Source organism: Podarcis filfolensis (assembly GCF_964270895.1).
Source record: "Podarcis filfolensis genome assembly, chromosome: 2".
NCBI lineage: Eukaryota > Metazoa > Chordata > Lepidosauria > Squamata > Lacertidae > Podarcis > Podarcis filfolensis.
In genome coordinates this window covers 35,404,085-35,547,478 of record NC_139605.1, presented here as the reverse complement: position 1 = coordinate 35,547,478, position 143,394 = coordinate 35,404,085, and the positions used below count along the sequence as shown (strand labels likewise).

Genomic DNA, 143,394 nt, shown 5'->3' with positions numbered 1-143,394 from the left:
AGAACAGTGCCTCCAACCACAAACTCGCAGAGAAAGTCCATGAGGATACCATGATCAGTGTGGTATCAAAAGCCACTGAGAGATCCAACAGAAGCCACAAACATGGTTGCACTTCCTCTGTCCCTCCCCCCCAGAGAAGGTAAAATATAACTGGATGCCAAAAACAGCATTCAGAGAATATTCAAAGAATATCTGAGCATCCATCAAAACTACAAAGGAGGATTTTCCATCCAAACTGGGTTCACTTCTAGAGATTCTCCACCTGCAGTCCTGCAGTATCCATATCACATGTTTCCACTGCTTGCATGCATTTAGTTCTGCCACTTTAAGGCAAAGAGCCTTTTACATTACAATTCTATGCCATCTACTCAGAGATAAATCCCATGGTGTTTAATGGGGCTTGCTCCATAGTTTTAGGATTGCATCTTTAGTGGCTGGGGATAAATCTGAGGATATCTTAATTGTTGTTTTTAATCTGCATTTGAGCAGCTTTTCATTTTTGCATTGTAAATGAGCCAAAAGGATGGGGTAGGATAGACATTTTAAAATTAAATCATGTTAATAGCAACAAGCCTAATTATCTTGTCTGAAAGGAGAACCCCAGCAATGCTTCAAAACAGATGTGAACACTGGCTGGCTGGCTGGCTGGCTGGCTCCAAAGTACTGCAGCTTTGGGTTATCAAATCAGTAGGATTTGATTCAGACATTTTTCTTTTAACCTTTTAACCTTTCTGTTAGTGAATGGAAATCTGTATGAATATTGCATAAGGTCTGAGCCTATAAGTGCTCATTTGCTTGACAAAATGCATTGGATAGATTGGCAAGAAATTCCCTGTCTTTTTCAGAGCTTCATCAATGTGAGAATACCACTACGAGTCAGGAAAATCAGTGGTGTCATTCAGGAGTAATTCCACTGAATACCATTAATAGCAGTAACAATTTTCAGGCCTAGTCTTACATACTGATGCTTTTTTTTTTTTTAAAGTATCCTGAGAATCCTTATTAAATGTGGAAGTTGGTCCATCTGTTTCAGTGGGAGATCTTAAAGCAATTCAAGAGCTTAAACGTCTTCAGAATTAAAGCTATGGGTTGTATACTAAGAACCATGAGCAGCAAGCCACAGAAAGAAGCTAGCAGAAGGGGCCTTTTCTATTCATTCATTCATTCATTCATTCATTCATTGATTCATTCATTCATTCCTCTCTTCTTCTGCTGGCCTGTAAAGTGTCTCCTGACAGCTGGGGAACCTTTCTGAATGGCATGGGATGGAGTAGGAAAGAGGATTGGCCAAAATCAGGCACAGACACCTTGGGTGGAGCTCTGCCCCATTCCATGCTGTTCAGGAAGGTCCTCCTACTGCTCTCTATAGGGGGGGAGGAAGGAAAGGGACAGTCTGTGGACTTCCTTCCTGACAGCAGTTCTCAGGATCCATCTCGGGATCCATCCAACACATTGTTCTAAAAAGCTTTACTTAAGGTCGAGACTTACTTCATTGTAGATAAATTTGATAAATATTATGTGGCTATAACTTCATTGCTGTGTGACTCATGCAAGTACTTTAAAGAAAAAAAGATTTTATGTAAAGATTTGGTTGTGTTCTTTAATTTGAAAACATGGCAAATAAAAGAAATGGATGGAAACCCAAGGAAAAACAAACGGCAAAGCATATGTAAATATAAAACCGTAATGCACCAAGCATACATTATGCCATGCCTTATTAAACAAGCACTCATTTTTGTATTTATTGAAACAGTCATATGCTTATGGTCTTTTTATTTTCCCATTAAGATTTCCAGGTCCTCTGCATGCAGAGAAGGTAAAAAGGTAGTCCTTTGACTATGGTGGGGGCAGGGGGAGAGCAGTGAAGAAATGGGACAGCGGGCAAATGGGGCAGGAGTTATTGGCTCAGTTGTCTTAGAGTTTTTAAAACTATAGGATCTCAAGGTATTTGGTTCTGTTTTACAGAGCCTGAAAATCAATGTGGAAGCCAAGTTACAACCAACATTGAAAAGTGTTTCTCATTTGACTTGAGATTGAGGCTGGACCAAATAACAAAAACCAAGTGACAGTAGTAACTCCTAACTCTGTGGCCTAAGGGTTGGTTGTAGGATTAAAGGCCCCCATTCTTGGCATAGTACTACAAATGCTGCTGTTGCTGTGCAATCCTCTGTCATGGTTCCTCATAACAGTCAATGGACACTAGAGAGGTTAAAACAATAAAGCTACTTACTGGACAGAGCTCAGAGGGTTAGGATACAGATGGGCAGCTTGAAAAGTAATGACAGTGTAGTCCAGCACTGCCAGAGAAGGAAAGGAGATGAAGATGAATAGGAAAGATAACATAGGGAAGTTCTGACAGCCAGAGGAATAGTCCATTTGCCTCCGTAAACTACCAGAACACCTGGACCTTTCACTTGCTGTCATATATACTGTTACCGCTACTACGACTGTCATCAGTTTTAACAGGCACTTGGTTTAGATGCCAGGTTGCTATTACAACCATAACTGTTCTTCATAACATGTTCTCCTGGAAACCCAGTGGTTTATGAGCTCCATTTTCAGGCCAACGGCCTATTTTGCTTCCTCCAAGCAACCAGTCTCTTCACCAAATGGCTACTACCACTTAACAGGGAAGACAGGATTCCCACCCCACCCCCACCCCCACCCCCACCCCCACCCCCATTGTTCCTCCTTCCATGCCACAAACACAATTCTTCAAACTAAACAAGAAGGTCCTTTATCAAGGAATCTCCACAACTGGAAACACACTGAACAAAAAATATGGGCAGGCATAATTTAGGCCTATGTAAGATGTGAAGAAGCTTTATGTGTGTGTTGAGGTTGGTGGTGTATGGTGTGTGTGAGGGGAGTATACAGAGAAACATTTAGTCATGTAAGCCCTCAACTCCAGTGTGTTGTCCATGTTTATCACCTCTGGAAAGACTAAGCATAGTCTAACACTGGAAAATATTCTTTCTTTATTTTTTTTGCAAATGGGTCAAGTATTAGAGGGCGCAGCCGAGTGTGTGCAATGAAGTTACTTTGCATTTAATTTTCATCTGCTTACCCTGTTGCCTCTCGGCACTTTTATCCCACAGCACCAGGTGTCTCCCGAAAAATGTGTGTCGGCATCAAGCATACCCACAAATAGTAAACAGGGCCTCTGAAATTCAAAGCGCGTTCTCTCCACCCCCTGCTTATCTGAGGATGGAGTCCCAGATGTTGCTTATGCTCATTTTTCAGGATTCATGTTAATTAGCATGAAGATAGTTATGTGCATTTCCTTGCCAGTTGGTCGGAGCAGAATGATCACTGACTAATTAGCATTTAGCATGCCGCGACCATGGTTTATTCAGTATTTAGTTACATTCTCAATACCTTCACTCCCAAGGCAGTTGTGCTGCCTTCCTCCTAGGTGAGGGGAAGGTGAGTGGAGTGGTGTTTAACAAACCTGCAGAGACCAGGTAAGCATGCTTCCTACGTCATTTGACAAAGAGTTTGGGTTCTGCATTATTGGTCAGGTATCCGGAACAGTAAGTTGCTTCCCCTAGGGTAGCAATGGAGGGATAGAACGGGCTGATTTGTGACAGGTATAAGCCCTTTTCCAGGTATTATTGCCCTAAAAGAAGAGCGTAATTGCCACCAGGTTTGCACAAATTCTCCAACCTCTTGAGCCTTGTGGTGAGCCTTGTGTATCAGTGGAAGCTCCATGTGCTGTTTACTGAGAACCCAGACTTCTCAAACTGCACACAGAGCCTCCACAGATGTGCAATATTCCATACTAACATTTCCCCAATGTTGTAACTTTACCATTGACAAGTAATGGCATAAAAATATATCCTCCTAAGATGCGTTGAGCTCCTGTCCTATGGACCTGCCACTTGGCTATTTGTAACCTGTGCATTGCCAAATTCTCTGTTCTTAAACAGTTAACATTAGGAAGCTGAATGGAAATAATGGGGAAGAAAAATACATAGCAGAAAATGAGCAAAACCACTTTCCATAACATATTTTTTACAAAGCAGCACATTCTGAGATAAGGTACAGTGAGCAATTGAAATTGCATTCTCCTGCATGGAAATGGGCCACAAATACTTCAGCTTTGAGTAGTGCTTAGCTAGCGTTTTCATTTGCATCCAACTCCTCATATTATCTTCCATTACATTTTTGTATTAAATGAAAAGAAACCAAATAAAGCACTTGTGATAATAAAAACTATTGAGAAGAAAGATGTTTTCAGCATGTAGTCGATGGACATCTTTTTCCAGGAAAGAGCAACTTTCCAACAAATGCTTTCACTTCAAGCATATTTTATGGCCAGGGAGCACGTCAGGATATGGAGGGCAGCCAGCAAAGTGCCCCTCTTAAATTGCTGGACAGTCCAGACTTGATGGTGGCAGCTCTGCAGTCTACCCTAGGCAGCCCAGACCCACATTGCCCCTGGCACAGCATCACTGCAGGACATTGTGGGTAATTCTAGCAGTGAACAGCTTCCAGATCTAGCCTCCCAATGTAAGGAGCCCGGGTTCAGTGTCAGTACTGGGGCCTTACCATCTGCCCATGGATTCTGGATGTTCATACCATTTATGGAACCCTTCTATAATGAGCTGGGGGAATGGGAGAATTAAGGGGAGCTGAAAAACTGGATGAGGAAAAAGGAGAGACAGATCCTCCTGCTTCTCTCTCACAAGACCACAGCACCTGCCAATGGAAAATTAAAGGAGTCTTCCAATTCCTTTCATTATCCCCTGCATTGTGATTACACACTCTAAGAGTAGGGAATGGCAACCCCTCTAATTTCTGCTTAAGACATCTTTGGTCTACGGGGCATCTGGAAAATATAACCATGTGAAGTGACACTTGAAAAGGGGATCTGTGGTTCTGGGAAGCTTCTCCTTTTCCAGCTTCAAAGAAGCCTGAATGATGTTGAATTTAAATATCATTATCGTAACTTGTGCACTTCCTAAATGGTCTAAGGCGGGGGTTGAAGGCGCCACTGTGTCTGCCAGTACCTCCGACAGCATCCACTAAATATCTCATTCAATATTTCTTCAAAAATCCACAATGTATGAGAAACTTTCCCCGCTCACTTCCTCCTGCCACATCCCTACCACCACCATTTTGTGTTATGTCGCAACCTTGGCCATTTTGTAATTTGCATCCACAACTCTTTCTCAAAATTCCCCAAAAGGTGGACAAGGCCTGGATGAGGTGCTCTGAACACTGCTGAACCTTCCCATGGAAGCATGGGAACGATTGTGGAATATGGATATGAAACTTACAGCATGTTATGGTCTAAGAGAAAATTATATGAAAATGATATATCGACAGTATCTAACACTGAGTAAATTGGCAAAAATGTATAAATCTAAATCAAATAAGTGTTGGAAATGTATAGAGAAGGAAGGTTCTTTTTATCATATGTGGTGGTCTTGTAGTAAGGTTAAAGCTTACTGGGAAATGACATATAATGAATTGAAAAGGATGTTTAAAATAACCTTTGTTAAAAAAACACATAGAAGATTTTCCTTTGGGAATTATAGGGACAGAACTACCTAAACTGTATAGAAACTTCTTCATGTTCGCTACTCCAGGGGCAAGAATGTTACTCGCCCCCAAATGGAAAGAAGCAGAAGTCCCAGCAAAAGAAGAATGGATACAAAAACATATGGAATAAGCAGAAATGGTGAAACTTACCAGAAGAATAAGAAATCAAGATAACGAACTTTTTTATAAAAGCATGGAAATGGTTCATTGAATATTTACAGATAAAGTGTAAACAGATAAGAACTTTGGCAGGATTATTGTAAACCTGCAGTTTTATCAGAGTATATATTTAAAGTAGATGAATAAATGAGCAAATTAAGTTAATTTGGATATGCAGAAGATATTAAAAATAAATTTAAGGAACTGCAGGAACAGGGGGAAGGAAGCCAAGTTTTGAAATGTTACAATGATTGTAAAATTAGTGAAATATATAAACCTGAAAAGCATAATCTTCTTTTTTTTAAAAAAGGACACTGCCGAACCTTTCTACCCTGGATTATTCAAAATACAGCACACAGGTATCTATTGCTTCCACAAACACCTCATATGATGAGAATGAGAAAAGGAGCGGGAGCCTTGCATGCCAATTATTTACCTTGGAATCAAGCTCCTATAAAGCAGATTCAAGTCCAAAGATCTCTTGCTATGCTTGGATTATAGGTCCTGTCTAATACATCTTTTCCCCATCTTGAGGTAAACACTGGCCTTGCCTTTAAAACCCTTCACAGCCCAAGATAGGGTACTAAAAGGATTGTCTGACTCCACATGTGCCTGCCTAGAAACTAAGATCCTCATAAGACGGCATTCTCTGGGTTCCTGTGCCACCTGAGGTGTGGGTGGTTGCCAGCAACAGGGCCTTTTTCTTGGTGGTGCCCCAGATTTAAATTGTTCTCAGGGCACAAACTAAACCTTCATCACCCGCAGGTTGGTCTTTACAGAGTGGTGAGGAGGCTCCTGTATCCTCAGCCTTGCCATGCACAACTACTGGGGTGCAAGATAGGGCCTGGATTGGGTCTGATGCTGTGGCAAGATGGCAACGAGACATTGGATCCTGGACTGACTCAGCCCCATCCCTTCACCACCTCCAGAACACTCCATTTCGAAGCCATCCATTGGCTGGTGTTTGTAAGCATCCCAGTAACAGAGGACTCCTACATGCATGTTCATTGAACAGCTTTTGCTCTATGCTGAACATGCATCGCTGTACCCTGGCCTTTGACAGGTAAGGCATTTTGCTTTGGGCATCACTCTGTCAACAGTGGATGGCAGGAAGCCAGCTTAGCTGGGAGAGTTGTGTGGAGGAAGACGTATGCCCACCACAAGGGGGAGTTGAATCGCTCTGTTATCCACAGTAAGTCAAAAACATGACACTAAAATCAGATAACAGAAGATAAAAATGGCAGAAATGAGATTAAACGCCAGAGCACCAGAACAGAACAGAACAAATCAGCCCAGTGGGGTGGCAGACAAGGATCAATGAGGGGACTAGACAAGCCTCCCTCAGCAAACACTTCTAAGGACTGAGTTACTGCCACTGAAATATCATTTCCAGGAACATAATTAGGGGTAGCAGTGTCTGAGATGAAGGATAGGTTCTCATCTGTTTCCTATATTGTGGCCTTGTCACTTTGCTCCATAGAGTTTATGGACCACACTGAACACTTTCATGCCCCTAGTATGCCCATTTATTTGTTTATTATTGCATTTATTAACCCTTCTTCTCCCCAAGGACCTCAAAGTGGCATACAACGTTCTCTACACACTTCCAGCTTTATCCTCCCAGACCCTCCAAGTATCCCTATTTTAGAGAAGCCGTCTCGGTTTCTGATTTGATTACAGAATGTCCCACTTTTCCTTAGGATGTCTGTATTTTCATTGGAGAAATGTTGGAGGGTATGGAGTGATCCGATCCCTGAGCTGTTTGAAGGCAATCCTGTATATAGGGAAGGAGTTTTTTTTTAATGTTTAATGTTTAATGTTTTATTATGTTTTTATATATATTGGAAGCTGCCCAGAGTGGCTGGGGCAACTCAGTAAGATGTGTAGGTTATAAATAGTAAAATTATCATTATGGAATGGGACGTCCCTATTTTCATTGGATAAATATTGGAGGGTGTGTCATTACCACCACTCCATGAGGTAGGCTGGGCTGAGAGAGAGGAACTGGCTCAAACTCATTCAGTGACCTTCACAGACAAGTGGGGATTTGAATTCTGGTCTCCCTGGACCTTGCATGAAACGATATTTTAGTCCTGTTTATGAATCTCCATATGCTCTCCCGGATTCCATTGCTTATTGTGACACTGTGGTGTGATGGAAACCTGGGAATAGGCTTTAAAATACATTCAGCACAGAGCATTAATCTATTTGGAGATATGTTTACCACCCTCCAATTATTGATGCACAGTAAATGGGGAAAATAACTGAAAGAAATTCCTTCTGAGCAAATGGCTCAATAAGCTGTAGTATGCCACCCAAATTATCATAATCACCATATTCATACAAATGAGGCAGAATATAATGAGGGCTAATGCATTTTCTTTACTATTGAACCCCTTTATCACATTCAGGCTGGAGAAACGTAATTAAAATCATTTTATTTATGTTTATCATGATCCATGAATATTCTGTTCTAATCTTCTTAATGTTGTTCTCCTTTTTTGTAATTTTACGTGTGTTTTTTTTTAAAAAATTGTGCCTGTATATGAAAATGGGGAACGGGAAAAGAACATTGCATTTCTTGTGCATAATGAATGCAAATCTGCCGCCGCTGAAGTCCTATGCAAAGTTTAGATAGTTTTCAATGAAGTAGAATATTTTACAGCCAAATAAAAAGCATTAGCTAAGTCAAGAGCTTCCAATTACTTCTTTAGCTGACACACAAAGGCATCAAGTTTTGGGGGGATGTTCCTGGTGCAGTGAGACTGAGGTGGGTGGAAAGCATCAAGAAAAAATGGAGGGAATGGTGGAGGAGATCAAACACAAAATCTCTGTGGACAAAAGCCATTGGAAGCAGAATTAATTTTGTTTCTTTTATGAAGCAAATGCATTTAGGAGGCAGCTTCAAAGCTAAATAATTAGGGTGAAATGTAATCATAAGAGAGACCTGCTTCTGCAAGGTCTGATACATTTGGAGATTATACATGAAAGGCAGGGAGACGGAACGTGTGACATACTCCATTTGGTTTCGGAGGGAAATCGTCCTTGAGGACCTAAGATGAAGTAAAGACAGGGTGAAGAGAGATCGCAAAGTTTTGGGAGAACTGATCTACTCAGGAGCAGCCCAAGACGACTTCTTTCTTGGCCTGAGGTGAAAGACAAGATGGAGCCATCATCCCCAGTTCCATGCACAGAATGTAACTGAATTGGCAGTGAGATCTTGACAAGTGGGACAACATCTTCCATCACAACTGAGGAAAGCAGCTTAGCTTCATCCAAGGACCACTTCACATCTTCTCATCAAAATCATGTATTCTGTGTAGGGACTTGTGAGAAACCTGAGCCTGTTATAGTCTATCTATAACATGAAGTGCTCATGCACTGGGTGTATACAGGGTGGAAGGTTGAGGCCAGTTGTGGGTTTGCCACAACCCTAAGTAACAGTGGGAGATCTCTCAGCTGGTTCTCCTCCTGGTTTTTAGTTTAATAACAGCTATTTGATTGGAACTGGGGTGGTGAGTTTCACCCAGGGCCAGCCTGAGACAAAGGACAAGATGGCACACACACACAGAGAGAGACACACACATTGATCCACATACAGAAGTCAGCTGGACTGGCAGTTACCCCTTCAGCAGTGATGTTGGGATATCATTCCTCACTGTCAAGAATAGTTTAGCCCTTCGTGCATGCAGAAGCATCACATGCTACATTCTGCATACTTAACCCACTCTGCTAAAAGTTGCACATGAGTCGCACTGTCAGAATCATAGGCTGAGACTTGCTCAGGGATTATTGGAGGGCTAAAATCTAAGTCACATTGTCCTGTGGCTGTGGCAAGTTAGTACATGGGCATGTGGTGACATGCTGAAAGACGGGCAAGTGGTGATGCTGTGAAGGAAGGAATGACATGACCACTTCATTATTCATACAAATTCTGCAGTAAACCCACATGGAGGACAAAAGGGCTGTGGCAAATAGCCTCGATAATATTCGTCATGCTGTCCTCCCTCTAGCACGGCTTGATTGCTTCCTAGATGTATCCCAGTTCAATTTGCCTTAGAGTCGATCTACCCTTCTAGGATTGTGCTGCTTCAAAATGAAGTGCAAGGGCTGAATGTTTAAATGTTCACTCGTGGAAAAGAAATCCCCGCTATCAGAAAATAGGATGTTGGGAAGGTGGTAATCCTAGCGCACTTTCCTCACATATGCTGGATTTTCACATGCGAAAGATTCAGGAGGTTATTCAATCACGCTATCCGTCATTTTATCTGAGTCCCTGTCAGGGAAAAAGGCTGGTATAAATAAATATGTAGCAATAATCACAATCGTAATCTACTATTTGTATTCTGAATGGGTACAGTCTTGGAGGACTGTACCACATCCCTGCCCCCACCCCACCTGCATTTTGAAGTTTGTAGGTAGACCTTTATTTGCAAGTTGGTTCATAATTGCAGGGCTTCATGTGCATATATTGGATCCGAACTCTTTCCGGTATAACTTTGTGGAAGACAAGAAAGTTGCTCCACTTAAATAATTGCTGTTTGATTTCTCAAGGTTAACCATTTTCAAGCATTCTCATGGGCTACATTAAATCAATGCTCTTTTCACAGGCTGCAGCCATCAAATGAATCACTTAACCTGGAAATGGTCCTGGACTCGAGAAGCTCTGTTGATTTTTATTGGTGCTTGATGGAGAATACTGTGGTGTCAGTGGTCTGAGCGCTGACTTACAGCTTAATTACAGCCCAGGAAACTGAAAGTATTTCAATTAAAATGGATTGCCATCTCTTTAATAAAAAGGACTCGGTTTGGCTTTAATATGAAGGGTCTGGTTCAACACTGTTGTGGGTTGGATTTCCAGTTTTAGTTTTGTCATGACTAGAAGTCTTTAAATTTGGGTAAGGGGCTGGCTCTCCATAGATTTCCTTCCGGCCAAATCATGAACTTCTCTACCCACTTCCTTTTTGATCTCTGTGTGCTGATTCTCTCCAGGCTTCTAGGATATTACCTTCTCCTGCTTTCCACAATGAGCTGGTGTAGAATGGCCTTACGTAATGGGGACCCTGTTAAACAGCCTATTTCAGAGAGAAGAAACAAGAACATGAGTGCTCAGCTAACAATGTGTTAATTACAGTTCATATCCCAATTACAAAACAGAAAAGTAAATCAACTGTGGACAACAGGGTTTGAAGTGCGTCACAAATCTTGGTGACGACGAAGAAACGTTCTTTACGAAAGACACTGGGAAAATAAAGAACCTCATGGGCGAATGGAAGCCTTTCCTGATGTAATAAATCAAACACAGAAGTCAGTAAAGGGATACTAAATATTGCAAAGTATAGATTCTTGTTTTCCCACACAGACCACTTGAAAATTGCTGATAGTCTTCATGATTTTCTGCCTGTTTGTACCGTGATGTGCTAGATGATTTTTAAATGGTCTTTTTATTGCTTTTTTAATTTCCCACATTGTGTTTTATTGTACTGGTATTTGTATTTGTTTGGGAGTTTTTGTGACTTTTGTTACAAGGACATACTCTTTGTGTTCTGCAAACAATTCCTTTGCCTCTCTCTTCCCCTAGCCTGTAGACCTTTGCCCAAGCCCCTTCATCCTTATTTTTCATTGACTTTTTCCACTGTAGCATCCAAGCTGCTCCCCTCTACACCTTACCCACCCACTCACCAACCCCTCACAGCTTCCCAGGTTTTGCAACTAGAATAAATTTTAAAAATAAAGTAGGAGGAACACAACATTGTGCTAAGGTGGTCATTCCATCAGGACAAGCATTTGAGGTTGCTAGACGGAACATCCCCTCCTCCTTCCCCTCTGTAGTCCTATGGGGGTTCCCTGACACCCACCACAAGCCAGTTTTGGGGGATGTGGCGAGAAAGCCCCATTGTGCAGGCTGAAGTCCTTGCAAGGAGCTTCTTTCAATGGGACTCTTTTTTTCCCTTTCGCTGTCTGAGAGCGCAATCCTAAATTGGCTTCGAAAGTTGATGCAACAAAATCCATTTCCCCCTCCTCTGTCTTCCACGATTGCTTTATCTGTCATTTCCACTTTGTGGAAAGAACAGGTATAGATTTTTTCCCCCAGGGCATTTGATTCTTCAAGTCTAGACCGAGCTTGCAAGTTGCAGCCATTAGGGCTGGCTTTCAAGGAACAGATGGGGGAAATCTGAAATGGCAAAACCACATCAGTTGCTTTGCATGCTTTGCTTTGTGCTCCTTCAGCACTGTGACATTTTAGTTCTCGCACATCACTATCCCCAGGGTCTTTGCTCAGGGTCCAATTTTCACACTCTATTGGCATAATTACAATAAACTCAACAGATGACAATGCAATCAGAATATCAATGTGACATATTGCCTCCTTTCACTGTACCTCCTCCCATACCGAAGTCAAACCACTCTCTTATTATATGTTTTGTATCTCCTTACAATTGTACATAGAAGTAGGCTGGATCATCAAAGAAGCGCTTCAGTTTAAAGCATAAATTTAAACAGGGAAAACAGATAGAGAAAAATGGGACTCCACATCGCCATCTGGTGGCACAATGTTATATCACATATACAACGTATATAAATCGCTTTTTCTTTACCAGTCTAGCTGAGCCCTTAGAGAAATTCTGAAGCCCTCCTTCTAGCTATCTCGACAAAAGAGGCTATGCTAGAGGTATATACTATGAGTTTTGCTGAATTCCAGTGGAATTTATTTCTATCAACTATGACAGCTACAAAAGCCATGTTCTATTAATACACAGCGCAGCAGAGATTGCACAGAAAACGTATCTTTATAACTTCTTTGGTTACGTTCCTGGGGTCTCTCTCTAGTTGCAAAGTCTGTTTCTTTTAGGCGAAAATCCTCCATTGTCCTCTTTACAAATCTTGTTTGTTCCTCTGATGTAGCTTTTCGTACTGATGAAGCTTTAAAAATCTCTGGTATTTCATAGCTTAGGGGATTCTAGAGCTTTTCAGAGCAAAACCTTGCTTGGGATAGCTACTTCATACCATAACTTCATCAAGATCGTCTGTCATATTAGCCTGTATAGCAAGTCTGCAACTAACTAAAAGGGTGCAATCCAAAACCATACTGTGCATATCGCCTTACTTGGGAGGTGGAGAGCAATAAAATCACTGTGTCACATAGAGATCAGGCCCAGATTGGCCCTGAAGCTGTCATGTAATGAGAGTGGGCCATTTTAGATTTCAGCTAATCCTGGGCAGTGTGCGTGAAATGCATATACAGTGGTACCTCGGGTTACATACGCTTCAGGTTACAGACTCCGCTAACCCAGAAATATTACCTCGGGTTAAGAACTTCACCTCAGGATGAGAACAGAAATCGTGCTCCGGCGGTGTGGTGGCAGCAGGAGGCCCCATTAGCTAAAGTGGTACCTCAGGTTAAGAACGGACCTCCGGAACGAATTAAGGACTTAATCCCAAGGTATTGCTGTATTAGTGAAAACAACATACAAAAATGCATTATTTTAGGGAAATTGCTTGCAAGAAAATGTGTCTGTCAGAGGAAAATGATATACAAAAAATGCATATCTTAGGAGAAATCCATGCTTCATGCCATTAGCAATGGCACACTTGTGCCTCCAGCACAGGCAAAGGAAAGGAAACTTGCCAGCCTCTTGGTGAGGACAGTCAGTGCTCTTCATTGGTTCTGTATAAGAGTTGATCCCTGTCAATGGTGGCTGGTAAAGGGCAGAGCCTCAGTGCAGAGAGGAGGGGAAACCTCACTGCTTTGGGCCACACCAAGACTTTCCTGCTGCCCCTAGAGAAACTGAAATGGGCCAAAGGGTAGGTATAAAATGTTTCTCTTCAGGGTTATCTGAGCCAGGGACCCTGGGCATTCATTTGTGCGTTTCTTTAGATGCACTGGCCATTCCTGGGTTTGTATCCTGCTTGGAAGTTGTTCAGGAAGTGGTGTCCGATGAGGACAGGAGGAGAAAAAACAAACCTCTCTGTGGATTTGAACCATCAGTTCTGCGAATGGGCATTTGCTTGTGCTTTAGCAGAGTACGTCTCCCTTGCTTGCTGCCCCCTCCTGGCCGTGTGTGTTACTTCCACTGGGTGGTGGTGAGGTAAAAATGTACGTGAGAGAATTCAAGCCTGCTTACGTGGAGCACATGGCATGAGTTCTCTGCGTTGGGTGGGTGGTGATGTGGCTTGAGCTACCCAGGGGAGTTCCCTTCACATGCGGATGACATGAGGAGGTCACTGTGGGCTCTGCCTCAGTTGGAGGGTTTGTCATCTTTCAAAGGATGTTGTTCACACCTGCCATTCTAATGCCATTTTAGCATTTTTACGGTTGCATGTCCCTTGCCCTTCGTGGTCCGAGTGTACAATGGATACAGCAGCCATTTGGCTGCCATTGGTGTTACATGGCACAATGTCAGGACAGGATTGCCCTCTTAAATGTCCTTTAACCTGCAGCTGGGGGAGGGGTGTGTGGGAGAAAACTCTTTTTGGGAGTTCAACTGGGAGACTCAAACCGGATTCCTAGTTAGTCAAATTTTTAATTCAGCAGTATATTTTAGGGCAGAGCATATCCATTAACAGCCCCAGCATAGGGGAGAAAGTATCTGTTGATTCCTTAGGCAACCACCCTCTGCAACCCCAGCCCCTCAACATATTTTCCTTCAACCACTATCCTTGTACAGCGGTACCTCGGGTTACATACGCTTCAGGTTACAGACTCCGCTAACCCAGAAATAGTGCTTCAGGTTAAGAACTTTGCTTCAGGATGAGAACAGAAATCATGCTCCGGCGGCGCGGCAGCAGCAGGAGGCCCCATTAGCTAAAGTGGTGCTTCAGGTTAAGAACAGTTTCAGGTTAAGTACGGACCTCCAGAACGAATTAAGTACTTAACCTGAGGTACCACTGTACTTGAAGAGGCATCTGTGTGCACCTTATCTGGAGTTGTGTGTGGGGGGGGTTACTTTAAAGTTAGCCAGACCAAGCAAAAACTGGTTGTTTTTTTAATGTCTTTTTATTAAAGATTTTCTTGGTCTACAAAAGTATGTGCAATGTGTCTCTCTCTCTTTTTTCCAAGTAACATTTTTTACAGATCAGTTTTGTTTGTTGAGAAGAAAAGGGGGAGAGCGGTGGAGGGGGGAGAGGTGAGTGGGGGTGAGGTCGAGTGGCGATGTTTCTATTTTACTTAATATATGTGGGGTTTTGTGTCAGCGTCGCTTGTACAGGTTCTTTGCTATTCACTTGTGTTCCTTTGGTGGTGAGAGAGGTTGGGGTTGGCCTAGGGTGTGGTTGTTCATTTGTGATTGGCTGTGGTGATCTTTGTGCAAAAACTGGTTTTTACTCTTGCACACAGCATGTGAGCAGGCCTCACTGACCATGGATTTCTCAGAATTTCTCCCTTGTGGGCTGGCTAAGAAAGGAAGGAAGAATCTGATATAGAGATCAGAGGATAACTCTGCATGCTGAAGCAATGCCTTCCATAGTATCTACCCCGGGCCCTGCAATTGATAGGGTGTTTATTTTCTTGACACCCCACAGGCAGTCTTGGCCTGCTGGACAGTGACCCTGCTCTGCACCCCCCACTTAACTCAATAATAATAATAATAATAATAATAATAATAATAATAATAATTTATTATTTATACCCCTCCCATCTGGCTGAGTTTCCCCAGCCACTCTGGGCGGCTCCCAATTAAGTATTAAAAACAGTACAGTGTTAAATATTAAAAACTTCCCTGAACAGGGCTGCCTTAAGATGTCTTCTGACTGTCAGGTAGTTGTTTATCTCTTTGACATCTGATGGGAGGGCGTTCCACAGGGCGGGTGCCACTACCGAGAAGGCCCTCTGCCTGGTTCCCCGTAACTTGGCTTCTCGCAATGAGGGAACCGCCAGAAGGCCCTCGGTGCTGGATCTCAGTGTCTGGGCTGAGCGATGGGGGTGGAGACGCTCCTGCAGATATACTGGACCGAGGCCGTTTAGGGCTTTAAAGGTCAGCACCAACACTTTGAATTGTGCTCGGAAACGTACTGGGAGCCAATGCAGATCTCTCAGAACCGGTGTTGTGTGGTCTCGGCGGCCACTCCCAGTCACCAGTCTGGCTGCCGCGTTCTGGATTAGTTGTAGTTTCCGGGTCACCTTCAAAGGTAGCCCCACATAGAGCGCATTGCAGTAGTCCAAGCGGGAGATAACCAGAGCATGCACCACTCTGGAAAGGCAGTCCGCAGGCAGATACGGTCTCAGCCTGCGTACCAGGTGGAGCTGGTAAACAGCTGCCCTGGGCACGGATTTGACCTGTGCCTCCATGGACAGCTGTGAGTCCAAAATGACTCCCAGGCTGCGCACCTGGTCCTTCAGGGGCACAGTTACCCCATTCAGGACCAGGGAATCCTCCACACCTGCCCGCCTCCTGTCTCCCAAAAACAGTACTTCTGTCTTGTCAGGATTCAACCTCAATCTGTTAGCTGCCATCCAGCCTCCAGGATACCGCCCCCCACCAAGGAATACAGAAAGCAGAGACTCTGATGAGTTTCCACTGCCAAGTAAAACCCAGGCATTTGTGGGTAAACTAGCGAGACCAATCATTGTTTAAAGTATTCTCAGGCTGCTGTGCTTTCTGATAAGTTTTTAGTGATCATTATCTATAGTAATTGTTGTTCCTTTTATACTTCGGAAAGATGCCTAGGATCAGATTTATGTGATGAAGGGTGGTGGGGAAATGACAGAAGTAAATAAAACAATGTGAGGCTGAAGGAAAAGTAGGTTATTTGAAGGCAAGGGCAGAATCCATAAATAGGTCCAGAAAACAGCAGAGCAGATTTCTAAAGGGCTGGTAGGCACTCGGAGAGCTAAGCTCCTTGATTGTTTTCACTAGCCCTTTCCTGTAAAGGAAAACTTAGGCAAAGGAAAAACATAATTGAAGGAAGTCCCAAATCAGTAGGCCTGCACTTATTTCACAGCAGTCTTTAGAAATCAGGCAACAGCGGCATTCTACCTAATTAAACACCAAATAAAGATTATTTTGTCCCAATTGTTCTCCCTCCTGCTTGACCATGGTAGGTTTTTGAACACTGAGGAGGTGGGGAGCAACAACTTCAAATGGAATCATTGGCACCCTTTTGAGAGAAGACAATTTATACGCTGAGCTATAGTTTCCAACAAGCCTTCAGCTTGCCCCATGGGAATTTAATCAAGTGAATTTATGGTTATGATTTCTTTGGGTGGAGGAACACAATGGTTCATTTGGTTACCATGGCTCTGAAAGAACAAAGGTGAGCTAAATAAATTTTGATATAATGGTCACTTGGAGGGGGGTAAGGAAGAGAGAAAAATGAGAGGAAAAGCTGTTGATTGGAGCTGCTGTGTTCACATGCTGTTTTGGGGTGTCTTTGGCTGTGTATTTTTTTGACTCAAGGGAACCATGTGCTGCTGTGAACAACTTAATGTGTAAGGCTGTAGCTCACAGACTGGTTTGGAGAATCCCTGAGATGTCCAGGGCTAATACATAGCTTGCACTGTGAAGTTTTCCCAGCCAACAACTTTTTTGAGTTAGTGACACGTTCATTAGATTGTTTGGGATGAACGGACAAGCTCCTGTGAGTCAAATTATGGTCTGGTGGACTGCGTGAACTATTTCTCAGTTGATAGGCTAAAGATTATCTCTTTATCCTGCAAAGAAAATCAAGTTGGCTGGGCAGTAGATATAGGACATAATATAGAGATGTCAGCGTGGGGAAAACTGTGGAACATGGACTTAAAATTTACAGCGTGTTATACAATTAAAGAAAACGATATGAAAATGCTTTACAGATGGTATCTGACTCCTAGTAAATTAGCAAAAATGTATAAATCAGAAGCAGGTACTTGTTGGAAGTGTAAAGAGAAGGAAGGTACCTTTTTCCATATGTGGTGGTCATGTAAGATAATAAAAGCATTTTGGGAAATGATTTATAATGAATTGGAAAAAAAAATATTTGAAAATAATTTGTTAAGAAACCAGAAATTTTTCTTTTAGGAACATTGGGTTCAGAGGTATCAAGAGAACAAATAAAACTGTTTTTGTATGCTACTACGGCGGCCAAAATGATGTATGCCCAGAGATGGAAAGAAAGAGTTGTTCCAACTAAAGAAGACTGGCAATTAAAATGAATGGAATACACAGAAATAGCAAAACTTACCAGATGAATAAGAAATCAAGAAGAGGGACTCTTCAATACAGAAGGGGGGATTTTGTGAACTATTTAAAGAGCCATTGTAAGAATCTTATGATGTTAGCAGGACTGACATAAAATGAAGCAGTGAGGAAATTTTTAAAGGAGTATAAACGGGAACTAAATAAATATATTAGAAGTGGGTGTGCAGTGATAAAGGGAATAAATAACTACAGAACAGGGGGAGGTCGACTTGAATTTTGATGGACTGTGAAATTTTATTCTTGTTTTTGTTATTTTTTGTAAAATGGAAAATGAAAAATGAAAAATAAAATTTGATTTCCCAGAATAAAATTAGTGGTAAGTCTTGAAAATTTGTTAGCATTTCCTAGAGAACAAGAAGGGGAGGTATGAGGAAGTCAAAGAAATATGTGATTGAAAAACTGTTATTGAAATTGAATTGTTTTTAATATTTTTCTTTTTCTTTTTTTGTGTTTATATAAAATTGGAAAATCTAATAAATATTCATTAAAAAAGAAAAAGAAAATTTGTTAGCATTTAGAAATCATCTCTCTTAATGCACATATTTTACATACAATTTTTCCGAAACACATTTTAGCAAGCAAGGGTGATGACAGGTGAGTGTCCTGCCCCTCCCAATGTAAATCCCGGCTATGCCCATGGGAGAAGACTTCCTGTGGCTGCACTCTTATTTAACTTGATCGGTCTTAATTCTGAGTAGACCCACATAGGGTTTTGCTGGGAGTCATTCAGTCAGCTATATTTGTAACTTCGAATTTGATTTAGAAGGCTGACAGTGCAATCCTAGATTGATAGCTGGTAGATAGATATAGATGATAGATAGAGAGATAGATGATAGATAGATAGATAATAATAAATAATAATAAATTTTTATTTATACCCTGCCCTTTCCAGTTCAGAAAACTGGGCTCAGGGCGGCTAACAACAAATTTAAAACACTTAATTCATGCAACGAAAACAGCATAAAATACAGTATAAAACGTCAATAACAATAAATTCAGAATTCAAAAATCAATTTTTTTTGGGGGGACCATCCAATAAACATTAGATGAACACCAGGGCTAGCTGGCTAAATTAGTCCTATTTGGACCAGCGAGGAGAACAGGGGAGAATTAGCTGTGGGATCCCAGAGCGGGTAATCTTCATAAAATGGGGAGGGGAAGGGAAGGGAAGGGAAGGGAAGGGAAGGGAAGGGAAGGGAAGGGAAGGGAAGGGAAGGAAATAAAAATCAGGCTAAGTTCAAAGATAGATGATAGATATAGATAGATAGATAGATAGATAGATAGATAGATATAGATAGATAGATAGATAGATAGATAGATAGATAGATTACAGATAGGTAGCCGTGTTGGTCTGCCATAGTCAAAACAAAATTTTTTTTTTCCTTCCAGTAGCACCTTAATAGATAGATAGATGATAGAGATAGATAGATAGATAGATATAGATAGATAGATAGATGATAGATGATAGATGATAGATGATAGATGATAGATGATAGATGATAGATGATAGATGATATAGATAGATAGATAGATAGATGATAGATAGATAGATAGATGATAGATATAAGCCCCACTGAATTCAATTTGGCTTGCTCCCAGATAACAGGAACATCATTAGTTTTAGTTTAGTAACATTGTATAAACAGTAGCTAACAATGAAAAATTCACTAGAATAGATACAGTGTGTTGTGCTTCCTGAGAAAAACTAGGAACTTAGGAAAGAGCAGCGCCTACTTCCTCTCATCTGACCAGAGAGGTCATTAATTGAGTGAGCAACGACTGTAAAAAAATTATTTGAATACAGCTGAAGTGGTGTTATGAAGCAGTTCATTTGATGCTGTAAGTCAGGAGTGGAGAACCTTTGGGCCTCCAGATGTTGCTGCACTACAACTTTTATGAGTTCTAACCACCATGGCCAATAGCAAGGGTTGATGTGAGCCGTAGTTCAAAAAAAATCTGAATGGCCAAAGTTTCCCCACAACTGCTCCAAGCAATCTCACGGAGCTGTTAAGCAGTGGAACTGTCTCCCTCGGAAGCTGGTGAACTCTTTATTGTTGGAGGTTTTTAAGCAGAGGTAGGATGGCCATCTGTCATGGATGCTTTAGCTGAGATTCCTGTATTGGACTAGATGACTCCTGTGGTCCCTTCCAACTCTACAATTCTACAATTCTATGAAACAACAGTGTCACAAAAGGAGTGCAACGGGTTCATGAAACGGGACTGCTACGTAGCTCAAAGTCTATTTCAATCAAACAAGCAAGGCTATCGATGTGGAAATTGGACATCTAACCACCTGCTGCTTCCCCGGTGATGTTTGGTGCTGAACCAAGTTACCAACCCCTGGTTTGGCATCTCCCCACCTGTGGAAATTGCTTTGGAGCACATAGCATACAACTGCTATCTGTATGCAACTCATTAATTAATTACTTAGCTACCATCTATTGCCTCGAGGACAACTGGCAAAAGACACAGGCGTTTTGTTTGTTAGCAACACATTTTCAAAACGTGGGCCCGTCCAGGTAATGCAACATTTTATTTGCAGAGTTTCAGCGGAGATATTCTGCCGCAATGACCCTGTATATAACGCACTTCCTGAATTTTATTGTTTTCTTTATAACACTTTCTGCAATAAAAAGCATGGCAAATACACGTGTGCTTCCTGTTAATATTTGCACTAGACCACGGTAAGGGAGAGATAATGTGGTGTCCAGTGCACACACAGCCCTGGAAGGCAAATAGTGGATAGTTAATTCTTTATTGACAAAAGCACACTTAGAACTGCTCCTAAGGTGCACCAGATACACATGCACTCATGCTCCTAGTGTCTACGTAGTTGTTACTGTGCTCCCCTCTTCAAGCCCCTACTGGCTCTAGGAGACAGAGGGTCAGAGGACAGCAAGGATTTGACTGGTCCGTCCCTCACCTGAACAGTCACTTCTGACACTTCCGACACATCCTGTGCTCCCACTTCCATCTCTTGACTGCTCAGACCCTTCCTCTCCCCCCTGCCCTGGCTCTTGCCTTGTGGGTGGCACCAAACCCCATAAATCTCTGGCCTGCTCTCCTGAATCAGTCTCCACCCCCCCTTACCTCTGTCACACACTCATCAGACCCCTGCCAGTCCCTGGCATGTATCAGACTCGTGCATGACCACTAAACAGCAAGGCAAAAATGTATCTGGTAAATTCACAGTATTGGTAATACCCCCTCTCCATTTTTCTTGACCAGTGCCAGATTTACATATAAGCTAAACAAGCTTAGGGCCCCACTCTCTTGGGGGCCCCCCAAAAAATTAAAGAAAAAAAACACACCTGGATGTACATTTCCAAAATATAAGATAAAAAACAAATAAAATAAAACCAAGTGTTTTGTGTTGTGTACCATATATTCAACACAAAAAACTGCAATTTGTTGTTAACAAAGGACAGCTGGACATATAAAGGGCCCCATTACCTTCAGTAGCTTAGGGCCTCATAAAACCTAAATCCAGCCCTGTTCTTGACGTAATTCAAACCCTACAGGTGATCTTGCATGAAGAGCTTTCTTATTCCCTGGCTCTCAGGAAATATACTGAGTTTCTCTTACCTCTGTAAAGATGAGCCTATCCAAATCAGCCTACCTTTAAAACCTGAAAAACTCCTGAATGGATGCCATGGAGTGATTTGTTTGACACATTTGAAAGACAAAGTTTGGCCAGTTTTTCAGCCATCATTCAATAAGATCATGTTCTTACAGCCCCAGATTTGTAATATGGGAGTGGGGAGAATTGAGGAGATAACTCTGTTAAGGAAACCATAGAACTACTAAGTTGGTGTCTTCCTGAAGACTCGATTTTACCAGACAAAGCAATTTATAAATGGTGTTTTAATCTTAAAGCTTTAAAAAAATGGAATCTGTGCACATAAAGCTCACACATTCTTCAGACTGTTCTGTTTTCATTCACTCATCATACATTATGCTTCTGTAATCAGATCAGACTTTGGAAGCAATTGGGAAACATTGAAAAAATCAGAAAGGCCATATGCTGAGTATTTCACAGTACAAGGGGGTGTTCAGAAATGATTGCCAAGCATGTGATTTCCACTACAAAGCCCTGCAGAATAATTGCAAAATGTTGGCATCAGAATTTAAGTTGCAAGAAATGGACTACTGTGAAGGCAGTAGGGCCCTTTGGGGCATCTTCTAAATGTGTGTGTTTTAAACTTATAAATTTACCATAAAATAAAAAATAGAGGTTCCCCCTCCCAATGTTGTGAATCAGACAGTGTTGGGTTTTCCCTGTATTTGCAAAGTCAATATTTTATTGTGGCAGAACCTATGCTTTGGCACTCCCTGCCTATTGACAAGTATCCTCACTATATTGTTTTAGACACCTGCTTGGAACTTTAAAAAAATAAAATAAATCAGCATGCCTATCCAAAACCTATAATTGAGTTTCTATATTCTTTTTTAAAAAAATAATAGTTTTGCTGATTTTCTCTGTGTTTCATTAATGGTCGAGATTCAATGTGCTTTATAACCATTTCTGTGTCTTTGTACAGTTGCTGGCTTGTAAAATGCATGACTTAGATAGAGCCCTCCTACATTCAATGTCAAAGATTCTGATAGTTTCTCTCCTTATTTCCCTCCTGTGGAAACCCTAGCAAGAGAATGCTTATTCTGTTACAGTGGTAAGTACTTAATTTGTTCCAGAGGCCCATTCTTAACCTGAAACTGTTCTTAACCTGAAGCACCACTTTAGTTAATGGGGCCTCCTCCTTCTGCTGCGCTGCCAGAGCACGATTTCTGTTCTCATCCTGAAGCAAAGTTCTTAACCTGAAGCACTATTTCTGGGTTAGCGGAGTCTGAAACCTGAAGCGTATGTAACCTGAAGCGTATGTAACCTGAGGTACCACTGTATATCTATGCTGAAACAGCATCAGTATATATACATATATTTAATCCAAATATTTTTGTTTTCATGTAAATACAAGAACAACATATAACTACAGTAACTTGTCCAGTGGTACATTCTTATTAAGCTTCATATGCAGTACACGTTACATAAGCGATGCAAGTTTATTTATGCATTGTTAATCTAGGTATCCCCTCGGCAGAGGTTCTTGTGTTGTGGGTGGAAAAAAGTATCTTCTATCTCATTTATAAAGGAAAAGAATGGAAGCCAAGTCTCATAAAACGTGTCTATCTTTGAAGTGCCTTTAACTGCCCTTCTATGTTGAATAAGGTGTTCCGATAGAGCCACATTCCAAATATTATTTTCCCATGCGTGGTGGAGTTGCACAATTGTATTCTTCTTTCGGAAAAAAGGTGTCCCACGTTATTTCCAAAATCACACAGCAATCCCTTCCACCCAATTCAGCTCTCGCCTTGTTATCCTTAGACTCAAATTTAAACGCAGAGACTTAGTATTTTCTCTGTTATCAGTATCAATATTTTTGTCTTGCTTCAGAACAACCAATTTTGCTTGCACTGTATTCTCCAACTCATAGTCTCCTTTACCAACGCTGCAAACTGACACACATTTAAAATCCGGAGGAAGCTCTGCTGAACTCAGTGGCACTTTTTTCTGTGGGCTGCATATCTGATTGGATTCAGGGTGCCTATCTAATCAGCCACACCAGCTGTGACTTGAAAAGATTTCTGCCTCTGCCACATGATGAGATTTCAATTAAAAATGGCTACGCTCTTAAATAAAAGGTAAAGGTAAAAGGTAAAGGACTCCTGACTGTTAAGTCCAGTCAAAGGCGACTATGGGGTTGTGGCGCTCATCTCGCTTTCAGGCCGAGGGAGCCAGCGTTTGTCCGCAGACATGTGGCCAGCATGACTAAATCACTTCTGGCACAACGGAACACCGTGACAGAAACCTGAGTGCACAGAAATGCTGTTTACCTTCCCTCCACAACAGTACCTATTTATCTACTTGCACTGGCATGCTTTCGAACTTCTAGGTTGGCAGGAGCTGGGACGGAGCAACAGGAGCTCACCCTGTCGCAGGGATTCGAACCGCCAACCTTCTGATCGACAGGCCCAAGAGGCTCAGTGGTTTAGACTGCAGCGCCACTTGCTTCCCTATGCTCTTAAATAAGGTTCACTTCACATTATTAAAGGTACTTGTGGCATGGTGAATTGAGCTGCATAAGTAAGGTTTCACCCTTTTTAGATTTAATTAATCTGGGAAAACTACCACCACCTGGTTCCACAAATGCTGATCTGAACTCGGTGACACAGAGTGGGTTGTATTCATTATAGCGCTGAGGAGAATGTACCACCAGCATAAGGATTTCTCCTTGAGTAATGTAATATTCTCCTTCTCACCCCCCTCTCGCCTCCTAAATATATTATGGGGCTTCCCCCAAACCACCCCCACTGAACAGATATGGGGATGGCACAGGGGAGGAGGGTAAAATCCTGTTATGCTAGCACAAATATTTTGCTGAATGACTGCAGTTTCCATGCCAACAACCCACTACTACATATGCCTGCGTGGGTTCAGTGTGACTTATTTCCTCGTAAGGGTAAATAAGTTTATATCTCGGGTTTTCTATCTTTCTTAAGACGTCTCCATTATTCCACAGAACACACCCAACATAAGAGCCTCCTGTAGACTCTGAATTTGCACAAACGTCTATGAATCAGGACACATTTCAGAAGCAACAATTAACTGCAGGTGGCATATTTGTTTATACAGGCAGAAGTTGATTAGCTGGCTGCTTATTCTATAAAGGCAAATAATGACAGACTATATTTAGCAAGTCGGAACGAGCAGAATAATGAAGCTCAAACATCTAGTTATAAAATAGTTTTCCAACACATGCTGAGATGACAGCTAGCTGGCATTTAGAACCATAACACTCAATCAGGAAGGCGGCGAAGTTTCCTGACATCAACAGTACATGGCTTTTGCCACATGGTGGTGCTTTGATCAAGGCTCTCTTTTGAATCAAAGAAAACCCATTTCAACCGCTCTTCAGGGAGCAATCACATTTTTACACAGGGCTAAAGCGCTTGCTCCTTTTTTCTGTGTTCTCCAAGGGAATTTCTAAAAGTCACTTTGGGTTTCTTCTATTTTTAAATCCACATGAAGAACAATATTCACATTGACAGACTGAACTGGTGACAGAAGTTGAATTGTAAGGCTCTCTAGATCCTTGATGATTGGCCATGCTGGCTGAGGCAGACTGAATTTGGAGCCTGGCAGTATCTGGAAGGCCAGAGGTCCCCCACTCCTAGGCTGCAGCTGTTATTCTACCACCAAAGGCCTGGAGAACTTGGATTTCCAGGATTTCTGCAGTACAATTTCATCTACAGGAGGGACCTTATACTAAATGACATGGAGAAAGAACAATATTTCAAAGGAGAAATGTTTTACTGAAATCTGTGTCTTTGACATGTTCGGCTGGCAACATGATAAACTCCCATTTCCGATATTATTTATCATGACCATTTTTAGGGCTTAAGCCTAACATCACTAGCTAAGTTAGTTAAGAGTGTGGTGCTGATAATGCCAAGGCTGCAGGTTTGATTCTCATATGCAGTGCCGGATTTACGTATACTGTATTATTATTCAGTTTTACAATATACATCTAAATTCGAACAATAATCATAATCATAAACATATAGGATTCCCTGAATCCTTCGACTTACCTCCATGGGTTCCATTGTCAACCTTTTTCTACTGCATCATATAATTTCTCAATTTTTTCTTAAAAATTCATTTTACCTTAGTTTTTGTTACAATTGTTGTTATAATCCTGCCAAAGTTTTTAGTCATTTACAGTGTTCTCTTAGGTATCTTATAAATTCCCCCCATTCCTTATTAAACTTTCTATCTTCTTGGTTTCTAATTTTCCTGGTCATTGTCGCCATTTTGGCATAGTCCATCGTCTTTTTCAACTATTTGTCTCTGGTCGGGACTCTGGGCCAGTAGTATCCGTGCTGCTGTCGTCGCATACATGAATAGTATGCTCCTTTGGTAGTGGTCAAGTTATTCTAACACAGATATGGCCATACCTGGCCACCAGACAAAGCTAATCACAGGGGTCACTGATGACAAATATGAATCCAGGTGTAACCTCCAGCTCTTGACCTACCCCTTGAGAAGGAGTGCAGCCCCTCCATCGTGCCCTCTGTCTCCAATGTGTATTATTGTGCTCATGTATCTGGAGCCAAAACTGCACCACCCACAGTAAAGGCATAGGCAGACTTGGGGTATCCCTAAGGTAACACTAGGTTTGCAGAAAAACCCTTGTAGGAATAAATCCTATCAAGTAGGGGGGGAACCAAAACACCCCATAAGAACTCAATGACATGGAACGTTTAGGGGTGAAAGAGGGAGAGCAGAAGGGAGGGAGGGAAGGAGAGAGAGAGAGAGAGAGAGAGAGAGAGAGAGAGAGAGAGACTACAGAGATCTATATAAAGAGTAGAATGAATCATTTATTTGGTGATTTTCCTGGTTCACTTTGAAAAACAATTTTAAAATGCTCTCAGGATAACAGAAGAGAGAGCCCCTCACAGATAGCAACAGAGAAATCAAAGCATCAGTATTCAATGAAACAGTTGCACTAGATCAGTGGTCAACAAGCTTTTTCAGCAGGAGGCTGGTCCACTGTCCCTCAGACCTAGTATGGGGGGGGGGGAATGATGCAAGAGCACCACGAGCCCCGGTGGCTGCTTACCTGTCTTGGAACAGCAGAGACTGGCGGTGGTGGTGATGGAGGGACAATGAGAGGCGCGCAAAAGGGCTCCAAAGAGGGGCTGCTTAAAATGGCGGCTGCTCAAGCGCTTCTGCTGCTGGCACCAACAAAGCCTAGCCCTTTCCTCCTCTAGGCTGGGAAGTCAAGGAGGAGGAGGTAAAATCTGTTATGGTCAAATGGGCCCAAGACTTTGGCGACAACATCCCAATGACCGCCTGGGAAAATTTATGGAAGGTCAATATGAAATTTATTGCTTGTTACACCCTGAATGAAAATTTATGAAGAAGCAATTCCGATGGTACCTGACTCCACTAAAATCATCTAAAATGTATAAAAATATTTCAAGCAAATGTTGGAGGTGCAGGGAAGCATAAGGGTCAATGTTACACATGTGGTGGACATGCAAGAAAATTAAGGAGTTCTGGAACATAATCTATGATGAGCTTAAAAAAATGATTAAGGTATCCTTCATAAAAAAAAAAACCCGGAGGCTTTTCTCTGAGGGATACTTGGCCTAGACTTACCAAAAATAGCAAGAGAAATATTCTTGTATGCTACTGTAGAAGCGTGAATACTAATCACAATGAATTGGAAAGTGCTGACACAGTCATTGAGAGGGGATTGGCGCGGATGGTGAGGGTTCTGGGGGTTATGAGAAAATCCCAGCAAAGTTAGAGTGGCAAAGTAAATTGATGAAGTTCGCCAAACTGGCAAAAATGACAGACAAATTGAGAGGTAATACTGAACAAACATTTATTTGGAAATGGGACATGTATAAAAAAATATCTTAAAGATTATTGTACTAGTATAAATGTGGCAGGATTTGAATGACTTCTGTGTTACGATGGATATTTATGAGAATATATTATTGACGATTAAAAAGAAAATAGAGATTAATAGTGCACTAGATAAAATAAGAAGTAAATGCATGATGGGGTGGCGGGAAGTCGTAGGGAACTCAAGAATGTACAGTGATCGACTATAATGAGGGAGAGATCCTCAAATGGAGTCTGCTCTTCATCTTCCATGCTAGGGGAGAGGACCTCAAAGCGATTGTGTATTTCTAAACAATCAGAGCGAACCCTGGGCCTCCTACTTCTTTGAGTCACGTTTCTCCATATATATGGCTCCTGTGTTGGTGAACTAGCCTCCTTCTCAGGGGAGTCCCCTGTCTCCTCCTTGGTGGAGACAGTGTGCTCTGTTGCTTCCAAGAAGAGCTCCAGCTCTCTAATTCTTTGGAGCGTAGCTACACGTTCCTCCAGTTGCTGGACTAATCCTGGAGTTTGGCAAACTTTAGTCCTTTATGTCCAATTTATTTAAGCATCTTCCACAATTCTTATAAAGTGAGTCAGTAAACTTCATTTAAAAAAATAATGGGATGAGGAGGGACTGCAAATATTCCACAAGTTTAAATCAACAGTGCTTCTTTTACACCAGTTATTATTATAGCCCATAATAATCACAGGATGGTACAGCAACACTTCTGTGGATAATCCTCCGCATGCACCTTGCGTTCCTTGCCATAAACATAGAAGGAGTAAGGTTTTCCATGCCATAAATATTGTACCCTGGTGAGAAGTATCAGCTCAATTGTTTGCCTCTGTAAAAACACAAAGAAGATACTTTTAGGGTCTAAACATCAGTGTATCGTTCACAGAAAAGTTCAAACCTGAATGGCTTTCTTTTATACATAGAAGAATGGCAAGAGTTAGGCACATTCTGAATACGGACATGCTGCAGCCCTATCTGGCAGGTATGGGGAATCTGGGACCCTCCTGACGTTCTTGTCCCAAACCATTGGGCATGCCTTCTGGGCTTACTTAAGCTGGAGCACAACAACACCTGAAAAGCCAGAAGTTCCCCATCCCTATTCTCTGACCCACGTATCCCTTAGCCTAGGGTGCTGCCAATGTAGGAACTTGGCCAAACAATATGGAAAAAGCCTACAAAGCTTAGAATGTTTGCAAGGGCACAGGCCGATGGAGGCCAGCAGGTGCCTGAACTTCACCATGACCCTGCATGGGGGAAGGAAGCACTCCAGGCAATTCTCTTGGACCACAGCACTGAGGAACATTGCCTCAGTGGTGATTTGGTTAATATTCACAGCACTTGCCTGCCTCAGTATCCGCCTTGTAGATGCAAACTGAGCTTGGTGTTGTTCAACGGCATTGCTGGAGGCTTGACTGACGCCAAGATCAGGGAAACTAATCACTGGATATACCTATGGAAACACAAATTTCAAAGACACACAAATAGAAAACTGAAGTCCTGAGCGAGGAGCAAGAGCAGGCTAGTCATTGTTTTATCACATTATGTAGACATGAACCATAGCTGATCTCTAAAATACAACTGCATATCACCCAAGAAGAGCCTCTTCCCTACACTGCGGACAGGTAAGTAAAATGCAGCGCAAACTACTGTTGCCAATATGAGATGATGAAGCCAGGCTGTTTCTGGGCAACCCAGTATGTCCCTGTCCAGCCCTCTCTCTTTTACACAAAATTATCAGGAGAGTTCCCTGGGAAGAGGGATTAGTAAACCACTCTGGGAACTGCAGCTCTCAGAAAGGAATGGCGCTACGGGTTAAACCACAGAGCCTAGGACTTGCCGATCAGAAGGTCGGCAGTTCAAATCCCCGCCACGGGTTGAGCTCCCGTTGCTCGGTCCCTGCTCCTGCCAACCTAGCAGTGTGAAAGCACAAAGCACAATTAGATAAATAGGTACCGCTCCGGCGGGAAGGTAAACGGCATTTCCGTGCACTGCTCTGGTTTGCCAGAAGCGGCTTAGTCATGCTGGCCACATGACCCGGAAGCTGTCTGCGGACAAACGCCGGCTCCCTCGGCCAATAAAGTAAGATGAGCGCCGCAACCCCAGAGACAGTCACGACTGGACCTAATGATCAGGGGTCCCTTTACCTTTTTAACAACTCTGAGCATGCTTAACCAAAGACAGTTCCCAGGATTCCTTGGGGGAAAGCCATGACTGTTTAATGTGGTATGATGCTGTTTTAAACGTCTAATGGAAATGGGAGCCAGAGAGAGGTTGGGTTCCCACTTTGGCACTTCTAATGCTCTGGCAGCCCAGTGCCAAAACAAGCCCCAGTGTGGGCGTCCACAGAAAAATGTGTTGCCATTTGGCAAATGCACTACTGAAGTGGGCCAAGCGCCACTGTCACCCAACACCAAAATTTCTGCAGTTCCATGACTGGGAGGAGGAGCACAGGCATGTCACATTCATACCTGTGTATTTTTGTATGGCTACAATTACTTTTATGATTGTGTGTGTGCTGTGGCCCAGGGTGAGGGAGAGGTAGCAGAGGTTGCAGTGGCGTGGGGGAAGATTTATGTACTGATCATCTTGGGAACAATATATGGTGAAATAGGCTCCACCGATTAATTGTCAACACTTAAGTTGGTTCCTGTAATGGTTCTAGGGGTTGCTCGTGCGTAAATCGGTGCCACACCTGGCTGGGTTACCTGGGTGAACTCTTTCTGTCCGGACAGCCACTCATCCGTGGCTGTCTCAATCGCTGGCAGAATTCGTCAGTAGGCGTTTCTTGAACTTCTTCCAGCAAAGAAGCTCTTTGACGCCTAGTCGCCGCCTACTCTCCCTGCGCGGAAGCCTTCTGCGCAAGGAGGGTGTGGGCAGCGGAGGACCCGTGCTCTCCCCGCTGGTCTCCGGCGAGGAGTCATGGAGCCACCTCGCCGATTCCCCCATCTGCCCCCCTTCTCCACTGGTGCTACGCTGATTTCCTTCCCCAGAAGATGGGCTGCTTCTCTCCCTCCCGGGACGCTCTCCGTAATCCCTCTGGAGCCCTCCCTCTCCCTCTGGCTCCGATGGCAGTTCCCTGACAGTTCCTTTTCAAGGCCTGCCTCTCTTTGCATTACTGCTTTTGTGAAAGCATTTCATTACCATAGGGCTGTCATCAACAAACAACGTCTCTCCAGTAACCGTTTTGAAGAGTTCGATAGGAAATCCAGATCTTTCATCTGCCACATATTCATAAACGTTGTTCTTCCTATGAAGGCAAAAGGCAGGAGAGTTACAATGGCAACATGCAGCCTTTCTTTGTTTTCACAGCACAACGGTCTTCTTAAACCAAACGCTCCCAAAATGGCTCCCCCTGCTATGTAAGCTTTTTACGTGGGGTCAAAGAGCCGGCCCAATCTCCAACATATATCAAACACAGTGCAGTCCCATGGGGGAACTGAACCACATCAGGCACTGACCATAAATTTATGAAGTCACAAAACTGGCACAATGCTAAAAGGTAGCCGTCGGCGCAGATTGAGCCAGAGCAGTGCCTCATTTAGCCCCATACGCTAACCTAAATGATAAGAGGTCTCAAGCCCATATTTTCCAGATCAGTTGAGTAACCATTCGTAGCATCTATACCGGACCTGCTCACTCAAGATGCTGAATGTAAAACTCAGGCGGCTCTGGTAGGCAGAGCCAATTTTCCACACCGTTAGAAGCGGCCTCCCCTTTCCACCACAGTCTATTTTGACAAGACTTACCATTCAACTTGCAGCTCAATAAACGACAGCAGTTGTCCTTTTCCTTCACAATCGTTGCAGACTGTTTTTCCCATCCCAGAACACTCCTGGCAACTGTAAATAAAATGTAATAAAACGCAGGGTGCGATAAAATGTAATGAAACTACTCGGCATAAAGCTTGGTACTTTGTGAGCCCGGCTGAAACACACACACAAAAAAGGAAAGGATAATCCGGCAAAACCAATGGAATAGAGGTTTCTTAGTTCTAGAGCTGTCTTCTTGTTTCGTTTTTCTGTTGGGAAATGCCGCTATCTCTTGGGCCTCAGGACGCATAACAAGCAGAGCTTCTTTTTCAGTTAGCAACTTTTTCCAGTTTGGCCAATACTAGTCAGGGGATGGCCACCCTATTTCTGCTCTCTTGAATACACTTAGCCAACACAGGCACACAGAGACATGCAGTGTGGCATGCCCCACAGTTTGGGTTAAGGGCTGTAAATCTGCTTCTTTTGCTTTCTTCGGATCCTTCTATTTCCTACATATCCCTAAGGCAGCCTTTCGTTCATATTTATTTTTCCACCATGGAATTCCCACAGGCTTCCATACATTCCCCAACTAGGCACAGTTCAGCTTTAGCTTCAGGGAGGCTGCCGCATCATCATCGCATATCTTTTCACGCTAACTTTTCATAGTCTAACTTTTCACGCTAATTCAAATTTTGCAAAACAACTGTACACGTCTCTGAATGCAAAAAATCATGAAACAGAAGAGACTTCCATTTTTTTCCCTAGTTTCTCAGACAATTAGACTATAGACTCCTTTTGCTTTATTTTACATTTGGGCACAAATTCCTTCCCAAGTGCAAAATGCATTTGAATCAATTCAGTTACAGAAAGATCTAGCACAATACTTCCTATATTTTTAAATTTAAAAATTTAACTTAGGGTATTTTAAGTCTTCACATGCAGTATTTCAAACATTTGCACACCTCTGAAGGTAAGCTAAGTCTTATTATTCCCATACTGCAGATGTGTCTTTCATCCTGCAGCTTTCCCAAGCCCAATGAGTGAGGCTGACCACCCATGATATCTATAAAACACATTCAAAACATATTATTTTCCTCAAAGAATTATGGGTGCTGTAGTTTGTTGGGCATTGTTGGTAATTTTAATTCTGAGAGGAGAAAACCACAGTGCCCAGAATTCTTTGAGGGAAAGAATGTGCTTTGAATGTGCTTTAAAGGTATGTAGTGTGTATATAGCCTCGGTTCACAGCAAAGGCAAGATTTGAAGCAAAGACTTCCTGGTCTATGCCTCAGTCTCTGAGCAACTGTGCTATAGTAACTAGAGAAAAGTAGATATTTACACATGCATGCATTGGCACAGTATACGTGTGAACCTATCATCTGTTGAACCTATAGCTTGAAGCTCCAATATACGATTGCCCATGGTATCTCACGTATCAGGGGACCAGGAAGCAGTGCAATTGTCACACATAATGCAACACTCAAACCCCACAGTGCAAATAAAAATGAGCATCTTCTTCATATATTTGCATATTGACTCACGCACTTTTCAATTCCACTTCCCGAACATTGTTCACATGTGTCATCCACAAACCGGACTCCTCTTCCATGACATCTCCCACACTGTTGCTTTTGGGATTTAATTTTAGACAAAAGAGCCAGAAATAAGCAGGGTATCTCCAAACAAAACACTCATTGGGCAAAAACAGATCTCCATGATCATCTTTGACAAGGAATCACTTCACTACCGAAGCAAAGATGTCCATCTTGTAACACCCTGGGAATGTAGATGGAGAGGCCCAAGGCACCACCTTTCTACATATCCCCAATGAGGACATTGTTGCAAAGAGGTGTCCCTATGGGCAAATGAGTCAGCTGTAACTGCAGACCTGTCAGAAATGTTGGCTAGATCCAAGCCTTCTCAATTCTACCTGCTTTTGGCGGTTCTCAAGAGAAGACAATCTTGGGTGGCTTGCTTGTGGGAAACAAGGGGGACTATCTCTCTCCCCCCCCCTGCCGGGAATCAGATTCCACTCTCCACCAAGTGTATTTTTAAAGCCCTATGAACCTCAAACTGCTGCCATCTGAGACAAAAAAAATATTAGAAGATCTGTTTCCTGCAACTCTTGAAACGTGGTGCTGAAGTATGAGGGGAAGGGTCAGTCCTGGAGACCCCTTTGTCTTGGTCAATAATCCAAAGGTCTTCCCTCTGTGACAGAGGACTTCCCTGTCTCCTTGACCCAACCTGGCTGATTCCATCCAAATGAGAGGTGTTGACCTTCTCCTTCTGCTTCCTTAACACTGCCTAGATGCAGCTGGAGATTTCTTGCCTCTTAATAAGAGAAGCTGCCCAGTTCCATCAATCTGTGAACTATAGTGGCATGGAGCAGGCTGCTCTCAGCAATGCCTTTGATACTCTATTCGATTCCACCATACTTCATCCCTTTCTATTTTCATGAAGCATGTAAAAATGTAGGTTTTTAAAAATAAAAATAAAAAACCTTTTTCTGAATTAACAGATTAAAAATTGATGGAAGGGTTGTTAGTCGTGATTTTTCACATTCATGATTATGTAGTCAGTAGTTTTAACTGTTCTCTGTTCTGAGCTTCCAAATATGGAAGAAAATCCAGTATAGAAAATGGATACCCCTGACATCCAGTACAATTGCTATATCAAATATTTACTGACTTTCTGGTTTGTATCTCTGGGGTTCCAATTTGGTCCTACTAGTCAACATCCCATCAGCTGTTTAGACAATACAGTGGTGCCTCGCAAGACGAAATTAATTCGTTCCGCGAGTCTTTTCGTCTTGCGAGTTTTTCGTCTTTCGAAGCACGGTCAAGTCGCAACTGTACCTCTTCAAGCGGTTTTAAGAAAAAGGAAACAAACTCGCAAGACATTTTCGTCTTGCGAAGCAAGCCCATAGGGAAATTCGTCTTGTGAAGCAACTCAAAAAACGAAAAACTCTTTCGTCTTGCGAGTTATTCGTCTTCCGAGGCATTCGTCTTGCGAGGTACCACTGTAGCAGGATAGGCTACTGCACAAAAGAAATGTTGCTTCCTCCAACACCTTTTATTTTCTCACCTGTATCCTCACTATTCTACAAAACCAAAACTCCACACTAAGCAAAACATCCTCCTTACTCACAACTACTTACCTTGCTGTTGCCATTGCATCTACTGCAGTGACTTCCACCAGTCGATCCACATGTCGGGCAAGCCTTCAAAATCAAAGAAAGGAGAGTGTTAAAACGGAGCCAGGAGCTTTTATTTGGACCTGGGTGGTCTGGAAATACTATCCTGCTCATACAGACACAGCCCAAAATCAATCAGGGACTCAAGCTACAACCTGGCATGAACACTTACCTGGCAGTAAGCCCCACTGAGTTCAATGTCCGTTACCTTGAAGAAAACTGCACAGGACTGTGCCAAAGAGGAGGGGAAGGGTGCTGGCCAGACAAAATGCATGGGCCTACGTATACCGCCATATTCATTGATACATTAGCTCTGTACCGTTAATGCTGATGTATGAGGCACTCTGATTCTCTGGGTTTTCTCTTGGAACATGCCAGGAGCATCTGCTCTCACATCCCAAGGCAAAGGAGGTGTCCCACGCAGGTAGGAATCTACTGCTCCACCTGGTATAAGAAAAGCTGGATTGGACTATTTTCTGACAGCTGCACCTACACTACCATCTGGCTTGGCCTCAGAGAAGCTTATGTTTTCCAATGCACAATACAAGAAAAATAAGAGCATGCATATTAGCCTCTACGGCAAAATGATAGTTTGCTATTGGGAGCCAGATTTCATTACCACGATCGTCACCAGCATTTCAACAATTAATTTACTGCTTAATCAGTCATCTCTAAGCAGTGTACTTCCTCCCCTCACAAGAGAGTGACGTCCTCATCCGTTCTTCCCCATGGTCTACCCTTGTATGAATTGCAGTGCAAACTATGCTTCAAAATCAATAGTGTGGCTTTCCATTTTCAAAATATCATTTTCCAGGAGCCACTGTTGCAAAAGTGCCCTGATTTTAACGCCACCTCTTTTGTTTAACAAACACACAAAAAATACTTCTTTAAAATTACACCAATTATAAATTTACCGCATTTTTGTTTCCCCAACTTTTCAGCTAATAACTGGAGTGACCTAAATTCTTTTCTCTACTTAGAAATATAGACCCATTAGTTTACCTGATCTCACTAAGAAAACCTGTGCTACATATCTAGTATCAATTATGGGCTGCAAAGCAACCAAGGACATATCGTCTTATGAGTAAGCAGACATCCAAGTTGTAAGATCAACAATTGATCACTGCTTCATTTCATGTCGTATTGTACAGAAATATACTTTAAATTGCTCTCAGACTTTGTTTGTGACCTTTGTCAATCTCAGGACTTCTTCTGATACCATACCAAGACAATGACCTCAGAAGAAACAGATAAATTTCTTCTGCACTTTATACAGTACAGTCTCATCTTACCAATGTTTCATTTAAAGTCAGGATGGGTGTCTTTGAGGAACTCTCCAATTCTACCAAAACTGTGAAGGGCATCCATCTTTAGCTATACCTTGGATTCTGAACACCTTGTGAGTTGAATGTTTTGGCTCCCAAACGCCACAATCCAGAAGTTTGTGTTCCGGTGTGCTAACGTTCTTTGGAACCCGAACCTACAACGCACCTCCCATGGCTTCCAAATGTTTAGAAGTTGAACGAAGTTCCGAAATGGATTCCCTTCAACTTCTGAGGTACCACCATACTGTGTTTTCAGGACATACAAAAATGGAGAGATAAGGTGGCCTAAACTAAAGCCGAGTTCCATCTGATGCTTTCAGGTGTTTTAGAACAAAGCAAGCACACACGCTTATTGACCTTAAAGAAAGGGGTTTTGGGGGGGCATGCCTGACCTAAAATTATATTATGAAGCAGTCTGCTTTTCTTGGATAAGAGACTGGTGTCATCTTAAAAATAACGAGCTATTAGATTTAGAAGGGAATAACAACCATTTCAGTTGGCATGCATATTTAAAATATGATAAATCCAAAGTACATAAAGGTTTTAATGACCATATAGTAATAAATACCCTGTTTAGGGTTTGGGAAAAATATAAAAGAGTGATGGAACCTAACACCCCTCATTGGACATCTCCATTAGAGGCAAAGGCCGTAAAGAAGAAAAATATGAGAGGAAGCTGGCTAACATATAACTCATTATTGATAGAAGAAGATAGTCAAACTACAGTCATACCTTGGGTTATGAACGCTGCGGGTTGCGCGTTCTCGGGTTGCGGGCCGTGCCAAATCTGGAAGTACTGAAATGGGTTACTTCCAGGTTTTGGTGCTCGCACATGCACAGAAGCGCAAAATGACATCACGCGCATGCGCAGAAGCACCGAATCGCATCACGTGATAGAACAAAGGTTCACAAATATGTACTTTTGGGTTGAAGGCCTTGTTCTATATTATTATACCGAGTCCTTTACATAGTATATTGAGAAAGTAATAAAAGCTGGTTCCTGTAAAATTCCTCTCAGGTTGCTACCCAAATTCCCACCACCTGCTGACACAGCCTTTTGTGAAGTGGCAGAGCCATCACAACATCCTCAGCTGATCAGTGGCCATGGAATTGGGAAGTGAGGGCAAGAAAAGCTGGCCTAATGTCACCTGATGCCTGCTGTTAGACCAGCTCATGATTCATTGCATCCCAGGCCAGCTCAGCCCCATTCCCACCCTTGGAAACCCATTTCAAGGTCCTCTGCTGAGTATCCTCTGGGATAATGTCAACGGGACTCCTGCCTGCCCAACTGGTGACTGGCAGGAGGCCAGCTCAGCCGGCAGAAGTAAACGGAGATGCACCACACTGTGCAGCCAATTGGAAGCTGCGCCTTAGTTTCTGAATGTTTTAGAAGGTGAACGGACTTCCAGAACGGATTCTGTTCAACTTGTGAAGTACCACCATACCTTGTTTTCAGGACATACAGAAATGGAGAGATAAGGTGGTCTATACTAAAGCCCAGTTCCATCTGATGCTTTCAGATTTTTTTAGAACAAAGATACACAAATATGCAATTTTTTAAACGTATCTATCCTTCTGGGTTGAAGGCCTTGTTCTATATTATTATACTGAGTCCTTTACATAATGCATTGAGAAAGCAATAAAAGCTGGTTCCTGTAAAATTCCTCTCAGGTTGCTACCCGAACTCCCACCACCTTTTGTGAAGTGGCAGAGCCATCACAACATCCTCAGCTGCTCAGTGGAATTGGGGGTGGGGGCAGGAAAAGCTGGCTTAATGTCACCTGATGCCTGCTGTTAGACCAGCTCATGATCCATTGCATCCCAGCCCGCTCAGCCCCATTCCCTCTCTTGGAAACCCATTTCAAGGCCCTCTGCTGAGTATCCTCTGGGATAATGTCAACGGGACTCCTGCCGGCCCAATTGGTGACCGACAGGAGGCCAGCTCAGCTGACAGAAGTCAAAGAAGAGGCACCACACTGTGAAGGGTTTGGATGGTTCAGTCTGGCCTAGGTGGGCTGGATTGTAGTGTAGTGTAGCATAGCGGTACTTACCCCCATAAGGTTCCGCCTTATATTCAGAGAATCTTGATTCAGTGAAGGTCTCCAGTTTATACTAAGAAACAACTTTCAAGAATTAAACATTTCACTGCCAATTAAGAAATAGCAGATTTTTAAAATTGGCTTAGGGCAAATACGCAGGGAAGCAGCACCTTAAAATGTCTCTGGTTAGAGCCAACACAAAGCAACCACCAGAAAACTACAAAACAGTACAAGTAAAATGCCTCTCTTATGCATTAATTCAAAATGTTTATGTATACTAAAAAAACCAGAATGTCCCCACCTACAAGTGTTCATGCTAATACGAAAGAACAGCAGATACTAAAAAAATAAGTTGCAATGTAATGAAAATAAATCCATAAAAGTGTATCAATTTTGAACAGCGCATAGAAATGTTCATGCATAGAAATGTTCATGCTAGCAAAAACATTGCCTTGAGATGGGCAAAATATCCAGCAATGTTGGTACTAGATTAAAAAGTTCAGAAACATTCATGAAGGTAACAATCCCAAGAAGAACCAGAAATGTGAGTTATCCTTCAGAATCACCTGCCAGCTCTGATATGTCTCTGGTGAAAGGACTTGATTCCATGCCTAGTGAATTTTAAAAGTTCTGTCTTTTCAGACAGGTTAGGCCAGGGATGGGGAACTTGCAGCCTTCCAGATGTTTCTGATTTCCAATTCAGCTCCAGCCAACACAGCTGATGGTCAAAGATGATGGATGGAAGCTGGAGTCCATCAACACCTCGAGGACAACAGGTCCCCCAAATCTGGTTGAAGTCATTACCCATGCAGTGGCCAAAGGGAAAATTCAATTTGCAAAATTCTTTCTCTTTATTATTTTTTCTTTATGTGCCTTAAACAAACACAACATTCTGCTGCACAACAGCACCACAGAATAACTTCAAGCGCTCTATTACCTCCACAGTCCAAGTGGGCACTTCAGAATTTAGGCAAAAGGTGAACTGCCATCAATTTGCACTGGTAATTAAATGCCCTATATGAAGTATCCCTAATTTTCACATAGAGACTTAGCTATGCCATTGCGGACAGCACAGTAAGATCTGGGGTTGGGAATGAATGATACCATTTATTTCCTGTTGTTTATTCTTTGAAAGGACCTTCCACACTCAAGGCAGCTAACCATTAAGAATATAAACATAGTAATCAAAATAAATAAATGGCAGCGGCAGTGGCTGGTGTGCTGTAGTTGGGAAGAAGCACAGAACTGCCTTCCCAACACCAGCGTCACTGCGGCTTACCTGGATGGCACTGGGGCAAGGTGGTGGTGTGGTTGGGGCAGGTGTGTCAGACTGGCAATGCCAGCATTGAGAGGGCGTCTCTGCCTCCACCATACCAGCTGCTTCTGCGTAGCTATACTATTACAAATATATACTGCTTACTCTGTAGGTATTGAATAACTGAAAGTCATTAAACACCATCTCTTTGGCTGGGTTTGTGCTGTAGCAGCACTTGCTGGAAGCGTACTGGATAAAAGCTTCTTTGGCTTCATCTTCTGAAATGGCAGGAACGCTGTAGGAAAGGACCAAAAGGAGGGATAAGCAAAATTGACCACCAACCTTCCCATGGTCCTCTTTGTCTGGGGTGGGGGACGGGGGACCTCAGGGTCAAGAACCAAATATGCATGCCATATCCCTTTTTTTCTGGCCCTCACAACTCTCCCCAGGCCCGGTTAGAATATGTCTTTGAAGTCTGAAAACACCTCGTCAATTTCTGAATGGAGGCTGGGGAGAGATGTGGGAGTGTCTGTGGAAACTAGCCTACTGAACAAAGGTGAAATCTGCATGCCCTGCTTGGCCCATTTTTGCCTCTGGCCCCACCCACACCACTGTCATGTGACCCTGAGAAGGAGGTCCACAACAGAATGCATAACAGTATCCACTTACTTCCATGTTCTCTGGGGCGGCTGTTGCCCATTTCCATGTCTAGGAATCAAGTTAGGTGGAGGTGGGCAATGTTTTCCTCCTGTAAAGAAATGGTGTTTGGGTAAGAACAGCAGGATAAGCAGTTGTGAATGTTCTCAGGTCTCACGAGCAACATGCTAAAAGAAAGTTCTCCTTGGCAATAATGGATTGGAACATTCATGCAGTGGGCACACGTGGGTAACCTGGTCCCAAATCATAGCTGTCAACTTTTCCCTTTTCTTACGAGGAATCCTATTCGGAATAAAGGAATTTCCCTTAAGAAAAGTGAAATGTTGACAGCTATGTCCCAAATTTTAAGGGCTTTATACTAATAGCAACACATTGAACTTGGCCAGGTAACGAATCAGCAACCTGTGCAGATCTCGGGGCGCAAGTGTGAGAAGCTGACAAGGCCTTATTCCTGTTAGCAATCATGCTCCAGTGTCTGAATCAAGCACAAGGGAAGCACCTTAAAAACTAGCACTTGTATTACAGCATACACTTTAGGGAACTAGAGTCCCCACCAACAAGTACACCACTTGTATTTGTACTTGCCTGCAGCGGTTGTGCCTTCATAGCCAGATATGTTGCCTGTGTTATACATAGGAGCAACATACATAGGAGCCGTGCCTCTAGGAATGGCGGCACCTACAACAAAGTTAAGGAAAAGGAAGACGTTAAACGTTGTCATCTTTCAAACATATAATGAATCGTACGTGTCAGGGCTGCCCAAGGTCCCAGCTCACAAAGGACCAACGCTGCTTCGTTGTTAAGTACAAAAGTCTTTATTGAAGTTCAGTTTCACTTCCAGAGCCGCAGCGCACAGCTCTACGTCTCAACTGTCAGACCGCTGATGCTCCGTCTGAGTCTCCTCCCCCTTGACACCAATTTAAGATTCTAGCCTTGCTCCACCTTCTCCGCTGCTCCTTCCTCCTCTGGGTCCGCCTGCCCGCCGGGGTTCCGCCCTTTCTAGCCTCTTCTCCCGCTGATTCCCCTGAGCCTTCTCCCTCCCTCCGGCAGGCTTTAGGAGCTGGTTCCCCATCCGGGTCTCCTGCTGTTCCGCGCGCCTGTACATTTGAACTTGGCGCGCACGCCCAGCCAGCCGTTTTCCTCCTAACCGTTTCACTGCTGCTGTCACTGCTTCCCCCTTTGGGTGGGCTAGCTGCAACTGACCTCCCCTCCATTCCCCCACTCTCCGATGGAGGCGTGGTCAGCCCTGACTTACTCTCCCTCCCCTCCGGAGGAGACGCTGGCCCTGACACATGTAACTCTTCCCCCCCACTACACTCTGGTGGGGAAACTGGTCCCGATCCTCCACTGCTGCTTTGGGGTTCCCCTCTGGCTCCTTGTTTCTGGTGCGTCCCCCCTGGGACCCCCCTTGCCCTGACCATCGGAGCCCCCTTCTGGGAAACTTCTGATTCGCTGGAGAAGCTCATGGAATCTCTCGGGCCACTGTCATAGTCCCCTACGCTTCCCTCGGATTCTTCCCCTTCGCTCTCCAATTCCTCTCTCCCCAGTGCTCCTGCTCCTGATTCCCTGACAGTACGGAACACTGAAACCTACACATACCATTTCATCTTTATTACGCAAGTGATAGGTCAAGGGTTTGGCGCCAGTGGGTACCTTTGGGATTTGAGAAAGTGCCGTGGGTACCAGTCACCAAATGTAGGTACAATGTAGTGATGCTAGGAGGAAGGGCAAATTTCTCATGCATCGTGGATATTTATCAAGACCTTACACAGGCACCAGAGGTGGTACCAATGGGCATGCTAGCACCTGCAGCCACGTTGGCAACCCCTGGTAAACTAGGATTTAGCGTGACATCTGAATGGAGCCAAGGTTAACAGGGATAATTAATGCCCGTGATGACTTGTTTTTCATAACGAACGTCCACTGAGCAGATGTCTGACCAACAGTTCCGTATGTCTGAGTTGGTACTCTAGCAGGACAAAGTGAAAAAGAGTGTAATGCACAATAACAAACATAAATGAGTGGCTTAGTGTACAAAAAGCAGAAACAGATACAGTCAGTTTAAAAACTAGGGACCCTTAGAGAGTGCAGTTGTGGATGTGATTCTATCATTGTCAGATGGAGGTCTGAAGTAGTAGGTGCCAACAAACTGACTGTTTAAAATAGAAGTATGAAGCTAATTTTCTCAAACCATTTATTTTAGCTTTTTTGGGGGGGTTGGCTGGGGGACGAATTCAAGCCCTGCTAGCTGTGGAGAAGAAGGCGGGCCGCCTCCACCGAGGAGAGTCCGGAGGGACCGCGACCTTCCGCGGCTGCGTTGCCTTGCGCGCCTTCGCGCGCCTCTCCCGTTCGCCAGCAGCAAAAGCGCCTCTGGAAACAGCTTTTTCCTGCGCAAAAAAGCCCCATTTGCTGCTTTCCCCCCTACACGTTGGCAGAAAGCAGCAACACGAGGGACTCTCTTTCCTGTTTACTTCGTTGCAGAGTATAAGAGATGCCGAGGACGGGGAGGACGGGCAGCTTTCAAGGGGAGCTAGGAAGAGGAGCGAAGCGGGATTTTTGCAAAAGCCTCTCACCGGATTCCCTGACGTCCGTCCATCGCTTCTAGAAAACCATCTCGGAAACGCGAGCGAGCAACCTTTGCTCCCTCTCTCTTCTTTCAATTTCGGGATCCCTCTGTCGCCAGCCTTGCACAGCTTTCAGATTTATATAAGCTGCTAGAGAGGGGGTGGAAATGTGGGGGGGGGGGCGGAGGGGCCAGAGGCGTAGGGCGGACCACCCCCGGTGTCATCACTGGGGGGGGGGGTTGACAAAATGTCTGCGTGGGCACGTGCGTGTTTGTGCGCGAAGTTGCAAAGCCCAAAGGCGTGCGCCCTCTCTCTCTTTCTCCCCGGCTGGCTGCTCTGCTGCTCTCTCGCCCTCCGTCCACCGCCGACCAAAGGTGGAGAAAGCAAAAGCCAAGGGGCTGCCGGGCTGACCTCTCTCCGCTTCCGAGGGGCGCAAAAATGCTTTTGATCTTCTCACAGTCCCAGGCTCGGAGGACATGGTGGTGCGGGAGGGAGCGAGGGGTGTGTGGGCGCGCGTGCGTGCCTGGGATCGTGTGAGCGCACGTGTGTGTGTTTGTGCGCGCAGCGAAGTCTTGGGAACCCAGAACTCCGGCTCGCGACCACGTCGCCGTCTGTGCCCCCACTCCTTCCCGAACTCGCATTCTTCTGTTTCCCAGGGGCACCGTCGACCCTGGCTGAAATGGACTAGTCTTCAGTTTTCAGAGGGCGCCTGGGAATTACGGTGGTACCTCGAGTTACATACGCTTCAGGTTACAGACTCTGCTAACCCAGAAATAGTACCTCAGGTTAAGAACTTTGCTTTAGGATGAGAACAGAAATCGTGCTCCGGCAGCGCAGCAGCAGCAGGAGGCCCCATTAGCTAAAGTGGTGCTTCAGGTTAAGAACAGTTTCATGTTAAGTACGGACCTCCGGAACGAATTAAATACTTAACCCGAGGTACCACTGTATTCTGTAAAGTAACCGCCGACGCCGCTTCCTTTTCTCTGTCCACCCCCCTCATAGCTGTCAACCTTCCCTTTTTTTGCGAGAAATCCCCTTATTTCAGCCCTGCTTCCCGCTGCTATCCCGGATTGTTAGATATCCCGTAGACTGTCTCCGGGACAGATGAGGCTGCTGATCCCTTATTTTCAAATCTGAAAGTTGACAGCTATGACCCCCCTCCTTCTCCCGCAGCCCCATCACTCTTTCTCTCTGCAGTAAATCCCTCCCAGACTTCCCTTCTAATTGGGAGGGGGGGGGGAGAAGCGAGAAAGGGGTGGGGGGTGAATAGGCAAGCTTGGCCATATTCTTCTCCACAGCTAGCTGGTCCCTCCAGAAAACAAAACAAGCAAACAAAACACCCTCACCCTCCTCGGTATCTCTTTTAATTCACTCTGGAAGGAAGTAAACAGGAAAGAGTCCCCATTGCCCTCCTGTTGCTGATGATCTTCAGGGTCCCTGCTGGAGACTGAAAGACTGACCCTCAAAGCATTTCATTGTATTCTCCTTTGTAGCACACATTTTATTCCTGCTTTAACTTTCCTATATTGCTTAATCTGCACAGAATTCTAAAAAAGATTTTATTGAAGTAAATCAAACCAATCAATACAATGAAAATAATGAAAATAATGAAAGCAACACAGTATATCTGAAATAGATTTAATATTAGGTTGGCAAAGTACTTAAGACCATTAGGAAAACCAAATTTCATGTTGCCCTGTGAGTCTGTGTTTCTTGCTTATAAGATAAAATCTCACCAGAATTTTTCAGGATGCTCCAGGCCTTTGGCAACACATAATTTATGAGCTGCTTTTTCAGCTAATGTTAAACTCCACAGATTATTATACCAAAGTGAAAGTCGCAAATTCTGTAATGTTTTCCATATGGGGGCAATTGATGTTCTGCCAGCATCCATGTCAAGAATTCCTGAGAACTGAACCCTTTCAACTGACTGAGCAACAGACTGCAACAAAGCTGGAATGGAGCGTTTAAGTCAGAGCTTTCCAAAAAATACCTACCGGTACCTAACTGCAGCTGGCACACTAGTGTGTTGCAACACAGAGTTTGGAAAGCTCTGGTTTAAGTATTTTGGTCACTTCTTGACAAACCATTGTCTAGAATTTTAATACCGGTGGGCAGTCCCATCATTGGTGGGAAAAGGGGTCTCATTTTCCGCCGCACTTCCAACAGTACTGAGAAGATTGCTAATATCATGCAGGTAATTTGCACTGGTGTGTGGTGACTATTTAGAATGCTCTATCACTATGTGCAGCCCTTTCTCCCATGTAAGTGCTTCCTGAGTGCTGGAAGAAAGACCTGCTCCCTGCTGCAAGGCCCATTTCCACCTGGCCTAGTGGGCCAGGCCCAGACTCACCCTGAACAGCTAAAAGGCTCCTGGGAGGCCGGAGGGACGTTGCTGGAACAACTCCTGGGTTGGGGCAGCTAGCTAAAATGTTTTAAACGGTTCTAATTTTGGTTCCCCTGCTTTGTTTTTGTTGGGTTGGTGTTGATTAAATGTTTAGTTGGGGGTTGGTCATCATTTTAATTTCGGTATAACTATAAACTGTTTATTATCATTATTATTGATACTGTTGTTATTATCATCATCATTGGCTTCTATCGATTTATTTGTTTGTTTGTTGATTGTATAGGGTATTTTGTTTTTTAATGTTTGATGTTCTGTTGTGTTTTTATATATTCCACAGAGTGGCTGGGGAAAACCAGCCAGATGGGCAGGATATAAATTAAATAACAATAATAAGTTTAAGGCCTAATGTTAGGGAACTGCCATCGGAGCCAGAGGAGGAGGGAAGGCTCCAGAGGGATGCCGGAGAGGGTCCCAGCAGGCAGAGAGACAGCCCATATGCTGGGGAAGGAAATCAGCGTAACACCAGTGGAGAAGGGGGGAAGATGGGGGAATCGGAGAGGAGGCTCCAGGACTCTTCACCGGAGACCAGCGGAGAGAGCACGGGTGCTCTGCTGCCCACACCCTCCCTGCGCAGAAGACTTCCGCACAGGGAGAGTAGGAGGAGACTTGGCGTCAAAGAACTTCTTTGCTGGAAGAAGTTCAAGAAACACCCACTGACGGATTCTGCCAGCGACTGAAACAGCCACGAAGTGAAGGGCTGTCCAGACAGAAAGGGTTCAACCAGGTAACCTAGCCAGGAGTGGAGGCAACTTACGCACGAGCAACCCCTATAACCATTACACCTAATAATGGACCATTGGAAATATATCATATTACATATGTAGCTGACATTAGGCCTTTCCCCTTTCAACCATGATCTAATAGAAGTGTGTCAGGGAACTGCCATCGGGAGAACAGGAGGTGAAGGGACTCCCAGAGGTTGAAAGAGACTTATCAGCTGAGGAAGGAACCAGCAGGGGGAGGGAAGGAGCTCCTAGGGAAAGTGGGTCTGGGGAATGGCTCAGAGACACTTCCAGCGAAAACAGTGGGGAGGTTTCAGGACCTCCTATAGGGACACCCACTCCTCGCCGGAAAGTGTCACGCCGAGAGTCCAGAAGGCGGGTTTCCGTTAAGGAGCTTTTATGCTGGAAGAAATTCCGTAAACGCCCACTGTCGGATTCTACCAGCGACTGACGGAGCCATGCTTAGGAGCTCCGTTACAGACAGAGGTTTGCGTACATAGCCAAACTCTGAGGGACTAGGGATTTCACGCTCAAGCAGCTCATCATCCCATCACAAAGTGATTCAAGCTTGGTTAACCGATCTGGTGGCTTGGATTTTAAGGGCTGAAACTGCCAGATATTTAAACTGAATATTTTGAAACCAGGTGAGTTGTAAATCATATACAGCAAGTTTAATTTCATCTAAAGAGAAGGGGTTACTATTTTTATAAAAGTCTCTTAACCTAAAATTATTAACCCCCCCCCATGACAGGATTCTTTTATGTACTGCTAGATCTGCCACCAATGAGTGTCAACTCAATTGTATCAATAGCAAGCATGGAGGCGACTCTACCATTACTTCCATACTCGTAGTACTTTGGCCACCTCATGAGAAGAGAAGACTCCCTGGAAAAGACCCTGATGTTGGGAAAGATGGAGGGCACAAGGAGAAGGGGACGACAGAGGACGAGATGGTTGGACAGTGTTCTCGAAGCTACCAGTATGAGTTTGACCAAACTGCAGGAGGCAGTGGAAGACAGGAGTGCCTGGCGTGCTCTGGTCCATGGGGTCACAAAGAGTCGGACATGACTAAATGACTAAACAACAACAACATGGATAGTGCTCACTGGAAGGACAGATCCTGAAGCTGAGGCTCCAATACTTTGGGCACCTCATGAGAAGAGAAGACTCCCTGGAAAAGACCCTGATGTTGGGAAAGAAGGAGGGCACAAGGAGAAGGGGATGACAGAGGACGAGATGGTTGGACAGTGTTCTTGAAGCTACCAGCATGAGTTTGACCAAACTGCGGGAGGCAGTGGAAGACAGAAGTTCCTGGCGTGCTCTGGTCCATGGGGTGACGAAGAGTTGGACACGACTAAACGACTAAACAACAACAACAACAACACATGGATAGTGTATTAAACACATAATTTCTGTCCATATAACATCTCTTGCTCTGGTAACATCCATTTTTTTGTCAACTTTGTTAATAATAAAGAAGAGCTACCTTAACAGAATTGCTTCTTCAGATAATATCAAATGCAGATTTGAACCATCCAACCCCTTATGGTTGTTCAGTGCTAATATTGGTCTCTTCCCTTGAAAACAACATTAGTTATCATTCATGCACAGATTGTGTAACATATATCACAAGTATTTCCAGTAATCTTTTGAGGAACTTCAGCGAGAACAGAAAGTGAATTTTATAACTTTATTCTTCGAGTTCATGAGCTGCTGAGGGCACAAAACACTTGTTGTTGTGGTCTCACACTACTCTTTTCAGACTTGGGACTCACACGTTAAGTCCAAAAATATATTTTTAAACAAATATTAATATAGTTCTGCTTTTGTGATTCACCTTAATGGACACAAGTGGAAGAATAGTGGCATAGAGGATTGTCACCTGCGGAGGTGACAATAAGAAGCACTAGGTAAATGGTTGCCATGCCCTTTGGCAAAAGCTTCAGTGCCTAACTGAATACCTCTGGGAAGCCCAATAGCAGGACATGAGGGCAACTGACCAGGCATTTCTTTGGGACAAAGATGAAATTCCAAGGTGAAGCAGCCTATTGGTCTTTTTTTAGATATACAGACCACCTCCAAAATATCATGACTCTGGTCCAAAATGGTCTGAACTGAAGTAGCCTGATCTTGAAAATCTGGACCCATCTCAGAGTTTTGCAGGGCTCAGGCAACAATGTCACTTTGATTTCTTGGGTCGGCCTTTTAACCTGCAGATGGTGCATAGTGGGGGTAAGTTGCCTGAGGTGAGGGGAGGAAGCATCAGTCTCCTGGATGTGGGAAAGACATTATAGCCGGGTCTGATTTTGCAGCTCCTAGTATAGGAAGAGTGCCCATTTGCAAAATGAAACTGACAATTAAAAGCGCTTTGTTAATTCTTATTAAAATATGTGTTGGCATGTGTTTGGCAGATACTTGCTTTGAGAAATAATCAGCATACAGTTCCCACATTCGGCCTAGACAACAGCAACAACAAATTGATAACGGCAATGCAGTAAAATGATTCAAAATGCTGTTTTAAGAGTTGTGTATGGCAAGATTGTTGCTGAGACTGGTCAGGTCTCTCGCCCTACTCCTGGAGCCTACCTGAGAGGCATTTTCTGCCTGAAAAAAGCCCTGGACACTTCTCATAGATGGGTTGCTTCTGCTCAGGGGGAGCTTGCTGAAGGGGTGGAAATTATTGTCACACTTACTCTGCCTTTCAAAGAATAATGTTTGTCTCATCCATCTAAAGTTAGCTGTGTCTAAGTCCGCAAGTCTGTGCGAAATAAGTTCCACTGAGCCAAGAGAGACTTGCTTCTTTGTAAACGTGCCAAGGAAAGAGGCACTCCTTTCACAGGAAAGATCATAAATTGATTTTAAGTAGGTTGTCTACTTAAGAACATGTTAGTTGTGGCAAATGTACTCACTGAACTCAGTGAGACTTACTTTTGAGAAGGCAACTGTGGATTATCTGGCAAATCCTGAGTTTTCCTGGAGTGAGGCAATTCTCAGTAGCAGACACATCATCCTGGCACGCCACTAAAAACTCAACATTGATCCCACACTGACAAACATCAGCAAGCAAAGCTGGTCAAAAAAGAAGTTCATGTCAGGATTATTAGCATGCTGTCTTCTATTAACATATAATACCATATATTGAAGAGTATGCTTTTCTGCATGTATAGTACCCAGAACTAACTCACTTGGTCTCTAAGGGGCTACTGGTCATTAACCAATATTTTATTTTATTATTTATTTATTTATTTAGTTCGACTGTGTCAGACCAACACGGCTACCTACCTGAATCTAGATGCATGTATATTGATTACACAGCAATATCATCAAAATATACTACAGAAAGAAAATCCATTACATGTAGTATAATTTTTATGTATAGTTGCAGAATACAACCCCCATTATGAAAATGCAACTTGCATGAAAACTCCTGACAAGATCATGTTTCTTCTTCTTACAACCGTTGAATTTTCTGTTTGCAGTTTGGTGCCCTCCCAATTCGGAAATATGTAATCCGGGATTCACCTAAATCCTATTCTACTCCTCCATGCAGCTGTCTCCTCTTCATAAACTCCACATAGCTGAGGATCCCAACGTGCGCCTATGCATATTTGGCTACTCAGTTGTAGGCATCCCTTGACGGCATCATGTTGAATGCCCAGGCACGAAGGAGTTTGGGCCAAGGAGGCACATGTTGGGGGAGGGGAAGGCCAGCGGTTCAGCCCTACTGCACCTTAAAGGTAAAGGGACCCCTGACCATTAGGTCCAGTTGCGGACGACTCTGGGTTTATGGCGCTCATCTCGCTTTATTGGCCGAGGGAGCCAGCGTACAGCTTCCGGGTCATGTGGCCAGCATGACTAAGCCGCTTCTGGTGAACCAGAGCAGCACACGGAAATGCCGTTTACCTTTCCGCCAGAGCGGTACCTATTTACCTACTTGCACTTTGACATGCTTTCGAACTGCTAGGTTGGCAGGAGCAGGGACCGAGCAACGGGAGCTCACCCCGTCGCAGGGATTCGAATCGCTGACCTTCTGATCAGCAAGTTCTAGGCTCTGTGGTTTAACCCACAATGCCACTCGCGTCTCTGCTGCACCTTACCTATGCAATAATAACACTACACATAGGCATAGCCAGGATCTATGATGGGGGGGGAGGGGCTACCCACCTGTCACCATCAGTGCCAGATTTACATATAAGCAAAACAAGCTATAGCTTAGGGCCCCACTCTCTTGGGGTCCCCCAAAAAATTTAAAGGAAAAAAAAAACTGGATGCACATTTCCAAAATATAAGATAAAAACGAAATAAAATAAGACTTACATACAGCAACAGTGTTTTGTGTTGCGTAGGCTCCTATGATGTAAGTAATGGGCCCCGCCTGCTAGCCTGCTCCCTAAAATATCACTGGTTTGCTCATTTTGATATACAGTGGTAGCCTGTTGATATGATCAGTGACTTTGCTTTGGCAAAGGCAAGGAAAGTATTGTAATTTAGATCATGTTTGTGTACTGTTTTTATACTCAGTATACAATGAATCATGATAAAATTATACAGTTGAATAGAGGCATTAATATAATCAGTCCTGTTAAATAATTTTTTGATCTACAGGCGTGTCTAGCATTGGTATTATTTATGAATGTGACATATTACTAGAAATATTGTCTTTTACACTCACTAAGTGTAACAGAATACAAAGGTCTGCTGTCCCAATGAACAGTGTAGACTACTATGGTGATATTGATATTATATAAAAATGCATTGTACTGGTTATAACACTTAATTTCATATTAATAAAGCTATTTATAATTATTAGTAGTTTGCATCATACATTTACACCTATTATTATTTCATGTTATACCAAGTTTCCAGAGACTAGATTATGAGTCTTTGTAAATTGTGTTTCTAAAGGAACTTTTGTTATTGCCAAATGCCAATGTGTTTGCATTACTAAGTTGGCTATGAATAAAAAATCATTTTAAGTTAGAGCTTAATAATTATTTCACTATTAATAAACTTCTCCTTAATTGTATTTCAGTTCAGCAATTACTCTGATGAAATACATATTTTGTTATGTGCAAATGACTTTAGATACCTATTAGGTCCATAAATTACCATAAAGTATATATTCAACACAAAAAATAGCGCTATTTTGTTGTTGACAAAGGACAGCTGGACATATAAAGGGCCCCATTACCTTCAGTAACTTAGGGTCTCATCAAACCTAAATCCGGCCCTGGTCACCATCCTCTGCCAGGCTCTATATAGCAGATTCTGAATGAAATGTCTCAACAAGTTTTAAACTACAGTGGTATCTTGGATTAAGTACTTAATTCGTTCTGGAGGTCCGTTCTTAACATGAAACTGTTCTTAACCTGAAGCACCACTTTAGCTAATGGGGCCTCCTGCTGCCACCACGCTGCCAAAGCCCAATTTCTGTTCTTATCCTGAAGCAAAGTTCTTAACCTGAAGCACTATTTCTGGGTTAGTGGAGCGTGTAACCTGAAACCTATGTAACCTGAAGCGTATGTAACCCGAGGTACCACTGTACTTTCTTTTGACCCCAAGTGCTTGGAAAAATCTGTCAAATTATTTCTACAATTTCTGCTTCTAGTTAAGTATTTTTTAGTTATTTCTTTGATGGGGGGGCTTCCTCGTCTCCCCCCCCCCCCCGGCTACGCCCTTGGCTCTACACACAAATGATATACCCTCCAACATTTCTCCAATAAAAATAAGGACATCCTAAGTCAGGCTTCCTCAACCTCAGCCCTCCAGATGTTTTGAGACTACAATTCCCACCATCCCTGACCACTGGTCCTGCTAGCTAAGGATCATGGGAGTTGTAGGCCAAAAACATCTGGAGAAAGCAGGATCAAATCAGAAATCAGGACGGCTTCTCTAAATCAAAAACGTTCCTGGGGAAAAAGGGACACTTGGAGGGTCTGAAATAACATGAGAATGGGTTTAGGAATAGGGGAACTCCTGTCCATTTCGGCTTCCTCATTTTTCTGCTTCTCCGCCGTCCACATTTCCGCAGCTTATATGAAACAGAAAGTTGCGCAAGGCTGGCCAAAGAGGGATCCGGAAAGAGAAAGTAAAGAGAGAGGGGGCAAAGGTTGCTTGCTCGCCTGCTCGAGATGGTTTGCTAGAAGCGATGGCGGACGGCCGTCAGGGAATCCGGTGAGAGCCTTTTGCAAAAATCCCCCTCGTCGGGACCCGCTTCCCCCCTCTTCTCCGCTTCCCTGGAAAGCTGCCCGTCCTCCCCACCCTCTCCCTCCTCGCCATTCCTTTTAATTCATGCTGGAACGAAGTGAAAGGGAAAGAAAGTCCCCGTTGCCCACGTGTTGATTCTTTCTGCGCAGAAAGCTGCAAAGGGGGCTTTTTATTTGCGCAGGAAAAAAGCTGCTTCCAGAGGCGCTTTTGCTGCGGGCGAACGGGAGAGGCGCGCAAAAGCGCGCACGGCAAGGCAGCCGCGGAAGGAAGCCGCCGCTCCTGTCTCTCCTCCCTGGGCTGTGCGCGCCGTGCCGCGCCCATGTCAGTGGAGGGGGCCCGCTTTCATCTCCACAGCTAGCGGGACTTGAATTCGTCCCCAAGTTAAGAACCTCCCCAAAACATCTACAAAAACCACAGAAGCAAAAACAAAATAGCTCCAGGAAATTAGCTTCTTTTCCTAGGGACTTGGGAAGTTTCCTCATACGGCATGTGACCCGGAGTTCTCCACCCCTGGTGCCAGACATGTAAAAGCCCCGCTGCAAACAGGATATTGCAAGTTGGAAAAGTTTCAGAAAAGAGGGGAGGGGATACAAAACTTAGTATCTTTTTGTATTCCCCCCCAATACAAAACTTAATATCTTTTTGCTTTGTATTTTTCTCTATAAACCTTAATAACATTAAGTTTTTTTTAAAAAAAGGGAGGGGAGGAGGAAAAGTTTCAAAAAAGGGCAACCAAAATGATCAAAATGCAACTTTCTGCACAGAAAGGAGCAATTCCCCTGTGCAGAAAGGTTGCAGTGTTTGGGACTTTTTAGTTTAGAGAAAAAGTGATAAAGTTATAGATGTTTAGAAAGTTATGTACCACATGGAGAAAAGTTTTCCTACCCTTCTCATAACACTGCAACTTGTAGACATGAAATGTAGCTGATTGCTGGAAGATTCAGGGCAAATAAAAGAATGTACTTGGTCATTTGGCAATCGCTCCCAAAGTGTGTTGAAAGAGTTCTGAAGAACTCAAAAGCTTGTTCTCTACTTTATGACGATTCACTTAGTCATAATAAAGGCATTACAATACTAATACTATGCCAATAAAGGTATTATTATATTGTGGCTTTAGAGCTTTTAAAATCAACTAAAATGGCAGCCTACAATTTCTTTTTTTAAATAATGAGTTTGTTGCTGAAAAAATGGTCGTATGAAGCCAGCCTTGACTTTATATCTAAAGTGTTAAGCACCTACTACTTCAGACCTTCATCTGACAGTGTTAAAATCACATCCACAACTGCACTCTCTAAAGGTTTTATATTGACTGCATCTATTTCTGCTTTTTGTACACTAAGCCGCTCATTTATATTTGTTATTGTGCATTACACTCTTTTTCACTTTCTCCTGCTAGAGTACCAACTCAGACATACGGAACTGTTGGACAGACATCTGCTCAGTGGACGTTCGGTATGAAAAGCAAGACATTGCGGGCATTAATTATCCTTGTTAACCTTGGCTCCATTCAGATGTCACGCTAAATCCTAGTTTACCAGGGGTTGCCAATGTGGCTGCAGGTACCAGCATGACCACTGGTACCACCTCTTATGCCTGTGTAAGGTCTTGATAAATATCCATGATGCATGAGAAATTTGCCCTTCCTCCTAGCATCACTACGTTGTACCTACATTTGGTGACTGGTGCCCATGGCACTTTCTCAAATCCCAAAGGTACCCACTGGTGCCAAACCCTTGACCTATCACTTGTGTAATAAAGATGAAATCCTACATTTAGGTTTCAGTGTTCTGTACGATTCATTATATGTTTGAGGGACGACAACGTTCAACGTCTTCCTTTTCCTTAACTTTGTTGTAGGTGCCGCCTTTCCAAGAGACATGGCTCAGATGCCAGGACCTTATGCTCCTACGTATAACACAGGCAACATATCTGGCTATGAAGGCACAATCGCTGCAGGCAAGCACTTGTTGGTGTGGACTCTAGTTGCATAAAGTGTATGCCAGGGGCAGGCAGCCTAAGGCCCATGGCCTACAAGCAGCCCATGGGGGTCGTTTAACTGGCCCACGAGCCGCCCCCAAACCGCACGACGAATCCCCACCCGCTACACTAAACCAGTGCAGCATGGCGCAGGGACTTGCTTTTGCGGTGCCGGAAATAGCATCTGCACATGCTCAGACGCTGAAAATCACGTCTGCACAAATGCAGATGCTGGAAATTGTGTCTGCACAGATGCAGACACCAGAAATCTGGTGTCATGCACTCATGCACACGCACGCTCTTGCCCACGGAAGGATCTCTGCTGGAGTGAACCGGCCCAGGCAAGGTAAACCTTGCCGCTCCCTGGTGTATGCTGTAATACAAGTGCTAGTTTTTAAGGTGCTTCCCTTGTGCTTAATCCAGAATACTGCAGCATGATTGCTAACAGGAGTAAGGCCTTGTCAGCATCTCACACCTGCGCTCCAAGATCTACACTGGTTGCTGATTCGTTACCTGGACAAGTTCAGTGTGTTGCTATTAGTAAATAAAGCCCTTAACAACTTGGGACCAGTTTACCCACGGGTGCCCACTGCATGAATGTTCCTTTCCGCTATTGCCAAGGAGAACTTTCTTCTACACATTGCTCATGAGACCTGAGAACATTCACAACTGCTTTTCCTGCTGTTCTTACCCGAACCCCATTCCTTTATAGGAGGAAAACATTGCCTGCCTCCACCTAACTTGTTTCTTGGACATGGAGGTGGGCAAGAGCCGCCCCAGAGAACATGGAAGTAAGTGGATACTGTTAAGCATTCTGTTGTGGACATCCTTCTCAGGGTCACATGACAGTAGTGTGGGTGGGGCCAAGCAGGGCATGCAGATTTCACCTTTGTTCAGTAGGTTAGTTTCCACAGACACTCACACATCTCTCCCCAGCCTCCATTCAGAATTTGACGAGGTGTTTTCAGACTTCAAAGACATATTCTAACCGGGCCTGGGGAGAGTTGTGAGGGCCAGAAAAAAGAGATATGGCATGCATATTTGGTTCTTGACCCTGAGGTCCCCCGTCCCCCACCCCAGACAAAGAGGTCCATGGGAAGTTTGGGCGGTCAATTTTGCTTATCCCTCCTTTTGGTCGTTTCTTACAGTGTTCCTGCCATTTCAGAAGATGAAGCCAAAGAAGCTTTTATCCAGTACGCTTCCAGCAAGTGCTGCTACAGCACAGACCCAGCCAAAGAGATGGTGTTTAATGACCTACAGTTATTCAATACCTACAGAGTAAGCAGTATATATTGGTAATAGTATAGCTATGCAGGAGCAGCTGGTATGGTGGAGGCAGAGACGCCCTCTCAATGCTGGCATTGCCAGTCCGACACACCTGCCCCAACCACACCACCACCTTGCCCCAGTGCCATCCAGGTAAGCCGCAGTGACGCTGGTGTTGGGAAGGCAGTTCTGTGCTTCTTCCCAACTACAGCACACCAGCCACTGCTGCTGCCATTTATTTATTTTGATTACTGTGTTTATATTCTTAATGGTTAGCTGCCTTGAGTGTGGAAGGTCCTTTTAAAGAATAAACAACAGTAAATAAATGGTATCATTCATTCCCAACCCCAGATCTTCCTGTGCTGTCCGCAATGGCATAGCTAAGTGTCTATGTGAAAATTAGGGATACTTCATACAGGGCATTTAACTACCAATGCAAACTGATGGCAGTTCCCCTTTTCCCTAAATTATGAGGTGCCCACTTGGACTGTGGAGCACTTGAAGTTATTCTGTGGTGCTGTTGTGGAGCAGAAGGTTGTGTTTGTTTAAGGCACATAAAGGAAAAATAATAAAGAGAATTTTGCAAATTGAATTTTCCCTTTAGCCACTGCATGGGTCATGACTTCAACCAGAGTTGGGGGACCTGTTGTCCTCGAGGTGTTGATGGACTCCAGCTTCCATCCATCATCTTTGACCATCAGCTGTGTTGGCTGGAGCTGAATTGGAAACCAGAAACATCTGGAAGGCTGCAAGTTCCCCATCCCTGGCCTAACCTGTCTGAAAAGACAGAACTTTTAAAGTTCGCTAGGCATGGAATCAAGTCCTTTCTCCAGAGACACATCGGAGCTGGCAGGTGATTCTGAAGGATAACTCACATTTCTGGTTCTTCTTGGGATTGTTACCTTCATGAATGTTTCTGAACTTTTTAATCTAGTACCAACATCGCTGGATATTTTGCCCATCTCAAGGCAATGCTTTTGCTAGCATGAACATTTCTATGCATGAACATTTCTATGTGCTGTTCAAAATTAATACACATTTATGGATTTATTTTCATTAGCCTTTGCCACTTATTTTTTCAGTATCTGCAGTTCTTTTATATTAGCATGAACACTTGTAGGTGGGGACATTCTATTTTTTAGTATATATAACCATTTTGAATTAATGGATAAGAGATGCATTTTACTTGTACTGTTTTCTGGCGGTTGCTTTGTGTTGGCTCTAACCAGAGACGTTTTCAGGTGTTGCTTCCCTGCGTATTTGCCCTAAGCCAATTTTTAAAATCTGCTGACTATTTCTTAAGTGAAGTGTTTAATTCTTGAAAGTTGTTTCTTAGTATAAACTGGAGACCTTCACTGAATCAAGATCCTCTGAATGGAAGACGGAACCTTATGGGGGTAAGTGCTGCTTTGATACACTACAATCCAGCCCCACTTAGGCCAGACTGAACCATCCAAACACTTCACAGTGTGGTGCCTCTTCTTTGACTTCTGTCAGCTGAGCTGGGCTCCTGTCGGTCACCAATTGGGCCGGCAGGAGTCCCGTTGACATTATCCCAGAGGATACTCAGCAGAGGGCCTTGAAATGGGTTTCCAAGAGAGGGAATGGGGCTGAGCGGGCTGGGATACAATGGATCATGAGCTGATCTAACAGCAGGCATCAGGTGACATTAAGCCAGCTTTTCCTGCCCCCACCCCCAATTCCACTGAGCAGCTGAGGATGTTGTGATGGCTCTGCCACTTCACAAAAGGCTGTGTCAACAGGTGGTGGGAGTTCGGGTAGCAACCTGAGAGGAATTTTACAGGAACCAGCTTTTATTGCTTTCTCAATGCATTATGTAAAGGACTCAGTATAATAATATAGAACAAGGCCTTCAACCCAGAAGGATAGATACGTTTACAAAATTGCATATTTGTGTATCTTTGTTCTAAAAAAATCTGAAAGCATCAGATGGAACTGGGCTTTAGTATAGACCACCTTATCTCTCCATTTCTGTATGTCTTGAAAACAAGGTATGGTGGTACTTCAGAAGTTGAACAGAATCCGTTCTGGAAGTCCGTTCAACTTCTAAAACGTTCAGAAACTAAGGTGCAGCTTCCAATTGGCTGCAGGAAGCTCCTGCAGCCAATCGAAAGCCGCGGAAGTCACGTTGTACGTTCGGGTTCCAAAGAAAATTCGCAAACCGGAACACTCACTTCTGGTTTGTGGCGTTCAGGAGCCAAAACATTCGATTCACAAGGCGTTCAGGATGCAAGGTACAACTGTATAGCTAAAGATGGGTGCCCTTCACAGTTTTGGTAGAATTGGAGAGTTCCTCAAAGACACCCATCCTGACTTTAAGTGAAACATTGGTAAGATGAGACTGTACTGTATAAAGTGCAGAAGAAATTTATCTGTTTCTTCTGAGGTCATTGTCTTGGTATGGTATCAGAAGAAGCCCTGAGATTGACGAAGGTCACAAACAAAGTCTGAGAGCAATTTAAAGTATATTTCTGTACAATACGACATGTAATGAAGCAGTGATCAATTGTTGATCTTACAACTTGGATGCCTGCTTGCTCATAAGACGATATGTCCTTGGTTGCTTTGCAGCCCATAATTGATACTAGATATGTAGCACAGATTTTCTTAGTGAGATCAGGTAAACTAATGGGTCTATATTTCTAAGTAGAGAGAAGAATTTAGGTCAATCTAGTTATTAACTGAAAAGTTGGGGGAACAAAAATGCGGTAAATTTATAATTGGTGTAATTTTTAAAAAGTAATTTTGTTTGTGTTCGTTAGACAAAAGAGATGGCGTTAAAATCAGGGCACTTTTGCAACACTGGCTCCTGGAAAATGATAGTTTGAAAATAGTATCTGAAGAAGTGTGCATGCACACGAAAGCTCATACCAAGAACTAACTTAGTTGGTCTTTAAGGTGCTACTGGAAAGAAAAAAAAAATTTTTTTTTTAGTTTGAAAATAGAAAGCCACGCTATTGATTTTGAAGCATAGTTTGCACTGTAATCAATACAAGGGTAGACCATGGGGAAGAACGGATGAGGACGTCACTCTCTTGTGAAGGGAGGAAGTACACTGCTTAGAGATGACTGATTAAGCAGTAAATTAATGGTTGAAATGCTGGTGACGATCGTGATAATGAAATCTGGCTCCCAATAGCAGACTATCATTTTGCCATAGTTGCTAATATGCATGCTCTTATTTTGCTTGTACTGTATTGTGCATTGGAAAACATAAGCTTCTCTGAGGCCAAGCCAGATGGTAGTGTAAGTGCAGCTTTCTTATACCAGGTGGAGCAGTAGATTCCTACCTGCGTGGGACACCTCCTTTGCCTTGGGATGTGAGAGCAGACTCTCCTGGCATGTTCCGAGAGAAAACCCAGAGAATCAGAGTGCCTCATACATCAGCATTAACGGTACAGAGCTAATGTATTAATGAATATGGCGGTATACATAGGCCCATGCATTTTGTCTGGCCAGCACCCTTCCCCTCCTCTTTGGCACAGTCCTGTGCCTTTTTTCTTCAAGGTAACTCCCATTGAACTCAATGGGGTTTACTGCCAGGTAAGTGTTCATGCCGGGTTGTAGCTTGAGGCCCTGATTTTGTGCTGTGTCTGTGAGTGAGGTCAGGGACTGTTTCCCCAACTCTCTAGCTGCCAGTAGCTTATACTGTTGTCCTTAAGTACAAGGCAATTATGATCTAAGAGTTGTTCCTGTTGTGGTAAAGATTTATGAGAAGGAGCCAGTGACTGTGGGCCAGAGTCACGTAAGAGGGAAGCAGCTCTTTGGAGTTTCTCAGGCAGCAGAATTGATTTATAATGGAATTTAAGAGCAGAAAGAAGCGACAGAGGAATTTTGTTGCAAATTGTACACAGCTTTACTGGTAAGAGTTTGTGCAGAAATGTATGTATAGGCATTTAGGTGGATCGTTATGTGATCCGAGTAACAAGAGGGGTGTGTAATTTTGGAGGTAAAAGAGTTTTGTATTCAAATGAGATGGCTGAAGGGAAGTCAAGCAAGAAAGCATACCATACATTTAAAGCGCCGCCATACTTAATTTAAACGCTCATAGATTCCCTCAAAGAATTATGGGAGCTGTGGTTTGTTAAAGGTGCTGAGCACTGTTAGGAGCTGCATGTTACCTTCATAGAACTACAGTCATACCTTGGAAGTCAAACGGAATCTGTTTTGGAAGTCTGTTCAACTTCCTAAATGTTCGCAAACTGGAACACTCACTTCCGGGTTTGCGGCGTTTGGGAGCCGAAATGTCCAAGTACCAAGGCGTTCAGGATCCAAGGTACAACTGTGTTATGTCCAGAGTTTCCCGTGAAGAGGAAATTCTTATTAATTCACTCTGGAAATGGTAGCTCTGGGAAGGGAAGACATTGTGACCCAGTCCCAAGGTTTGTGCACTGGAAGAGCCTATGTTGGGTGTTCTCCATCTTGTTGGCTGTAACAGCAAGGTTCTGCCTTAGCCCAATGTCTGCAAGCATAGAAATCATAAGGTTGTGACTGAGATTGAAATTCTGAACCTTCTGACAGTAGAAGACCTGGGTGGGAATCTTCTAGATCTTATTGCAGTTCAGCACCCATAACAAACTCCAGTTCCTAGAATTCTTGGGGGGGAGGGGAGCCATGGCTGTTTAAAGTGGCACCATAACACTTTGAATGTATGTTATGAGTGTGGCCATAGTTTAATGTAAATCAAATGGAAACTCACCAGATCCTCTTAACATTGCCTGCTCTCATTATGAGCAGGATAGTATTTCCAGACAACCCAGGTCCAAATAAAAGCAGCTGGCTCCATTTTAACGCTCTCCTTTCTTTGATTTTGAAGGCTTGCCCGACATGTGGATCGACTGGTAGATGTCACTGCAGTAAATGCAATGGCAACAGCAAGGTAAGTAGTTGTGAGTAAGGGGAATGTTTTGCTTAGTGTGGAGTTTTTGTTTTGTAGAAAAGGGGGAACACAGATGAGAAAATAAAAGGTGGAGGAGGAAGCAACATGTCTTTTGTGCAGTAGCCTATCCTGCTATTGTCTAAACAGCTGATGGGATGTTGACTAGTAGGACCAAATTGGAACCCCAGAGATGCAAACCAGAAAGTCAGTAAATATTTGATACAGCAGTTGCACTGGATGTCGGGGGTATACGTTTTCTATGCTGGTTTTTCTTCCATATTTGGAAGCTCAGAACAGAGAACAATTAACATGACTGACTATGTAATCATGGATGTGAGAAATATTAATTAAAGTAAACATTGCAATACCACCCAAAATTGATAAAAGCCACAACTAACAACCCTTCCATCAATTTTTAATCTGTTAATTAAAAAATAATTATTATTTTTTTAAAAACTACATTTTTACATGCTTCATGAAAATAGAAAGGGATGAAGTATGGTGGAATCGAATAGAGTATCATTTCACAGATTGATGGAACTGGGCAGCTTCTCTTGTTAAGAGGCAAGAAATCTCCAGCTGCATCTAGGCAGTGTTAAGAAAGCAGGAGGAGAAGGTCAACACCTCTCACTTGGATGGAATCAGCCAGGTTGAGTCAATGAGACAGGGAAGTCCTCTGTCACAGAGGGAAGACCTTTGGATTTTTGATCAAGACAAAGTGGTCTTCAGGATTGACCCTTCATACTTCAGCACCACGTTTCATGATCCTCTAATAATTTTTTTGTCTGAGATGGCAGCAGTTTGAGGTTCATATGGCATTAAAAATACACTTGGTGGAGAGTGGAATCTGATTCCCGGGGTGGGGGAGGGGAGAGATAGTGCCCCTTGTTTCCCACAAGCAAGCCACCCAAGACTGTCTTGTCTTAAGAACCTCCAGAAGCAGGTAGAATCAAAAAGGCTTGGATATAGCCAACATTTCTGGCAGGTCTGCAGTTACAGCTGACTCCGTGGCCCATTTGCCCATAGGGACGCCTCTACGCAACAATGTCCTCATTGGGGATATGTACAAAGGTGGTGCCTTGGGCCTCTCCATCTACATTCCCAGGGTGTTACAAGATGGACATCTTTGCTTTGCTAGTGAAGTGATTCCTTGTTAAAGATGATCATGGAGATCTGATTTTGCCCAACGAGGGTTTTGTTTGGAGATACCCTGCTTATTTCTGGCTCTTTTGTCTAAAATTAAATCCCAACAGCAACAGTGTGGGAGATGTCATGGAAGAGGAGTCCGGTTTGTGGATGACACATGTGAACAATGTTCGGGAAGTGGACTTGAAAAGTGCGTGAGTCAATATGCAAATATATGAAGAAGATGCACATTTTTATTTTCACTGTGGGGTTTGAGTGTTGCACTATGTGTGACAATTTCACTGCTTCCTGGTCCCCTGATACGTGAGATACCATGGGCAATCTTATGGTGGAGCTTCAAGCTATAGGTTCAACAGATGATAGGTTCACATGTATACTGTGCCAATGCATGCATGTGTAAATATCTACTTTTCTCTAGTTACTATAGCACAGTTGCTCAGAGACTGAGGCATAGACCAGGAAGTCTTTGCTTCAAATCTTGCCTTTGCTGTGAACTGAGGCTGTATACACACTATATACCTTTAAAGCACATTCAAAGCACATTCTTTCCCTCAAAGAAATCTGGGCACTGTGGTTTTCTCCTCTCAGAATTAAAATTACCAACAACGCCCAACAAACTACAGCACCCATAATTCTTTGACGAAAATAATATGTTTTGAATGTGTTTTATAGGTATCATGGGTGCTCAGCCTCACTCATTGGCCTTGGGAAAGCTGCAGGATGAAAGACACATCTGCAGTATGGGAATAATAAGACTTAGCTTACCTTCAGAGGTGTCAAATGTTTGAAATACTGCATATGAAGGACTTTAAATACCCTAAGTTAAATTTTTAAAATAAAAAATATAGGAAGTATTGTCCTAGATCTTTCTGTAACTGAAGTGATTCTGTTTTTGTAACTGAAGTGATTCTATTGGCTTTTGCACTTGGGAAGGAATTTGTGCGCAAATGTAAAATAAAGCAAACGGCGTTGCCTAATGGCAGCACCCTGGAATGAGAGCTATAGTGTAACGGCCCGGAAAACTAGAAATATAAATGGAAGTCTCTTCTGTTTCATGATATTTTGCATTCAGGGACGTGTGCAGTTGTTTTGTCAAATTTGAATTAGCGTGAAGAGTTAGACAGCCCTCAAGTGAATGGAGAAAAGATCCTGCAGGCCTTATTTTTCACCTCCCCATTGGTCACAGGCACATATAGACTGTTAAGAAGATGGTGATCCGTCATTTTAATATTTTAATTTTTATGAGTTTTTCTGTGTACATATAATTGCTAAGATGATGCAGCAGCCTCCCTGAAGCTAAAGCTGTTCTGTGTCTAGTTGGGGGATGTATGGAAGCCTGTGGGAGTTCCATGGTGGAAAAATACATATGAGAGAAAGGCTTAGGGATATGTTTGAAACAGAAGGATCCAAAGAAAGCAAATGAAGCAGATTTCCAGCCCTTAACCCAAACTATGGGGCATGCCGCACTTCATGTCTCTGTGTGCCTGTGTTGGCTAAGTATATTCAAGAGAGCAGAAATAGGGTTGCCATTCCCTGACTAGTATTGGCCATACTGGAAAATGTTGCTAACTGAAAAAGAAGCTCAGCTTGTTATGCGTCCTGAAGCCCAGGAGATGGCACCATTTCCCAATAGAAAAACGAAACAAGAAGACAGCTCTAGAATTGAGAAACCTCTATTCCATTGGTTTTGCCGGATTATCCTTTCCTTTTTTGTGTGTGTGTTTCAGCCGGGCTCACAAAGTACCAAGCTTTATGCCGAGTAGTTTCATTACATTTTATCGCACCTTGTGTTTTATTACATTTTATTTACAGTTGCCAGGCGTGTTCTGGGATGGGAAAAACAGTCTGCAACGATTGTGAAGGAAAAGGACAACTGCTGTCGTTCATTGAGCTGCAAGTTGAATGGCAAGTCTTGTCAAAATAGACTGTGGTGGAAAGGGGAGGCCGCTTCTAACGGTGTGGAAAATTGGCTCTGCCTACCAGAGCCGCCTGAGTTTTACATTCAGCATCTTGAGTGAGCAGGTCCAGTATAGTTGCTAGAAATGGTTACTCAACTGATCTGGAAAATATGGGCTTGAGACCTCTTATCATTTAGGTTAGCTGTATGGGGCTAAATGAGGCACTGCTGTGGCTCAATCCGCACCGACGGTTACCTTTGAGCCTTGTGCCAGTTTGGTGACTTCATAAATTTATGGTCAGCGCCTGATGTGGTTCAGTTCCCCCATGGGACTGCACTGTGTTTGATATACCGTAATTTTCGCTCCAAAACACGCCCTTTTTTGCTCCTAGAAAGAAAGGGAAAATGCCTGTGCGTGTTACGGAGCGAAAGCACTCGACTGGAGCCATGGCTGCTGTCAGTCAAGCAAAGCGGGAGCCGCTTGCAGGGCTTTGCACGACTCTAGCTTTGATTGCTTTACAGCCAGGAGGAGGGGGAGGAGCCGAGGAGGAGGGAGGGAAGGAGAGCCATGGCAGCAAAGCGGGCAGCAGCCGCTTACACGCGAGGAGGGACAGACGGGAGCCATAGCGAGCCGGAAAAAGCGCCGCGTAGCCAGCAACAGCTGCTGCAGCCTCAGCTAGCAAAGGTCCGTGCGCTCTCTAAAGGGAGCAATGAGGCTGCAGAGGGACAGCAGGGCACAGGAGGGCTCTGAGCCACGAGCGCAGTGAAAACCAGTAAAAAAGTTTTTAAAAAGGCTGCTGGGGACAGGAGGGCACGGGATGAGGGAGAGGGGGAAATTACGATTCTCCCAGCGTCTCAGCTGATCCGCTGAGCAGGACTTGGGTTGCAGGGGATTCGCCATTAGCTGCGTAAAGCAGCAAAGAGGGAGAGAAGGAGCAAAGTGGGAGAGGAAAGGAGCTGCTTACACTGCTGTAAGTGGCTGCTGTCCGGTTGGCTCCTTTAAAGCAACAGTGCTCTTTCCCTCCCCCCTCCCCGCTCAGCTCACCGAAAAGCTCCTTTTCCACACACCCCATGCGTGTTCCTTTTCTCCATAGATCCCTCGCCTGCATTATTAGCCGCATCCTTTTCCACACACCCCACGCGTGTTCCTTCTTCCCTTAAACCCCTCTCCTGCATCATTAGCAGCATCCTTCCCCACCCACCCCACACGTGTTCCTTCTCCCCTTAAACCCCTCTTCTGCATCATTAGCAGCATCCTTCTCCACACACCCCACGCATGTTCCTTGTCCCTTGAATGCTTTTCCTTCCCTCCCCACTTAAAACGTGGTTACAAAGCACGGATCCACATGGATCCTCAGGATTTTTGCACTGGGTCACCCCAAGTTCACCATCAGATGACATAGCATATCCATGGCTACAGCCTGCACCAAAAAACACACACGCACCCACTGTTTCATGGGGCTGCAATGGTGCAAAAACGTGGTTACAAAGCATGGCTCCACGTGGATCCTCAGGATTTTTGCATTGGGCTACCCCAAACTCACCGTCGGATCACGTCTGTGGCCACAGCATGAACCACAAAAATCATACATCCACTGTTTCGTTTAGAATATTTTTTTCTTGTTTTCCTCCTCTAAAAACTACGTGCGTGTTATGGTCAGGTGCGTGTTATAGAGCGAAAAATACGGTATGTTGGAGATTGGGCCGGCTCTTCGACCCCACGTGAAAAGCTTACATAGCAGGGGGAGCCATTTTGAGAGCATTGGTTTGAGAAGGCCGTTGTGCTGTGAAAACAAAGAAAGTCTGCAGGTTGTCATTGCAACTCTCCTGCCTTTTGCCTTCATAGGAAGAACAACGTTTATGAATATGTGGCAGATGAAAGATCTGGATTTCCTATCGAACTGTTCAAAACGGTTACTGGAGAGACATTGTTTGTTGATGACAGCCCCATGGTAATGAAATGCTTTCACAAAAGCAGTAATGTAAAGAGAGGCAGGACTTGAAAAGGAACCAACTTAAGTGTTGGCAATTAATTAATTGGTGGACCATATTTCACCTTATAATGTCCCCCAGACACATAAACCTCCCCCCACCCCACTCCAACCTCTGCTACCTCTCCCTCACCCTGGGCCACAACACACACACAATCATAAAAGTAATTGTAGCCATACAAAAATACACAGGTACGAATGTGACATGTTTGTAAAGTCATCCAGAGCCTTTTAAAGATTTAGCGTGATAGAAAGGTTGCAGAGGCCTATGGCTGTAAACAGGTTTTCATTAATTCATAAAGTGATACTACAGTGGTACCTGAGGTTACATACGCTTCAGATTACATACGCTTCAGGTTACAGACTCCACTAACCAGAAATATTACCTCAGGTTAAGAACTTTGCTTCAGGATTAGAACAGAAATCGTGCTCCGGCGGCATGGCAGCAGCAGGAGGCCCCATTAGCTAAAGTGGTGCTTCAGGTTAAGAACAGTTTCAGGTTAAGAACGGACCTCCGGAACGAATTAAGTACTTAACCCGAGGTACCACTGTAGTTCAATTGAATCTTTCAGGAAACCCACTGGCAGCGGCGGAACATAAGCCCTTTCTCCCCCTGCTCTCCGCTACCAGGTCAGGCCTGACCTGGCAGCGGAGGTGAAGCTGCTGAGGCTGGGCGCATCTCACCGCAACTGAGATGGGATGCTCTCAACCGCCAGGTCAGTAGTGCGCCCCCTCTCAAAATTGTCCCCTGGCACCCCCCACTCTATGCCTCTGCCTACTCGGTAGCTTACAGCCAAATCATACAGCGATCCTACTATTTTAGAACCTGCCATATGCCCATTGTTTGACAGATTTGTGTTGTAGCTCAGACATAACAAGTTAGATATATATATATCGTTGCTGCATCCTAGATCCTAAGAAACCCTTCTGACCAGGGCTTCCTGACCCCCAACCCCAACAGTGGCAGTCAGAAAATAGTTTTAGACAGGAATGATGGTTTAAACGCAATCTTCCAAATAGCTTAATAATACATTTAATGGATTAAAAGAAGTTTTTAATACCCGGTGATTTGTTAAGACATGATTTGAAGATTTTGCATCTAAATGGCATTTCCAGAAAACATGCATATAGTTTGTGTGAGGCTGGGGTATACATTTTCTATAAAGCACCCTCGTAGTTCCCAAACTATTGCTGGCCTTGATAGCCAAGGCAAACCTTGTGGACCTATCACTCTGAACGAAGTCAGGGACAATCCCCCACTTTCTTCCCAGTTGGGGAGGATGTGGGTTGGGCAACCCAGGGGAGAACAATTTCTGTGCTCCTCCTTCCAGTCATGGAACTGCAGAAATTTTGGTGTTGGGTGACAGTGGTGCTTGGCCCACTTCAGTAGTGCATTTGTCAAATGGCAACACATTTTTCTGTGGAGGCCCACGCTGGGGCTTGTTTCGGCACTGGGCTGCCAGAGCATTAGAAGTGCCAAAGTGGGAACCCAACCTCTCTCTGGCTCCCATTTCCACTAGACGTTGAAAACAGCATCATACCACATTAAACAGTCATGGCTTTCCCCCAAGGAATCCTGGGAACTGTCTTCGGTTAAGCATGCTCAGAGTTGTTAGGGCTCCAGTTCCCAGAGTGGTTTACTAATCCCTCTTCCCAGGGAACTCTCCTGATAATTTTGTGTAAAAGAGAGAGGGCTGGACAGGGACATACTGGGTTCCCCAGAAACAGCCTGGCTTCACCATCTCGTATTGGCAACAGTAGTTTGCTCTGCATTTTACTTACCTGTCCGCAGTGCAGGCAAGAGGCTCTTCTTGGGTGGTATTCAGTTGTATTTTAGAGATCAGCTATGGTTCATGTCTACATAATGTGATAAAACAATGACTAGTCTGCTCTTGCTCCTCGCTCAGGACTTCAGTTTTCTATTTGTATGTCTTTGAAATTTGTGTTTCCATAGGTATATCCAGTGATTAGTTTCCCTGATTTTGGCATCAGTCAAGCCTCCAGCTATGCCGTTGAACAACACCAAGCTCAGTTTGCATCTACAAAGCGGATACTGAGGCAGGCAAGTGCTGTGAATATTAACCGAATCACCACTGAGGCAATGTTCCTCAGTGCTGTGGTCCAAGAGAATTGCCTGGAGCGCTTCCTTCCCCCATGCAGGGTCATGGTGAAATTCATACACCTGCTGGCCTCCATCGGCCTGTGCCCTTGCAAACATTCTAAGCTTTGTAGGCTTTTTCCATATTGTTTGGCCAAGTTCCTACATTGGCAGCACCCTAGGCTAGTTGGGTCAGATAATAGGGATGGGGAACTTCTGGCTTTTCAGGTGTTGTTGTGCTCCAGCTTAAGTAAGCCCAGAAGGCATGCCCAATGATTTGGGACAAGAACGTCAGGAGGGTCCCAGATTCCCCATACCTGCCAGATAGGGCTGCAGCATGTCCGTATTCAGAATGTGCCTAAGTCTTGCAATTCTTCTATGTATAAAAGAAAGCCATTCAGGTTTGAACATTTCTGCAAACGATACACTGATGTTTAGACCCTAAAAGTATCTTCTTTGTGTTTTTACAGAGGCAAACAATTGAGCTGATACTTCTCACCAGGGTACAATATTTATGGCATGGAAAACCTTACTCCTTCTATGTTTATGGCAAAGAACGCAAGGTGCACGCGGAGGATTATCCACAGAAGTGTTGCTGTACCATCCTGTGATTATTATGGGCTATTTCAACCGGTGTAAAAGAAGCACTGTTGATTAAAACTTGTGGAATATTTGCAGTCCCTCCTCATCCCATTTTTTTAAAAAAATGAAGTTTATTGTCCCACTTTATAAGAATTGTGGAAGACATAAAGGACTAAAGTTTGCCAAACTCCAGGATTACATATTAGAAGGAGAAAGAAGAGCAATCAGTGCAAGGATGTCTCATGCACAACAGAACATTCCTGCCCCCCCCCAGTGTGTCTCCTGAATATGTTCTTTTTTAATGCTTTATTAATATTAAAAGATATAACAAAGAAATATATATATATATATAATCAAAATAGAAATACAAAAAGAAAATCACATTATTTGTTCACTGTACATTCTTCAGTTCCCTACCACTTCCTGCCACTATAATACTAATAGTGCACTATTAATCTCTATTTTCTTTTTAATTGTCAATAATATATCCTCTTATAAATATCCATCATAACACAGAAATCATTCAAATCCTGCCACTTTTATACTAATACAATAATCTTTAAGATTTTTTTTATACATGTCCCAATTCCAAATAAATGTTTGTTCAGTATTACCTCTCAATTTGTCTTGCATTTTTGCCAGTTTGGTGAACTCCATCAATTTACTTTGCCACTCCAACTTTGTTGGGATTTTCTCTCCTTTCCAGTTCATTGCAATTAGTATTCTTGCTTCTACAGTAGCATACAAGAATATTTCTCTCGCAATTTTTGGTATGTCTATGTGATGGCTTTAGGGGTTGCTCGTGCGTAAGTTACCGCCGCTCTGGGCTTGGTTGCCTGGTTAAACCGTTTCTGTCTGGACAGCCATCCACTCCGTGGCTGTTCAGTCGCTGGCAGAATCTGTCAGTGGGCATTTCTTGAACCTCTTCCAGCAAAGAAGTTCTTTGACGCCAAGTCGCCGCCTACTCTCCCTGCGCGGAAGTCTTCTGCGCAGGGTGGGTGTGGGCAGCGGAGGACCTGTGCTCTCCTCGCTGGTCTCCTGCGAAGAGTCCTGGAGCCTCCTCTCTGCTTCCCCCATCGACCCCCCTCTATCCCTGGTGTTGCGCTGATTTTCTTCCCCCGCCGGAGACCTGCCTCTCTCCCTGCTTGGCCCCTCTCCAGCATCGCTGTGGAGCCTCGCCTCCTCCTCTAGCTCCGATGGCAGTTCCCTGACAGTCTAGGCCAAGTATCCCTAATTTTCTTGACCCTTCCGCTTACCAAATATTTCAACATTTGCTTGAAATATTTTTATACATTTTAGATAATTTTAGTGGTGTCAGGTACCATCGGAACTGCATCTTCATATTAGGGTGTAACATGCAGTGAATTTCATATTGACCTTCCATAAATTTTCCCAGGCAGTCATTGGGATGTTGTAGCCAAAGTCTTGGGCCCATTTGACCATAACAGATTTTACCTCTTCCTCCTGGACCTCCCTGGAAAGTATTTTTGCTTTTGAGTTTACCAATTCCTTTTCCAGTCTGGATGGTCCCACCCTGCCTAGAGGAGGAAAGGGGCTGGGCTTTGTTGGTGCCAGCAGCAGTAGCACTCGAGCGGCTGCCATTTTAAGCAGCCCCTCTCCGGAGCCCTTTCGCGCGCCGCTCATTGTCCCTCCACAGCCACCATTGCCAGCCCCTGCCACTCGCAAGAAACAGGTAAGCAGCCACCGGGGCTCGCGATGCTCTTGCATCATTCCCGCCCCCCACTAGGTCTGAGGGACAATGGACCGGCCCCCTGCTTAAAATGTTTGCTGACTCCTGATCTAGTGCAACTGTTTCACTGAATACTGATGCTTTGATTTCTCTGTTGCTATCTGTGGGGAGCGATCTCTTTGTCATCCTGAGAGCATTTTGAAATCGTTTTTCAATGTGAACCAGAAAAATCACCAAATAAACGATTCATTCTACTCTTTATATAGATCTCTGTAGTCTCTCTCACTCTCTCCTTCCCTCCCTCCCTTCTGCTCTCCCCCTTTCATCCCTAAACATTCCGTGTCATTGAGTTCTTATGGGGTGTTTTGGTTTCCCCCCTCCTTGATAGGATTTATTCCTACAAGGGTTTTTCTGCAAACCTAGTGTTACCTTAGGGATACCCCAAGTCTGCCTAGGCCTTTACTGTGGGTGGTGCAGTTTTGGCTCCAGATACATGAGCACAACAATACACATTGGAGACAGAGGGCACGATGGAGGGGCTGCACTCCTTCTCAAGGGGTAGGTTAATAGCTGGAGGTTACACCTGGATTCATATTTGTCATTAGCGACCCCTGTGACAAGGAGTGCCCTTTACCAGCTTTGTCTGTTGCCAGGTATTTCCACATCTGGGTCAGAATAACTTGACCACTACCAAAGGAGCATACTATTCATGTAGGCGATGACAGCAGTGCGGATACTACTGGCCCAGAATCCCGACCAGAGACGAATAGTTGAAAAAGACGATGGACTATGCCGAAATGGCGAAAATGACCAGGAAAATTAGAAACCAAGAAGATAGAAACTTTAATAAGGAATGGGGGAAATTTATAAGTTACCTAAGAGAACACTGTAAATGACTAAAAACTTTGGCAGGATTATAACAACACTTGTAACAAAAACTAAGGTAAAAATGAATTTTTCAGAAAAATTGATAAATTATATGATGCAGTAGAAAAAGGTTGACAATGGAACCCATGGAGGGAAGTCGAAGGATTCAGGGAATCCTCTATGTTTATGATTATTGTTCAAATTCAAATATATATTGTAAAACTGCATAATAATAAAAACAAATAGCTTGACCACTAGTCAGTGCCTTGTTAACCTCAAGAGTGGATTGCTGCTACTCAGTCACCCATTCCAGGACTTGGTTGTCCACTAGGTCACCTGCTCAGGTGGCTGTTCAGTCATCTGCTCCACTTCTCACTTGGTCAGTCAATAGGTCAGCTAGACTGCTGCTCAGTGAGTCTGCCATTAATATTATTTTTACTATTAAATGTGTAGCCCTTCAGCCGAAGATCACAGGGTGGTTCACAACATAAAAAGGGGGGGGGACAGAAAATGCATATACAGTGGTACCTCGGGTTACAGACACTCCAGGTTACAGTCGCTTCAGGTTACAGACTCCGCTAACCCAGAAATAGTGCTTCAGGTTAAGAACTTTGCTTCAGGATGAGAACAGAAATCATGTGGTGGCAGTGCAACAGCAGCGGGAGCACCCATTAGCTAAAGTGGTGCTTCAGGTTAAGAACCGTTTCAGGTTAAGAACAGACCTCCAGAACGAATTACCGTATTTTTCGCTCTATAAGACGCACCAGACCACAAGACGCACCTAGTTTTTGGAGGAGGAAAACAAGAAAAAAAATATATTCTGAATCTCAGAAGCCAGAACAGCAAGAGGGATCGCTGCGCAGTGAAAGCAGCAACCCCTCTTGCTGTTCTGGCTTCTGGGATAGCTGCCCAGCCTGCATTCGCCCCATAAAGACGGACACACATTTCCCCTTACTTTTTAGGAGGGAAAAGGTGAGTCTTTAGAGCAAAAAATACGGTAAGTTCTTAACCCGAGGTACCACTGTACTAGAATGGTACAGGCTGTTGGCATTCTGCATGAGATGCCAGCAGTACTGGCAAGAGAGACTACAGTGTTATACACACTTCTCTGGGAGTGAGCGTCACTGAACTGAGCAGGACTTTTATCTAACTAGACATATATAGGATTGCACCCTGAGCATCCTCCACACTAAAACCCTGGTATCCCGGGAAAGTTGGGAAGGTATCACTGATTCAGCTGTTGGCCATCTGATATTGAAAGCTATGAGGAACCATACTGCACTTAAACATTTTGTAATGCTTGAAAGGCTGCCAGATGATCTTAAGCAACCTAAAACTGGGCAGACATGAGTTGGGCTCCCATTGAATGCGGTCCTTGTTTTTGTACAGCTTTTGTCTTACTGCTTTTCCGTTCTACAGTGCCACCCTGTGGTCAAAATATAAAAATGTTTCTCTTTCTTTAACAGCAATAGTAACTTTCTCACTGTTCTAAAAGAACTCAAAGCTGTCCTTTTGAATTCTAGGGTGAAAGGGGGTTGTTTGTTTGTGTTTCTGAAGTTTGGTTGAACTGGGTAAAAGCTTTTGGCAATGGGGGCTGCCATACCACGAGCTAGACACAAAATCTCCCACACCCCTCGCTGTCGTATATGAACACATTTGCGTAAGCATAAATATGCACATAGGCAGAGGGTTATAGGGCACTGAGCAGCCCATAGCTCCTGGCAGATAGACCCAGCGACTTCCTATCTGAAACACAAAAGCTCTGTTTCCATTGCAAGCAAGGAGTGCACCCTGGGGAAGGGGTCAAGGCGCTGCACGGCTTTTGCAGGGGGTCTTGGATCTCCCACTCTTCCCCACCCTCACATTTTATTTTATTTTTTGCCTGCATGGCAGCTGGGCACACCACAAATCACAGTGCCATGAGAACCTAGCTACAGTATCTTCCTTCTTTATTTGCAGAGGACCCAATCCACATACAGTGGATGGGTCTAGGAAAGCCATTGTTCAGAGAAATCCCTGATAGTGAGAGCCCGGATTTTGTTCCTCCCACCTAAGTCAGCCTAAATCTGCATCCAAACACATAAATCAGCAGACGCAATTTTTAGGCAGTTGTGTGTCATGGGCTTGTAACTCAAGTCTTTTATGTGCCCAGAGATATCCCTGTTTGCAAGTCTGGCAAACTAAACTCTTTGTTGTTGGTTTTTCCTGCTGTGTCTCTATTAGAGAACAGGATTGTTGATTTTGAATAGTTAATTTGTAACACTGCAGCTTTATGAAATGCATTTAGTTGGTCAACCATAAAGCTTCCCTTGGATTCTGAACCATTAGATTTTGAACCATTAAACTCTTTGCTTTGATGGTACCACCAAGGTCACAGCATCACTCTGCCTGGGTCAGCTGACTCCCAGAATCATTCCCTGTCTTCTAGGCCCAGTAAAGCTACACCTAACTTGTTGCTCAGTCTGACCAGTTCCTGGTGTGGAAACACTGCCCAAATCCCTGCTTGCTTCTGTGAACCTTGACCCCTGTCTGTGCCAAGCACTTGCTTCTGGTCCTCTGATATTTGTTCACTATAGGTTCTGGCTCATGTGGACTGCCAGCCCGTTACCGCCAGCCTCAAAACCTGGCTAACTAGGGCCTGACAACAGCTCTTGTGTGACAACAGCTCTTGTGTCTCCGAGGTTTTGAACAGTCACAAAATTAATCTGTGTGCACTGGAATGTACACAGGAATGTGGACACCACCTGTCCGTGCATTTTGCTTTCAGTGGGGTGGATCCAGAGGGGCGTCCCTTTTACTGTTTTAGCTACTCACCTGCATCTGGACCCTCTGATCCTATTTTGCTGCTCTGGAATTCAACACTTGTGTGTTTGGGACCACAACACTTACTTCTGGACTGGCAGCCATCTCCCATGGCTGGAGGAAGCGCCTCAGGATCCAACTCAAAGGGTGTACTTTCAGAAGTACATGTGAAATGACAACCCAACCCATATTCTAGCACAGCTTTGAATAAAATACTTCATGAAGCATGACTGATGCTTGGCTGACATTTAACATTTAAAACAACTAGGATTTTAAGAAATAAATATGCATTGCGAAACTAAAATAGCCCCTTTTGCCCTCAAGATTCAGTATGTATGTTCCTCCTAAAAGTATTTGGTCAGTAATGATGTCACTGGATTTCTATGTGTACAATTGGTTTTTTTCAGAGCCAGCAACAACATGGAATTAACTGCAAGGCCAGTTAACTTGATCCTGAATCTTCCAAGGTTTTCTATGCCAGCGAAAAAGAGGAACTGCCATTACACAATAAACATCCTGCTTAAAGAAAGTACAACCCAGCCCCCCCTCCCGCCGCTTCTTCTTCAGCATTATGTAGCAACTGAGCAGCGAGCTGCAATTTGACGGGTTGTGCACATGTGTCCTTGTAAACTTCCGACAAACATACCAACTTCTGCAGAAAGAGAGGCCTTCTGGGAAGCAGGAACTTTCTCTCTCCCCGCTACCCAGCAAAACAACAACAGCTGCCTTTCAGTAGCGATGGAGAAAGACCTGCTTATGGGGTGAGTTGTTATTTAACAAAAACAATTTTGTTCTACTAAATAAAGCCATATGTGATACATTTTTTAACAAAATAAATGTTGAAGACAAATCCGACAGTAACGGCAACAGATGAGGAGGTAAAGAGGACGCATCATTTCCAGTACATTAGTTGGCACTGATAAAATACAATTCACAGTGTATTTCTTAATAGAGTTGCAAGTGTAACCCTATGCCAGATTTTTCTTTTTCTTTTTTTACCCATATGCTGGAAATGCTTTTGCTTCCTGGTATAACAGCCTGTTCTGTTCTATTTTCTGTCAATTTGTTTTGTTTCTTCATCATCTGTTACATAGGACAGAGCAAATCCGTGGGAACTGAAACAAAATGCTACAGTCTGGAGTCCTCCTGTTCCGGAATCCAAACACTCCAGACACCCCTTCCCTTTTTCCCTGTCCCTTCCTACCCCCTTCCCCAAGTCAGCGTTCTGTGGCCACTGAGCATGCTCAGTCCTTACTGGACTGGGAGGGTGTTTCCTCGCTGAAGATTTTTTTGTACGTTCAGCCAGCTGATACCTCTCCCTCATATGTGTAGATGGTGTGATTTTGGCTACATAAGAACCACATTTGGGGGAATTTGTGATCACTGGTGGTATATATGATAGTATTCAAGCTAAGAATATGGCTTTCGGTTTCTCTTTTTATTAAGCAAATTTTTTTAGTTAACTCAAATATTCAGCAGTGGTTCAGATAAGCAGCAGGTGAATTGGGCAATATGCTGCCATACTTAGACGGCAGGTGGGGGAATGTTGTGGCTGAATGACCCTCCATAGAAAAAAAACACACCACCTGCATGTAGAGAACTAGATATCAGACAGAAGGATTCTAGCCTAGCCTTCTCTCTTAGGCCCCAATGGCACTATATATTGAAAACAGTATCACAGTACTTTAAGCAGCCATGGCTCCCCTCAAAGAATCCTGGGAACTGTAGTTTGCTACAGGTTGTTGGGAGTCGAGTGTTGTAAGGAGACCCCCCTATTCCCCTCACCGTGCTACGATTCCCTGAGTTCCCTGAAAAGTGGGGTCAGCTGTTAAACTGCTCTGGGAATTGTAGTTCTGCCTGGTAGCCCTAACCCCTAGCCTCTGCCCTTGATGGTAACATCTGCGTGGGAAACGGTCTGTGTATTCATATACAGTGGTACCTCAGGTTAAGAACTTAATTCGTTCTGGAGGTCTGTTCTTAACCTGAAACTGTTCTTAACCTGAAGCACCACTTTAGCTAATGGGGCCTCTTGCTGCCGCCGTGCTGCCGCCGCACAATTTCTATTCTCATCCTGAAGCAAAGTTCTTAACCTTAGGTACTACTTCTGGGTTAGCGGAGTCTGTAACCTGAAGCGCCTGTAACCCGGGGTACCACTGTACAGTCAAACCTCAGTTGTTGAACACAATCCATTCCAGAAGCCCGTTAGGCTTCCAAATTATTTGACAGCCAAGGCACGGCTTCCAATTGGCTGCAAGAGCTTCTTGCACTCAAGTGGCAGCTGCGCCGGACGTTCGGCTTCCAAAAAACGTTCGAAAACCGGAACACTTACTTCTGGGTTTTCGGCGTCTGGGAGCCAAAACATACGATAATAGAGGCATTCGGGAACTAAGGTTTGACTGTACCTGAAACCATATTGGCTCCTGCAGGATCCAGATCACACCTTCAGAGACTACTCTTTAGGGTGCAGGTGCACAGGCTTCTGGGTAGAAGTTGTGATCTCTGTGAGAAGGTTGGGCTGGGTGTGGGGATAGGGCTACAGATGAAACTCTGTCTCCCTCCCAGCCCCCCCCCCAGCTCTCTACCCAGGTTGACCATCTGCACAGGCTCAGGAAGTTGGTAATGATTTGTGGTACAATAAGCAATTGTGTTTCTTCACTATGGAAAAATCCATGCCTCCTTATCTGTACATTCAAGGCGTACAGCGCCATCAGTCACAGGACAGGAATATCCCAAAGGTGCCCTGTCAGTCTGGCATGCTTAACTGCCCTACCTTATAGCCTTGGGGAACAGCTGACTGTCACGTTGAGTCAGAAAGATCCGACTCTTTGAAAAGAAGTTAAGCGACGTTCTTTTGTTTGCCTTCTTTCAAACAGAGACGGAAATTGTGCAAGTTATGGAAGTGACGGTGTCCTCTCCCCTAAGATTGCACAAGGTAAGGCAAACCTAGAGTTAGCCAGCCCTAGGCTGAGATAAGATCTGAAAACAGTTTCCAAGCAAAATCTACAAGGTGGGCAGGGTATTTACAGTCTCCCGGTTTCTTGTTGTGCAAAACAGATGAGAGAAGAGGCTGGGGCAGTGCAGCCGACATACACGTATACATTGTATAGGAAAATCACTGAACTTTGTTTGACTTGGGGCACAAGTGGCCATGAATGGCTACTGGTGCTTGTTTAATTTCCCCAGGATTTCAGACAGGGGAAATTCCTTTCCTTCACTGGATATGTCTGGGGCTGAAGAACCTTCATGCAAAATCTACCACAGAGCTATAGCCCAAATATATAAATAATAATTTTTTTTTTAATACTATTATTAATTTCATTTATATCTCAGTAGCTACGTTTTATATTTTTAACATGATTGTTCTATAATGTTAGTTGGCACTTTTCAGAACAACTTCCTCCTTCCAGCATTCCCCCCCTCTCCTAGATTTTGTTTTCCTCATTCACAGACCATGACAAAACATCAGTGATAGAAATGGCATCCCAACAAACACAAAAGCTCCAAAATTGCTTAATTAGATTTGGCTATTTTTTAATTACTGTTGCTGCCAAATATTATTTTCTAAGAATACAAAAACATTGAATCCATGGTAGTATTGCGCTGAGCATGTTAGCGCAACTCAGTTTGTTTATTGGACTAACTACAGCTAGAATATGCTACACTTTTCTGAGTTTGGATATAATGCCTGCATATAGACCATACATTTAAATACATGACCTCAAGGATCCTAGAAAATGTAGTTTCCCCCCTCATGGAGCTAAAACTCTTAGCACTCTTAACATACTACAGTTCCCAATATTTTTGGGGTGTGTTCGTGCGATTTAAATCTGCTTTAAATGTATAGTGTGCATGCTGCCAACGAGAAACAGCAGTATAGTGGTACCTCTGGTTGCGAAAGGGATCCGTTCCGGAGGCCCATTCACAACATGAAAAGAGCGCAACCCACAGCGGTGCATCTGCGCATGCGCGGGTTGCGGTTTGCTGCTTCTGCGCATGCGCATGACGTCATTTTACGTGTCTGCGCATGCACAAGCGGCAAAACCCGGAAGTAACCCTTTCCAGTACTTCCAGGTCGCCACGGGACGTAACCTGAAAGAATGTAACCTGAATCAAACGTAACATGAGGTATGACTGTATATTCAAAACGAAAGTAGACATTTTCAATCTTGCTCCCTAATGCACAGGGAGGGGGGAGGTTCACTATGACACGTTCTTGTAGCAGAAAACCATAGTTTCTAGTCATATGTGAATTGGGACAGACTTTTCCTGCGAAAATCTGAAAATTTAAGCACATTCCCTCCGAGAGTTGAAATACATTCATACCTTCAAAATGAGATTCTCACCATTTTGTCTGTCTGCTCTCAGAACAAAATACTTGGATGCATGTGCTATTGCAGAAATGCCCCCTGTTTGCTGTGGATGATGAACAGAAAGCTCCACCTATATTTTCTCAAGCACTTCCTCTAATGCTCTAACCACGTGTGTTGTGAAATGCCACATACTTAATCGGTTCTCCTTCAGAAAGTTCCACTGACACATTCCTCCTCAAGCGTTGCACCTTACAAAGCTGTTAAAAGGAGTTGCTGCTCAAATATTTACTCATCCTCTGACGCTGTGAAAAATACTTTGGCCATAGCAGCGATCGGCCTACTCACACTCTCTGGGCTAATGCCTTAGGCTTCTTTGGAAACAAGAGTTTTATTTGAGGAATCTTCCATGCGCAGAACAGAGCATTTGAGAGGCAGCTGGAACAGAAAAGGCATGCCTGGTATGTGAGACAGAGGAGCTTAAATCCAAACATCTTCTTTTCTTTAGGAATTGTTTAGAGCAAAATTCAGCCGTGGTATCTAGCGTGCTGGAGCTAGACTTCAGAGTTGTTCTGGAGGGCCGCTGGTAAACGGTTCCACACAAATAGGGTGGGAGACTCAGAGCTGATTAAGACTGGACCTTCCATTTGAAATCAAAGTAAGGAAACGAAAACAAAACCGAGAGAGCTGGGGATATTTACCCAGCACTCCTTCTAGCAACAGCAGCTTGTGCAAAACAAAAAAAGGGACGTACTAACTGGTGTGAACTAGACAGGCGCTGAAATAAAGGAAAGAATCATCAACTCCATAACACATCCAGAAGCTTATGTAAGTAAGAATAACATTCTCTAGCATGTTTCCTTTTCTTCTGTATGTTTTGAGCTTCACAAATAAGTTCCCCCCCTACAGAGGCCTTGAAAAAGTAAGTCAAACCTGGAGTTTTTGTATGTAAACTATGTGAGAGAGAGAGGGGAGGGAGAGATTTTATTTACTAACAACACAATCCTTTACTGTATGTCTACTCAGGAATAAGTCTCATTCAGTTCAGTGGGGCTTGATGCCAAATAAGTGTGTATACGATTGCAGCCAAACAAATTAGGGTTCGGCATAAGCTGTCTGACTAAAATGGAATCATGCTCATTTCAAGTAGATGACTTTGATTCAGGGAGCTGACAGTATGTTCCATTTGATTAAAATAGAAAATCTTCACACCACACCAATATCTGTATATTATTTTCCAAAAATGAGTGGTGTTCGGACTTATGCATCAATTGAAAAAACTGCCTCTGACTTCATTTTAACCTCTCCCATTCTGCTCCAGTATTTTCTATCGACTATCTAATCCATATCTATCTTCCGATCAATCTCTTGATTGTTCAGCACAGGAATTTAATAACTGTATTCACAGTCAGGATCAATCCAGTATACTGTTACCCAGGGCTTTTTCAGGGGGAGCTCACAGGAACTCAGTTCTGGCACCTCTCATGTGGGTGCCATTGCCATTCTAAGAGAATGAGGGAGGTGTTCATGGTGAATTCCAGCACCTCTTTTTCTAGAAAAATAGCACTGTTGTTACCTGTGTTTGGTGTTCAAAGGGATTGCAGGCGTTCCCAAGACTGAATGATTTAAGAAAGTGTATGGTGTTGAACAAAGTTTAGTAATTGATTAGGCAGGCTCTATTTTTTCATTGTTCCATTTCAATAGCACTGTCCATTTAAAATAATTCTAATAGAGGGTTTTTCCCCTGAACCTTTTCATCCTCACGAATTAGGCGATTATTTTTCTCCATTTTACAAACTGAGAATTTTCAGATAAAAAGGGATTTTCTTGTAGCTGGTTGATTTGACAGTCCGTTTTCGAGATCCAAGTCCAACACATCACCTGTTGGAAAACACTGGACTTACAAAGCCAGTAGTAATTATCTTTGCACTGTGTTTATCACATGCACTTAAGAAGGGAGATGAGTTCTTGAAATGCTGGGCCCTACAGATGATATTTTACAGGTGCATTCAGGATGATTTGTGCTCATGATGCTATTGGGGTGGTCACACACACTCCTGTATTCAAGCTGATTTTTGCCTTCAAAATTTTCAGGGCAGTCTCATGGTATGAATAGCAATCCACGCGTGGTCAGTAGCTTCCAGCAAAGATCCCAAAACTTTTAACACCAGAATTATTTCATGGCAATGTGCCAAACTGAAGTTGCTTCTTCATGATGCAGCCATTCCCACATACTTCCTGTTGATTCTTTTTGTGTGTGTGTGGAACTGAACACAGCTTAAGCGCAGCCATCAGAGCCTGAGCATTAAAAATGCAAGAGCAATAGTGTGGTGCTGGCACGGCGCCATAGTGCAAATAGCCCACTCTCTTTTGCTGCTTGGCTTGCGTCAGGAGCGTAAAGAAGAAGCTTTGTGGCTGGCTGAGCCTGTTAGGGTTTTGTTTTGCAGTAAGGGGAGGTAGGTGTGTGTGTGAGTGTGTGCATCAGTGGGGGTACAGAAACAACTGAGGAGTGGGGAACAGGTAGATCTTTCCCTCCATCTCTCCCTCCTCCGTACCCTCCAGCATCTTTGTCCAGCTGCCGGGGCAGCGAGGGAGGCATCAAAAACTGGATTTCTTGCTGCAGGCAAAGGAGAAGAGCAGCAGCACATCTGCCACTGATGGAGGACTGTGCAAAAGAGCAGGGTGGCATGGCATCATAGCACACCTCTATTGTTGAAAATAAGAGGAAGGATGGCAGTAACAATTTGAAAGGAACCAAAGGATGCTAGTGCACACTCCACGATGTGGAAATACTGAAGAACAATTATTTAATGGGAGGAGGAGCAGATGCCCCGTACCAAACCATCACAAACCCAGACTTTGGAACTCCTTCCCTAGAGAAGCTAGACTGGCTCCCTCCTTGCTGAAGATGCCTTTGTGCTAATGGGCTTTTGGGAACTGACTGCTTTTAATGAAAGGGCTGGTGCTGTGCTGTTTTTACTGTAATCATTTGTGTATACACACACATATACATACACACAGACCCACACCAATACAAATGATTACAGTACATATATATATATAAATATATATGTTTAATTGTTTTAATGATGGGTTTTTCCTATGTTTTTAGCAGTTCTTATTTTTATTTCTAAGGTGCCTCGAGTCCAGTCAGAGAAAAAGCCAGGGTATAAATAAATAAGTTAATACTACTACTACTACTACTACTACTACTACTAATAATAATAATAATAATAATTTGTTGATGCATACACTTGCAAAAAGAAACCCATCTGGAGGAACCTTCTGTGAATTACCCTGTTCTGTATCATCTTTCTGTGTTTTAGGTGCATCTGGTAATTCATCTCTCTGGGAAGGAGCCTCTGCCCCTCCTTGTGAGATGATGGACAACAGCCCTGAGGATGAAAAGGAAACTGTTGCAGATGCTGGTGAGTTGACATTTACATGAGTCCAAGCTATTAGAGGCTTCCTTCAAAAAATGGAAGTCTTGTCCAAAAGGAGAGAACAAAAAGGAACACAAACTTTGACAAAAGAAAAGAAAAGTGCAAGCAGACAGTAAGAGATACCGAAAAAGAATTTGAGGACTATATTGCTAAAAAATACTAAGGCTGACAAAAAAGTAATTATTTAAATATATTAGCAAAAGACCATCTAGGAAGATGGTTAGACCCTTGGATGACAAGGGAATCAAAGGGATGCCAAAGGAGAATCAGGAGATTGCGGAGAAGCTGAATTAAGTATTTCCACCTGTCTTCACGATGGAAGATATAGGGCGAATCCCAGTGCCTGTACTAACTTTTGCAGGAGAGGAGTCTGAGGAACTGAGGCTGATAATGGTGATGAGAGAGGAAGTTCTAGGCCTAATAAACAAAATAAGAACTGACAAATCACCAGGTCTGCACTCACAATCAATATATTTAGGAGCAAAACAACCAAAAGCTAGTTTTAAAAAGATTGTTTACAATTGCTGACAGAAGACAAAGGGGATGATGACACCCTCTTAGGGCACTGTCTGCTCCAGTGTTCTGTGGTCCATCTTGAATCATTATCTCCTTAACACCACCCTACTCCTGAAGTTGCTTTATTGGAAGCCACCGCGGAAAAAGCAATCCCTCCAACTGTGCCTTGGAAAGCAATGGTGCATGCCGGGCTGGGGAGCGGGCACTGATCTTACTGGACAGGGAAATTATCATGAAAAAAAATGCAGTCTTTCAAGTAGTTTGGCCCAAGCTGCTTCAGACTTTTAAGGTAATAACCAGCACCTTGAGTTGCACCTAGGAAACAAATTAATTGGAAAGGACAGACACTACAAATATATCTTCTTTTTTCCATTGCAGAGAACCGGTCCATTTCTGATATACCTGCTCACATGTCCTGTGAAGAATATGAGGGACTCCCTCCATATCTAAGAGAGGGAAAGTAAGACATTTCTTTAATCATTGTTTCTGGGTGTTGTTTTTGTTTGTGCCAAGAAGATAAAGTTACGAGATTGTTAAAACTATTGGGTGGAATCTTCACTGGAAAAGACGTGGAGAGCTTCAGCCAACCAGTGTAGACCAGAGATAGCCAATGTGGTGCTTCTAGATTTTGTCTGACTACAACTCTGACCATTAGCCCATACTGATTGGTGCTGATGGGAGTTGTAGTTTAACAACACTTGAAAGGCACCTCTGGTATAAAGGTAAAGGACCCCTGGATGGTGAGGTCCAGTCAAAGGCGACTGGGATTGCTGCGCTCATCTTGCTTTCAGGCTGAGGGAGCTGGCGTTTGTCTTCAGACAGCTTTCAGGGTCATGTGGCCAGCATGAATAAACTGCTTCTGGCACAACGGAATATTGTGATGGAAGCCAGAGCACACGGAAATGCCATTTACCTTACCACTGCAGCGGTACCTATTTATCTACTTGCACTGGTGTGCTTTTGAACTGCTAAGTTAGCAGGAGCTGGGATAGAGCAAGGGGAGCTCACCCCGTCACAGGGATTCAAACCGCCGACCTTCTGATCGGCAAGCCCAAGAGGGACAATACTGAGCTAGATAGACCAATGGCCTCACAGCAATCACTATTAAAAGGGTTGACTGTGTGTTACCACCTTCATGTTGCTATTATTTTTACCTGCCCTTCACCCTATGGTCTGAAGGTGGGTTCACAACATTAAAACACAATATTATAAACAGTTTAAAACAGCTTACAATCGCAGAAATAATGTGGGCCCCAAAATACACATCCTAAGTGTCCAAAGCAGCCCTTGAAGTTGTTCCAATTTTATTAATGTTCAGGCATTTTTAAGGCTATAAATTCCAAGTTTAAAGTTATCTAGCAAGTACTACAAACTGAAACATGTCTTGATTTCCTTTCCCAGTGTCCTCTTTGCTTCTGAGCAAGATGTTAAAGAAGCCTTCCTACAGTACGCAGCCAGTAAGCGTTGCTATAGCACTGCCCCTGCAAAGCAAATGAAAGTCCAGAATCTCACTCCTCTCAACATATACAGAGTATGTACCATAGTAGTATAAAGCGAAGTGACCGTTCCTGAAAATCAGGCTTTGTGAGCTTCAAGCCAGAGGTTTAGCTCAGCTACTCTCAGGTTTTTCCCTAGGAGCCACTCAGGTCAAGATAACTGAACGTTCAGGTTCCCCAACATCACACCACTTTGCATTTCCCTGTGTTTTCGGTGTGCCCCATGACTGTCAGGTATAGGAAATGTTCTTGGGAAAAAGCAGGTATCTTTTCAGTTGGGAACCAATAGTTAATTCTTAAAGAGGGATTTGCTGGCATGAGAAGTCTATGCAATGGCTGTGTTCTAGCTACCTGTTGGAGGCAGTTTGTCTCTGAATTTCAGCTTCTGGGAACAAGTGGGGAGAAGACAGCTGTTGCACTCAGGTCCTGTTTTTGGGACTTCCCATAGGTATCTGGCTGACCATGATGAGAACAAGATGCCGGACTAGGTGGGGCATCAGCTTAATCTGGCAGGTCTCTTCTTATGCATTCTTAAAAACCTTTACTCCTCATTGTGAAAATGCCAGAGTACGCATATAAGAGTCAGTGGTGGTGCGAGAGTTATTTCCGAAAGATGTGGTTATTAAAAATAAAAAAATAGAGCCACACTTTTGACTTAGTTGTTATGTTGAAATTATACCTAATTCTGAGAACGAAGATGTAAGTAGTATCTAAATCTAGAAAGGTGTCAGAGTGGCAACTCAGGAGAGCCAAAGCACGTGTCTTGAAATCCCTTCTTAATTCTGTGGGTGCAACCTACAGTTGCACAGTATGTTAATGGTTTGCTTTCTGGTGTAGGGACCCAAGTTTGGCATGTCAACTTGCGGTGGGACTTGGCATGGATGAATTCTGCCAGTTTTTATTTCTGTCCGCCTCTCATTTTTCCAAACTTAAATTCAGTTTGCCACAGTCCCATATTAGTTTGCAGTTTATTTATTTATTTTAAAAAGAATTTCCTTGTGGAAATTCTCCAGCATTTCACCTAATTATACCTATTTCTGTAAGCCATTTTGCATAAAACAATGCTTTTTTAATGTGTGTTATTCCACCTATGTATACATTTAAAAATGCATACTTTCTTGTTGCGTATGCATTTTTTATACACATTTTTGTGTTGGAGAACTGCATTGCAAAATTTGGAGAATTTCAAAGAATAGTTCCATTTTTGTTTCTGGGAGTGCAGTTTAGGTAGGTTGTGTTAAAATGAGAACCGAAGAAGATCACATTTCTTTCCATCTCTAGGGAGGGACTGGAGAGGGACAGCAGCTTAGCAGCAAAAGGTCCCAAGATTAATCCCTGGCATCTCCAGTAAAAAAAAAAAAAAAAAAAAGATCAAGTAGCAGGTAGAATTCAATATTTGCAAATCCCTATAGAAAATGATCTGATCGCACCTTTTGTGTGGAATGGAATTTCCCTTATCTATTCTTCAAATGTTGTAGCACAGTTCATACCATATGCATGCATACAGAATTAACTCCCACTGACTTCTGCAAGACTTACTTGCAAGTCACCATGTATAAGATTGCAGCCTAAATGTATCAAAATATATTATTTAAATGCATAGGGTTTTTTTTGAGGAAATAAATATTTTTAAATGTAGTATGCATTTAAATATATCTATATATACTGAGGAAAAATCCATATTTTGGGGGAAATTCTTTTTAAATTCCCCACTCCAAAAATAATAATAATGCAGAAGTGGAATAGAAAGGATTATGAATAAAAACATGCAAAAGCAATAGGGACCAGAAATAGATAGCTTAATCCATTCCTAGCTGAAAGTAGACAGCTTGGGTTAGGACTAGGTGGACAATACATAGACCTCTTTCGTTCTGTGCATGCTTAGAGGTGTTATTTCACAAAGTCTGGGGCTTAGGCTCAGGGCTGAAAATAGATTCTGGCTGTGAGCACTTGTGCAATTTAAGTACAGGGTAAGCCCCATCTATAGACCTTTCCCCCTTTTGCCAAAATATAAAATTGTCACGAGTTTGGCTGCGTGAACTGCTGTGTGTGTAGGCTTTCAACCAGATAACTGAATGGGTGGTGAGAGAATTTAACAAAAGAACATTAATGTTCATGCATGGTTGGAAATCTCTCCATGCTGCCTTGAGAAGGTGACACCCTTCAGTTCATGAAGAGAAACGCTTGTTGCTGTTTGAATCCAAAGAGAAGAGTTGGGCGTTTGAAGCTGAAGTGTGCTGGACTGGAGAAAGCCCAGGACCTTGATGGTCTCCATACAATTGTTTTCTGGGAATCTGATCGAGTATTTTTATAGGACCCTTTCTGCTTCTATAAACACTTTCTTTTCTTTTCCAAATTACTTCTCATACAAAATGGTTGTGGTTAAAGGATGAGCTGTGGGTTGACAAGGCAAAGCTCAATAATTTACACCGCTGCTCTTAATTCCAGATGTGCGAGGGGTGGTTGTAGTTATTTAACGGTGAAGGAAAGTATTTGTACAAACTCAGAAGTTGGTCTATAATCTCTTCACATACTCTAGGGCTAAATCTTTAAATATATGAAGAACAGAGCTGCACCCTGTTGAGCTCTGGCTAAGATCAATTGAGAAGCCAGCTCTCCATGCGACATTTCTCATTTGCAGGTTTCGTTTCTTAAAAAGAACCATTTCAAGTCCACTTCCACATACCCTTATGTTATAATTTTGATAGGTTTTCTTTTCTCCTCCTATCCTCAGTATCGTCTGGAAACTTTCACTGAAATGAGAGACACCCACGTGGCCAGTGAGCTTTATGATGGTGAGTCGCACATGAAAGAGAAGATAGCCAGTCCAAGCTTTCTCCTCTCAGAGCGATTGCCACCTCATATTTTTCCAGCTACCAAACAGGGCCAGATAGAGTTTTCTTCTCTCAGAGAGATTGGCACCTCATACTTTTCCAGCTTCCAAATTAAGCTTCCTTCTCTGATAGCTTGTTACTGTGTACCTTTCCAGCTACCAAATAAAGAGGGGCATCGTGATTAGCATATGGAAGTTTCTGGACAGACCTGTGCTCAAACTTCCCTCAGCAATGTAGGTGAACTGGGCCCATTGTTCTTTCTTTTGTCCTAATTTGAAGGTCGTTTTATATTTTGTGTCCTGAGCTCCTAGAGGGAAATCTGCAATTAAGTAAAGCTAACATAATTACTACACATCTTCCAATTTAGAAAGCAGGTTGCTCTTTTCTTTCTATTTCCAGCAGAAGTTGTGAGGTTGTGGGCAGGACAGTTGTGAGGCTGCTGACAGGAGTCATATTTCCTCATATACCACTAGTTAGAATGAAATCAGCTTACTTTGAGCTCAGGGTGTGAAAGATTTAGACATCCTTCCTTTCAGGAAAACAAAGACTGCTCATATTCCTCTTTGGAGGGGAGCAAATTATTTAATGCAGCAGAAGAATAATTAACATTGTACTATCTCACGCCGTTCAGAGGAGACTGAAAAGTACAGGCTCCTTAGTTCCCATGGTGATTCTTGAACTCTTCATAGGTTTTCCACAGAACGGGACTTCCGATTCAGCCATTCTCTGCTCTCTAAAGACAGAGAAGGAAACGGTACCCAACTGTGCAGTCCAAAGGCCTCCCATACTTCTCAAAATATTTAATTATTTGGTTATAATTTTAATTTAAATCCTGCTTTTCTACACATAGGCAGTGTGTTGTTACAACGACGATAATAAGGATATGATAAAAACAGCAACAATTGTAAAAAAAATTTTTTTTTTAAGCTGATAAAAATAGCTGATAAAACCAATCAAGTGTGAAAGCAGTCAACACTAAACATCAAATGCATAATAAAAAGAGCATTTAAAAATAATAATCGTACTGGGACCAGAGAATAGGGAGTTTTGGGTTACCTTTCATACAGCTCTATTATTTAGAGCTGTTGACTCAAAATACCTGAAGGCAACTCAGTCCCTTTGCTACATTCATCTGCCTTAATTTCTTCAGAGAAGGAAGTTCCTCAGTGGAAATTTGTTATATGGCAATGAGAGAGAGTGCCTTTTTGTGGTAGCACCACACTCCCCATAGGAGTACCACTGGTGTCAATATTGCAATCCTTCAGATGCCAGATTAAAATCTATGCGTTTTAAAGTTTTGCACTGGTGGTTATTAGTCTGCTCTGCTATTGCTGTTGCCATAATATGTTTATACTGTATTTGTTTTATCGTACTGTCTTGTTTTGTTTTATGCCTCTGTATACCATTCTGGTATCTGTATAGATCAGCCTTCCCCTTTTTGTTGCCCTCCAGATGTTTTGGATTCCAACTCTCATCATCCCTTACCATTGGCTGTGCTAGCTGGGGTTGATAGGAACTGGAGTCCAACAAGATCTGGAGGGTACAAGGTTGGGAGACGCTAGTATACATAAAAAATGGGTTTAAAGGTGTTGTTCAGCTATGACATCCATTGGCCCCAGCAAGCTTTGACAGTGGTCAAGGATGATTGGCGTTATAGTTCATCAACAACTGGAGGGCACCATGTTGGTTTCTCCTGCTCTAGGGCCTCTCAAGGGAGAAAACCATAATATTTACTTGTTCTGTTGTATTGTTCTGCTGAAAAACATTTAACCAGCACCGATGATTCAGGGAAAGCTGCTGTTCTGGTTGAAAAATCCCAGAATACCCACTTCGAGACAAACATTAGTAATGGCAGGTCATTTGTCAACCTGTCATTTTGCCATTGAAGGTGGGGTACATCATTCTTACTAATTTTATGGTGGCTTCTGTTCTTCCAGGTGGATTTGTAGACTCCTTTGCTGTTGGAATGCCACCTCTCCCATGGGATATAACAGTGGATGAACCTCCTTTGTTTACGGACTGTGAAATGCATATTCCAGTGCCCCATTCGTACTCAGTAGAGGTAAGTAAACAACAAGCCATTGGCTGCTCTACACAGGAGTTCAGTGGGGTTTACAATGCAAACCTGTGCATGTTTCCTCTGAAGTAAGACCCACCGTGTTCAATAGGGCTTATTTCTGTGAGTCTCCCTATAAGGCAGGCAGGAAATAGAACAAGATGGAGAAGAATGCATGGTATTACGGCCTTGTTGACATTTTTCATCAGGGGAGACCTGAGGTGTTTCAGCGCTGGAGGTGAAATATCCTGCTGCCGCCTCTGTGATGTGAGGGTGCAAATTCTGTAAGGCCTTTTCCCTGACTGCGTGTAGAGTCTCCCCTGCTGGGCAGGGGGCATCCTTTTCAGATCCTGACTCCCACCCAAGCAGTGGTGCTTCCCATCAGCTCCTCCCTTCAGGAGACAGGAGGGGAGGTGTTCCACAGAGCTTTCCCACTGGTCTCTCTCTGCCCCTAGAGGCTGGGGAAACCAGCGGTGAAGCTGAGCAGTGGAGCAGTCCCCCTCGTGGGGTGACGCCTGAGGTGGCTGCCTCACCCTGCCTCATGGGCTCTGCTTTCTGCCTTGCTGGTTCTTCAAGACTAAAGCTATGTATGCAATCAGTGGTTGAACTGAACTCAGGTTTCCTGATCTATTCACCTTGAACTGATGGGTCAGGGCCCACTACTGGGTCAGAACTTACTGAAATTACAGCAGCACCGTAGAAAATATATCATAAAAAGCAAAATAAAATAGAATTGAGAAATTCAAAGTGCTTTTGGCTTAACTTAGCACAAGTTGCACCCCTTCTGAAACCAGTTACTTTAAATACTCTGAAACAAACAGCGTCCCCCAGCCTGGTATTAATTGCTTCTTCCCGCAGTTTATGATCTTGGCAGAGAGCATTGTTTTTACTGCGAGATAATATATTAGTGGAGAAAGTTGTTGGGTTTTTTTTAACGTATGGGGATTTGGCAGGGAGTATTTTTCCCCCTTTGGTTTATATAGTCTGGTGTGTGTATTTCATTTCAAATGGGCAAGTTGCCATGAAAAACTGATTTGTATCCACCCAGAAGAACAAAGCATGGATATTTTTTTTACACAGGGTGTGTGGTTTCTTTTAAAGCGGGTGCAAAAACAAAAAACAAAACTATTTAGGTGGTGTCTCCGTGCTAAAATCCAACAGTCTAGGTACATCCTCTAAGTGGGCAACTGAAATCAATGTATCTTAAGTTGGTGCTGAAGTGCAAATCTACCATTTAAGTTCAATGGAAAGTAAGTGAGTGCTTAATAACATTATGTGAATGACACCTCATGCCTCACTTCAATAGGTTTCTCCATGCTGAGGAAACTGGAAATCTTTGAGCACTTGATTCAGTCTGAACCATGTCCTGCCACTCTCATTGCTCCTAACTGCTGCTTTTATTATAGCATTGCTGGTCCATGTCATTTCTTTTAATGTGGAAAGTGGAAACCAAAGGTTGATATCAAGAAACAGAAGTGCCAGATTTAAGTGAGAACAGACTACTGCAACCTGCTTTGGGGGTTCTCCCCCTTTTATTACACCTTTAAATAAAGCCACCTATAGGATGTCTTGCTAAAATGAGATCATAACATTGAACAAGTTGACTGTAGTTTAGGGATTTCTATCATAAGAAGAGAAAAGATTTTGGGTTGATTCAAGCATAGACTTTTTCATAGATAGTAGAATATATATATGGTTATAGAGGGAGACTACTCCTCCCTGTCTGCTTTTCCCACACTTCTACATTGCAGATGTTTCGTTTTGCCGTTTTGTTTTACTTATGTACTTGTTTTTTATCCTGTGTTTTATTCTGTGAACCACACTGAGATCATATGATGAAGGGCAGCTTAAATGAATGAATGAATAAGTTTCCCAAATCATTTCCAGTTATACTTCATTCCTTGCTTTGATTTCAGGACTGTCCAAACTGCAAAAGACGTGGTGAAACTATGTGTCAGCCTTGTAAAGGAACTGGCAAGGTACTGTATGATGGAAACATTGCCAAATTCTTTTCTGAAATTTCTGGGGTTTTTTGCAATTGATATTTACTTTCGATTCAAAACATAAAATAACTGTTTTTTATTTAAATTATATGAATAATGTGTTTGCTGGAAACCACAGGAAATGAGAGTTTTCTCATGTTCTGGTCCTGCTTTGGGTATCCCAAAGGCATCTGGTTTTCCACTCTCAGAACAGGATACTGAACTAGATGGACCACTGGTCTGATACAGTCGGCTCTTCTTATGCAACATGCCCAGCTTGGAGAGAGTGGAACCCTGAACAGGAGCACTCACTGGAGGATACACTGCAACATTTGGTTGCAGGCACACTTGTTGCATTCTGTTCGTAGGTAAAATCACAACCAACCTAACGTGGCAAATGTGCACTCAACTCTCCAAATGGTAAGAGCGAGTTTCAAAGATAAACACACATGCATGCCTGATTATTTTGTTTTGTCCTTTAATGTAGAAAAAGTGTTCGGCTTGTGGTGGGACTGGTTCACAGGAGGACAGCAATATCTGCTCATGGTGCGCAGGTTCAGGAAAGAATCGGTAAGTGAATAAGTGGTAAGTTACACCACTTGTATCAGGGACGTGGGTGGCGCTGTGGGTTAAACCACAGAGCCTAGGACTTGCCGATCAGAAGGTCGGCGGTGCAAATCCCCGCGATGGGGTGAGCTCCCGTTGCTCGGTCCCTGCTCCTGCCAACCTAGCAGTTTGAAAGCACGTCAAAGTGCAAGCAGATAAATAGGTACCACTCCAGCGGGAAGGTAAACGGCATTTCTGTGCGCTGCTCTGGTTCGCCAGAAGCAGCTTAGTCATACTGGCCACATGACTCGGAAGGTGTACGCCGGCTCCCTCGGCCAATAAAGCGAGATGAGCGCCGCAACCCCAGAGTCGGCCACGATTGGACCTAATGGCCAGGGGTCCCTTTACCTTTACCTTTACACCACTTATAGTAAGTTGCATGGCAGGAGATTATTGAGTTGGCTCATCCACCCCCCCTGTTATTTCGGAAAGGGGAATTTGTGATCAATTGTGATTTTTTTTGGGGGGGGGGGACATGCAGTGTTCTCAGCACTCTCTCCCTCATTCACCTCCCCTGTGATCATCTGTATCAACGTGCCCATTTTACAGCAGCGGCACTGAAACCAGAAAACCATACTGAAAATATTAGCGTTGGTCCATAGTAACGATGAAATTGTTAGAAACTATTCAACTTAGAAAAATCTAGCCATATGCAGAGTAAAGAATTATATTGCTTCTAAATGTTAAGTATGTGCACATTTCCTATTTCCCATTTTGTGTGTGTCTGTTTTCCCACCTTCCTCTTCCACAGTTGCTTCAATTGCCGTGGCAATGGCTGGCTGAAGTGTTACCGTTGCAATGGGAGCGGTGTCTTGCTATTTCATACCGAACTTACGATAACTTGGTAAGTTGAAAAGCCAAAGGAAGAAGAGTTCCATGAAGCTGTGCTCTTGCTATAACCCTTGAACATTTTCGAGTGATCCCTTGGCATGGTATTAGCAGAGATCATCACCGAGTACTAGGAATCTTTACAGCGGCTTTATATGGAATCTGGCCATTACTCTATCTAGTTCAGTATTGTCTGCTTTGACTGTCAGTGGCTCTCCAGGGTTTCAAACACCGGTCTCTCCTTGAGATGCCAGGGATTGACCCTGATGCCTTCTGCATGCAAGGCAGCTACACTACCACAGAACCGTGGCCCATCCCCACTTTCTGCACCTTTTGCTATATTAAGCATTATGCTAGGAATGCCCAGTGTACATCAACAGAGAACATCAATTGACACTTCTTTCCTTTTTTCACCATGCAGACTGCTGGACTTGAAATCCAAGAAAGTTACTAGGCTGTTTTGTTGTTATTTTTTTATTAGCCTCTTACTAGGCTTTTTAAAATTGCCAAGTGGGCTTGCATAGAAGGGACAGGTCTCTCCATCGCTTGCCCACCAGCCCACTTGGTTTCCCCACTGGTCTTCCTCTACAGCCAGCAGGGAAGGAAAGTAGACTGGTAGATGAGGAACAGGGAGCTCCATCCGTCTTCTGCCAGACCCATAATTCCTTGTTGGCCATGGAGCAAGATGCTTCACTTTATCCTAAGCCAGGGTTAAAACCAAGTGGGCTGGAGAGTCAGGATGATCTGTCCCTACTTCAGCTCGCTCACCTGCAGGCCCTGTCAGAATTCCAGAGAGGCCCAGGTCACTTTCAGGACCCCAAACCATAATAAAAACACTAGTTTTTATTGTGGTCCCCCCCCAAATAATCAGCTGAGCTAAGAGGACATGTTTATCAGTGGTCTAATCTTGTGCTGTGAGAACCTCTCTCTCTCTCTAACATATATTTTATATATATATATATATATATATATATATATATATATATATATATATATGTAATAACATATATATGTAAAAACAGAAATAATAATTTTATAATTGATTTTATTAAACTCTAAAAATGACAAAATCTATATCAGTTAGCAATTTTGTGTCTTTTTCCAAATCAGAATTCATATTTGCTGCTCTGAGCTGAGTGTGCCACATTATGGTCTGAGGCTCATAAAAACAAACTGTGCATCAAATGCTAAAAAAAGCGTTGCCAGAATTGTTGAGCTCCCCCCCCCCCCCGCCCCACCGCTCAGATGTCCGGGAATTTCTGGACGTATGGCAGCCCTACCAAAAGATTAACTAGTGTATAAATTTGAGGCTCTCTTTGTGTTTAAGGCCCAGGGGAAATGGCCCTCATGCTACCATCTTCTGATTGGCCCTACTCACTTGCATCTAATTTCTTGTCTAGAGACCAGACAAATAGTTAAATACAAGGCTATTCTAGTGGTCCATGAATTTTTCCCATAGCAATGCTAGTAGAGCGAACAAAAAAACCTCCAAATGACTGAGCAACCAAGTCACACACGTACCAGTCTCTCCCCCCCCCCTTTCATCTCACCTCATCATAAATCACTGGAGCCAAAATTCCTTGCTAAGCAAAACACATTTTCCGAGTCATCCAAAAGCAATGTGGGAAATTGTGATATCAGGTCATTCAGATTGCAGTTATACACAATTACCTAGAACTAAGTTTCACTGAAATCAATCAGGCTTACTTTGGGAAGACATGCAGGTTTGCCGTATTAATTTATCTTTTTAGTGCTGTCTAGGAGCTGGATGTTGTGAGGTCAGCACTGTTACGCTTTGCCCTGCTTACTTTGTCCTCGAATGTGTGCCTGAAAAAGAAAGCAAATGTGTCTTCTTCGTTTCCGTTTTCTCAACAGGAAGAACAATGTTTTAGAACATGTAGCAGACAAGAATTCTGGCTTCCCAGTTCACCATTTGCAAGAAGTGACTGGGAAAGAAATCGTTAGTGATGAAGGTTCCTTGGTAAGCCACATTCAACCAAATAGCCTGGGGACATGGGTGCTGTTTTTCTTTTGTGGGGTGTGGATATACTCGGGATGGGGAACAAATTCAATTCAGTTCACATTTAAACTTACCTAATTCACACTTTCTGAAATAATCTGTGAACCAAAACACAGCCCTCCTTCAAAACCTTCTCTTCTCTAAATGTTGCAGTGCAGATCTATAGCCACATAATGGATATGCCATAGTGCATATACTAAACATAGGGATGTGGGTGGCGCTGTGGTCTAAACTACAGCGCTTCTTGGGCTTCTTGATCGGAAGCTTGGCAGTTGGAATCCCTGAGACGTTCGAAAGCGTGCCAGTGCAAGTAGATAAATAGGTACCACTGTGGCGGGAAGGTAAATGGCGTTTCTGTGGGCTCTGGCACTCGTCCTCCGTGCGCCAGTAGCAGTTTAGTCATGCTGCCCACATGACCCGGAAAACTGTCTGTGGATAAACACCAGCTCCCTCAGCCAGAAAGTGAGATGAGTGCCGCAACTGTCCTTTACCTTTACCGTATTACCATACTAAACATAATGCATATACTAAACATTTTTTGAAAGTTAGGTCATTCAGGTTATGGAAACACCTTAAATAGGAGCTTAAATACAAGCTCCAGGTAAGCAGTTAAATGTGTGTTTATCAAAACTATAAGGTGAGAAGGATTTGTTTTTTTAATAGGAAATATTGATGGGAATTTCCTATGTCGATACATTTTTTTTGTTATCCCATACAAAGGAAGAGTATTTGGGTTGGTTTTGGTGTTTATATGCCCTATACTCAAGGGTTTTTTCCCCAGCCAGAACTTGCCAGAATTCGGTTCCAGCACCTCTTGGGTGGATTCTGGCACCTCTCATGTGGGTGTCATTGCCATTCTAAAAGAACAAATGCAGTGTTCATGGCCATCTCACTTCTACTATATGCAGATGATGTGGTACTCCTATTCCAAACAAAAGTGGGCCTAAAAAGATTGATGAGGGCAATCACAGGATACTGCCAGAAAGAACAACTGACTGGGAATTTGAGTGCTATATTGAAAGGGAATTTTCAATGTGCGTTTTCCTCCGCTCACAATGGCAGGAGAAGCAGCACCTGTTAAATTTCCCACTTATACAGAAGTATTTGGTGCAGCAAAACCCTGTCTTCTATCAGTGGTGGATTTGGGTACAATGGTGCCCTGTACAACACCAAAATTTGTCCCCCTCCATCCTCACACTGCCTTCCCAAAGGCAGGGAAGCAAGTCACTGGGCTTTGAGAAGGAAGCATGAGGGTTTGGCAGGGTCCTAGAGCCCTCCTACCTCCTTCCCAAAGCTGGGAAAGCACTAACTATGCTTTGGGAAGGAGACAGGAAGATTCTAGGACTCTATCAGAGCCCAACACCACCTTCACAAAGCCAAGCAACTCGGGCTTTCAGACGGTGCCCCCTCAGCTCAGCACCCAGTGTGTGTGTACTGCTAGCACAGCCCTAAATCCGCCCTGCTTCTATACTGTATTCCATGCAGACAAGCAAGGAGCATTAAAGAGCCCAAGGACATCCTTGGGCCAATCATAAAATTCAAGGAAGGTGCAAAGCAGCGTCTGTGAGGGGTGTGGCACTGGGAAGAGCCCCATGGGTCAGACAGAGAGGCCCTGAGGGCTAACTTTTGACCCCTGGACCCGAGGTTCCTCATCTCTGTCCCAAAACAACAACGCCACCACTTTTTGGGTTTTTCTTGGGAGTTTAACAATATTTTACAAATGTGAATATAGCAGTGTATTTTATTTGTTCTCTAGGTATTTCCCATCGTTGATTTCCCAGAGCCATTAGTTGAGGACTATTCCCGAGCATTCATTGCGCAACACAATATGCAGTTTACCTCAGAAGGCTTGCACAGAGTCCTGAGGCAGGTAGGTGGAAAATGGAATCAATGGATACCTGTAATAAAGGATTAGGGTTTGTTTCTTGTCCGTAACTTGGCATAACTTCTTCTTATTCTTTTTCTTCTACTATGTCATTATTATTTATTAAATGTCTTACCCAACCTTCACCAGCAGGTCCCAGGGAGGGGATACAACAATTTAAAAATCAGAATAAGAAATGGTTAAAACGAATTACAGTCGCAGGAATAGAGTGGGTCTTGAAAACACATGTGTCATGTGTCAAAGGCCAGGGTGAAGAGGTGAATCTTCAGCATGCATCAGAAGCTATGCAATGAAGGTGCCAGATATACCTCTGTGAGGAGGGAATTCCACAACCTAGGAGATGCCACACAGAATGCCCTCTCCCAGGTCACACACCTTTACTGAACTTCTGAGGGAGAGATGTAACTTTAACTTAGAGGGGCAGACTCTCAACAGTATTTTTGCTGGCTATACCAGATCCCATTACTTTTTAGGAAAGTTAAAAGGGAAGTTGTATGCTGGTGAACCGTATGGTGACTGCAAATAGGGAATGTTTTTTTTTTTTATCCTCTGCCTTTGTAAAACAAAAAGGGGGAAATGTTGCAGCATTTGAGGAACTTCAGTAATAGTTGTAAGGTAGATATACGAAATTAGATCTATTAAGAATAAGTTTAATTATGATAAAAGTGTGTATTGGCAATAAGTATTAGGAAATCAAAATATGGAATAGCCGGGAGGTTGGGTCTTTAGTGTTAAGACCAATATATGTTATATTGTTTGCTAAGAAAATTATGTGTCTATAGTTATTCCTGTGTGTAATTTAGAATTTGTGTTTTTTTCTTTTTTCTTGTTGTATCAATAAAAAATCTTTTTAAGAAAAGGAATAGGCAGATGTTCCAAAACAAAAGGAAATAGTTTTTCACATAATGCTTTTCTGAAATTCCTTCCTTGTGATGTATGTATCAATAAGGTCAAAATTGTCACGGCCATGAACAGTTGCACAATAAGCTTGTCAGTGAATGTAATTTCATGTGAAGTCATATGAGTTTTAACTCATCACCACAAGCTGGGGGATGAACAATGGAGTCATTCAATAACTAGTCCACAGCATACTAGAACTATGGGTATTACAGTGTTACACAAATGACGACCCTCCAAACTGAATCCAACCCATGAGCTGAATATCAGATAGTTCGCCATGAGTTTTGCTGTCTGTGTGGAATGCTCAACTCTTGGCTATTTTGAGATACAGGATGCTAAAGTGAACCAGATGAGTAATCTCTTACCTGGCACAGGAGATATCAAGTATTTTTTTCCTTTAGCTAACAAAGGGGAACTATTTGTGGGTCGACACACTGGTGTCTTGTCGGAGCTCTTCTTTAAAGACAGAAAGGCAGGGCATAAAAGTTCTTCTAAAGAAACAGAGTTGAGCTCAGGTTTGGCAAAGACATTTTGCTGCCTGAAGCAAAAGGCAAGATGGAACATCCTCCCTATTTGATGTGTAGAAGCCAATTGTACTAGCAGCTGAATCTTACTACAAAACCAGAAATGGGATGGCATCCTCCACAGCATTTGAAGTAGCCAGCTAATTTAGGTCGCTGAGAACAGGCCACGTGGCATACAAACTGTGGCTTCCAACACAGGGGAATGTCTGGTGTTCAGGGGTGCTTAGAAGGAGCAGCCAGGGGACTGCTACCACTGCTGCTCAGCATCTGCCACCTGAGGGACTTTAATGGTAGGGCCGGCCCTGTTTGCTCTTTGGAGCAGGTTTTTCAGTAAATTATATATCTCTTTTTTCCAGAAACAAACAGTTGAGTTGGTGCCACTCACAAAGGTTGACTATGAATGGAAAGAGAGAGTCTATTCCTTCTACATCTTTGGCAATGAGAATAAAGTATATACCAAAGATTATCCAGCAAAGTGCTGCTGCTCCATCATGTGACATGAGGACAGTTTTGGCGGCATTCAGCAACACAGCTGCTCCCTGTTATTTGTTCTTCACAGCAACTTGCAGATTTTTATTTTATTTTATTTGCTGAAGGACGTTTTCTGTATGATATTTAGGGATTCAGCCATAGTTCAGCACGGTCGAAGATGCTTGTGGGTGCTATTCCTGTACACCGGACATTTGTCTCTAATAAATGACTGCATTGGCTGTGCTTTTCAATTAGTGAGATGAAGGAAACTATTTGTTCTAATGTACGAAAGAGGATTCAATGCATTTGCTTTCTTGTGGTTGTGCATTAGCATCCTGTAAACTTCTTGTGGAAGTATAAGCAGTTCAGAATGAAATATATTCCAGCACTGGGCATCATATTGCACGAATCTCTGCAGTGATTTGCGTTCCTCCTCTTAACTAAGAAGGTCAGGCAAGTGAGGGATTGAGGGACAGATTTTTCATTTGTCTCCTATACTAGAACAGATCCCCTCTCCCTGCCATTTCAGTATCTGATTGTACAAGTGCCACATTTAGCAAGGTCTATAGCAAGGTCAGAGAAGCTGTGGCCCACCAGGCATTGCTGGATTACAACTCCTACCATTCCTTACCATTGGCCATGCTTGCTTGGAAGTGGTCCAGGAGCTCCTCAAGGATCAGAGATTCTCCATGCCTGATCTGAAGGATCATAGCTGTAGCCGCCATAAAGCATGCTCTGATGTTATTGTAAACATAGAATTCAATGAGAAAATATTTTGAAAACTGAGTCTTAGCTGTGATCAAATGCCCCAGTACCTGGTGCTCAGCAACCTCTGTGTTTAAGTACCAGTATTAAGGCAACCAGCATCTACTGTGGTACCTCGGGTTGCATTATGTCATTCTACCTGAAGAAATATCAGGATCACCCCAGAGAAGAATTAGTGTGAGTCTGCAGGGTGAAACTTTTTCTTATTTAAGAACACGTCTCAAGTGGTATAATACATTTAAGCAATCCTTTGGATTTTGTTTCTGTTTTTAAATTAACTTACATCATTGCGTAGAAAATGATTAAGTACAAAACTGATCAGGTTTGCTGGAATGCTATGCTATAGGGGAATAATGAGCAAGTCTCCTAATGATGGGTTCCTCCCCTGTTCTAATACTTGCACCAAACCATGTCAGAGTGCTGGACTTAGTCCAAGGAAACCCACGTTGAAATTTCCACTGAACCATGATACTCGTTAGTTCACAAAGCGTTAATTACTAAGAAAAAAAAACTCTATTATAGCTACATCTGCCAATTTTCTATATAGGTCCTGCTCTTATACATTTAAGGACCATATGACATACAGACGTTAGTCAAGTGAAGCTACTCCCAGCATGATGTGAAACTAAGTGATGCAGGAAAGCCCTTGTCCACCTGGGACCAAAATATCCCAGAGTATCCATCACCTCCTTATCTTCCTGCTGCTCTGTGAACCAGCCAGAAAAGTCATTCCCTTGTCAGAGGCCTTCCTCCATGTCCTCTTGCCACCTGGGCAGGGGAGTTGAATAGAGAAAGCACCTTCTGTGCTGTGGCCCCCAGACCGTGGAAGAGCCTCCCTAGGGAGACATACCTAGAGCCATCCAGATTGTCTGTGAGTTAAATAACATGGCATAGAAAGCCCATTCAGGCCAACCATTGATGCTTTTAGCTCCATATTGTCTCTTCCCTGCCAGCCAGGATGTCAGACAGGAGTCTTTCGTAGCCGTACCTGGAGATGCCAGGAACTGAACCTGGGACTTTTTGCATGCAAAGTGTGCACTCTACCACCTCTCTTACCATGTTTAACTGCTGCTATTTTAATAATTTCACTGTTTTGTCTTATTTGCAATTTTCATTTTAACTTTTGAGTTGCCTTTAAAAATTTTTTGTCAGAGGCCCTATATGTATATATATTTGTAATAAATAACATAAATCAAAGTTCTGCCTGCTTAATTTCTTTGGGGATGATGTTAATGACAAAGAAGCCAGACCAAAATAAAAATGTGTTTATTTAATTGTAGCTCACTGGGATTTGATAATAAATTCCAACACCGATGAAGTCCTTCGGAGTCTTGTCCTTGCCCTAGGACCACTTAAGCCTGTCCTAATGACCTAATAAAGGTCACTAGTCCTGACTGGGGGCGGCCGCCGAGACAACATAACACCGGTCTTGAAAGACCTACATTGGCTCCCAGTACGTTTCCGAGCACAATTCAAAGTGCTGGTGTTGACCTTTAAAGCCCTAAACGGCCTCGGCCCAGTATACCTGAAGGAGTGTCTCTACCCCCATCGTTCTGCCCGGACGCTGAGGTCCAGTGCCGAGGGCCTTCTGGCGGTTCCCTCATTGCGAGAAGCAAAACTACAGGGAACCAGGCAGAGGGCCTTCTCGGTAGTGGCACCCGCCCTGTGGAACGCCCTCCCATCAGATGTCAAAGTGATAAATAACTACCTGACATTCAGAAGACATCTTAAGGCAGCCCTGTTCAGGGACGTTTTTAATCTGTGATATTTTAGGGTATTTTTTGTTTCTATGGAAGCCGCCCAGAGTGGCTGGGGAAACCCAGCCAGATGGGCGGGGTACAAATAATAGATGATGATGATTATGATGATTATTATTGTTGTTGTTGTTGTTGTTGTCAGTTCTGCAGGATTGCTGTGTCCTGTCACAGTGGTACTACACTGTGAATAAGCGTACCGGACTTCAGGGACAGGAATGGAGCTGGATCACAAATAACCTGTGTAAACTACATAGGACTCCACAGCTGCTTTTCCAGCAGGGGCTGACAGGGAGAAATGGATGCAGAAGTGGGAAGTTGCATTAGGAGGGACATAATGATGTTGTAGCTGTTGTAATGCAAATAATTGGCTGTACTATGACCCTAGGTAAAGGTAAAGGGACCCCTGAACATTAGGTCCAGTCGTGGCCGACTCTGGGGTTGCGGTGCTCATCTCGCTTTATTGGCGTACAGCTTCCGGGTCATGTGGCCAGCATGACCAAGCTGCTTCTGGCGAACCAGAGCAGCGCACGGAAATGCCATTTACCTTCCCGCCGGAGCGGTACCTATTTATCTACTTGCACTTTGACGTGCTTTTGAACTGCTAGGTTGGCAGGAGCAGGGACCGAGCAACGGGAGCTCACCCGGTCGCGGGGATTCGAACCGCCGACCTTCTGATCGGCAAGTCCTAGGCTCTGTGGTTTAACCCACAGCACCACCAGCGTCCCTTCTATGACCCTACTATGAGTAAATAAGCTCAGGCTGGTATACTGGTATACACGAACGCGCGCGCACACACCCATAGTCATAAGAGGTAAACATGCTGAAGTTGAAACCAAGATCCTATGCCTGATGCCAAGTTCCACGAGGAATTTTGCTTGAGCAAAATTACAGAAAACGAACAGCTCCTTGGGGCATTGTACTGACGTCACTGAGCAGACCAAGCCTGAGAGTTTATGAGAGTTTAGAACAATAAGAAGTCTCTTAAGAAGATTTTGGGTCGCTAGAACTGCTCCCACATAAGATAAGTAGTTAAAGTAGTAGACAGGTATAATGGATGACTGCCAATGTTAAAGGTCAGTAGATCACAAACACTGATATTCTCTCAAGACATTGTAGTTGGAATTGGATTGTGTAACAGGCAGGACACAGTTCTGAATGGAAGTAATGGACATAAACAACTTCATCTACCAACTGGAATGATATTATTGTTGTTGTTGTTGTTCCTTGCTAAATTTCCTTACTGCCAAAGATCACAGCGTGGTTCACAACATAAAAATACAAAATGAGAACACAAAAGACATAATAAAAACAGTTGGGGCATCATTTTACCTGAACCTCATGACTCGAAAACTTTAGACATGTAGTCTGTATATCAAAGCAATGTGAACAAACAACAATCATGTATACCAGACCATTTACTGGTACCAAGCCTGGCATTTGCCACTGTTATCTCAGTTCACTCCAGAAGGAAATATTGCAACACTGTCTTGATAAAGCTCTTAATCCAATGTTTCCAAGACGCAGGGCTCTTTCCCTAGCTATTTTTATTTTTTGCTGTATTATTTTATTGTGCAACTGTAGTGTTTCCCTTTGCAAGTATTAAATATTGTAGTATGTTCTTCCCCCTCGGGATCTGATAAATTGATAACAATGTTATCAGAGTATTACAGGCTGTTTTGTTCTGTGTATATGGCATTATTAGCATGCGTTTAAGGATGTGAGCATAACTGGGTAGTCAGAATTTGAAAGGACGGCTCAACTGAGATGATAGGCATTACTACTAGAAAGCTGTATGAAGAAGATAACAATTTGGAATAAGAATCTAGGGAGAACCTGCAGGATGAGACCAAGGGCCCATCTAATCTGGCACCCTGTTCTCACAGTGGCCAACCAGATGTTTGGGGAAAGCCTGCAAGCAGGACACGAGCACAACAAACTCCTCTCCTGGAGTCTGCAACAACTGGTACAGTGGAACCTCAGTTGTCGAACATAATCCGTTCTGGAAGACCATTCAACTTCCAAAACGTTCGACAACCGAGGTGCTATGGGTGGTTGGAAATGTCAATGGAGAGAATTGATAAACACGCCTCGGAAGCTGTTCAACTTCCGAGGCACGTTCAGAAACGGAAGCAATTAATTGTGGGTTTTCGGCGTTCCAAAACCAAAACGTTCGGTTTCTGAGATGCTTGAAAACCGAAGTTCAACTGTACTCAGAAGCATACTGCCTTCAACAGTGGAAGCAGAACCTAGCCATCATGGTTAGTAGTCCTTCGAGGCCTTATCCTCCATGAATTTGTCTAAACCTCTTTTAAGGTCACTCAACATGGTGGCCATCATTACCTCTTACAGAAGCAAATTCCATGGATGACCTATGTGCTGCGTGCAAAACTGCTTTCTTTTTGTCAGGTTCCATGATGCCACGCAGACTCACTCTGTCCAACAGACAGACTCAAATTGCCCGCACCTGAGCCCTTACAACATTTCTGCACAACCTGCTCAAAGCAGCACACCCAGGTGGTGACTTTTCATTGCAACGGCAAGCAAGTGGAGGATATATAACCAGAGTGCCAAATCTTTTTAATGCATAGCTCCAAAGTGTGCTAATTTTATACAATTTTCTACAACAGATGTTAATCACAGTTCTGTAGGGGAAAATTTATTGGGGGGGGGAGATTTTCATGACTCGTATCTGATAAACACCAAGATGAATTGTAGTGTCAAATCACTCCCCTGTGAGCACTATATTAGTCATGCATATTAATAGTGATGAATAGTTTAGGCTACGCTGCTGCAAAGTGCTACTGCAACGAGCACCAGATGCTGTTATTTACTGAAATGCTCTGCGTGCGCTGGAGGCTGTTGCGATTTTTCTGGTGCAATTTCAGCATGAGAAATTGCATCTCTTTTTGCCAGTTTAAATTTACTGCCATTAGCAAGCCGATTTAGATTTATAATTTCCCCTCTTTTTTATATATTCTTGGGTGGTGGTCGTGTTTAATTTATTGACTCTTGCACAGAATTTTTTGGTTTTTCATATTTTATCAGAATAAGCCTGCCTTAATGAAGAGAAGAAGATCCCAAACTGAAACCAAATGTTGCTTGAGCGCCCACAAGTATAACTGAGACATACCAGGCAGGCAACACTTTTTCTTGGACTGATTCATGCAGATTTACAGATCACTTACTTTGTCCACATTATGCCTACATGGGAATGGGTGGAGAAACTGAACTGTAAACCAGGGATGGGGAATATTTTCTGGCCACAAGGCCAGATCCTTATCTCTTAACCCTTGGTGGGCCAAAGTTTTGTAGGTGGCCAGGTGTCCTCTCCTACAATATTCCCACTCTGCTCCTTGGTGCTTTCAGGTTTCATGTTGATATTCCTTGGGACCCAACTGCTGCCGGTCTCCTTTCCCTTGCCTCTTCCTTCAACTTCGCCTTCTGGATTGATTCTCCCACACATTGCCTTGGGTAGTCTCCTCCAAGAATGCTCTGTGTTTGACCTATCTACTGTGGAATCTGAGCACCATCTCACCTGCTTCAGTTGGTTGTTGTAGTTGTTGTTTAGTCGTTTAGTCATGTCCGACTCTTCGTGACCCCATGGACCAGAGCACGCCAGGCACTCCTGTCTTCCACTGCCTCCCGCAGTTTGGTCAAACTCATGCTGGTAGCTTCGAGAACACTGTCCAACCATCTCGTCCTCTGTCGTCCCATTCTCCTTGTGCCCTCCATCTTTCCCAACATCAGGGTCTTTTCCAGGGAGTCTTCTCTTCTCGTGACGTGGCCAAAGTATTGGAGCCTCAGCTTCACGATCTGTCCTTCTAGTGAGCACACACATTTAAGAAACGAGAAGACTTCCAGTATTCTTTGTCTATGTTCACTATGCTCTGACCACAAACTTCGTAATTAGCCTGCTAGTGCCAAAATGGGGAAGATCATGCTCCACTACTTCGTTTGCTTGGTCAAAAGATTTACTTCAGCAGAGCTTCCAGGGTGCTTTCCAGAAACACAAACAATGTTAACAAACTTTGGCTGACATCAACAACTGCTGGGCCTAGTTCTTGTCACCTCATCTCACAGAGGCACAGGGCTGGAAAAGAACGCAAATTGATCAAGAGACTTGAGTACACTATAAAGAGCAGAAAGACACATCTGAGAACTGTTTATGTTAGGAAAATAAGAACATAAAAAGATCCCTGCTGGGTTAGACCAAAGGCCCATCTAGTCCAGTTTCCTGTTCTCACAATGGCCAACCTAAGTAGAAAATAAGGCTGTGTGGTGGTGTAAGGGCTGACTAGAGAAGTTTGTTCCAAAATGTCAGACCTAAATTCCTTAAGGGTAGTTCCAGATGGGTGTTTATCATGGGATGAGCTGGTCCATTAGGGAGTCACCTACCTGCTATCGTACATGTTCCTCCTCCTTAATCTCTAGGGTTGCCATTGTTCAAACAGTGAAAATCTGGACAGAAAAGCTGCTGAGCCTTTTTGGCAAGGTTGTTGAGCTTTAAATAGCAAAATCGCAAAAGAATTGCAGTTTTTGAGCTATTTTTATGGAAAAGCGGCACTGCTTACATGGGCTAACACATATCTGGATTTTCCTGGAAAATTCCGGACGTATGGCAACCCTGTTAGCCTCAGCGTTGCACTAGATGAACTCAGAAGGTAGGAGACAGCTAAAATCCATTAACTCTGCCTGCCGTTGCCTCTAGCGCCCCCTACTGTTGGGCTCCCAATGGGGACCAGCCGCCACTGATAACGGGGTGCTCTTTGTGCATTTTTTAAAGCAGCATCTACATGACATTGTTGGCATCAAAATACCAGCCCCCATTTCCCCCATTTAATCAGGATTTACCTTTTCTAACTTGAAGAACAAACCTGTTTCCAACAACCTGTTTGAGATAGTTGAGCAAGTAGATTTCAATACTGAATCCCTGTCTGGAGGCAGCCTAAATCGCATTTAAAGTTAAAGCACATTTATTATAATTATAGTATTGCTTTATTTGTAAATTTTTTATGACAGCTTGAAAGTGCCTTTCTGGGTGGTTAAAGGTGCCTTTTTGAGTTTATTCCTCACCTGTGAAAATTCCTTTAAGGAAGCACTAGGAGAGTGTCAGGCTCCCTTTGGCAGCAATGAATTAGACATTGATCTAAACTGTGACTAAATGCACACCATGCATTTCATGCACATTCAAAGCACTGTTTCCCCCTCTCAAAGGATCATGGGAAGTGTAGTTTGTTAAGGGTGCTGGGAATTGTAGCCCTTTGGGGGTAAAGTACAGTTCCCAGGATTCTTTTGTGTGTGTGTGTGTGTGTGTGTGTGTGTGTGTGTGTGTTTTAATGTACAGTGTGTATGCATCCTGTGTTTTAGGCAGAATGCAAAAGAGTAAAGTACAAAGATGAATTTTTTTACCCACAATCACATCCAACAGACAGTGAAAGAATGTATTTGTAGAATCGGGGGCAGGTATCAATGGGAGCTCTTAACTTGTAGCCTGGACTTCTTTTCAACAGAGATTGATGAATCACTTTACATACTTTTCTTCAGATTGTTTTATAAAGTGGGAGTGGTTCCAGGGGCGTGCATGGGATTTTTATCTGCTCCTAACACAGAATCCTCAGTAAACAATATATGTGGAAATTGCTGGAGTGGGACTTAGAGACTTCATTCTGCACCATGAGAATGGATCAGGGACAGAACGGAGACGAAGACAGTAAGTAAACAAAGTCACGCTGTTCAGTATGCCTTGCAAAAGCAGGCAATTTGTCTGAAAGCATGCTTTGTTCTGGGAAGTCGTTCTTCAAAATCAGCGGCTGTACACACTGTACATTTAAAGCTCCCCCCACAAGAATCTTGGGAATTGTAGTTTGCTAAGCATGCTGGGAACTGTAGCTCGGTTAGGGGTAAACTACAGGTCCCAGGGTTCTCTGGAGAATGGGGAAATTGGTTTTTGATGTATGGTGTGTTCATAGCCTTAGACTCGGCTTTGAAGTACAGTGTGTGGCTTGTGGTAAATAAATGCAAGTTTTCTAGTACAACCTGATGAAAAGTTGGCTAGTTGCAATTTCTTTCAGAAATGGGAGAGCAGGTAGAATAATATTGATATCTGGTTGAAAGCCTGGTGCATGGTTTCCCTGGATTTCTATTTGAGTTGGAGCCATTCATTGACTTTTCACTATCCTTTGAATTCTGCCTTGCGGTTGCTTTGCACTTTCTGACAGCAAGAGTCCATAGAAGCCGATTTGGGCTTAATGGTCATTTCTCTAACCCATAAGGGAATGATGTGTAATTAACAGAAGCATCATCTAAAGCTACCTCCTGCTCTTGTTTTGCAGAAGGTCGTCAAATAGCCCTTTACAAGGAGGCTTAATAACCAAATCCCATTGCTAGTAAATGAATGCACTGGTTATTTTGATGCTGACATTAAATGGTTGTTTAAGAAAGAGTTGGTATTTCTGTCCAAGGGGGTGTCATTCAGCAGCTTCATACATATAGTTAAGATCTAGTTGAGAACTTGGTTTAAAGGCTCCATTTTCCTCTGCTTCAGAGGCTTTTTCTGAGAAAGAAACAAAAGAAAGCAATTTCCTAGTGTACTTAAAGAAGTATAAATGCCTATTCCATTCAATTTAAAACTGATCTCTCTTCTAAGGGGAATCTTGTTTCATCTTGTCCCTTTACACATCTATGAATACATAAAAGACCATGTTTACCGGTACTCTGCCCTGGTAAAAAGACTGCCTGTGTTTTGTCTCCTGGGATATAGTACAGGTCCCCATTTTGTTAGTGTAAATTATTAAAGTGGCCAACCCACAGGTTTTAATCCCTCCCATGGGATTCCAGAATTTAAATCTCTGAGTGGGAACTGGCAGATTCATCTTGATACCAGTGTCCAAGCATTATACAGTGGTACCTCGGGTTACATACGCTTCAGGTTACAGACTCCGCTAACCCAGAAATAGTTCTTCAGGTTAAGAACTTTGCTTCAGGATGAGAACAGAAATCGGGCTCCGGCGGCACGACAGCAGTGGGAGGCCCCATTAGCTAAAGTGGTGCTTCAGGTTAAGAACAGTTTCAGGTTAAGAATGGACCTCCGGAACGTATTAAGTACTTAACCTGAGGTACCACTGTATATAGACAGAAAGTGCCAATTTCTTTCCTTCCTTCCTTCCTTCCTTCCTTCCTTCCTTCCTTCCTTCCTTCTTCTCCCTCTGAAACTATTCAGGTGAGGAGGGCTCTAAAAACCCACTAAAAAATAGTGGTTCGTCTAGTGCTGGACTGTGACTGGAGAGACCAAAGGTCAAATCCGCACTCAGCCATGAAATTCCCTGGATGACTTAGCGTCAGTCACTGTGGGTTGCACCCAACATTAGTCCTACACAGAGTAGGTCCACTGAAATAATTTGGGCCCATTAATATCAGTGGACCTACTCAACTAGCACTGGCTACAAGCCTATGTCTAACCTACCACACAGGGTAATTGCAAAAATACAATTAGGGAGCGCCATCGTACGCCATCTTGAAATGCTTCGAGGGAAGGCGGGGTATGAATGTAGTAAAGAAATAGCCAATCAGTGGCGTAGCGTGGGGGGTGCAGGGGGGCCCGGCCGCACCGGGCGCAACATCTGGGGGTTAGGGTTAGGGGGCGCAAATCCACAGGTTAGGGAGCGCAAATTACTTGCCTTGCCCCGGGTGCTGACAACCCACCCTACGCCACTGTAGCCAATTGCTGCTATTCTCTAATGAGCACAAACAGATCAATGGTGGTATTGAGCATTATATTAAACACTCTTAAATATACCAGTAACAAGAGAATAGACCTCTATTATGGTCTGTTAGGAAAATAACCTATTTTGAAAACCGGTGCCGGACAGACTGTTGCAGAGTAAATTAAGCACACAAGAGTGTCCCTGTTTTCATCTCTGAAATGTTGGAGAATATGAAAGTGGATGTGCAATTTGGGGCTGAGCTGTATTTGTCAAAGATGATCCATCACGGACACAGAAAAGCTATTGCAAGATTACAGTTATTACAGATCAAATCAGTAGTCCTAAGTGGGAAATGGGGAGGTATTTTTCTTGCAGAAAAGGAATGGCTGGCGTGACCTGAATATTATAGATCGGGACAATTTATGTGATTTGCCTTTTTACATGCAGCACCTAGAAAATAAATGGCCTTAATCTTGTGTGGTAGTGCGCAAGATTGCAATGGCTACACATGCACGGTTATATTCTCTGGGCTGTTTCTTCTCCCAGAAACAAGCTGCTTTTTAAAAACTAGAAGAGTATAATTAATGGCAGCTCAGGGATTTGAGAAGGGTGGGGAAAATACTGTGAAGATGTGGCTAACGCATATTGCTGCATTATATGGGCAATGTGCTTTAAATACTTGTTGTTTACAGGGGGATATGATTATTATTTTATTTATAACTAAAGTTCATCCCATTCCTTAAATGCAGTAAGATGTATGGGACGAACCCTGAAAATTTGACAAAGCATCTACAGAATAGATGATATTGGGGGCATTTTCTGAATTGCTCTGAGATGCCTTCTTCTACCAAAAAAAACACCAAAAACCAAAACAAAACCACACATCCTGAAGGTCCCAGGCCACAGAGAGGTTAGGCTGGCCTCAACTAGAGCCAGGGCTTTTTCGGCTGTGGCTCCAATCTGGTGGAAGACTCTGTCACAAGAGACTAAGGCCCTGCGGGACTTGACATCTTTCCGCAGGGCCTGCAAGACAGAGCTGTTCCACCAGGCCTTTGGTCAGGGCACAGCCTGACTCCCTCCTTTGGCAATCTTCACAGAACTTTAGCCTAATGGTTGCCATCAATTTGAGTTGAATTAATTTTAATGAAATGATTTTAGAATGTTGTATTATTTTATTGTTGTTAGCTGCCCTGAGCTGGGGAGGGCGGGATATAAATAAAATAATAATAATAATAATAATAATAATAATAATAATAATAATAATAATTACATCTTTGGTTTAATCCCCATGACGACTCTGTTAGATAGGTTGGCCTGAGAGGCAGTGACTGGCCCAAGGTCACCCAGGTGAACTCCTTGGCCAAGTGGGGATCTGAACCCAGGTCCTAGTCCAACCCTATAACCACTATACCACACAGACTCCTTGACTGTTATGGGCCTGAAGCTGGGTTCACATGTACCTCTGTCGCACATAACATCATTTCTTTATTTTTTGCTCTGGATGTTGTATAACGATAATGAAGGGGGCAGTTTTCATTGACATGCATAATGGCACAACAACTCTCAATATCTTCATGTGTTTCACCCAGAGTTAATGGAAATGAACCCTTTATTTCTATGGGTTTTGACAGAGGTATCACACAACTGTGGTCAAATGCATATTATGAATAGATGTGAATACACCCTTTTCCATTGTCCAAGCACACCCAGCTTCTTTGTTCCACTAACCTAGAACAAGGAGGCTGTATTTACACACTATTGTGACTTCCAACTGGATTGCTATAGCAACAGGTCTGTCTGCAAGTTGCAGACTACAAACAAGAACTATTTATAACTTTGTTATTTCTGGTTATTTACTATATCATTATTTTCAGGGCCGATATCTGGCACACATGAGCATATTCTTCCTTCTAAGTTGACCTTTACTATGGCATTTGCAAACTATACAGTGGTACCTCAGGTTAAGTACTTACCGTAATTCATTCCGTAGGTCCGTTCTTAACCTGAAACTGTTCTTAACTTGAAGCACCACTTTAGCTAATGGGGATTCCTGCTGCTGCCGCGCCGCCGGAGCACGATTTCTATTCTTATCCTGAAGCAAAGTTCTTAACCTGAAGCACTATTTCTGGGTTAGCGGAGTCTGTAACCTGAAGCGTATGTAACCTGAAGCATATGTAACCCAAGGTACCACTGTAGTTCACTTTCAAGGCAAGCTGGACAGATTTGTGAGCATTGTTATACAACCAGCTTCAAAGCAGTAGTTAAAGACCCTAGAAGGAGGGGAGGGGAGGCTTAAAGAAAAATAAAAACTTGAGTTCATCTTCTTTTGCTTAAATGTCGGAAATGGCACCCACTAAACCTGGCGATAATGAAGGTTAGGGCTGCAAAGCTGGCTCACTGATAGTAAATCAGGCCTGGATAGTGTGGTTTTAGCATTCATGGACTGTTATCATAAAATCATAGAATTGTAGAGTTGTAAGGGTCCATGCATGTCATCTAGTCCAACCCCCTGCAATGCAGGAATCTTTCAGCCAATGTAGGGCTCTAACCAATGACCCTGAAATTAAGTGTCTCATGTTCTACAAGTTCTCTATGCAGTTTTAATGTTGTTTTCTTCTCCAATTTTGATCACTCTACAGACCCTGGTGTATCATCTTATATATTTTTTTGTACGTAGAATAATAGAGAGATTATTTTTGTCCTAGTGAATAATTGTGAATGCTTTCAGCAGAAAGGTCCACTTTATCAAATTGATGAATGATGTCATCAAGTCACTTTCCCCAGTGTTAGAATTGTACATTGTTAGCAAGTGGCATTTCCTGGAGCTTCTGCATGTATATATATTTTCTTGTATGGACCTTCAAAATGGCACAAAGCACTCTAGTGTGATGGTTACTGAGTGCATTGTTTCTGCATTAGGAATCATGAGCACCTATTGTTACAGCTCATCAAAGGGCATATTTTTAGAAGAGCACATGAATCAAAGAAACATCTGGTGCCCTAAGATTACTTTCAGGCAATTCTAAACTCTTGCATTAAAAAGGCAATGACTGTTGCTAAAAAATAAAGTCTGAGACCATAGAATTCAGAACATATGGTTATACAAAAAAGAAACCCAAAATACACGATAATCTGACTAAATATTCCACTCATATTTATGTCTAAAACAGCTACCCTGGAACTGGAATCAGAGCCTGAAAGTCCTTTAGCACCTCCTGCAGATCTGTTAGAGCCACTGGGTCATTATGAATGGACTTTCCGAGATCTTGGTAAGTATGCATTGACATCATGGCCCCCCTAGAAAAATATTGTTAAGTCGCTTTAAAATATTGTAAGCCACTTTGAGCTGCAGTGGCAAAAAATGTGACTAGTAAATTAAATAAATAAGCAAATAAACAAACAATAGAATCTCAGCCTAAAGACTTTGGGGATGGATTCAGACTTGCCCTCTTGCAAATGGAGGCTCCTTCCATTCATGAAGGGGAGGGTCCCACTGAAGGAAAGGCAGGGCAACTTTCTGCTGTTCCTGAAGGTCCCCCAATCCTTTGGAGCAGGTTTTCAGGGGATCCTGAGTTTTGCAATGCAGAATCAGCAGCAACGATCTGCTCCCTCAAACAGAGAAGAGTTCTCCCTAGAACTAGTCTGGATCCAACCCAATCGATGCATTACAGCCAAAGAACAATGCATTATACAGTGGTACCTCGGGCTAAGTACTTAATTTGTTCCGGAGGTCCGTTCTTAACCTGAAACTGTTCTTAACCTGAAGCATCACTTTAGCTAATGGGGCATCCTGCTGCTGCCACGCTGCCGGAGCACAATTTCTGTTCTCACCCTGAAGCAAAGTTCTTAACCTGAGGTACTATTTCTGGGTTAGCGGAGTCTGTAACCTGAAGTGTCTGTAACCCGAGGTACCACTGTAATGCAATGCAAGTTTCCACTTGCTACCGTGGAATGTCTTGGGCTGGCACCGTATGATGGAAGTACCCAAGGCTGCCTCCATAGCACATCTGTAACCATGGCCAATAGAACTCACCTAGCTGAGAATCTGTGCAGAAAACCCTTTCACTGACTATCAGCCGTAAGAACTAGAGAAAGGTGGGATTCCATTTTCAAACAGAATATATATTTGACAGATAGATGCTGCATGTTAATTACAACAGTTAAAAATGTGTATCAAGGTCTTCCCTGGTTCATTTAGTTGCCAATGGCCAGAAGATAGAAAGCAGAATGATGAGAATTATTATTATTATTATTATTATTATTATTATTATTATTATTTAGTTGTTTAGTTGTGTCCGACTCTTTGTGACCCCATGGACCAGAGCACGCCAGGCACTTCTGTCTTCCACTGCCTCCTACAGCTTGGTCAAATTCATGCTGGTAGCTTCGAGAACACTATCCAGCCATCATGTCCTCTGTCGTCCCCTTCTCCTTGTGCCCTCCATCTTTCCCAACATCAGGGTCTTTTCCAGGGAGTCTTCTCTTCTCATGAGGTGGCCAAAGTATTGGAGCCTCAGCTTCAGGATCTGTCCTTCCAGTGAGCACTCAGGGCTGATTTCCTTAAGAATGGATAAGTTTGATCTTCTTGCAGTCCATGGGACTCCTCTTCTTCTTCTTCTTCTTCTTCTTCTTCTTCTTCTTCTTCTTCTTCGCATCAGCTCTATGGGGGATTTTCCTTAGCTTTCAGGTTTTCACTGTTATCCCACCCCACCCGCTTTGTCAGCACCAGGAAATCATTGACGATGAAGACTAATTCTTCTTTAAATTCTCCCATCTAGGCAGAAAAAAATTAGTTCCGCCTCCAGAGGTAATGCAAAAGTTTAGCGAACAGAGAAACAACCCAGTGTTTCTGCAATGCAGGTAAGAAATGTTTGTTTATTTTCCTTGTCTTGGAAAGCTGCCTTTCTAAGGTCCTAGCACTGGTATGAATCACACCCCACGCCCTGCAAAAAAGGTGCAAGTACCCACAGACTGAAACTCCTGAGCCTATAGGATTGGGCCAAGCAAAAATTCTTTGGTGGCTGGTGCCTATTGAGATGGTTAGGGCAGAAGACTGGCCAGCCAACAGTAGCTAGTGTCATAAAATCATAGAATCGTAGAGTTGGAAGGGACCCCAAGGGTCAACTAGTCCAAACCCCTGCAATGCAAAGGCAATTACAGGTTTTCCTTGTTTCATTCCCACCCTCTAAACTGCTGATCTCTAAAAGGATGAAGTGGAAGCTAAGCAGGAGGAAGTTGACAGCCAGGACCACCCCTAGGCTAGTTGTAATAAAAAAGGGGGGCAGGCATTTGGGATGCTGGCTTAAGGCAGACTGAGGTTAGTGGGGCAGCACCCAATTTGCCCTAATGGATCACAGTGGGCATGTTTGCACCAGGAACTTGCTACTCCATAGAGTCAGCCACTCCTCTCCCCCAGCCACTACATTAAGCCCATGCTGTTTGCCTCTAGTCATTTTGTTCCAGGCAGCAATGGTCAGGTGGTTCGTGTGATGGCCCTGTTTTGAGCAAAGTGCACAGAACCAGCTGCTGAGAATGGATGGGGCTTTCAAAACTCCATCGTTAGGATCCATTTGCCTCTACATAAAAGGAGCAAGATTATACGTGTCTGTGTGTTTCAGAGGTTTTGCGCTGCCTGTAATCTTTAGAACGGGGCTGTCGAAAAAAGGCATATCAATATAATTTGACAGAGATAAGGAAACTGCAACCAGCCTAGAGCACAAGAATATTAGATAAGAACAGGCATGTTATTTAATAATTTGTTTTGGTTAACTTGAGGCTGGCAGTGATTTTTATTCCCCACCCATTCATTATTGTGTTATGGACACTGAGAGAGCCCTGACGGCAACGTCATAGAGGCCGTGTATCGCACCAAGAGATGTGATTGCCATTCACTTCTTCATTCCATGTTTGCATTTTTGGAGCTCCTGAACGACTGCTACGGGTATTAAATTCATTTATGTATGGTTTAGAAACGAGTGTGTGCTGTGCCGTTAATCCACAGGATCCCAAGAATGACAGATGACATGGCCAGAAATGCGCTCTTCAGCTTTGTCAATTCCAAATGTTGCTATGGCAACAGAGCTGCAGGAGAGCTTGTCATTCAGGAACTGAAGCCGCAAACATTGTACAGGGTGAGTATCCCCAGATGCGCTTCCAACAGGTGTAAATTAGACAAGAGTTAGGGAAGGGAAGTGGCTTGATGCAGATAGTTAAGCACTCCAATCCGTCTGATTGATTTCAGTGGGACTTTAGCAGCATCTCATAGCTAAAAATATTTACCAGGCACATGCTCTCCACTGAGGTCTCTTCCCTTTAATCTTCAGTGCGCAGGTTATTCAGTCTGCATTTGCTCAGAGGCATGCTTCCAGGAGCAGAGGGTGGGGCAGGGTGTTGCTTACCTGACCTGGCAGCAGAATTGCTTTTGCTTGTCAGGAATGGGAGTGGGAGGGGCAAGGCGGTGGGGAAGTCTGTGCTGTGCAAATGCACCCGCAGGAACAACATGCTGGCTCCATTGATGTGTTTGCACAGCTCCAGCCACCCTGGCATCTTGATCCTCCCACTCTCCCTCTTGGTAAGCAGGAGCAATTGTGCTGCCAGGAGGCCAGGTAAGCACTGCTGCCCCACCCTGCCCCCACTGCTGCAACCTCTTAATGATTATTTCATATACCCAGGATGGGCCAGGATGGGCCCAAGGCATTTTGGCACCGGAGGCGAACCACAAAATGGTGCCCCTCACCCTGTGTCAGGATGTAAAGTCAGTTGGAGTCAGTTGTAAAGGTAAAGATAAAGGGACCCCTGACCATTAGGTCCAGTCATGGACAACTCTGGGGTTGCGGCGCTCATCTCGCATTATTGGCCGATGGAGCTGGTGTACAGCTTCCAGGTCATGTGGCCAGCATCACTAAGCTGCTTCTGGCGAACCAGAGCAGCGAACAGAAACACTGTTTACCTTCCCGCCGGAGTGGTACCTATTTACCTACTTATACTTTGACGTGCTTTCGAACTGCTAGGTTGGCAGGAGCAGGAACCGAGCAACGGGAGCTCACCCCGTTGCGGGGATTCGAACCTCCAACCTTCTGATCAGCAAGCCCTAGGCTCTGTGGTTTAACCCACAGCGCCACCCGCGTCCCTATGGAGTCAGTTGTAGGTCAGCAATAAAACAATAAATCAACCAAGGCCAGTGACTCTTTATTCAAGGAAACAAATTGCAGCTCCGGCCTAGTGGTCTCAGCAACCCTTTCCTGGAGCTCTTGCCCTGATGAAGCAGTTGCGAGGGCGGAAAGTCCCCACCTTTCCTGTGCTGACTAGGACTCTTCCTCTCCAAGCTGTGTCTGGGCACAACCACCTTCTGCTCTGGCCTTTTCATTTCTCACTGTGTTCTAGAATCCCAGGGGGAAGGGGAGCCAGACGCAGCAGGAGAGGAGACTCCCTGGCTTCTTCTGCAGTAGGCCTCTCCACCTCTTGGCCCCACTCCCTCAGACCTCTGAGTCTGAACCATGCTCTGCCACAGCCTCTTCCTGCTCACTAAGTCCTGTTACCTCTTCAGCTTCCGACACACCCTCCTCCCAGTCTGCTCCCTCTTCTCCCTCTGACCACTCATCATCGTCCCACCACAAATCCTCTGGCTCTGAGCCTTCTTCCCCTGGGGGTTCCCCAGCTGGTGCCTCCCTCCATTCCTCTGCATCCAGCCAGTCCATGACCCCCACCAGGGAAGAAGAGGGGAGTGAAGATCTACATCAGGAACAAGGGGGGAAATAAAGATCAACATTGGGAACAGGGTTTGGGAGAAGACCAGCAGTGCCTCCTTTTCACTGAGAGGCCACTGTGGAGGAAACATTAGGGCGCCGGGGGGAGACTGTGAAGGAGGTGGTAGATGTGGCCTTCAAGGAGCTGCAGCTGTCTCTAGCACTGTGGCAGGTGACGCATTCCTTGCAGACTGGATCTGCCACTTGGTGGATCCTGCTGCTGAGGCAGTCACCTCATTTTGCCTCATGGGTGGGCCACTCTTGCCGAGACCTAAGTCTCATAAATAAAAACTGAAATTTTTTTTTCCTTCCAGTAGCACCTTAAAGACCAACCAAGTTAGTTCTTGGTATGAGCTTTCGTGTGCATGCACACTTCTTCAGATACCATCTGATACGTGCATGCACACGAAAGCTCATACCAAGAACTAACTTGGTTGGTCTTTAAGGTGCTACTGGAAGGAAAAAAAATTTTTTGTTTTGACTATGGCAGACCAACACGGCTACCTATCTGTAAATAAAAACTGGTTCATGTACATGAGTCTTGGTGACCAGTGGCACAAACTGAACATGCCAAATTTGGTTTGTGAGAGGCTGAGATTACTTTATTGTTGTGAGATGACTAAGAATATGAGGAACAGGAGGGCAATGAAGCAGAGATATGATGAAGCAGAGAGGTGGGGAGAAATTTGCTCCTTGTTCAATTACTTTCAGGTGTTGTGGGATGGCATGGCAGGCCACTGGTCCATCACAGACTACCATCTCAAAATGTCCCCAGACAACTCTACTTGCTGAGCAGGGCTTAAAGTGAACAAAATATTTCCTATTTACTTTCAGTGATAATTACAGTTTCTAGTAATTGCATTTAATTACAATATTTATTTCTCCACAGTATCGGCTAGAAACCTTTACTGAAACAAGATTATGTGAATGGACTTTTGAGCCTTATACCAGTGAGTAATTTTCATGAATAGTGAATCATCCATTTTGATTGCAGTTGTGTCATTGTAATCCAATGTAATTTGTCAGCTAATCATGCTTTGTACAGAGCCCTAAAAAATCTAGCTTCATTTTACTTACAACCATTCTGTCATAACTGATTGTGAGCACACAGCCACGTGGATGGCTGATTCCCTGTAACACCTGTCCATGAAATCAGGAGAATTTGTTCACACTTTAAGCGAACCTACCACACCCACAGAATCAATATATGAATCAAAACAACTTCTCCTACAAAATCCAAACTATTTGTAATGTAATTCTCCAGTAAAAGAATGTGCACAGAAATGTGCATAATAGTGAAAAAATGAAAATAACATACAAAATGCATGCAATTAAGGGAGAATTCCTTGCAGAAAAATACACACACTAGGCTGTGGTTTTTCAACGTGATGCCCATGGGTATCATGGGGCCTGCAAAGGGCTTCAGTGGTGCCCTCAAGTTTGGGAGGCAGACTCAGGGATTTCTTTTCTTTTTTCTTTTTAAAAAGGAAGTCCTAGAAATAAAGCTATGAAGCAAAATGTGCAATTATCCTTCTAAGTGATTTCTGGAAATAAGTGAGCCTGGTTGCTTCTACCTGTCAGTGTTTTCAGCCAATGGGTGAAGTCAGAGCTGTCATTGATAAGTGAGGTGTGTGAACACCAGGCAACAGAAACTCCTGGGTTCCTAAAGAGCTTATGTTTTCCTCTTCTCTCTTTGCGTGTTCAGACCTTTAAACCTTCCACCTTAAGTAAATTCAGACAAGACTCAAATTTGGGTTTGGTTTTTGGCAGAATTTAGGCCACAACTTTATTGATTACAGCAAGTGACTGGTTGCATAGGCTCTGGTTCAACTAGCTCCCTGCACCGTTGCAGGTAGCGCTGACCCAGGGCACCAGCATAGGTCAGCCAAGGGTGAACACCTGGATAAGCGGAAAGTCGGGAACAGGCTATGTCCACCAACCAAATGTCCCCCTGGACTCAGGCACGGGCACAACCCCCTCACAGGGGTTGACCAAACCATTGAGTCCCTGGATTCCTTTAACAAAATACCCTTCATATAGGGATGGCGAGAGTGTTCCCCCATCCCTATCACCTGAACCAGAGCCTATCCGCAACCTTACAAGTTGTGATGATTTGCTACGTGGCAGGTGAAACCCAAATGGCAACAGCCAATCAGCCAAGTGGGGAAATTCCTGCCGTGCCCCAGTCCCAATGACAGACGACACAAGACGGCATAGCAAGGTCACACGCAACAAGCCCTAAAAGTAGGGAGAGGTGGGCGGGTGTTCCGATGCACAAACCGAAAGAGGAAGCTCTGGGTCCCTTGATCCGTTTAGGCTGTATCCCATTGGCCTGATTAAACCCAGCATCAAGGGACCTACCAATTGGGTGTTGTGCCTTTCCAAACGTACCCACCCACAGCACAGGGTTTGGTTGCCAGGTCTCACCACAACACGTGCTCTCTTTTAGGGAGGACCCGATTTAGTGCACTTTTCCTGCATCTGTCTTGCTTTCTAGTAGTCCTTGGAATTTCCATACTTCACCTTTCCATTCTTCCTAGCAACCAGGATGTGTTTTTTCCTGTGAAGGGTTCATCTGAGATCAGGTACTCCCTAAAATTTACTGTTTGCAGAATAAGTGGGAAGTGAATGTTAAGCAATCCCCTCCCCCAATGGCAAATGCAAAACATGATAACTTTGCAGAGAAGTTTATACAGTGGTACCTCGGGTTACAAACGCTTCGGGTTACGAATTCCGCTAACCCAGAAGTAGTTGCTCCAGGTTGCAAACTTTGCCCCAGGATGGTGGCGCTGCGGCAGCCGGAGGCCCGTTAGCGAAAGCATGACTCAGGTTAAGAACAGCTTTGGGTTAAGAACGGACCTCCAGAACAAATTTAGTTTGTAACCTGAGGTACCACTGTAGAGATATCCTGCTGTGCGGGAGCTGATGTTCGGGCACGCTTTAAGAATTCACTGCACAACTTACAGTACAGTGGTATACATGTCTACTTCAGAAGTTAGATGAGTCCTGCCCTTTGACACCAGAAATTTAACAGACAGTCTGAATGCTGTTAACACTTCCAAAATAATCAACAGAGGGCAAAGGGAAACTGGTATCTCATATGCCAATCAATATATCTCTAAATATTTCAGAAGCTGATGATTCTTGCCTCTCAAACAGATTGCTTCCATGCCACTAACATTTCATAAAGCATTCAGTTTTTGTTCATTTTGTGCATAATATGTTCCTTCACATCAGTGCTTTTTTTCTGGAGGTACGCTGGGGTGCGCATACCCCTAAACATTTTGTGAATATTTGTACTTTTGTTCATTTACTGTATTTAATTTTCCTGATTTGAGCTATAAAACGGTGATTTTCTTGAGTCAAAATGAGAGTAACCCTAAGCTTTTTTTTTTAAAGAAAAAAGCACTGCTTCATATGATTGTCAGATCATTTGAACTTTGACTCAGCACAGAAAAGTTCCCAGTTACTTTAGGAAAAGGCCTTTCCTTCAAGTTATCACGGGCTCACAAAAGAACCCAAAGTTAAAAGAAAAAAGGTTGCTTGTACTATCAGTATTATAAAGGTGAAGTGTAATGGCTTTCCTGGAAAAGTAATAAACTCCTACTAAAGTGATTGGCACGGCCTGTTGTACAAAGCAGCTGAGGGTTGCTGAAGAGAGCTGAAAGGTTCTCTTTACTAACTTCATCCCCCTCCCCAGTTTTGTGGGGGCTTTGTGATGTCTTTGGGTAGCTGGAGGCAGCCATTATTGCTATTCAAAAAGGCAACTCTTCTCTAGAAACTTCTTGCAAAGTGTGAAATACCTCAGTGCCTGTCAAGGAGCTCAGACAAACATCCCTGGAAAGAATGAATTCACTTATTGATCCAAAGGAGCAGTCTGGACAAAGAAACTGCACAGATAATCTCTGCACAACTTGATGAACCCCTAGAAAACTTGAACATTATATCTGGATCTTGGGTCCACTAGACAAATGTAACTCAGCATGGAAAAAAGATAGCTATTGAATAGCTAGCTGTATTATCTATTTCAACTAAGAACTTTTTCGATAATTTAGTTTAATGGATATATTAATCAAGGATCTAAAATGTGGAACTATATATTCACATGGTACTCAATTTTTAGTCATATTAAGCAGAGTTTTTTCAAAATAATTCTAGTATTCCCTCTAATTATAATAAGAAGGGTGAGCAGCAATATGCTGATCAGGGCAAAGCAAAACAGGACCCCCTGTAAACAAAGCAGAGATTTCTTGTTCCATCTACTATTTGATTTCCATGGGCTTAAGTGGTGTTTGGGTTCGGATTATGGTCTCTAGGCTTGCTAAAATATTGTGTTTATGTTGTTTCTTTCTATCAGATATTTTGGTAGATGGGCCACAAAATGGTGCATCTCCTCAACCATGGGATATTAAAGTCCAAGTTCCACAGATGTTTCAGGAAGATACAAAAAAGTTTCGCATTCCTCACTCTTCTTTAGTAAAGGTAATTTGTCAATCATGGGTTGAAAATCAAGCATTAAGTCACATTATTATACCTCAGTTATGCTGGTTTCTTGATCTGCTTTATCACACAGCTCTGTGATGGTTAATATTTTGTAGGTGGTTTTCATTTACATACCCTTTGCTTTCATTTGCCGTAGGTAAAAAATTCTGTTGCCCTTGGTAGTTCAGTTAGGCTGCCATAGTCATTCCCTTGAACTAAATGAGACTTACCTCTGAGTAGACATGCATAGGATTGCAGTGTTCTGCTTCCCTAGTTAAGGCACCACCATTCATTTTGTTTAAGACAATGGCATGCAATTGCTGGAAATACTTGGCAGAAATCTGTATTTGTGCACCATTTATATTTCAGGAATGCCACAAGTGTCATGGTCGTGGCCGATACAAATGCAGTGGGTGTCATGGTGCTGGCAGAGTGAGTATTGGCTGTGTCCTCTCCAGTTCAATTCCTTCTTTCTTCTGTGTTCTCAGTGTTATCACTTGTGCCACTTGTACAGCAATCCTGTTTAGTCATTTCATGTTGTAATCTGTGTTGAAAAATCCATATATACACCAGAAGGAAAGCAATGCCTTGCATACTTAAAAATACCAAATGTGTTGGGGAATGGCATGTTCAGGCAGACATTTCTGACATTTGGGGGAAAGCTGTTACTTCTAGAATCGCATAGCTATCAACTTACAGATTTGAAAATAAAGGACCAGCAGCCTTGAAAATAAGGGATCAGCAGCCAAAATAAGGGATTTTCCGAGCACAGGTATGTTCAACTTCTGAGCCCCTCCGAGCCAAAGGCAGAAAGCCCAGCCAGCAGTCAAACGAAGCCTCAAGCGGTGGTTCCCACAGCACAGCAACCCGGCAAAGGGGATGCAGCAAGGGAAACCACCGTCACCTCTCCGCTGGGAAGCGCTGAGCAAAGGCGAGTCCCCAGGCAACACGGCCGATTTGATTGGCACAAGGCTTGCAAGCTCCACCCCCCAGTCATTCTTAGACTCCTTATTGGGTGAGCAACGCAGCCAAGCAACACAGTTGGAGCCTCCCTCCTCCCTGGCTGGCAGGGAGGGAGGGAGAGGAGATGCTTCCTTTGAAACCTGGGAAATTTAAGGGACATCATCGATAAGGGACAGCAGCGGGAGACAGCGCTGGGATAAGGGACTTTCCCACCAAATAAGGGACGGTTGACAGCTATGTAGAATCGTGTAATCTGTTCTGTTGTTGTTGTTGTTGTTGTTGTGGTGCACCTTTAGATGAGGTGTGTGACATGCAGTGGAGCCAGACATAAAGCAAAAGCGAAACACCTGAAACATCAAAAGCGATGCCAGATGTGTTCAGGTAGTGGACGTAAGAGGTAAGTTTTTTGAGGTGGGATATTCTCTCTCTCTCTCTCTCTCTCTCTGATAGATACTACTTTACTTATTAAATACTTAGGATAATTTCTGCGAACACCAAAGGAATTTAAGAATTAAATAAATCAAGGGAGTCCTACTATAAAACGATAAATCCCAATCCAAAAGTAAAGGCATACACACATACGTATATCTATCGCAGGAGCTCTTAGAGGCTTTTCCTGCAGTGATTGCCCCATTAGCCGAACCACCGATTACCTGAAAGGAAGAGCTGACATGAAAGGGAGGCTTGACTGTGTTGCCATGGTGACAGAGATGCTTCTTTCCATGCAAGGAAGGCTGGCCGAATTGGGGTGAGGGGTAGGTGTGCTGCTATCCCACCCGCAGCTGGTTATTCATAAGCTAAGGAGGGCTGCCCACAGAAGCTTTCTAACCCAGAAAGAGAAGAGAAGGAATGAGGATGATTTCATGCCCTCTGCTCAGCCGAGGCATGGTTGTCCCCCTTCTCATTTAATCCCCACAGCAACCCTGTTAGGTAGGTAAGGCTAAGAGGCAGTCATTGCCCCTAGGTCACCCAGATAGCTTTATGGCTGGGTGGGATTGGAACTCTGATCTCCCAGGTCCTAGTCTCACACTGTGACCACTGTTCCACACTGGCATACAGGGTAATAAAGAAATGGTGAGCACCTCTGCATGCTGGCCATGTTTTTGTGGTGGCAATATGTAGGCAAGATCTCCCTACGGCTCAATGGACCCATCAAATGCATTGCTAGACATGCAGGCACTGCATATATGGGATGGCCTACAGGTACCTCCTAGGTGTGAGCCCAGCAGTCCCATGACTCCCCAGTGTAGTGGTTAAGAGCAGTGGTCTCGTAATCTGGTGAACTGGGTTCGATCCCCCCCCCCCACATGCAGCTGCTGGGTGACCTTGGGCTAGTCAAACTTCTCTGAAGTCTCTCAGCCCCACTCACCTCACAGAGTGTCGTCGTCCTCCTCCTCCTCCTCCTCCTCCTCTTCTTCTTCTTCTTCTTCTTCTTCTTTTTTTTTTTTTGAAATAATTTTTATTAATTTACATCAAAAACAATAAATACATTAATTCACATCAGTTGTTTCACATCTTACTCTTTTCCTAGACTTCCTTCAGTTATTCCATAAATCATTCGTGACTATCAAATAAGTTACGCATTTCTTAGATTTATATTGACATTCTTTATATCTTTCTATTTGTTCCCTTTAGCCAATATCCCTTAATTTTTCACAGTGCTTCTTTAAATCCCCTTAGCGTTATCTGTCCATTACATATACATTCCAGATATTCCACGAATTTCCCCCAATCCTCGATGAAGTTTTGGTCTCTTAAGTATCTGATCTTTCCAGTCAATTTATCCAGCTCAGCATAATCTAACAATTTTGTTCTCCATTCTTCTACAGTTGGTAATTCCTGTTGTTTCCACTTCTGAGCCATTAAGACTCTTGCCGCCGTCACCGCATATTGAAAAAACTTATGATCTTTTCTTTTTATCTCATTTCCTAGTATTCCTAATAAGAAGACTTCTGGTTTCTTTTTAAATGTGTATTTTAAAATCTTCTTAAGTTCGTTATATATTTTTTCCCAGAAGTCTTTCACTTTTTTACATTCCCACCACATGTGGTAGAAAGAACCCTCTTTATCTTTGCACTTCCAACACTTATTGCTTATCTTATACATTTTAGCTAATTTTGTAGGTGTCATATACCATCTAAAAAACATTTTCATTACGTTTTCTTTCAATTGCATACATGCGGTGAAGTTAAGCCCCTCTTTCCATAGCTTTTCCCAATCCTCAAATTGTATATTGTGTCCGATATCTCTTGCCCAGTGTATCATTACCGACTTTACCTCTTCGTCTTTTAAGTTCCACTCTAGTAACAACTTATACATTTTGGATAAGGTTTTTCCGTCATTATCTATGATTTCCCTCTGAAATTTAGAGTCCTTGTCCGCATACCCATATTCTTTACACTCTTTTCTAAACATTTCGTTAATCTGAAAATAATGTAACCAGTCGTGTACATATTCTTTAACCTGCTCATATGGTTTTACTTTCCGTTTTCCTCCTTCTATAAATAATAATTGGCTGTATGTTATCCATCTACCTCTCATATTTAATTTCTTTACCGCCATAGCTTCTAGGGGAGATAACCAGTGTGGGATTCTAGGTTCTAGTAGATTTTTATACTTCTCCCATATTTGTATTAGGGGGCCTCGAAAGATGTGGTTCTCAAAACCCTTATGCACTTTCCTTTTTTCATACCATAGATAGGCATGCCATCCGAATCTATTGTCGAATCCCTCCAAATCAAGAAGTTCTTTATTTTCTAGTTTAATCCACTCTTTCACCCAGCAAAGGCATGCTGCCTCGTAATACAACTTCAAATCCGGCAGGGCAAAACCTCCCCTTTCTCTTATATCTGTCAACAGTTTAAATTGAATTCTGGGTTTTTTGCCCTGCCAAATATATCTTGATATAGCTCTTTGCCAATCTTTAAAAGTCTTATTTCCCTTAATTATGGGGATGGTCTGAAATAAAAATAACAATTTCGGTAGCACGCTCATCTTAATTGTAGAGATCCTTCCCCAGAATGACAATCTCATTCTTCCCCACACTTCTAGATCCTTTCTTATTTCTTTCCATACTGGCTCGTAGTTATTCTTATACAATTCTATATTTTTAGATGTTAACCATATTCCTAGGTATTTAACCTTTTTAACCACCTCTATTTGTGTCTTTTGCTGTAATAATTCTATTACGCTTTGGTCCATATTTTTCGCAATCATTTTTGTTTTTTTCCTATTTAATTTGAACCCTGCCACATCTCCGAATTGTTCCATTTCTTCTTCTTCTTCTTCTTCTTCTTCTTCTTCTTCTTCTTCTTCTTCTTCTTCTTCTTCTTCTTCTATTGCTATGTGCACAGGCTCAGAACCTGAGTAGCCTTCATGCCCAGCTCCAGGGAAGGGCAAGGTAACTGGATTTCTATTTATGGAAGACATGGATAGGCTGACCCTTCTAGGTAAAGGCTGAGAACATTGCAGTAAACTTGGCAGGCACTATAGCAAGCACTATGTCCATCCAGATTGGGGCTGGCAGGGACGAAAGTAGGGAGTTAATGGGCTCTCCTGAACTCGGGAGGGGGTGGGGATCCTTGCAGCATTTGCAAGTACACAGGGGAGACAGAGAAGAAGGAACAAAAGGGATAAGAAAAATGTAAACCCAGTTCATTTCTTCGCAACAGATTCTACATTTTTGGGCTTTTATCCGTTTACTCAATAAGCATAAGCATAAGAATAAGAATAGCAGCAGCAATAGCAATACAGTGGTACCTCAGGTTCCATAAGCTTCAGGTTCCATACGCTTCAGGTTACATACGCTTCAGGTTACAGACTCCGCTAACCCAGAAATAATACCTCGGGTTAAGAACTTTGCTTCAGGATGAGAACAGAAATTGTGCTCCGGCGGCGCAGCAGCAGGAGGAGGCCCCATTAGCTAAAGCGGTGCTTCAGGTTAAGAACAGTTTCAGGTTAAGAACAGACCTTCGGAACGAATTAAGTACTTAACCTGAGGTACCACTGTAGCAACAACATAGTACTGCCCAGCAATGCAAACCAGCCAAACTTCAATGATAAAGTATTGAATTGACAGATTTCCATTCCAAATAGGTCTGACACCCTCAAGCTGCAGATGAGCTGTGACTTCCTAAATCTCATCTGTACAATGATAATGTGCATATCAAAACCTATGAAAGTACCTCTGAGCCCAACATCAACTTTTTATACAAGGAAAATATTTTTGAAGGTTATGTCTATACAGAGGTACTCAGGGCTCAGAGGTACTTTGATAGGTTTTGTTATGCACATTATCATTGAGAAACAAGGCTGATGACACCATCTGGTTGAGTGATCCAAATCTCACCTAATCCCATGGAAAGACTTCCATTTTCCATTTACAGTAATACCTCCGCGAACGTCTGCCTTATCTAGTGTCCATTCCGGCGAACGTCCGTGGCAAACCCGGAAGTACTGGAACGGGTTACTATCTGGGTTTGCCGCTCACACATGTGCAGAAGCGCAAATGCAGCGCTTTGCCCTGCATCTTTTTCGGCTAGTGGTTGGGGCTCTGGAACGGATCCCGGCTGCAAAACGAGGTACGACTGTACCATATTTTACAGAGCCTTGTTTTCTTCTGACACCTTCTCCTCCCAGGTTGTCTGCAGTATGCAGAACCGCTGCCCTTCTGCTTCTCCGACTGCTAAACTAATTGCCTTTACAAATGATCTTTAAGTGATGCAAAGTAGCTCACCATTCTTTTAAACTGTTTTTATTAGGCTCCATTACACTTAAAATAACAGAGATGGCATTGTGGGATAATCGTGGCAATAATTTTGAAAGCGGGATCCATTGGGGCTAGCAACATCTTAAAGTGCTTTCATAAATCAGCTGTTAACTGCTGCTAATCTGCGTCATGTTGATGCAATCCAAATTTGCCAAGAACAAACATATGCTTTCTACATCTGTTGTAGGCAGAATGGCACTTTCCTTGAAAAGGGTCACCTAGTCTTCTATAGCTTTGTAGGAAAACGGCCATTTTGTGCAGATGAGCATTTCATTTCCTTCAATGACATCTTTGTTACTCAGTGATCTCTGTGCTGGCACAAATCATGCAATTCGAGCAATTCGCTGTTGAGTGTTGAAGTTAAATAGGTAAAAACACTTCCCCCTTTTAGCTCCTAAACATTTAGATTGGTAGTTAGGGTGGCTCATAATGGAACTAAACCAAAGCAAGACCATAATACAGTGGTACCTCAGGTTACATACGCTTCAGGTTACATACACTTCAGGTTACAGACTCCACTAACCCAGAAATAGTACCTCAGGTTAAGAACTTTGCTTCAGGATAAGAATAGAAATCTTGCTCCGGTGGTGTGGCGGCAGCAGGAGGCCCCATTAGCTAAAGTGGTGCTTCAAGTTAAGAACAGTTTCAGGTTAAGTACGGACCTCTGGAACGAATTACCGTATTTTTCGCCCTATAGGACACACTTTTCCCCCTCCAAAAATGAAGGGGAAATGTGTGTGCGTCCTATGGGGCGAATGCAGGCTTTCGCTGAAGCCTGGAGAGCGAGAGGGGTCGGTGCGCACCGACCCCTCTCGCTCTCCAGGCTTCGCGCAGCTCTCCGCAAGCCGTGGGAGCCCACACCGGGCTCCCACGGCTTGCGGAGAGTTGCCTGCATGCTGAAGCCTGGGTGCTCTGAGCTCTCCGCAAGGCGTGGGAGCCCGGCGCTGGGCTCCCGCGGCTTGCGGAGCGTTGCCTGTTCTGGGGGCTGGGATCGGGGGAAGCTCGGGCTTCCCCCTCCCCAGCCCCGCGCCTGGGGGAAAATAATTCCCCCCCCTTTATTTCCCCCCCAAAAAACTAGGTGCGCCTTATGGGGCGGTGCATCCTATAGGGCAAAAAATACGGTAAGTACTTAACCTGAGGTACCACTGTACTTCCAGCCCTTCCCCTTCTGACAACTGATTTCCTATTCTGTTTCTCACTCAGTTTAAAGGGTATAGTGGGTCATTGGGAGAACCAGATGCTATCCACTAGATGGCTTATGTGGATCCATTGATGGCTTATGTGGATCCAAAGGAGACATATATGAAAACTCCCTGAGAAATATTATTATTACTTTTAGGGCCAATCTAGGTGAGGCAGTGGAGAACCACGCCCATCTTTGATTTGACTAAGCCTATGGTTTTGGAGTAGGGTGCAACTCTTTCTACAGTGCCATTTCCCCCCCTGACCTAAATCAATTTGCCTTCCACACTGGGGCAAATAGCAGCTTTAAGGGAAGAGGAAGATTCAGATCAGAAAAGTCGAACCCAAGCAAAAGAGTTAACTCCCCTTCCAGACACCAGCAAACTGACCCAATTGTGGCACAGCTACTGCTTTTTTATTTTTTATCTTGAGATGTTAGGAAATCTGACCACAAAACTAGATTAGTCTCTCTGATAGTGTACAGCTTATTAAAATTTCTTTGGGTGCCTTCAACAGTTCTTGAATATTTCACCAGAACAGAGGCTTGGAATTTGCCTCAAAATTTGCCTTCAGATGAAATTCAGTGGTAATTCAAGTCACAAGCCTACTGGTTTTATCTTATTTTTTGTATTTAGTTTCTTAGGCTGTGCTTTTTTATACTGTCCTCCTGCTTAAAATGGGGTGGATCACATTTTGAATAAATCAATACATGCACAAAGTTCAATTTTACATCTAAAAGGTGCAGCACCTGTTCTGGAAGAGGCAGCAAAACCTGTACGACGTGCCATGGAGAGAAAAAGTTGCTACACTACATCCAGCTAACAATAACTTGGTATGTTGTCTTCTTCGTGATGTTGCTCTTTTTGTCATCATTCTCTGAAATTAATTGCCTTGACTGCCAAAGGCTCTTAAATGCATATGTGTGAAGTGTTTATTAAGACTAAGATTCTGTGGGTGCTTTGCAATATTCATTAGACTAGATCCTATAGGGAGGGGTGGGGGAGAAATTTAAAGGCAAATATACCTAAATCACACTTTCTGAAATCTGTGAACTGGAACAAACCATTCTTCAAAATGTGCACTTCTCCAGATATTGGAATGTAGTTCTGCAACCAAATAATGTATGCACAAATGTGTATATTAGGGCAAAATGTGTATAAAAATGCATCTATTAATGAAAATTATATTAAATATGTATATAATTAGGGGAGATGGCTTTACTAATATGGGTATATCAGGGAAATTGCGTACAAGTGTGTGTCTAGAGGGAGAGATTCACTGATGATTTTCCATGAGGACTTTTTTTTAAAACAACAAAAACAACAGTTTTGTGTCGAAACGTAGAGTAGTGAATTTAGCACAGGAAATATGGGAAGCAGAGAGACACCTGTCTCAGGCAGATAGATTAAAAAGAAGCTCTTTTATCACACCCCCTTCCACATGTCCATCTAAAATAATAATAATAATAATAATAATAATAATAATAATAATAATTTATTATTTATACCCCGCCCACTCTGGGCGGCTTCCATAGAAACCAAAAATACAGTAAAATATCACACATTAAAAACTTCCCTGAACAGGGCTGCCTTAAGATGTCTTCTGAATGTCAGGTAGTTGTTTATCGCTTTGACATCTGCTGGAAGGGCGTTCCACAGGGCGGGCGCCACTACCGAGAAGGCCCTCTGCCTGGTTCCCTGTAGCTTTGCTTCTCGCAATGTGGGAACCGCCAGAAGGCCCTCGGCGCTGGACCTCAGCAACCGGGCAGAATGATGGGGGTGGAGACGCTCCTTCAGGTATACTGGACCGAGGCCGATTAGGGCTTTAAAGGTCAGCACCAACACTTTGAATTGTGCTCGGAAACGTACTGGGAGCCAATGTAGGTCTTTCAAGACCGGTGTTATATGGTCTTGGCGGCCGCCCCCAGTCACCAGTCTAGCTGCCACATTCTGGATTAGTTGTAGTTTCCGAGTCACCTTCAAAGGTAGCCCCACGTAGAGTTCATTGCAGTAGTCCAAGCGGGAGATAACCAGAGCATGCACCACTCTGGCGAGACAGTCCGCAGGCAGATAGGGTCTCAGCCTACGTACCAGATGGAGCTGGTAAACAGCTGCCCTGGACACAGATTTGACCTGTGCCTCCATGGACAGCTGTGAGTCCAAAATGACTCCCAGGCTGCACACCTGGTCCTTCAGGGGCACAGTTACCCCATTCAGGACCAGGGAATCCTCCACACCTGCCCGCCTCCTGTCCCCCAAAAACAGTACTTCTGTCTTGTCAGGATTCAACCTTAATCTGTTAGCCGCCATCCATCCTCCAACCGCCTCCAGACACTCACACAGGACCTTCACCGCCTTCACTGGTTCTGATTTAAAAGAGAGGTAGAGTTGGGTATCGTCCGCATACTGATATGTCTTAACCATTTTGACCTACTTGCTTTGAAAGTATAAGGTGGGGGTATGAATGTGTACACACACACACACACACACACAGAGAGAGAGAGAGAGAGAGAGAGACACAACAATCAGGGGCTATACACAGGAAACATGATAACTGACAAGATAAACGGTGGTGTGTTCTTATTTTTTTAATTGCAGACTATGAAAGCAAGTAGGTTTTTTTGGATTAAATGAAATCACAGAGCATAAACAATTTCATGCTATCTTTGCTTTTTGGTGGACCCACTAAAATCCTGAACTTCTCAATGTTTTCCCCTCTCTGGGCAACGATAATTTCTCTGTCAAGGGAAGACCAAAAGTGATTTCAGAATGTTTATGTGTGAGCAGCAACCTCCAGTTTGTGTTCACCAGCAACTGGTCTCCAAAGCCTCTGTTGCCGATATTGGAGGTAGAATCATAACTAGTAAACACTGAAAGCCTTATCCATACATTGATCAATATAGACTGACACAGTGCTCTGAATCCTTCTTACCTTGTAGGAAGAACAATGTATATGAATTCATTTATGAGAATCAGTTGAACTTTCCCAGAGAACTACTCAATAAAGTTACGGGAGATAACATATTTAAAGATGAGAACGCTGTGGTGAGTAAAATACATGCCCCCCCAAACATGACTCCTGGTATTTTCCATATGAAACCTTGGTGAAAAATTACTGGAAGCAGCTGAACTGCTTAATACGATAACTCACTCACATCTTTCTGCCCCCTACCTTCATGGACAATGGAAATCTGCTCAGAAATCTCATGAGATTGCAGACTACCTTCTCAAGATTGGAGCTAATGTTTCTGTTTGTACTTAGGAAGTTTGGAAGCTGCTATATACTGAGTCAGACTATTGGGGGGTCTCTCTAGCTTAGTAGGGATGCGGGTGGCGCTGTGGGTTAAACCACAGAGCCTAGGACTTGCTGATCAGAAGGTCGGCGGTTCGAATCCCTGCGACGGGGTGAGCTCCCGTCGCTCGGTCCCTGCTCCTGCCAACCTAGCAGTTTGAAATCACATCAAAGGGCAAGTAGATAAATAGGTACCGCTCCAGCGGGAAGGTAAACGGCGTTTCTGTGCGCTGCTCTGGTTCGCCAGAAGCAGCTTAGTCATGCTGGCCACATGACCCGGAAGCTGTACGTCGGCTCCCTCGGCCAATAAAGCGAGATGAGCTCCGCAACCCCAGAGTCGGCCACAACCGGACCTAATGGTCAGGGGTCCCTTTACCTTTACCTAGCTTAGTACCATCTACACTGGCTGGCAGCAGCTGTCTCGCATTTGAGGCAGGCTCTCTCCCAGCTCTATTTGGAGATGCCTGGGACTGAAACTGGGACCTTTTCGCATGCAGAGCATGTGCTTTTCCCCTGAGCCATGCTGCTTCCCCCGTTTGATGTTGATAGCAAGCCACCAGTATGTCACTAAGTATTTGTTCAATGCATTTGCTCTCTATAGATAACATTCACGCCACATCTCTCCCATATTCCGATAATGTCACATTCCATTTTTACATGCATGTTTTTCTTCCTCTTGCTGGTAGAGATAAATCTGAAAACATAATGGCAATATTATATACCAAAGACTCAGGCACTACGAAAGCTCAGCTCAGCTATTAGGTGATCATCTATTATGATTTCTGTGTCTGCCTTTTGAGAGCAGTTGATGAAGATTCAGTGTTCTTCCTATTGGTATTAACAATTCCAGAATGGAAGAATAAAATGCACCACATCCAGCAATTTCACATCCACCATGTTCATCTCATTCATATTCATAGAATGTAAATGATACGGCTTTGGTTCTACAGCTCCTGATATGCTACTCTAACAGAGCAAGATGCTGAGCAAATCCCCTGCAACTGATGAAAGTGATGGACAGACTTAGACTAGAAAAGTGGCTGGTTGCTCTTATTTCATCTTGCTAGACAATGCATTATACACAGTGCCCCAGCAGACTAAGTGAAATGGCAATTACCTTAACTCATTTGCATAGTGTGTTAATAAACCAGGGCTGGATCTAGACACATCAAAAAAACGTTTCAGGAAAACGCGTTGGAAAGTTCATAATGTGAAATCATGTTGCCGAAGGAGCGGACTCTACAGTGCCATCTGGTGTCACAACGCTGTAACGCATTTAAAACACACACTCTTTCTTTTCTTTTCTTTTACTAATGTAGCGGAGTCCCAGGTTGGGAGGATAGGTGAGGATGGTCAGAAAGGAGATGGGTGAAGTAGGGTGAGAATGATTCTGATTGCTTCTTTTTAATTTGCAGGTGTATCCCCTTCTTGACTTCCCTTACCCTGAGATCTCTCTGGCATCTGAAAGGGCTATTGCAGAGCACAGGGCGACATTCACCAACACATCCCGCATTCTGCAACAGGTATACGCAATAGACATGTGTTTCTTTGATTTTTATTTAAACAAATATTTAACCACAGCTAAATATTGGGAACTTTGAAACTGGGGGGAAATTTCAGAGAATCAAATATGTGTGGGTTTTTGTTTTTGTTTTGGTCAACTTTCCTTTCACTTTTTATTCTATGCTGTTGAATCTATATGAATCTATCTGTTGTTCATCATAATCTGTGAATGGAAAGGTGCCTTCTCTTTGCAAGAAGCATCGAGATTCAGAGAAGGTTGCTGCTGGAGCAGGAGGAGGGAGGTGATTTCCATAGACCTTCTCTGCTTCCCTCCATTCTGTCTCCCCAACACTTCTGGGCAGGTTTACGGGGGGCGGGGGATGAGGAATAGGCAGAAATCATTTTCCCCATTCTGTTTCCAATGGTGGGAACATCCTGTGAGTAGAGTTCCACTCACAGGAATTCTGAATACAAGCCAATTATAAGAAGTTGATCTGAGCTGAAAAACGTTGTAGTGAAAGGGCAATTCTTAACTGATAATCATTCTTAATACTTCTTTTTAAAATGTACTAAGGTTGCTGCCATGCTACAGACCTCAGCGTTTCTCAGTGTTCCTGAGGCATTCCTTTGCCACAATTCCAGGGAAAGACTAATACTGAAAGTGAACCTGTTGTATTGAATCACATTGTATTGTAATAGCGTGCTGCACTATTTCATTTTAGCACCAGGTGGCATAGAGACAACATATTATCTATGCAGCTACTTAACTTCTGCACCCTTCATGAAGGGTTCATTCCCAGCCTCAATGGTAAAGGAGTTATGTAGTCAAATATTTTGACTAAATGCTTGGTTTTTAAGCATGTTTTCAACTGATGAATCAATTGAACCAATTTGTTGTCTCTGAAACTCATTGCTAAAATATAACCAGCAACTATGTCTGAGAAATAATAATCACCATAATAAACCTTAACACATAAAGCATGCAGGAGCTTGATGCATTATCCCAGGAGTTCCTGCAATAACCCTGTAGAGAATTCTGGAGTTTAGGCATGAAGTTCATATTTATGAATGAAATAACCATCCAGTCTTTGCGCCCTCTTCCACTATGGAAGAAAACTTCTAATGTTAGCTTAGGGTTGGGAGAGACAAGTATAAAACACAGCCACCTTGCAGGCTCTTTCCAGTCACCTTAGAGAGCTCCTAACATGATCGGAGCAGCACTGGAAGGCTGTATTCAGCCACAACAGTGCATGCGTAAGTTTTTCTGGCTTGCTTCAGCTTCACTTATTTATTAGACTTATTAGTCACTTGTCACCTAGCAGGTCTCCAGGCAACTTGCCTCAAAGAATATATGCATAAATATAATCTGCGGTATGTTCAAGACATACCTGTATACCTGTCCAGTATACCTGAAGGAGCGTCTCCACCCCCATCATTCTGCCCGGACGCTGAGGTCCAGCGCCGAGGGCCTTCTGGCGGTTCCCTCATTGCGAGAAGCAAAGCTACAGGGAACCAGGCAGAGGGCCTTCTCGGTAGTGGCACCCGCCCTGTGGAACGCCCTTCCAGCAGATGTCAAAGCGATAAACAACTACCTGACATTCAGAAGACATCTTAAGGCAGCCCTGTTCAGGGAAGTTTTTAACGTGTGATATTTTATTGTATTTTTGGTTTTTATGGAAGCCGCCCAGAGTGGCTGGGGAGGCCCAGCCAGATGGGCGGGGTATAAATAATAAATTATTATTATTATTATTATTATTATTATTATTATTATTATACCAACCTAGCAGTTCGAAAGCACGTCAAAGTGCAAGTAGATAAAAAGGTCCAGCTCCGGCGGGAAGGTAAACGGCATTTCTGTGTGCTGCTCTGGTTCGCCAGAAGCGGCTTAGTCATGTTGGCCACATGACCTGGAAGTTGTACGTCGGCTCCCTTGGCCACTAAAGCGAGATGAGTGCCGCAAACCCAGAGCCGGCCACGACTGGACCTTATGGTCAGGGGTCCCTTTACCTTTACCTATGTTCAAGACAATGATGCTGTGAGGGGACACTTTATGCACGCATTACAAAATACACGCCTGCTGTGATAAACCTTTCTTCCACACATAAGGGCCCCATCAATAAAATCTACGTTTGAGGGGTGAGGTAAAATTAACTTATGATAATGTTAGGAAGCACACTTGTAGAGGTTAGGTACATGCATGTTGTATAACACTGGCGGTAATCCTTAGCAGCTGGCCTAGTAAAAGCTGAAACAGGCCATTGTTCTGTCTCCATTCCAATCACATTCACAGCCATGTCCACTTCTGCGTGTCTGTCAAGTAGGATTCCCTCCTGTCCATCCAGATTTGGCATTTTTACCTTCCCAGCTGCATCTTGGCGGGTAGAGGGATGATCTATAGCTTTACATGGTATCTCTGTTGCCAGACTGTCCTCCTTCAGGCTGCAGGCACAGGAATCAAGTGATTGTGTGTGTGTGTGTGTGTGTGTCCCCACAAAACTGTCCGTACAGTCAATAGCAGTTGTTATTATTAAGTCAATTAATCACCAAACTCTTCACCAGCAGGCCCTAGGGCGGGTTACAACAATTTAAAATTCAGTATGCAAAACAGTTTAAAGGGTCACAGGAAAAGGGTTGTTCCCCAAAACACATGTCTCGGGTGCCAAAGGCCAGAACTGACATACTAGTTATGTTTACACCAAGTATCCCACCTCCCCTGTTTCTAAGTGTTTTGGAAAAAAAAGATAAATGGTTGCAGATTATTGGTATGGGTGTTTTCTGTGAGAAAGAATCGTGCCATGCAGATTCAATCCTATGTAAAATTTCATTTTATATATATATATATATATATATAGAGAGAGAGAGAGAGAGAGAGAGAGTTAATACACAGTACAACAATTATTCAACAAATGTTCTAACATTTCAAACTTCAACTCCCTTCCCCCTCTTTCTGTGGTTCTTTGCATTTATTTTTGTCATTTCCTGCATACTTCAAATTATCTTATCTATCTATCATCTATCTATCTATCTATCTATCATCTATCTATCTATCTATCTATCTATCTATCTATCTATCTATTCTCATATTTATCTCATAAACACTTCTGAAATTGCAGGTCTATACAACAATCCTGCCAATAATCTGTTTACAGTATGTTTGTAAATACTCAATAAAACATTTCCATTCCTTTCTAAAGAGTTTATTGTCTTGATTTCTTATTCTTCCGGTAAGTTTCGCCATTTCTGCATACTCCATTAATTTCATATTTTTTCTGTTGCCTCTCAAATGTTTTTAATGTGTTGTATAACTGTAACACTTTTAGCTGTTTTTGTAATTGTATATTTGATTCTTATAAGTAGACCTGAGACCTTGTGGTTAAGAGCAAGCAAGACATTTTAGAAACAAACAAATAACTTCTTGTTCTGGCTTTGTCCCTCAGCGGCAGACGATAGAGCTAATTCCAGTCACAGAAGTCCACTACCAGTATTCTGAGAAGACATACATGTATTACGTCTATGGAATGGAGAACAAGGTCCATGCCCTGGACTATCCAGAGAGGTATTGCTGTGGCTGTACCATCATCTGACAGTGGGACACTTTGCAAGGAGGATTCCTAGTACGAAGCAAGCTGTTCATCTTGCTTAATTATCCACAGGTGTCTGTGGGTACAAATCAATTCATCTTTTTACCCATCTGTAGCCCCGTCTTATTTCGCTTGCCCACAGTGGCCACCAAAAGACATAGCGATTATTATAACCTAATTGCATTTACACTACAGTTTCAGCCATTATTAATACTGTTCCTCTTGGGATCTAAGCATCTGCTAAATTTATTGCATAGATGGAGAAATTGGGTGGGGGAGTGATGGAACTAGGAAGAACTCCAGGAAGAAAATGTTGGAATAAACTATGGAAGAGAAAAAGCACTTAAATGGAATACAGTGGGTAAAAATATAAGAGGGTGCTGGATCAGGCCAAAGGCCTGGTTGACAATGAGGCCCTGGAAGCAGGACCTGAGTGCCACAGCACTCTTTCCATCTGTGATTCCCAGTAACTGGTATTCAAAGGCATATTGCCTGCAGTAATGGAGGTAGACTATAGCCATCATGACTGGTATCCATTGAAGGCTGTATATTCTTGGTGGTGTCCAATTAAGTCATACTCAGTATAGGCCCAATGAAACCAAGGGATTCAAATCCACTGATTTCAGTGGGTCTACTCAGACCTGTATGCCGTCCAATATGTTGATCGCAAGGATTTGAAATTTAGATTCTTCCATTTGATTTGGGATCACTAGTGGGCAAGGCCAAAGAAGACTGCTAGATCTTGCTCAGAGGCTTATTAAAATATATGGAAATATGTAGCACTTACCTTGGAGGGGTAAGTGGACTTTAAAAGCTGTTACTTTAAAAGATGTTACGTTAGCAGAATGTATTCCACTGTGTAGAATATATTTTTGTATGAGTATATTTGTATTTTTTGTATGAGTATATTTTTTTCTTATGCTTCAAAGTCACACTAGATTAATGGTTGGGCTACAGTACTGGGCAGAATGGGAACATCATTAGGTCTACATTTCAAAAAGGGGAAATTCAGACACAAAAGTTGTTGAGCTTTTGCCCAGGAAATTCTGGACGTATGGCAGCCCTAGTCTACAGTAAATGCATGTAGTTTTAGTTTTAAAATAGTTTTTAAGGAAGATGGGATCCACGGTGAGGAGGCAAAATGAGGTTTCATGCTGGATCTCAGAGACCAGTATGCTTTGCAGAAAAAAGTATTCTCAAAAGGTAGGTCTAGGAGATTCTATTGAAGTGCAGTTCTGATACAAGTTTACTCTTCATAAATGCATGGCCAACTATGAGCAATCATTGAAAGAAACCACCTAAACAATCTCCAGTATTCCACATGCACCAAGTAGTTATTTTCATGAGTCACAAAATTATCTACCAAAACTCCCTTATTGAGTATTGTACACATTTGTAACATGTGAATCCCCCTTGTCTTGCTTACCTACTTTATCTTGTTTTATGATATAGAAGAAAAAAATAGGGTGCTTCATTGCTAGGTTTCTTGTTTACTGTATTAATCATATTTGCACTAATAGCAAACCTTTGTTAATTGCTTTATGCAGGATTGCTGCTACTAATGCTTATTTTAGGAAAGGACTGGGAATTTTCCCTTTTGAAGACTGTCCGCTAGAGGGAAGCAGTGGCAAAAAAACCAGCCTTCTGAATTGTTTTGGTTTAGTAGCAAAAACACACCAGAGTAGTGGCTATGCAGTGTGTGTGTGTGTGTGTGTGTGTGTGTGTGTGTGTGTGTGGCATCATTGTTGCATTTATTATTCTCTTGTCATTGTTATTTTTAAAATTATACCGCTCGGGTCCTAATCAGGTTTATTAATAATTCTTCTTTCAAATAACCATTCTTAAATTTGCAACCTATTAACAGAGGACAAATTGTCAGTGTATGAAGTCAATTCACGAAAAGTAATAGGCATAAAGCCTTGCTTCACCATCTAGCCACAATTTTAATACAGAGAGTGAAAGTTGTGTGTTTTATGAAGAAATGATGAACCATAAATTTGCTGACAGCTAAGTTCAAAGGACATACATCCAGAAACAGCATCAAACGTTCTATTATATATGTAAATTTAATAGCTACTTCAAACAGGTACTATATGATGGTGAACCAAAATAAAGAACAGCATTAATCTTGGATTAGGGTTTCTTTGCACATTATAAAGATTTCTCATAACTTGCACTATTACAGCCCCTTTAAGAACTTCTAAACGTTTTCTCTCAATCAGCCTTTTACAGACTTTTCTTATTTTCCCTAATTCCAGCTCAACATATGATATGTTGCCATTTATGAAAGTATATGCTGTTTTATAATAAAAAGCTTCTAAAATGTTAACCTTAAGGTGCCATTAAGTGCATTTCTTTTACCTGAAGTAAATGGGCATATGGAGTGAGAAAGAAATAAAAATTAGGCAAGGTCATGCACATGACACAAAATGTTTGTTCACTGCTCCCTTTAACTGTGTAACCAAATACAGTCGTAAATGCTGTTGGATATGTATGAGTTGTAAAGAAGCTGCATTGTGAATGTAAATATCTTTTTTTAAAAAAAATAATGCTGTGATCATAAGATGACACATCTTTACTTCTTACACTGTTTTTCAAGCCAGCTTGCCCCTTCAATTTGGCATCCTCTGATACCAGGCTTCAAAAGCCAAAGCAGTGCACGCTATTGCAGAGTTAATGAATACACACAGCAGGCAGAAAAAGGTCTTTAGCAATATATTATAGCAGGAGGGGTGAAGCCATTCAGACAGCGAGTCTGGGAGTAATGATATTACACATACACAGGAGTGTTTCTATTTTCATCTGCGAAATCTTGGAGGATAAGCTGTGGGAATAAATATCTCGTGAGGTATTACCAGCTTCTCAGGCAACTCTGGAATCCATGGCAGTGAGATACCATGCAGATCTGAGGAGTCTGCCCTCTCTCATAGACAATGAGAAAAGGTACAGCGAGAGTCACTCACATCTAAAGAAGGTATCTCTTAGAAAAGTTGCAGCAGACGTTAAAGGGACGTAGGAACACAGGAAACTATTTTGAGTCAGACACTGATCCATCTAGCTCTCTGTCGCTTACACTGACTGGTAGTGGCCCTTCAGGATTTCAGGCAGGAATCTTTGACATCTCTACCTGGAGATGCCAGGAATGGAATTTGGGACTTTCTGCATCCCTGAGAGAACTCAAACTGTGGTCTTCTCTTCTCAGTGTCTTCTGTTAGTTTGTTGTCACTAGTGCCTGAAAGGGACTCATGCCTGACAGATTCCTGACAGAAGTGCTTTTTTTCCCCTTAAAAAAAATATTTAGGGGTACTCTCATTTTGACTCCAGAAAATCACTATTTTATAGTTCAAAGTGGGAAAAATAAATACAATAAATGGAGAAAAGGACAAAGAACATGCATTACCTCATATTACACAGCTGACAGCTCACAGTAACTTCCACATTGGAAGTGCTAGATTCCAACTCCTACTTCACACAGTAAATGCTCGCTTCTATCTGAGACTTAGGAAACACCGTGACAGGAAATGAGGCCGCCATCTGGGGTAGCGATGGAACTGATGATTCACTGTGCTAGAGAAGAAACTATTTTTTAAAAAGAATTAAATTCTTCTGCCGCTAGATTCATAAAATGTTTAGGGGTATGCGTACCTCTGCGTCCCCCCAGAAAAAAAGCACTGCCTGACAGAGATGTGGACTGTGAAGGATGTTAACACAAGGGCTGTTAGATGTGTGCATTCCCTTGTGACAATTCTATGATCTGGACACTATCGCTGGATTCCTTTTGCTGGATCATGTTACATAGGCCTGACCTATGACCTCAGAACCCAATGTAACACATCTCTGAGGCTCCCCTGTGGGAAGTATTATTTCATATATGTATTTGCTACATAACAATTTATAGGCCACCCTACAATCTAAGTTGTCTATTCTATGCATTGGCATAATGTTTTACTACCTAAATGTATCATATTTAATAAAAATGACTATTTTATTTTTTTTGAATTTCAGCCTGTGCTGTATGTAATTGAATTGTAATTCCTCCCTCCACTGATCGTATTACTGGTGAAGAGGGAAAGCCCTTCTTCTCAAATCCATTAATAACACACTTAATTTTTTGTAAGTGCCAGAACTATGTGTTTCTTTGGCCAGCTGATTTCCTCCCCCTTTGGGCTTATTCCAATATTAAATCTTTTAGTAAAACATCAAAGATGTGATTTCATTTAACAAGGATGATAAATTAATTACCATAGCTCTGCTTTCCATGTATGGTCTCCTGTAGCCTATAGTGAAAAATGCACATATCACAAAAAGAGAGGGAGCCTATTCCCTTTCTCTTGAGGTGTTTTGACTGGATTGCTACAAGGGACTCTCCCTCTTGCCTGGGCAGCAAAATATTGTTAAGATCCTGAGGAAATTCTTTTCAGAGGTGGAGCCTTTCAGGCAAAGGATATAAGATTTCCCCTTGGTTAATAATATTTGCGTGCTCTCAGAACACTTTCTCCCTGGAATCTAGAAATGGATAATTTCATTTTGGTCCTTAACAGGGTATAAGAGATATTCTCAAGATGGGTTATTGCCCCCTTTTTCCTTTGCCTATTTCATCTTGTAGTCAATATTAATCAATAAGCATATGAACATGCATATTTATCTATTAAAATGCTGAAGTCTATGCCTGTAACTCACAATAACATTTCATGTGTCTGGGGAAGAAGACTGTATTCCATGAATACCTATGCCATAATAAATGTGTTCCACAAGACTGCTTGTAGTTTTTGAAGAACATCAAGCATGAATGTGAAAAGACAAGTTTGTGACTTCTGAAGTAAAGGTGAATCAGGTGCCTGGTGAGGGAAGGGATGGTGTATGAGGGGGAAAACATTTTCCACTACCCTACGTTCTTTGCCACTGAACATCTGGATTTATCTCATTTTTCTTGGGCTGTGCACACACAGTATTTTATTTTAGAATCAATGGGAACTGGGTCCCTGTTCTTTCAACATAGCCCACAAACAATCTAGATATATTGAATAAGTACTTTTTGAACAATGGGTTTCATTCTGAAAATAAAAGCTCATTGCAGACTGATTTGGCATTACCCCACAGTGTGTCAGTATGGAAACAGATGCAGGCGGTCTCAGCAATGGGTGGTGTATCTGCACCTGCCCAATGACATTGTGGGTGGGTATAAACCAATATTACCATTTCCTTCTTCCTTCACTTGGGGCATGTTCAGGGTGGAAAAGGAAAAGGCAACTCAACCAAGGAGAAGATTTTAAATTGTTGTCAAGTAACCAAACCCACCCAAGATCAATGTGGTCCGAAAGCAGCATGTTCAGGGTGAGCGAGAATGACTCCAGATTGAGGAAAAACTACAGTTTTTTGCTAAATGGTTTAGTGAATAAGAGCAACACTTTAATCCTGGGCTGATTCACACATGCACACAGATAATCTCTGTTAAAAAAAAATACACCATACCATCATGTGGGAAGATCACAGGAATGTTTGTTTTCTTGCTGTGCGGAGCAGTATCTACACAACAACCCCCATACTGAATAAAAAAGAATTAGAATAAAATAACTCAAACACACAGATCTATGTTAAAAGGATTCCTTCTTCCAGTCCTGAAATGCCAAATATAAAGAAGAGCCATGTGAAACATCTCCTGTATTGGTCTATCCACTCATCTAGCTCTGAAATTCTTCACATACTGACCCCCTGACATAGTTCATTTTTGTGGAGAAAATTTCCTTGAATTGGGCTGGTTTTTCCCCTTTCCAAAGCCTAGTGGGTTCCCTCCTGCTTCCAACTGTCCAGTAGTAAATACATTTAAGGGATTTTGCATTTACAATGCGGTCTGAATTGTCCTAATTAATCTCAGTCCAAAATCCCATTTTAGGGCATAGCTTCAGTCTAATTTATTGCCATATTTGGCTTTTTCCTTATGAAGATGCACATTTTCTTCCTAGTGAAACAAAACATGGTTACATCATCCACAAAGCAGTTGATTCAGAAACCTACTTTACCCTGGCTGGTTGTTAGTCGGAACAGTAAACATCTCATTTATTGTAGCGATAGCACAGAGTGATATCAAATGTCACTTTCTCAACAAAAATCTGAAAACGATACCAATAAAGCACATAATTACTCCTTCAGCTTTCTGGCTATCATATAGAAAAAGTGTTAGAGGAGTTTCGAGAAAGAATCTTTATTGTGAAGGAGTTGGACAAGGCGTTAAAATCCAGCCCTCTTTCATTTTAGAAATCAGCAGTCAGCTTCTCATTGTTTCAGGCATTGAATGGGGCCTACTTTTGAGCCGACATGTGCAGTCTTAGGGCAAGTGTAGAATAAGTCCTGGCAGTTTTCAATCATTTTCCTCAAAAGCTGCTATGCAAATTCTGTGTGCCACATGCTGTTTGTGGTGGTGGCGTTTTTATAGGTAGGCTATGGTGTACTGTGCTAGATGGACCAATGATTTGACTTGAGAAGGCATCTTCCTGTTTTATTTCCCATGATTGCAGCACAAAAACGCAGTTACACAATTACTGGTAGACTTGAGTGCCTTTGAATATTCTCCTAGCTGTGTAGGAGTCATCTATCTGTGAGTGGATCGAAAGTGATGGGGGCTTCTTCTTCTGCAGCCTTTGGAGGTTAGGTAGGTATAACAAATCCATTGTGGTTTCTGGGGGATACACCTGATACCACCATTATTATATTTTAGGCACTACACTGGGTGAGTTTTTAGTGGCTTTCCCTGTTTTATTGTAGTGATGCTGCTGCCTCAATAATGATAGCAATGTAGGCTCAGCCGTTTTTTTTTTAAAAAAATAATAAAATAAAAAATGTTATCTTTTGTCGAGATTTTAAATTCTATATTGGGAGCCACCTCAAGAACTTCTCAAAGTGGAAAGGCAGGGTGCAGATACTTAAAATAAGTAAATAAATAACTTGGCCATGTAAAGGTAAAGGACCCCTGACAGTTAAGTCCAGTCGCAGACAACTCTGGGGTTGTGGCACTCATCTCGCTTTACAGGCTGAGGGAGCCGGCGTTTGTCCGCAGAATGTTTTTCTGGGTCATGTGGCCAGCATGACTAAGCCACTTCTGGTGCAACGGAGCACCGAAACCAGAGCAGTGCATGGAAACGCCGTTTATCTTCCCGCTGGAGTGGTACCTATTTATCTACTTGCACTGGTGTGCTATCAAACTGCTAGGTTGGCAGGAGCTGGGACAGAGTAACGGGAGCTCACCCCATTGTGGGGATTGGAACCACAACCTTCTGATCGGCAAGCCCAAGAGGCTCAGTGGTTTAGACCACAGTGCCACCTGCGTCCCTAACTCGGCCATGTGAGTGCCATCAATTGGGGAGGGCACTACCCATTCCATGGAGAAGAGCCACACAATTGTTTCTGTCTACATGTTGGGATCATTTAGGGTGCAGCCCTATAGTCATTAAACTTTGAATAAGTGCCATGGTCTCAAAGAATAGAAAAAGACAGGATTGCATTGTTAGACGTTCCCCCAGCTGTGTGGGATCTCTTGAGGGCTAAGCTATCACCTTGCAGCTGGGAGAATGTTAAAAGGGCAGCTGGAAGGATTTATGGTGAGAGTTGTGTTCCTTAATAACATGCTGTTCTATAAGGAATTTTAAAGAAAATCCCTTATCTCTCTGGCTATTTTCTGGCAAAAGAAGAAACATCGCCTTCATGAGATTCTCCCACTTTATCACACTCTCAAAGCATGGTGCCGTAATATTGTCAGCCTAACCTGCAGATGAAGCCCTGTTTAAAGCAGGATGGTTCTTTCTCTGCAACTGTTCCAGGGCTACAGACTTCCCAGTTCAGGAGGATGACCTAATAGGTATATCACTGTTAAATTTTCATAAGCAGCGTTGAAAGGCTAGTCTGTCCTGCTAGGTATTTGGAGGTTCACGTTTTATTTGGCATATGATTTATGTGCCATGCCAACTTCTGTTGTTACCATTAGGATTTTATGATTGGATTGTTGTTTTAAGATGTTTAGTCTCATGTTTTATGCAGTTAGCCATTCTGAGCCTGCGAACGGCAAGCTCTAGCAAACCAAGGAAGGAAACTGTCATCTCACACCACCAGTTCACATCTTGGTTGTTTGCATGCCTTCTCTCCTGAATCCACAGTATAATTTGATCTTCGTAGCCCCACCCCCACCCCCCTGGTGCTACCTTTCTGGAAGTTGTACGCTTCAGAAATTTCACTGCAATAAAGTCAAAATAACTTATTTATGGTAGCAGCATTTACAACCTTGCTAGTTTAGACCAAGCTCTAGCTATCAAAATATTTGTTTTAGTCCTGTCTTTCTGGCAGATTCCCCAGTGCCTGAAACTGACTTATCTGTAGAAGTAGAAAATGGGGAGGATCAAGGGAATGTGGTAAATAAAAAAGGCTTTTCTCCTCACTTCCTTACATGTGCTGGTTCAAAGAAGGACCACTAGAAGTGAATATAAGAATGTTTCTTTTTCTTTTGCCATGAAAGCACATTTCAGATGTTTTTCGAAGTTGATATGAAACTGTGCGTGTTCCAGCTTTATTTCTTTGCTTTATCATCTTCTCCTAGCCTTCTTCGGTTTCCCAGGGCAGATGGCATTTTCTGTTACTTGAGCTGCTGCTGGAAGGTTTATCTTCTCATTGGTGTGGAGGCACAACTGCAGGGCTCTGTTATTATCTGGGACTATATTGCTGTCCTTGAAGCTATTGTGAAAGCAGGCAAAATGCAGAATGAAGGCTTTCTGCACAAACAACATAATTTCACATTTTGCCAGGTTCCTTAAATAAATAGCACTCTGATAGTATTTCACTTAATTCTTCATGATCAGAACTCTTGTGCATCGGAATGGATCCCCTTGGGGTAGAGGATGCTAGACTCCAACTCCTATCATCACTGACCACTGACCAAGCTGATGGGAGTTGTAGTTCAACACTTCTGGAGGGCACCAGGTAGTGGAAGGCTGCTGTATAGCAGGGCTGGGCGATATTTGGTTTTCAACTTTGAGATACCTCACCAGCTAAACATTTCAAAATACCAGTATAGAACAATGTCTGAAATAAGGATGGAACTACAGTGGTACCTCGGGTTACA

At 43.1% G+C, this 143,394-nt stretch overlaps 5 protein-coding genes across 13 annotated transcripts in view; 4 read left to right on the top strand and 1 right to left on the bottom strand.

Moving 5' to 3' along the window:
• The window catches only part of OXTR (oxytocin receptor), a 24,306-nt gene extending 22,550 nt beyond the window's left edge, over positions 1 to 1,756 (top strand). For both annotated transcript variants that reach the window (XM_083599145.1, XM_083599144.1), the window contains exon 3: positions 1 to 1,756. This exon is cut by the window's left edge and continues 2,419 nt beyond it. The gene's annotated coding sequence lies outside the window, so the exon portion shown is untranslated.
• Positions 1,757 to 27,303: 25,547 nt separating this feature from the next.
• Positions 27,304 to 42,271, bottom strand: LOC310757081 (protein SSUH2 homolog). The gene is made up of 13 exons (XM_083602227.1): positions 42,138 to 42,271; positions 40,150 to 40,242; positions 39,577 to 39,655; positions 39,073 to 39,202; positions 37,665 to 37,725; positions 34,608 to 34,732; positions 34,253 to 34,315; positions 32,641 to 32,723; positions 31,093 to 31,185; positions 30,488 to 30,593; positions 28,689 to 28,796; positions 27,672 to 28,175; positions 27,304 to 27,573 (listed from the first exon to the last, which is right to left on the bottom strand). The coding sequence occupies exons 2-12, from the start codon at positions 40,211 to 40,213 to the stop codon at positions 28,035 to 28,037; spliced, it is 1,053 nt and encodes a 350-aa protein (XP_083458353.1). The 5' UTR covers positions 40,214 to 40,242; positions 42,138 to 42,271; the 3' UTR covers positions 27,304 to 27,573; positions 27,672 to 28,034.
• Positions 42,272 to 51,113: 8,842 nt separating this feature from the next.
• LOC310756966 (protein SSUH2 homolog) lies at positions 51,114 to 67,934 on the top strand. 3 transcript variants are annotated; one of them, XM_083601976.1, is made up of 13 exons: positions 51,114 to 51,431; positions 52,861 to 52,916; positions 53,322 to 53,420; positions 54,154 to 54,232; positions 54,590 to 54,719; positions 56,044 to 56,104; positions 57,999 to 58,123; positions 59,545 to 59,607; positions 60,861 to 60,943; positions 62,566 to 62,658; positions 64,497 to 64,602; positions 66,596 to 66,703; positions 67,210 to 67,934. In XM_083601976.1, exons 1-13 carry the CDS (start codon positions 51,406 to 51,408, stop codon positions 67,348 to 67,350), a joined length of 1,170 nt encoding a protein of 389 aa, XP_083458102.1. In that variant the 5' UTR covers positions 51,114 to 51,405; the 3' UTR covers positions 67,351 to 67,934. The 3 variants fall into 3 exon arrangements, with proteins under 3 accessions (XP_083458102.1, XP_083458103.1, XP_083458101.1); XM_083601977.1 differs by having other exon boundaries at positions 62,566 to 62,662; positions 64,501 to 64,602; XM_083601975.1 differs by having other exon boundaries at positions 66,596 to 67,419.
• A 5,166-nt stretch (positions 67,935 to 73,100) lies between these two features.
• LOC310757024 (protein SSUH2 homolog) lies at positions 73,101 to 98,510 on the top strand. Of its 4 annotated transcripts, none has more exons than XM_083602113.1 (14): positions 73,275 to 73,441; positions 75,554 to 75,612; positions 77,496 to 77,815; positions 80,314 to 80,415; positions 81,325 to 81,406; positions 82,348 to 82,477; positions 85,177 to 85,237; positions 87,214 to 87,338; positions 89,249 to 89,311; positions 89,802 to 89,884; positions 90,672 to 90,764; positions 92,624 to 92,729; positions 94,525 to 94,638; positions 96,434 to 98,510. In XM_083602113.1, the coding sequence occupies exons 4-14, from the start codon at positions 80,367 to 80,369 to the stop codon at positions 96,572 to 96,574; spliced, it is 1,047 nt and encodes a 348-aa protein (XP_083458239.1). In that variant the 5' UTR covers positions 73,275 to 73,441; positions 75,554 to 75,612; positions 77,496 to 77,815; positions 80,314 to 80,366; the 3' UTR covers positions 96,575 to 98,510. The 4 variants fall into 4 exon arrangements, with proteins under 4 accessions (XP_083458236.1, XP_083458239.1, XP_083458237.1 ...); XM_083602111.1 differs by lacking the exon at positions 77,496 to 77,815 and adding an exon at positions 77,046 to 77,448; XM_083602112.1 differs by having other exon boundaries at positions 77,046 to 77,815.
• A 5,879-nt stretch (positions 98,511 to 104,389) lies between these two features.
• On the top strand, positions 104,390 to 137,031 carry LOC310757022 (protein SSUH2 homolog). 3 transcript variants are annotated; one of them, XR_014545016.1, is made up of 14 exons: positions 104,390 to 104,780; positions 109,944 to 110,042; positions 111,552 to 111,633; positions 112,775 to 112,904; positions 115,408 to 115,468; positions 118,876 to 119,000; positions 119,370 to 119,432; positions 120,260 to 120,360; positions 126,653 to 126,745; positions 128,852 to 128,957; positions 130,620 to 130,727; positions 134,145 to 134,729; positions 134,806 to 135,618; positions 135,670 to 137,031. XR_014545016.1 is itself a non-coding variant. In XM_083602108.1 (12 exons), the coding sequence occupies exons 1-12, from the start codon at positions 104,699 to 104,701 to the stop codon at positions 134,289 to 134,291; spliced, it is 1,197 nt and encodes a 398-aa protein (XP_083458234.1). In that variant the 5' UTR covers positions 104,390 to 104,698; the 3' UTR covers positions 134,292 to 137,030. The 3 variants fall into 3 exon arrangements, 1 of the variants encoding a protein (XP_083458234.1); XR_014545017.1 differs by having other exon boundaries at positions 134,806 to 137,030; XM_083602108.1 differs by having other exon boundaries at positions 134,145 to 137,030.
• The last annotated feature ends 6,363 nt before the right edge of the window (positions 137,032 to 143,394 follow it).

Bases quoted from the DNA above. Each gene is read 5' to 3' on its own strand.
- LOC310757081 (XM_083602227.1), bottom strand. From the start codon at position 40,213: ATGTATGTTGCTCCTATGTATAACACAGGCAACATATCTGGCTATGAA. The intron at 31,186-32,640 runs GTGCGTGAGTCA...TTTTATTTACAG, and splicing joins TCGGGAAGTGGAATTGAAAA to TTGCCAGGAGTGTTCTGGGA. The intron at 30,594-31,092 runs GTAAGTCTTGTC...TTGCCTTCATAG, and splicing joins ATTGAGCTGCAAGTTGAATG to GAAGAACAACGTTTATGAAT.
- LOC310756966 (XM_083601975.1), top strand. From the start codon at position 51,406: ATGGCGGACGGCCGTCAGGGAATCCG. The intron at 54,233-54,589 runs GTAAGTGGATAC...CGTTTCTTACAG, and splicing joins CCGCCCCAGAGAACATGGAA to TGTTCCTGCCATTTCAGAAG. The intron at 56,105-57,998 runs GTAAGTGCTGCT...TTCTTATACCAG, and splicing joins GAAGACGGAACCTTATGGGG to GTGGAGCAGTAGATTCCTAC.
- LOC310757024 (XM_083602110.1), top strand. From the start codon at position 73,296: ATGTGTCCTTGTAAACTTCCGACAAACATACCAACTTCTGCAGAAAGA. The intron at 75,613-80,313 runs GTAAGGCAAACC...TCTGTGTTTTAG, and splicing joins CTCCCCTAAGATTGCACAAG to GTGCATCTGGTAATTCATCT. The intron at 90,765-92,623 runs GTAAGTTGAAAA...TTTTCTCAACAG, and splicing joins ACCGAACTTACGATAACTTG to GAAGAACAATGTTTTAGAAC.
- LOC310757022 (XM_083602108.1), top strand. From the start codon at position 104,699: ATGTGGAAATTGCTGGAGTGGGACTTAGAGACTTCATTCTGCACCATG. The intron at 126,746-128,851 runs GTATGTTGTCTT...CTTACCTTGTAG, and splicing joins ATCCAGCTAACAATAACTTG to GAAGAACAATGTATATGAAT. The intron at 130,728-134,144 runs GTATACGCAATA...TTTGTCCCTCAG, and splicing joins CATCCCGCATTCTGCAACAG to CGGCAGACGATAGAGCTAAT.